General features: G+C 50.0%; 3 protein-coding genes and 1 long non-coding RNA gene across 7 annotated transcripts in view; 2 read left to right on the forward strand and 2 right to left on the reverse strand.

Moving 5' to 3' along the window:
- The window catches only part of CFAP107 (cilia and flagella associated protein 107), a 13997-nt gene extending 7286 nt beyond the window's left edge, over positions 1-6711 (forward strand). The window contains exons 2-5 of one of the 2 annotated variants that reach the window (XM_019836201.3): positions 444-557; positions 3858-4035; positions 5213-5415; positions 6460-6711. In XM_019836201.3, coding sequence (XP_019691760.2) covers positions 444-557; positions 3858-4035; positions 5213-5394 — 474 coding nt within the window. In that variant the 3' untranslated portion in view covers positions 5395-5415; positions 6460-6711. Of the gene's footprint in view, positions 1-443; positions 558-3857; positions 4036-5212; positions 5588-6459 lie in introns of those variants that run through there. The other variant, XM_003989586.5, reaches the window with a different exon arrangement.
- An 8848-nt stretch (positions 6712-15559) lies between these two features.
- On the forward strand, positions 15560-24428 carry LOC101081397 (PRAME family member 8-like). 3 transcript variants are annotated; one of them, XM_045035118.1, is made up of 4 exons: positions 15560-19574; positions 21018-21316; positions 21763-22323; positions 23525-24428. In XM_045035118.1, the coding sequence occupies exons 1-4, from the start codon at positions 19443-19445 to the stop codon at positions 24081-24083; spliced, it is 1551 nt and encodes a 516-aa protein (XP_044891053.1). In that variant the 5' UTR covers positions 15560-19442; the 3' UTR covers positions 24084-24428. The 3 variants fall into 3 exon arrangements, 2 of the variants coding, with proteins under 2 accessions (XP_044891053.1, XP_023113915.2); XM_023258147.2 differs by lacking the exon at positions 15560-19574 and having other exon boundaries at positions 20572-21316; XR_006583922.1 differs by lacking the exons at positions 15560-19574; positions 21018-21316; positions 21763-22323 and adding an exon at positions 22705-22840 and having other exon boundaries at positions 23525-23662.
- Positions 24429-68539: 44111 nt separating this feature from the next.
- On the reverse strand, positions 68540-103678 carry LRRC38 (leucine rich repeat containing 38). Its single transcript, XM_011284635.4, has 2 exons — positions 103000-103678; positions 68540-70049 (listed from the first exon to the last, which is right to left on the reverse strand). The coding sequence occupies exons 1-2, from the start codon at positions 103661-103663 to the stop codon at positions 69793-69795; spliced, it is 921 nt and encodes a 306-aa protein (XP_011282937.2). The 5' UTR covers positions 103664-103678; the 3' UTR covers positions 68540-69792.
- A 5114-nt stretch (positions 103679-108792) lies between these two features.
- On the reverse strand, positions 108793-117675 carry LOC123379474. The gene is made up of 4 exons (XR_006583923.1): positions 116562-117675; positions 116082-116227; positions 109977-110113; positions 108793-108963 (listed from the first exon to the last, which is right to left on the reverse strand). It is a non-coding gene; the product is annotated as an uncharacterized LOC123379474 (long non-coding RNA).
- Between the last annotated feature and the right edge of the window lie 21416 nt (positions 117676-139091).

Below are 139091 nucleotides of genomic sequence, written 5' to 3' on the forward strand. Positions count from 1 at the left end.
TTTTGTTACGTATATTTTACCACAATCAATGTTTAAGAACTGAACCAGGAGACATAAGATAATGGGGGGAAAAAGAGTGGAACTGGGAAGAGCGAGGAAAACAAAGAAGAAGAAAAGAAGGAGGCTAGCCGGAGTGGAGAGCAGGGAGAGAGAGGACAAAGGGAACAGATGCAGACCATGACAAGTGGTCGGGTGACCCAAGGAACAGCTTTCCTGAGGCGTGGGTCTGGGCAGTGGGGTGGGTGCCAATGGCCTGAGCATGTTCCTTTCCAAGTTCTGGGAGGGAGGGGGCAAAATGAAGCCCGGCTTGTGTAGGCTGTTGCCCTGGGGTCATGTCTATCCTTCCTCTGCCCAGCCTCCCATAGCCCAGGAGGGGAGGGGACACTACAGAAGCATGAGAAGGTGCATCACAGAAGTTATCCTGAGTATTTGGTCTTTTTCAGTTCACCAAAGCCATGGAGGAAACACCTCAGTCCATTTACAGAAAAGAGTATGTCCCCTTCCCGGGCCATAGACCCGACCAGATCTCCAGGTGGTATGGCAAGAGGAGAGTGGAGGTAAGTGGGGGAGGTGGGGGCCCCACACTCAGGCCTGGGATCCCCTCCAGAGCTCAGGAGACACCACCTCCTTCTAGGCTCGGTTCCCTCTGGGGACACAGAAGCAGTCTCGTGGGCATCCTCCCCCACCCGGGGGCCACTGATGGCATTCACCTTTATTTACAACCCACCAAATGTCAAGCCAGTAGCATTCCCTCTGCCCTGTACCCCAGCACTTTCTTGGATCATTTTCCCCGTTCCCCCACACTTTCCCAACAGGAGGTAGGCAAAGAGTAAATACTGAATTAGGTGAACATAGTGAGGAAATAGAGGAGGTCCTCCAAAAACAAGTAGCAGTGATGCTTGAACAGCAGTGTTTTGCATCATCTATGCCCCAACTTCCTGGTCTTTTGTATAAAATCAAGGGCCATTCTGTCCTCTCCCACTCATTGAGGGCCTATGTGCATCATTGTGTCACAGGCCTCCGGAGCAGGAAGCAGGGCACTGCATCCTCAGGACACGTCCCCCACCATGACCCAACTAACCCTTACCTGCCTAAACTCAGGGTGCGGGCCCAGAGTGAGGGGTGGACATTGTCAGATGGAAGCATTTTGGAGCTGGAAGGGATCTGAGAGATAGTTCAGCCCAGCACCCTCCTTTTCAGATAAAAAGGTGTCCCAGGTGTGGTCAATGGTTTGTCCAAAACCGTTTGGCTGGTTGGTAAGGGACAAAGCAGGTGGCTGGTCTGTAAATCAAGCAAGAAGTATCTTCATATTCCTTTACACTATCTGCTGGAGTTGACTCTGTCTTCTGCATTCTGGGGGTCTATCTTAGTATAAATAGCAGCAAATTTTCAGCTCTGTGCTGGCACCGCTGGGCTGTGTTGGCATCTCTGGACAATCCTGGCATCTTTGGATTGCACTGACTTTCCTGGAGCACGCTGGCATCCACAGACCCTGCTGATGGTCTGGAGCTACTAGCCTTTGCCACTAGCGTGCCAAATGCCTGTTAATGTAAGGAAGTCAAAATAAAAACTCATGATCTGGGGATCCTGGTCCCCAGTTATCAATACATAAGAAGTACTTAGGCTAGTTCTCGATACACATTAGGTGTCCTCTCTTTGGACTCATAACAAACCCTGATGAGATAAACACACACACACACACACACACACACACACACACACAGAGTCTGTTTAAAATTAAGAAGCCCCCTGCCAACAAATACACAAAATAGAACCAAGCAATCAGATATTCGCTTCTAAGGACTCTGTTCAAATATCTGTGTGCCAGGGACCCTGGACACAGCGTTGCTTCTGAACAGCCGTTTCAGTCTGTCAACTGTTCTGTGGATTTCATTCTGCGCCTCTCCCATCCCCCACCTCACACCTCCCCCTTCTTAGGCAAATGCTGATCTCCCTTCAAATTGACTTTGGATAGATGGGGTTAGCATTCCCCAGGGAAAACCCCCTTCCTGTGCTTTGGCCCTAGGCAGGTGTATTAACCAAATTTTCTATGTTCTGTATTTTATTTTATTTTATTAATTTCTTAAAGTTTATTTATTTATTTTTGAGAAAGAGAAAGAGAGAGTGAGTGGGGGAGGGGAAGAAAGAATCCCAAGCAGGCTGCCCACTGTCAGCGCAGAGCCCGATGCGGGACTTGAACTCATGAACCGTGAGATCATGACCTGAGCCAAAACCAAGAGTCAGACGCTTAGCCAACTGAGCCACCCAGGCGCCCCCTATGTTTTGTATTTTAGATGGCTTGACATCTTAGGGGCCTTGCTGATCCTGGAGAGACTGCCTTCCCAGGGCTTGCTAATTCCTAGAGATAGTACACAACTTGCCTGTAAACAAGCTTTTAGGATACAAAGCAACCAACCCAGAGCCCATATCCCAACCACCTCTTTTATCTAATGCTTCTATGCCAAGTCAATATCCTTTTGCCCCAAATCACTCCAGGGCCAGGCACCAACAAGAGTGGGCACCCCTATAGCCCAGAGCCTGCTGAAATCATTCAAACTCTGTAATCCTCCACTCAAACTTGACTATCCTGCCTCACCTGTTCCTTCCCTTGGAAACCACATGGACAACCTGGGTCATGCTCTCTCTCTTCCTCTCCTTCTGGGTGTTTCCCTAATGTGGCCCCATGTGGTGTGGCATGTCTTTCAAAACTGTTTCTTTCAAAGGCAGCTGTCTCCCTCTCTGCCACCTGACCATACCTGATCAAAACAAAAATCCTAGGTACATAATCCAGACAGCAGGGCCACACCCCAAACCAAGAGAAACTTGTAGCTGTTCTCCTTTCCCTGCCGTGATGCCTCCCCAGCACTTCCCTTGGTTCATGGGAAGCCCCCCGCCCTCCGCCAATGTGCCCTCCCTGGCGCTGGAAATGTACTCTGGGCACCCAGTGATACGGATCTTGGGAACCCCTGCTTAATGTCTGTGCCTCCCCCCTTGTCTCCCTGCGGCATTGTGATCTGACTTATTTATGGAACCACTACTTGAAATATTATGTGCAGTCAGCGTTTCCAGACCATAGCAGACACAGACCTCCCTGTTTGGTCCAGACAAGAGAACAGGCATGGAAATCCACGTTATCTTCCCCTGTAAATCAGCCCAGTCCTCCAAGATTCCCTTGCTGGGCCAAGAGGATTTTCTTAGGAAAAGCACTGATGCAGGCAAATGTCCCAGAATAAGGAGAACATGGCTTTCTTCTCCTTGTAAATAACCCCCACCAAAGAAATCGCTCCCCACGTTTCCAGCTGAGGGAGCCATAAATCCTTTGCAGGAGAAGGCAATTTATGGGGCATATCTGATTCTTCCCATAGTAACTGATTGAAATACAAGGTGCATATGTCAGGCTCGGTATTCAACGTCTTTCTCTCGCCATGGAAATAGGCACTTGGATGGATGAGACTCGAGACAAATCAGAGGGTATAATTTCAGATCACAGGGCAGCACTGAGATGGTTCTGACTCTTCCCATTCGGCTGGATGTCCTGACTTCCATTTTAATGTGTCCCCACTGCCCATTCTAGGGATGAATTGACTTGGCATGGGTTGGGGGCCCTCATACGGAGAACGGACCGCAGCCAAGATGGAATGTGTGTGTGAAGGTGAGCTGTGTCGGGTGGGCCAGACAACCGCGTCTCCCGTTTGGTGGCCCTGAGGGCCCAGGCGGCAGACCGTCGCCGCCGGCCCGTGGAAGCCTCCTCGCCATCAGCACCACGAGCCTCGGTGGCAACAGTTTCTGCCTCCGTCCACCGCCCCGTGGATGCCTTGCTCTGACCAGTAACACACCCGCTGTGTCTGTCCTTCCAGGGGCTCCCGTACAAACACCTGCTGACGCACCACCAGGAGCCCTCACACCGCCATCTGATTAGCACATATGACGACCATTACAACCGGCATAATTACAACCCCAGCCTGCCCCCGCGTCGCACCTGGAGTGGACACAAGTTGCTGTGGCTCCCGGAGAAAGCAGACTTCCCCCTTCTTGGTATTTGTATAATTCAGGATTTCCCCCCTGTAGTGGGCTGCGAGGGGTCCACAGCCGCGTAGGGCTGAGGTGTGCCGGGCACAGGCTGAAAGACGCGCAGCGAGGGCATCAGAATGACCCGAGAGCGGGAGAATCCCGTTTCCCCCCAGGGCTGCTGCCTGCTCCTGCCCCCTGACACAGAGGTGACGCTGGCCGTGCACTGGAGCCCTCACCTGCGTGCACCATGGAAACATGGTCACCTGAGCACAGGTGGCAGGAACAACACCGCTGCACATTCGGATCAGGCAGCTGTGCTAAATGGGGACTGTTACTTCCCAGGGGCCCTGCCCTGCGGGAGCACCTGAGGACACAGGAGTGACACACAGGGGAGAAATTCCTGCCCTTGGGGAGTTGTCATTCCAGTGGGTCTCAGATCAGACGCCATGCATGCATAAGATACCTTAAGATCTAGTAAATACGGTGATTTTGGACAGGGATGTGCGTCATGAAGAAAACTTACAGGTAAGCAACAGAAAATGAGGCGGATGTTTGTGAATTTCCTTCGGGTGGAATGATGCCGGATGGTCTTTCTGGGAGAGACAGCTGAGTCAAGAAGGAGGGAGCCATACAGGAGTGGGGGGGTGGGGGGAGAGCATTCCAGGCGAGGGAATGGCAAGTGAAAAGGCAGGAGTACGGGAAGACCACATCAGGGCTCGGAGGCCACAGTGAGGAGGGGGGCCGTGTCCTTCCAGCGGAACTAGGACTTTGGAGTGATTTTTGTAAGAGAGGGCCTTGATCTGATTTACATTTCAAGCTGCCCTCTTTCTCTGCACCCTATGTTTTGTACTCCCACCCTTCCACGCAAAGGAGCGAGGGTCCGATGGTGACCTGCGCGCCACGCCCCGTTACCCTGGGGTTTGTCCTCGACATCAGCCTTCACACACCTGCACTGCTCGCTTCGCCGCTGGGGCAGGACGCTCCCCTCCATCCTTAACCAGTCACGGCGCTGACTTCTCCGAGGCCCACAGACCGGCGCCTGGTCCCTCCTGAGGACACAGGGAGCCGGCCCCCTGCAAGCCCTTCTTCCCTCCGGAGCCCGGCCAGCCTCGCTCCGGGAAACCCCCAGGGCCCCCGCCGCGCTGTCCCCCGGCCAGTCTACGCCCGGTCCCGTTCACGCAGACCCCGGCTTCTCTTGCAGCTCCCCCTACCAACTATGGACTCTATGAGCAGCTGAAGCAGAGGTGGCTCACGCCCAGGGCTGCCCCGAGGGAGAGCATTTACACCTCGTCCTACCCGAGACCGCCGCTGTGTGCCATGTCCCGGCGGGAGCACGCCATCCCTGTCCCTCCCCCTCGCCTGCACCCTGTCCCGCACTTCTGAGAACGGCCACGGGCTGTGCAGGTGGGTCCGACCGGAGCCCCAGTGTGCTGTTGGACCCGCCAGGCCGCAGGTGGCTGCAGACACACCCAGAGTGCTAAATCCGCCCGGCTGAGGCCCCTAGTTCATGGTCTGTGTCCTCCAAACCCTCAGGCTCCTTTCTTTTCCATCCCATAATTAAAGCTCTTCCAGGCAATGGAGTGGCAGCTATATGCACAACCCTGCAGAATGTCAGGACTCTTAAGTTCCTCCCCCGGCCTTTCACGTGAGGGGGAACTGAGGCCCAGAGAGGTGACGTGATTCCTGCAGGTTCTCACCGCATAGACGCCCTCCAGGAGTGTCTGGTCCATGGAGAAGGGGGTCTGACCACGAGACCCGCTGCAGAACTCCGGGGAAGGGTCGAATGTGGTTATGGGGAGGGCAGGCACCCTGCAGGAGCTGGCCATCCGTGGTGGGGGGGAGGGGGGAGGGGGGTGCCCAGCACGTCGTTGTCTCCCCAGGGGCTCAGAAGAAGGGAGACACACAGCATCTCCCCTCCACCTCCGAGCTCTCAAATCTTTTCCAGAGTTGAGTTTGAGGATGGGGGATTTTTTATTTATTTATGTAAAGAATTTTTTTTAACATTTATTTATTTTTGAGAGACAGAGAGAGACAGAGCACAAGCAGGGGAGAGGCGGAGAGAGAGGTCAGCACAGAGCCCGATGCTGGGCTCAAACCCATGAACCGAGAGATCATGACCCGAGCTGAAGTCAGACGCTTAACTGGCTGAGCCACCCAGGTGCTCCAGGGAATGGGGGCTTTTTCAGTGAGTGTCTTGGAACAAGGATGGACCCCCTGACAGAAGGACAGGGCACTGTCCTGGCTCAGGCACTTGGTGCTGTCCTCGCCCAGGATGGAGTCCCTAGAGGCATGTTCTGCCACTTGGCGTGGAGTCCAGCCTCTGGTTGAGAGCGGCCGGCCTCCTCTGTCCTCTCTCACTGACACAGTTGGATGGTTATAGCCTGCTTTCTCTGTATGGCCTTCCCTGCCTGATGCCTCCACCCTGATGATCTGCATTCATTACTGTAGGTGCAGTGCTCCGTGGAGAGTTGGTGCTGAATAATCCTTGGCTGGATGGATGAATGGACTGTTGTCTCTTTGGGGGCTCCTCTCTGGACCCACGCTGTACCCCACTCACCATGACCCAGTCCAGTTCCACACTTTGAGCCTCCATATAGCTGCTCTCCCCAACCCCTGTCCCCAGGGTGGACCTCCATCCAGACCCCAACCCATCCTGATGTCCAAAGACCCCTTATTCTTCCAAGATCTTGGCTTCTCCCACCTCTTTTTTTAAAAGTTATTTGTTTATTTTTGAGAGCAAGAGAGGGAGGGGAGGAGGGGCAGAGAGAGAGGGAGAGAGAGAATCCCACGTTAGGAGCCTGACACGGGGCTCAAACCTGTGAAATTATGACCTGAGATGAAATCAAGAGTCAGGAGCTTAACTGACAGAGCCACCCAGGCCCTCTCACTTCTGACTCAGGGAAAAGCGAGCCCACCTGGAATCCTTCTGCCAGCATCAGAGAGGAAGTCACTTTTCTGCTCCTCCATACTTTAGAACCCGGCCATCTGTCCATGGTGATGCATCAATGCAGTTCTGAGTCTCTGCCAGCCCATCTCACATCTGCTACGACAAACAGTTGTTTTCTCTGCTTTGGAGAAAAAGGAATGCGTAGAAGTATTTTCCGTGATGCTTTTCCTTACATTTTTGGCACCTGCTACCACATTCTAGCAAATAATCAAGAAAAAAAAAAAAAAAGCTGGGACGGGGGGGGGGGTGGTGGGCGGGAAAAAACCCAAGTTAATATTTATTCTGGGTTGAAGGCCCGGGATCTGGGCCTAATTAGGTTATCTCATTGTCTTGTCACCACCACCATCTATAATACATGCCCCAATAGGGATTATAAATGTCATTTCTGTTTACAGATGAGGGAACAGACCATAGAGATTAACTGCCTGGTCTACAGTTGCACAGGGAATGAGTCCTAGGCAGGCTGGTCACAGAGCAAGCATGCTTAGGTCTGGTGCAAAACTGTCTTTTCAAAGAAATGCCAGCAGAAACCCTTGGGACCAGCTGGACACGTCGATCCGCCGTGCGTGTGGCTCAGGGGCACGTGTGTGTGGTTGACTTTAATTCTGTGCCACAGGTAATGTGACTCAAAGTGTCACATTTGACAGGAAGACTGGGTTCGGGCTATCCCTGCCAGGGACACCTGCTGGCTCCGGGCTTCTCTAGATTGACCTCAGCACACTTCAGAGCCATCACTCATTTCTCCAAGCGTCTGTTCAATGACCTTGTCTTCCCTACGAGACTCGAAGCTTCCTGAAGTCAGAGCCTGGCACTGCATGCGAGGTGCTGAGTCATGTTTGTTGAATGAGGGATGGACCAGAAGAGGAAGAGGAATAAAGGATGTTGTGCTAGGAGAAGAGCTTCCAAGTGACAGCTGTGGGCTGGCGCCCAGCTGGACTTCCTTACCCCTCCAGGAGCCACTCATTCATCCCGTAAACATCCTTTGAGATCTGGGGAGCTGGTGCCAACACAGAACCTTCCATCAGGCAGAGGAGAGGGCTCTTCAACCAATACAGGACAGGATAGAAGTTGGAGACAGGTGTATGGAACTCGGGACCTTGGGGACCAAGGGGTCATCAGGGAGATCGGTGGGGGCAGGGGTGCTGAAGTGAAGGGAAGCCCTAAGAGCAATAATGGGGGCATGGGGACAGGATATCAGGGAAGCCTACCCCGAAGAAGGGACATTTAGGCTGAGGCCGGGACATTGAGGGGACTGGCCTCGTGCAGGGGCAGGTGGGGAAGGGGGAGGGGCGGCTCAGGCTGCAGGAATAGCCTGTGTGTGTGGCTCCGTGTTGGGAAGGAGCTTGGCAGGTCTGTTAAGAGCCCAGAAAGCTCGTGTATGGGTTTCCTACCTGCTGCTGTAACAAACACCACAAACTTAGCGGCTTAAAGCTTATTCTCTTGCGGTTCCGGAGGTGAGAAGTCCACTATGAGTTGGTCTGGAAGCTCTAGGGGTGACTGGGTTCCTTGTCTTTTCCTGCTTCGAAGGGACACCTACACGCCTCGATGCATGGCCCTTCTCTCTGTTTCCAGAGCATCAATGAGACACCTGTCTCTGCCTCCCTCTCAGGAGGACCTTTGTCATTACATTGGGCCCTGGATAATCCAGGATAATCCCCCCCTCCTTCTCAAATCCTTAGCCACATCTGCAAAGTCCTTTTTGAATATAAACTAACCTATTTAGAGGTTCAGGGGGTGAAGGTGTGGACTGTGGTTGGGGGCTGGGTGTGCATTATTCACCTGGAGCCTGGATGCAAGGCAGGTGCCCTCTGCACCCCGTGTGTATTCCATCACTTAAGCCCCAAGACATATCTAGTCCTTTCCAGGCAATTGGGGAGGTGGAGGCTGGGACTGAACAGACCCAAGGCCTGTGGCTGCCCGTACCAGTCAGTGCTCCCTTGCCTTCCACACTCACAGATTAAAAAGTGGCTGTAAACACTAGTCACCGGAAGTACTAGAACCAGATTATGTGTTCAAAAACCAGACTACAGCATTTGTAACCAGATTAACAAATTGGGCTGCACAACCAGTAGCCGTGGCCCCCGTTAGACCAGGGTGGAGGAGGGCCCAATCTTTTCCAAAGGAGTGGAAAGGAGAGAGAAACTGAGGCAGGGAGGCTCTTTTTCCCACATCCCCGCCTCAGCTCGCTTCTCCAATTTAAGCAGCATCAGCATCGCTGGGCAGGGGTGGGGTTCTTGTCCTCTGAGTTTGTGGCTCAGTAGGTCTCGGGCGGGCTTGAGAAGTCCCATTTCTTTTTTTTTTTATTTTTTTAAAATTTTTTTTCAACGTTTATTTTTGGGACAGAGAGAGACAGAGCATGAACAGGGGAGGGGCAGAGCGAGAGGGAGACACAGAATCGGAAACAGGCTCCAGGCTCCGAGCCATCAGCCCAGAGCCTGACGCGGGGCTCGAACTCACGGACCGCGAGATCGTGACCTGGCTGAAGTCGGACGCTTAACCGACTGCGCCACCCAGGCGCCCCGAGAAGTCCCATTTCTAACAAGTTCTCGGGTGATGCGGATGCTGCTGGTCTGGGGAACACACTTTGGGGACCGCTCTAGCAGGCTGCCCTCTTGCTTCAGTTGCGGGATGTCTTTGGAATGACAGATTCTGCAGTGAAAACAGTGTAGCAAACACCTGGACCTGATTCTCTGTAAGGCTTCCTCCAGCTGCACTAGGAGGCCGGGTGTCCAGAATGTATTACAAAGTAGAAAATGAGCAGTGCATTCCTGGGTGCTGGGACAGCATGGTGGAAGGTTCAAGAGCACTGGCAGCCATGCCTTAGAATTCCAGTTTCACCAGGGATAGGCTGTGTGACCTTGAAGTAGTTACTGCCCCTCTCTGAATCTCTCTTCCTCCACCAATGGGTGCAAATAACTGTCTCTAATGCAGATAGAAATACTGAGGCCAGACCTTAGTACGTAATATATCCTCCATAAATGGTGGCAACTCTTGTTCAATAAAGACAACAGTCAAGAAAACAGCCAAGGCCACAGAGAACAAGTCTAGCCAGCCGTTCCCTCCATCAAGACGTGATGCTTTGATGTTTTTACTCTGCAACCTAGCACTTCAGGAGCAAAACCCAGGAGCCACCCCTGGTGCTGTCCCACTGGATGGGACCAGCCTGCCCCCTACTGGCCAATTTGACACCAGTTTACAGGTGGCTATGGTTCTGGGTTCAGGGTTTCTCTGGGATCGACACTAATTCTGCAGACGTGAACATAATTCAAAACCAGATTTTCTGTTTCTTCTTGGAAAACATCTAGCAGCTGGTGGTGAACCTGGGTGTACCGATGCTTAGAGAATTCAGTAATGATTTTTTTTAAAGTTTTTATTTTAAGTTTTTTTTTTTAATTTTTTAATTTTTTGAGCGACAGAGAGACAGAGCATGAGTGGGGAGGGGCAGAGAGACAGAGGGAGACACAGAATCCGAAGCAGGCTCCAGGCTCCGAGCCATCAGCACAGAGCCCGACGCGGGGCTCAAACTTGCAAACCGTGAGATCATGACCTGAACTCAAGTCAGATGCTTAACCGACTGAGCCGCCCAGGTGCCCCTAAGTTTTTATGTTCATCACCTGGGGCTCATCACAAGTGCTATTTCACCCATCCTCCTCCCACCTCCCTTTTGATAACCATCCAGTTTGTTCTCCATAGATACGAGTCTGTTTCTTGGCTTCTCTCTCTTTTTTCCCCTTCGCTCATTTGTTTTGTTTCTTAAATTCCACCTGTGAGTGAAATCATATGGTATTTGTCTTTCTCTGACTTATTTCACTTAGCATTATACCCTCTAGCTCCAACCATGTTGCGAATGGCAAGTTTTCATTCTTTTTAACAGCTGAATGATATTCCATTGCATATACACCACATCTCCTTTAACCATTCACCAGTCGATGGACACTTGGGCTGCTTCCATATCTTGGCTACAGTAAATAATGCTGCTGTAAACATAGGGGTTCGTGCACCCCTCTGAATTAGTGGTCTTGTATTCTTTGGGTAAATACCCAGCAGTACAGTTGCTGGGTTGTAGGGTAGTTCCATGTTTAACTTTTTGAGGAATCTCTATACTGTTTTCCAGAATGGCTATACCAGTTTGCGTTCCCATCAACAGTGCAAGAAGTTTCCTTTTTCTCCACATCCTCACCAGCACTAGTTTCTAGAGGTTTTTTTTTTTTTAACCATTTTCACACGTGTGAGGTGATATTTCATTATACTTTTGACTTGCACTTCCCTGACGATGAGTGATAATGAGGATATTTTTACGTGTCTGTTGGCTATCTGGATGTATTCTTTGGAGAAATGTCTGTTCGTGTCCTCTGCCCACTTTTTATTGGATTGTTTGTTTGTTTGTTTTGGTGTTGACTTGTATAAGTTCTTCATATAGTTTAGATTTAACCCTTTATCAGACATGTCATTTGAAAATATCTTCTCCCATTCAGTAGGTTGTCCTTTAGTTTTGTTGATTGTTTCCTTTGCTGTGCAGAAGCTTCTTACATTTTTTTTAAACTTTATTTATTTTTGGAGAGAGAGATACAGAGTGCGAGTGGGGGAGGAACAGAGAGAGAGGGAGACACAGGTTCTGAAGCAGGCTCCAGGCTCTGAGCTGTCAGCACAGAGCCTGATGTGGGGCTTGAACCCACAAACCATGAGATCATGACCTGAGCCAAAGTCGGACACTTACGAGAGAGAGAGAGAGAGAGAGAGACCAAGCACGAGCAGGGGAAGGGCAGAGAGAGAGAGGGGTCAGAAGATCCGAAGTGGGCTCTGAGCTGACAGCAGCAAGCCTAATGCAGGGCTTGAACCCACGAGCCGTGAGATCATGACCTGAGCCAACCAGGAGGCCCTCTTCATTGATTTGTTTCAGAGAACCAGTTCCTGGTTTCATCGATCTGCTCTATTGTTTTTTTAGTTCCTATATCGTTTACTTCTACTCTAATCTTTATTATTCCCTTTCTGGATCCAGGGTTATTATTCTGATCCAGGGTTCATTTGTTGTTCTTTTTTTAGCTCCTTTAGATGCAAGCTTAGGTTGTTTGAGATCTTTCTTGCTTCTTGAGCTAGGCCTGTATTGCTATAAACTTCCCTCTTAGAACTCCCTTCTGCCGCATCCCAAAGGTTTTGGGCTGCCGTGTTTTCATTTTCATTTGTTTCCATAGACTTTTAAGTTTCTTCTTTGATTCTCTGGCTGACCCATTCATTCTTTAGTAAGATGTTCTTTAACCTCCATGTATTTGTGCTGTTTCCAATTTTTTTCTTGTGCTCGTCTTCTTGTTTCATAGTGTTGTGGTTAGAAAAGATGCTTGGTATGACTTCGACCCTTTTAATTTGCTGAGGCCTGTTTTGTGGTCTAAGATGTGATCTGTTCTGGAGAATGTTCCATGTGCACTCAAGAAGAATGTGCATTCTGCTGTCTGAGGATGAAATTTTCTGAATGTATCTGTTACATCCATCTGGTCCTCTGTGGCATTCAAACCCATTGTTTCCTTGTTGGTTTTCTGCTTAGAAGCGTGTCCACAGATGTAAGAGGGGCATTAAAGTCCCCTACTATAGTTGTATTATTATTGATTAGGTTTTTTATGTTTGTTATTAACCGTCTTATGTATTTGGGTGCTCCCATGTTGGGTTCAGAGAATTCGGGCATGAATTTGAAGGCATACCCTTGTTGACTTGCAAGTTTATGTAGGGCTCACTTTGAGGCCCCAATTCCGGCCATCTGAGAAATGGGATGTCTCTGAGGTCTCTGGAGAGATGGCAGTGTAACTGTGGTTATAGTCACTCCTCCAGACCTGAAACTGACCTTGGCTGGGGCCTCGGCTTTGGATTGTGCTGGTGCCCCTCCAACCCTGCAGCATCAGGTAAAAAATACAAAATCAACCGGAGACATTTGCAAATAGCGATTGAATGAGTATATATATCATTTTATTTGAATAGAATTCTATTGCATTTGCTATTCTGTACTTAATTTTTTCACTCAGTGATAGAATTGTCTGCAATCTAATACAGTGCAGCCAACTTCTTAACTTCTTACCCCCTCCCCACCTTTTTTTTTTTTTTTTTTGATACACCTGCTCCCTTCCATTCCTCTTAATCTCAGAAAGTCAGGACCGAGCTTTAGAGGGTCTCTTGACCCCTCACACCTGCCATTTGCTCTAAGCAAGTCCCAGTGATTCCACCTCCAGGATGTCCACAAAGCTATCCCCAGGGCCACTCAAGGGCAAACCAGGATCCCCCATGGGGAGCAGCAGTCTCCTGGCTGGTGTTTCTGCTTCCCTGTTTAACTCCCCCGTAGGACATAATTCAGCCGTAGTGTGGGGAGGGGAGCGAGGAGGAATGGCAAACATTCATCACATCAGGTCACAGTCCTACTTACAAACTTCCAGTGAGACCCTAGCCGGCCTCTGCCCTCGTGGCTACCTTCTTCCTTCCTAGCTTCCTCTCCCTACGCTCCCCCCTAGTTGAAGCAGAAACCAGTGCTTTCCAGGGGACCCTCCACTGCCGCCAACTCCGGGCCCACAGTGCCCCCTGGTGGTCAGAGACACAAGATGGTCCAGACAGAGGTGCGGGACGAGGCAGATGAGGCGGGACAGGACCCTGTAGATTTGGAAAAGGCTTTGGAAGAGCAAAGGTTTAGAAGACCAAGAGCGTTAGTGGGAGAGAGGAAAGTCTAATAGTCCCCGCGGGTGTGGCGCCTGCTCGCTGGGAACTGGAGCTGGGGCTGGGACGGGAGAGCAGCGGACATCCGAATGGGCCTAAAGCTCGCCTTGGGAACCTCTAATCGGACCAGCGACTACGTCTGCGTGGGTGTGGCCACTGGGCTGTGTCTGAAGCAGCTATCAAGGAACCTACTGGGAACCTGGACTCTGAGTCACCGCCTACCCTGGGGAACGGCTCTGCCACTGACAGACACCCTGCAGAAGGACCACCCTGGAAAGAGATGTGGCCTCGTGGTAGCCCCAGGGGGCGCTCTGCAACTCCAGCACGAACCGGGAGAGGGCGTCCTGGGGCCTAGAAGGCCCTGAGGATAACCTTGCAGTCTCCCAGCCCGCCCACGTGTCCACTCTTCCAAGGTCTGAAGAACCATGTCCTGTGATCCAAGTCGGGGAAGGGTTCTGAAGTCAGGCCGGGAGTTGCACCCAGTGCAAACCAGGGGCGCTGGTGGGGGAAGCCCCAGTTATGCAGATGAACTTCACTTGGAAGTTCAGGGGACAGCTTGATATGACTCTAGCTGGCTTGATTCTTTGGTGTTGGCCCAGTGCATCTTCAAGCATAAACCATAATAAGGAAACCGCTGCACGAATGACCGGTCCAGGCACCGCCGGGCTGGTGGGTCCGGCTAGGAGCCAGGGCATGGAACCGAGCGCCTCGGGTCCCACCGCGGAGAGGTACCCCTGCACCCCAGACCTCACCCCACATTTCTCCACACTCCGTTGGTTTGTAGGGCACTGCGTGTTGCTGACTTCATGATTCATATTAAAATTATTCTGAGAAGTGATGCCAAAAACTGGACTGGAAAGAGAAATGAAAGCAACGGAAGAGACAAAAGAAATGTTTGCATTTAGGATTGACTTCTCTGTCTAAACTAACACAACCAAGTGAGGAGTTGCCGCTGGAGTGTGGTCTGTCCGGGGCGGGGGCGCTGACCCCTACCAGTCAGATCATGCCAGGTGTATGTGGGTGGCTCGCAGGGCATTAACTAACAATATAAGGAGAAAAGAACCATCATGCAAGTTCTCAACACTAGGGAGAAACCACTGCTTTCCTTTTTGGTCAACTTTCTTCCTAGATCAGCAGGTCTCAAAGTTTGGTCTCAAAGACTCCTTTTTATCCTTAAAATGTGTCAAAGAGGGGCGCCTGGGTGGCGCAGTTGGTTAAGCGTCCGACTTCAGCCAGGTCACGATCTCGCGGTCCGGGAGTTCGAGCCCCGCGTCGGGCTCTGGGCTGATGGCTCAGAGCCTGGAGCCTGTTTCCGATTCTGTGTCTCCCTCTCTCTCTGCCCCTCCCCCGTTCATGCTCCGTCTCTCTCTGTCCCAAAAATAAATAAACGTTGAAAAAAAAATTAAAAAAAAAAAAAAAACGTGTCAAAGATCCCCAAGAGCTTTTGTTCAGGTGGGTTATGTCTATTAATATTTTCTATATCAACTCAAATGGAAAAATGTTAAAAACATGTTTATTAATGAAATTATATATAACAGTTCCCAACCTATTGGCTACGAAATATAAACACCATCTTTTTTTTTTTTTAATCAAAAGCAGTTGTGTTTTCCAAAATTAAAAAAAAAAATGAGTGTGAAGTGTGACATTAAAAAAAATAACAGCTTTACTGGGGTATAATCTATATACCACACAATCCAGCTATGTGTAGGCTACAATTGTGTGATTTTAGTCTATTCATAGAGTTGTGTGTCCATCAGCACTATGAATTTTATTTTTTTAATTAAAAAAATTTTTTTATGTTTATTTATCTTTGAGATAGAGAGAGAGAGCACCAGTGGAGGAGGGGCAGAGAGAGGAGACACAGAATCCAAAGCAGGCTTCAGGCTCTGAGCTGTCAGCACAGAGCCTGATGTGGGGCTTGAACTAACGAACAGTAAGATCATGACCTGAGTCAAAGTCCGACGCTCACCCGACTGAGCCACCCGGGCTCCCCGAATAAGTAAACACTTTTAATGAATCAGGGAGAGTGGAGAGAGGGGGTGGCCTTGGGGTGTGTCCAGCGTGCCAAGACTTTGCAGTGAATGTGTCCACAGAGTCCTCCACCCATACGGGCTCCTGTCCTGAGGTTCCCTGTACTCCACCTTTGTTCTCTCTTCCTAGGCAGCCTGGGAGACCTTGGTTTTACTTGCATCTACCTTGACCTTCCAATGGCTTGCAGTAGGACATTTGAGTCCACTTGGTTGACACAGACATGGTGCCAGGCACCATTCTTTCTCCTTTTCTCCTGGAAAGCCAAAGTCTCTAAGTCCAAACAGACCATAAGGAGCGAGGAGACATGAACAGCAAATTTTCCAAAGAGTACCCTCTCTTGAGCCTGAAGTCCAGGCCAGGTCCCCTCACAACTGGCCCCTTAGCTTTGCACCCAGGATGGATGATCACCAGTCTCTCCCTCTGGACTCTCCACTGGCCTGATTCTGTGCCCTTGGAGTGGAGGCAGCCTCTGGAAACTCACTGTAGCTGGTGCAGACAAAGCCAAGGCTTCGGAAACTCTCAGCCCCCAAATCCAGGCTGAGACCCTGGTGGGCTCAGCCTTGAAAGAACACAGCTCTGCAAGAACCAGAGGACATATTCTCCTGCTCAGCTGGCCATACCCTGCTCTTTTTCCTCTTCCTTCCCTGGGTTCCTCTGGTGCCTCCCCCCCTTGAGGGAGCTAGCCGACACGCTTCCCACCCCATGCTTCTACAAGCTAGTCCCTTGGCCTTAATTGTCTGGACCCAGGGTGATTTGTCATGAAACCTTTATTGATGAGGAAGAAAGAAAACAGCCCCTTATTTAGGGCAAGATATTCATGGAACTGGAGGGGGGTAATTAGGGTCAAAAGAGACTTGGGCTTTTAAAAAGGCACAGAAGACAAGACACTTCAAGGTAAGAAGACATCTAACTTGGGAGAGAACAATTTCCTGGATCCCAGTAGGATTTTGCCAGCTCAAGGTCTGGGCCAAGAGAGACACAGAGGGAAGAGCCACTTCATAATGGTCCCCAAAGCCTTTCATCATCCTTGAACCTCTAGGAAGACCAGAAGAATCAGGGTCCTCCTCTGAAACCCCAAAGGGGTCACTTTCCAGCATTTCTGGGTGCCTCTTTGGATTCAGAAGAGCAGTTGGGGTACTCTGTGCCTTGTGGTTAGTCATATCCTTCAAAATAGCCTAGTAGAATGTGAGAAGAATTTCTTGATTTCTGCTGATACCATGGGAAAGGTCTCCATGCTCCACATTCTAGGAGAGGTGAGCTGGAGCTCCTGGAATGGAGGAAGAGAAGGCTGCCACGTCAGCTCAGGCTGGGAGACGGAACTAGAAGAAATATTCTAACCCCCTGAGCAAGGACCCAGGAGCAGATTTTTGGAATCTCAGTTGGGATTCTGTAACTGGAGAAAGGGGGTCAGGACATCACCCTGATGGGCTCAGAAGGCTGCTGTCACACGGGCAGTAAACTAGGGGTCATGAGGACAGGAGAGCAGGCAGGACACAATAAAATGTCCCACAAATCCAGTATTCTCACCAGACTCCAGGAGTCCTGCTGGACCCCTGAATTGGGCAGGGATGATGGCATCTCTGTGCAGATGGGCTCCCTCCTCTTCGGATGCCCCAGTGTGTCCCCTTAGCAAACAGGCCCTGTGTGGTGGTGGACAGAAAAGAGTGTCCTGTTGCCTGAGAAGAGTGTTGAACATTTATATTTTCGAGGACATTTGAAGACTTTGACCCCTCCTACCTCCTTGGGTCTCATAGAAGCTTGGATCCCGTAGAAATATCCCTCCCTTGGACTTCTACAATTTTCTCATTTTCACTGATACTCACAAGAAGTCTGTCAGCAAGTATTTTCTAACATTTAAGTTGTCTGACAACTAGGGAGGTTCTTCTGAGCCTCCAAGTCTTCATTGTGTCGAAGCTAGCAGGCTTAAAAATGGGGGAGCTAGCAGTGATCTTCAGATCCTCTGTGAAGGTTATTTGAGGCAGTGGAGGAAAAATGCTGGCACCATGGCTTGCCCAGTGTGTGTTCAATAACAGGCATTTATGATTATCCTTGTCACGAATCTCACCCTAATGCAGGTTATTAATAAAGGTGATTGCTAGGAGTTAAAATTTCTGTTGAGTACAATCCAACTAAACCCAATGTTATGCAAAGGCCATTTATACCGAGGGCAGATATGTGGCAAAAAGAATCTTCCAGAAAGATACCAAGATGGAGAATATCCTTCAAAGAATCTTAGCCCTGGCACCCAGTGGTAATAGAAGAATTGTTTGGACCTCACACTGAATGGAGGAGAGAAAGGCTTGGGGAATTATCTGGAAACAGAGGGATAGTCTCCCATTCTTCATATCCTGAGACTTCAAAAGAATCCACTTGTGATCCAGCCCGGGAGGGGATTCATCCCTACATTTGGCAGATCTGCAAACACTGAACATAGCTTCTGGATTTTGTGGGGGAAAGGGGGTGGTGTTCAGTGTACTGCACTTGTTACAAACAGAGAGTTTTATTTCTTTGCCTAATGTCATGTCCTTGGTCAGGCTCTCTGTGTCCAAGATATCTTAAGGGTAGAAAGGGGTCTTTGAAGCTACATTTGCCTCAATTGTTACCTAAATCGGAGGAAATGTTCATTGTCAAATTATGCTTTGAAAGGGGCCAGTGGGGTTGGAAAGGTTGGGTTCCCGAGGCCCCAGAAATGGCTGGGGCCAATTAACTGCTGTCTGGGAAGTGTCCTCTGTGGGAACAACTCTGAGGCTAAAAGAAAATGTCTCCTGGAAACAGCTGCCATGATGCTGACGAGGTCACATGTGTGATCAGCCCACGTTTATTTGTCTTCCTGGCTCCAAGATCCCGAAGGTCCATGGTGTCCACCCTTGCTGGAGCTTTCAGACTTGGAAGTGTCTGACTTGCTAGGGTTGCCTGCCTCTCCCTCAGCTGACATTTTTAGATTTAGTCTTTTTAGGTCAGGTCCCCAAGCTAATCCCATCTTTCTGGGAGAAACACCCTTTCCCTCCCTGGAGGGTCTGAAGACAGAGTCTCCCTCCCTGCCCTCAAGAATGGTGTTGTCTCTACCCCAGCCACTCCCTTGTTAATGTCTCTATTGAGAGAAAAGTCTTTCAATCTCCCTGCTCCCCAAGGAAAATAACCCGTATTTTACAGTCTTGGGTCATTCACAGGGTCCCATTAGAATCGCCCACCTCTGCCCTGCCCAGCCCCTAGCCCCACTTTCTCCTTATGACTTTGACCTGATCTCCTTCAGAGAAGTCTTACGGTCTGGAGAACCAACCGCAACCCAGCTGCCCCACCTTGCTCCCTGAATGGGCTTCTGATTTGCTATATTACTTGACGTAAAACCTAAGTGACAACTTGATTCAGAGACCCTTATTTTTGTTTTCTTTGGGGATGATACCACTGTCTGCATGAAGCTGTTTTAACTCTGGAACATCTTGATAATTTTGATGGGGGTCAAAGATCACCCAATAACTGATACTCTCTAATGTCAGGAATAGATTAAACTTCCTTGTCTCATACTCAGGGCTAGACCACACCCTATTAGTAAAACCCAATCCATTTTTGTGGAGTGAATCGATTAATGAGTTCTTGACTTTCCACCCCCCCCCCCAACTCTTTCCCCTTCCTGAATAGGCATATGATTCAATCAATCTAGAAAAAGGCAAAGACCCAATCAGGAATAGCCGGAAGGAGACTGAAGAATCTAATCAAGTGTTGTTCTCCAATTAGAAGTTAGTGGTTGAAAGGGGCGGGGGATATGGGATTAGAAAGGTATGTAAAAGCCTCAGGCACCAGAGAAGAAATACAGAGCCCTCCATCCTTGGAACCACAGACTTGGCTTCTCCACCAGGTCCGAGATCTGAGCACCTGGCCGACTGCCTCAGAGATGGTAAGTTGCTGTCCTGGTTAAGGACATTCCCATCCCATGCAGCTCAAGATGGCACACTTTTCCTTTTCCTTTCTTTTTGAGGTGAGCAGGTTTAAGGCTTTGGTTGTTTTTTTTTTTTTAATGTTTATTTATTTTGAGAGAGAGCAAGTGGGGGGAGGGCCCAGAGAGAGAGGGAGACACAGAATCTGAAGCAGGCTCCAGGCTCTGAGCTGTCAGCACAGAGCCCGATGTGGGGCTCGAACTCACGGACCGTGAGATCATGACCTGAGCCAAAGTCGGACGCTCAACCGACTGAGCTACACAGGTGACCCTAAGTACAGTTTTGCCTAAATCCCAAACATTTTGATTTTGAGCTTTGGTTCATGTCATTTTTAAATGTCTTGGCCAGGCAGATTTTTTAAATATATTTTTAAATTTTTATTTCGTGACATTTTATTATTTTTTTTTAAATTTTTTTTTCAACGTTTATTTATTTATTTGAGACAGAAAGACAGAGCATGAACGGGGGAGGGGCAGAGAGAGAGGGAGACACAGAATCGGAAACAGGCTCCAGGCTCTGAGCCATCAGCCCAGAGCCCGACGCGGGGCTCGAACTCACGGACTGCGAGATCGTGACCTGGCTGAAGTCAGACGCTTAACCGACTGCGCCACCCAGGCGCCCCATATTTCGTGACATTTTAAATATTTAGTTTGTGCTCTTCGATTATCGCTCCTATATTTTATGGCTTTGTGATTTTACTAGTTCTTTCTTTTTTAACTAAACGCTTAAAAACATCCCACGTGAGGTGCCTGGGTGGCTCAGTGAGTTGAGCTTCCGATTCCTGATTTGGGCTCAAGACATGATCTCACCATCGTGGGACTGAGCCCCCGAGTTGGGGCCCGAGCTGGGTGTGGATCCTGCTTGAGGTTTTCTCTGTCTGTCTCTCTCTCTCTCTCTCTGTCTCCCTCCCCCCCCCCCCACTTGTGCGTGCATGGAAATGTACCTCTCAGGGATTTTCTTGCTACTCCCAAATTCTGTATAACACTGTTACACGGCTTTTACAAGTTCTCATTTAAAACTTTTGGAGGTATCTCCTTCATCCTTCCCAGTCAGGGGGCACTGAGGATGAGTTAGGCCACATGACAGTCTCAGGCCCCTCACTACCACTTGCCAGTGGAACTGGAGTCAAGGGGAGCAGTGGGTGGAAATGTCTGGGCCAGTGGTTGCGTTTCCTTCCCCTTGGTACTTGTGAGACACTCGCCCCGGTGCTGGCAGGGGCAGAGCGATGGCTTTGTGGCCGGCCACCGAGCCCACAGTGGAACTGGGGTAAACTGAGGCCCTCCCACCATGGCCAGAACCGTGACTTTGGCCCTGAGTGGGTTCCTCCCGAGGGCGAGGAGCAGGTGGGCCTGGCCCGGGAAGGAGGACTTGTTCCCTTGACATTGCCAGAGGATTCCTTTCAGAGCAGATTCAGGATGGTCACCAGGACCCCGCCCAGACTCCTGGAACTGGCGGCCAAGAGCCTGCTGAAGGACGAGGACTTGGCGATCGCTGCTCTGGAGTATCTGCCCACGGAGCTCTTCCCGCTGCTGTTCATGGAGGCCCTCGATGGGAGGCGCGACAAGACCCTGAAGGCGATGGTGCGGGCCTGGCCCTTTGCCCGCCTCCCTCTGGGGGGCCTGACACAGATGCCTCACCAGAAGGCCTTACAAGCCGTGCTCGATGGGCTCGACTGCCTGCTTGCCCGGAAGGTTCGGCCCAGGTAAGGCTCATGCATGTAGCCTGGTAGGGTCCCGGGCATCCTGGAAGAGGCGGCTGGGGTCAGGGAGACTGGATGGCCAAAGGGTGGATTAGAGGCATCCGATGAGGCCAGTGAGGGAGTCCAGGACTTGGGGCCGCTGCTGAGCTCCCCGCGGGCAACGCCTTCTGGAGGCGAGGGCCGCTTGTCTCCGCCTCCTGCCAGTGATACTTAAAGGAACTAAGCAGACACCAGGGAGGATGGGAGGGGAAAAGGAGTTAGGGAAAAGTAAGGCAGGGAGGGAAAAGAGGGCGAGCGAGCAGCTGAGCGATGTCTGGGATGTGAAGTGAAGGCGCAGCAGGGCGCGGGGGGGGGGGGGGGGGCGTCCCACTGTTGCCCAAACTGAGACTCCTGGTCTCTTTCGGCACCGATCGCGAAGCATCTCGGCCAATCTCCCCTGTCGCCCACAGGAGGTGGAAACTGCGGGTGCTGGATTTACGGAATGCCAGTCGGAACTTCTGGAGCATGTGGTCTGGAGCCAGGGTCCATGAGTGCCCGCTGACGGGACCCGTGGCAGAGGACAGCTTAAGGATGAAGGGGCCCTCGGGTCCCTTGACAGTGTTCGTAGACCTCTGCCTCAGGGAAAGGACCCTGGATGAATGCCTGGCCAACCTCATTAGGTGGGCCAGACGGAGGAGATCGCTACACCTGTGCTGTAAGAAGGTGACGATTTTCGGGATGCCCATCCAAAATATTAAGGAGGTCCTGAATCTGGTGCAGCTGGGCTGTGTCCTGGAGGTGGAGGTGCATTTCACCTGGCAGCTGTCGACCCTGGGGAAGTTTGCTCCTTACCTGGGCCGGATGAGTAACGTGCGGAGACTCGTCCTCTCCCATATCCACAAGCCCTCCTCCTCCTCCGAGGAAAAGCACATTGGCCGATTCACCTCCCAGCTTCTCCGGCTGCGCCACCTGCGGAAGCTCCGTATGGAATCTCCCGCCTTCCTCGAGGGCTGCCTGGGCCAGATGCTCAGGTGAGGGCGGGGCCCCTCTGGGCTGGACGGTGAACGCGAGCCCCGCGGGTCAGGGGCGCCGTCTGGTTCGCGGCTCTGTCCCGAGCGTGGCGTCGCGCAACCACCCGAATAACGGTTGGAGGCTGTGGAAAGAGACGCCTTGCCACACGCTGTGGGGGGGTCAGACGGCGTGGGGGTGGGCTTGGGAATTCTTCCATTGGGAAGAGAGGTCTGAGTCAAGATGGCCAGGGGGACCGTGAAGGGAAGAGGGCCCCGAAGAGGGGGAAGCCACAGCAGACGTGAGCATTTCCGAAGGTAAGCGCGGCGGGGCTCCCCGGCCTCGCGCGCTTGCGCGAGCCCGTCTCAACTCCCCTCTGTGAAAGGTTTTGTGCTCCAGGTCAGGTCATCAATGAGGGAAATGCAGGCTTCTGGAGGTGAGGAAGGGGAACACGAGCAGAAAGAAGGATGAAGAGCGCTAGATGGTCTGCAGATGATGCAGCGATTGAGCCCCTGCAGACTGGCGCCCCCAGCCGACGGGGTGGGGTCTCGCCCCGGTTTCTTTATTCTTTTTTTTTTTTTTTAACCTTTATGTTTTAGAGACAGAGACAGCACGAGCAGGGGAGGGGCAGAGAGAGAGGGAGACACAGAATCCGAAGTAGGCTCAGGCTCTGAGCTGTCAGCACAGAGACCGATATGGGGCTGAAACCCACGCACCATGAGATCATGACCTGAGCCGAAGTCGGACGCTCAACCCACTGAGCACCCCCCGCCCGCCCCCCGGAAGCGCCCCTTGCCCTGGTTCGTTCTTTGTGTGTCTCCCTTAGCCTCACCTGGCCCAAAGATATGGGCACCTAAGGCCCAAGCAGCGGCCTGAAGGAAGCCTGAGTGGAGAGCATTTCTGGTCTTGCATGTACCACCATCAAAATTCACTGGTGCCCACGCTTCATTGAGCATATTCTAGCTCATTCCATTACCTTCATTTCCATAAGTAAGTGGAGTATGTTGTACTCTGCTTGACAGATGGGGAAAGGGAGCTTTAAAGATTTTGCGAACTTGACTCAGTCGCACAAGTGAAAGGGCTCAGCCTAAAATGAGACTGGGATCCTGGGACTGACCTTCATCAGATGGCCACGACGATGTTGGCCTTGGACAAGCCAGTTGTCTCCCCTTAAGGCTCCCTGCTCCCCCGATCGCCAGACCTAACTGCTTCGTTTCTCCCCAGGTGCCTGAAGAGCCCCTTGGAGGCCCTCTCCATAACCAACTGCCAGCTTACAGAATCCGACTTGGCATGCCTGTCCCAGTGCCCAAGCATCAGTCAGCTGAAGGAGCTGGATCTGAGTGGCCTCAGCCTGGCCTGTTTTAGTCCCAAGCCCCTCCAAGTTCTGCTCGAGAGAGTGGCAGCCACCATCCAGGACCTGGTACTAGAATATTGTGGACTCTCGGACACCCACCTGGAGGCCATCCTGCCGGCCCTCAGCCGCTGTCACCAGCTCCAGACTTTCAGTGTCCGCGGGAACCACCTCTCCATGGCCCTGATGGAGAGGTTGCTGCGTCACACCGCCGGGCTGAGCCGCCTGAGCCTCGAGCTGTATCCTGCCCCTCTGGAGAGTTACAGCAGTCAGGGGATCATCCACCCAGGGAGGTTTGCCCAGGCTCAGGCTGAGCTGCTGGGCATTCTGAAGGACTTAGGACTGCCCCGGACCATCTGGCTTAGAACTAACCCCTGTCCTCACTGTGGCAGCAAGATAGTCTATGATTCGGACCCCTTCGTGTCCTGCTAATTGCCTGACTAGTTGAGTGCATCCACCAGAAATTTCCTTCTGGGAACTTGGAGACGGAAATCTAGGCTATAGGTATATCATACATAAAGGGGGACACAGACCCACGATTTCAGACATCTGCTCGGTGTGAATGGGGAAAGGACAGGTGATCCAGGACTGCAGGGTGCTGGGCACAGGAAAAGTGACCTGGGGAGCTGCTGGGACCTCCAGGGACCTGTGTCCTATAGAGTCAGAAACGTGACTGTGTTTCTGGAGGGGGATTTGAGCCTGAGACCCGCACGTGGGTCTCATCCCTGGGTGGATGGTTGTAAAGAAAAGGTGGGAAATAAATAACCTTGGTGTGAACTCTCTGGTGCCTTCCGTGATGCCTTCACCAGTTGTCCCAGTTTACACTTCAGGAGTCTCCAGTTACTGAGGGGGAAAAAGCTGGTGCCAAGCTGTCTGCAGTCAGAAACTCTCACTGATGCCCTGGGGTTTGGCCCCAGGAGCTCACAGCATATTTATGATTTTCTCCAGTTCCTTATTCTCTCTGGGGCATCTCTTGCTTCTTTTGTTTCGGGGGCTATTCAGGGGGTTAATACACGCAACTGGGACATACTAAGTGGCCGATGAGCCACTGGTGCACACGGCTCTGGGGACCCTCGCTGCTGCCTCGGATGCCCTGACCTGGACACGAGCACTCACTACCGTTCTCCAGATGGTTCCAGAGACTTCAGTGCCTGGCCTTTGTGCAGAGAAAGGGCTTTGCTGCTCAAGGCAGGGCCCCGGTTCTGGAAGGGGTTGTTTACACTGCAGATTAGCTGGAGAACTCTGGGCCTCACCGTGCCTGCGGGTGGGTAGTAGTCCTTGAATTCAACTAGTGGCCAGGAAAGACATCCAGGTTCCTTTTATTTATTTTATTCTATTTTAATTTTTCATCCAAGTTCCTTTTAGCAAAAGCACTAAAATCATACAGACAGGCAAATTTTAATTTTTATGTTTATTGTTGAGAGAGAATGCACGAGCAGGGCTGGGGCAGAGATGGGAGAATTGGCTCATGTGGTTAGAGACCAAGAAGTCCCACCATCTGCAAACTGGAGAACTGCAAAGCCACTGGTGTAACTCAGTCCGAGACCGAATCCCTAAAAATCAGGGGAGCTGATGGTGTGAGGCCAGTGTGAGGCCAAAGGCCTGAGGAGGGAGGACCCCCGTGTGAGCCCCAGGGTCTGAAGGGTTCAGAGCAGACAGCTCCAGACGTTCAAGGGCAAGAAGAGAGAATTTGCCCTTCCTTCCCCTTTTGGTTCCATTCTGGTCCCCAGGGGATGAGAATCTCTAACCTCAGTCTAGTGATTCAAACACCAATCTCTTCCAGAAACACCCTTACGGACACACCCAGGATTAAAGTTTTACTGGCCATCTGGGCATCCCTTAGCCGTCCAGGCGACACACACAAAAAAAACTCATCACAGTTACTCTAAACAAGGGCACTCAAATGAAGGTTCTCTGCTAAGGATTCGGGGACTGGAGTTGCTGGTGGGACTTAGACAAGCACCTCAGTCTCCCCGTAAAATAATAACCCAGCTTATTGGATTTTTGTAGGATCCAATAAGATGATGCGCGTGGAGGGCTTGGCCTACAATAAGAGCTCAATAAATGGGTCTTTCTCTTGACTCCTCCATCTTCCCTTCTGTTCCTGAAAGTAGGGCACAGGGGATGCCATGGGACTCACCTTTTACATGTGGCCACCAATGGATCATGATTCATGCAGCCAGCTTCAACAGCTGGTGCAGGGAGAGGGGGCACATGTGAAAGACTGGATTTCTCTCTAGTGTGGCTCAAACACGTCCAAGCCTCGGGACTTGTATGCCACCTGCTGGTAGATCCGGATAACACAAGTTGGTGTTGCGCGCAGGGCTGTACTCGCTTTTTGTTTTTTTCAATCAGTATTTTTTAAAAATCTGTTAGGTAAATGCGATTTGAGTGTAAATATTTGTGTTGTGATACATATAAATATTAGAGATATATATCGCCTTTAAAGATTCTAAGAGAAAGTTTTTTTAGCAAGAAACTTTATTTATCTATTTATTTTTAATTTTTTTAACGTTTATTCATTTTTGAGAGACAGAGCACGAACAGGGGACGGGCAGAGAAAGAGAGGAAGACACAAAATCCAAAGTAGGCTCCAGGCTCTGAGCTGTCAGCACAGAGTCCGACATGGGGCTCGAACCCATGAACCACGAGATCGTGCCCTGAGCTGGAGTCAGATGCTAAACAGACTGAGCCACCCAGGCGCCCTTATTTATTTTTTTAAGTTTATTTTTGAGAGAGAGAGAAAGAGCGCAAGTGGAGGAGGGGCAGAAGAGAAAGGGAGTCACAAAATTGGAAGCAGGTTCCAGGCTCTGAGCTGTCAGCGCAGAGCCCGACGAAGGATTTGAACCTACAAACTGATATCATGACTTGAGCCTAAGTTAGACACAACTGACTGGGCCAACCAAGCGCCCCAGAAATTTAATGTTTTTTTTTTAATTTTTTTTAACGTTTATTTATTTTTGAGACAGAGAGAAACAGAGCATGAACGGGGGAGGGTGAGAGGGAGAGGGAGACACAGAATCTGAAACAGGCTCCAGGCTCTGAGCCGTCAGCACAGAGCCCGACGCGGGGCTTGAACTCACGGACTGCGAGATCATGATCTGAGCTGAAGTCGGATGCTCAACCGACTGAGCCACCCAGGCGCCCCTGAAATTTAATGTTTTTAAAGCACTCATGCAGATATTTTCAAAAATGTTTTACTTCGTTTGGTGCCTGTGAACAAGTGAGATTTTAAAACTGAGTTTAAAAAATCAAGGAACAAGAATTGTCTCCTGTGTAAAAAAAAAAAAAAAATTAGAATCAGAAAATTTTAGAGCTGGAAGGTTATAGTTCAATTTTTAAAGTAGACTTTATCTTTCAGAGCAATCTTAGGTTCACAGTAAAATTAACCAGAAAATAGTTTCCATTTAACTCGACCCTCCCCACCCCACACAACGCGCAGCACCCCCCCCCCCCACCGCCAGAGAGGTCCCCTTGTTACAACTGGCCGACCTACACTGATGTGTCATTATCATCCAAACTCTGTACTAATTTACATCGCGGTCCACATTGGGTGCTGCGCATCTTATGGGTCTGGGCAAATGCACAACGATGTACGTCCACCATTGCAATATCACACAGCGTAGTATTACTGTCCTAAAAAGCCTCTGCTCTCGGATCATCCCTCTCTCCCCCCAGTGTCTGAAACCACTGATCTCTGCTGTCGCCAGAGTTTGCCTCTTTCAAAATGTCTTATAGTTGCAATAATATAGTCAGTAGCCTGTTCGGATTGGCTTCTTTTGCTTTGTAATAGACATTTGGGTCCGTCCCTGGCTTTTCATGGCTTGATAATATTCCACTGTCTGATTACACCCTGGCTTATTCCTCCATTCTCTTACTGAAGGAGATCTCTGTTGCTCCCGGGTTTTGGCAATTATGGCTAAAGGTGCTCCAAGAATCTGAGTGCAGGTTCCGGTGTGGACATTAAGTTTTCACCTCATCTGGACAGATGGCAGGGGCCAAGACTGCCGGATCACCTGATTAGGATATGTATTACGATTATTTTTTTTCCCCTTGACAGTCTCACCTGTGAGACAGAGATGGGCCCATAACGGGACTGTGTCCCTGTCACCCTGTGGTCCCATAGCAGAGCACAGAGCCTGGTGGTAGCAAACGTTATAGCTGCATCGTTCATGGAAATGAACCATCAGTTTAGAGCTAAATGCAAATTTGGGGAAAGCCAACATTAGCAGGCTACCAATAATATAAATAAATTGGATATGGAAGGACGCGCCGGTGGGATTCTGTGGTCCCCACATTTGTACATGTGAACGGTACAGGAGGGCGAACTGCCTTTGTCTTCCATGCTTGGTTTTGGTTTTGTCCAAGTAATACAGACAACGTTCTCCATGTAAAACATTCCGTTAACGCAGACAGAACAGACATCTCCCTGAACTTTCTCTTCATCCCGGGCCCCTCTCCAGAGAGTTCAATTTCGTGTACCTTCTTCCAGAGTTTTCTCCGTCTTTCTATACATTTATATGTGCATATAGAAATGTCTGGTCTCGGGGCGCCTGGGTGGCTCAGTCGGTTGAGCATCTGACTTTGGCTCAGGTCAGGATCTCACAGTTTATGGATTCGAGCCCCACATCGGGCTCTGTGCTGACAGCTCAGAGCCTGGAGCCTGCTTTGGATTCTGTGTCTCTCTCTCTCTCTGCCTCTCCCCTGCTCACGCTCTGTCTCTCTCTCTCTCTCTCTCTCTCTCTCTCTCTCTCTCTCTTTATTCAAATAAGTAAACATTAAAAAAAATTCCAAATGCATGGAGAAGTATACTGAGTAATATACAAAACCCTTAGGTACCTGCACCCAGCTTCACGCTTTTAAAATATTCACATTTTGTCATATTTGCTTTAGATTTTTTAAGCCTATTACAACTTGATAGTCACATATGACTCTCCCTGGGGAGAGTCATCTCTAAACCTCATCATCCGTCAACTCCTATGGCTCCTTCCTTCTCAGAGCTAATCTCTACCTTAACTTTGTTATATATTATCACCGTGCATGTTTTAATAACACTTTTTTTTCAACGTTTATTTATTTTTGGGACAGAGAGAGACAGAGCATGAACGGGGGAGGGGCAGAGAGAGAGGGAGACACAGAATCAGAAACAGGCTCCAGGCTCTGAGCCATCAGCCCAGAGCCCGACGCGGGGCTCGAACCGTGTCACGGACCGCGAGATCGTGACCTGGCTGAAGTTGGACGCTTAACCGACTGCGCCACCCAGGCGCCCCTTAATAACATTTTTATACATATGCATCCGTGAATAACAAATTATTTCAGATGTTGGTAAAATTCACATCAAGGTCATACTTTATATATCCTCCTTCAGAGTGTTTTTTGGGGACCAAGATGTTGTTTTTGAGATTTATCAATGTGAATTCATGTAAATTTTAAAATCAATCGTATTGTGCTATGGTTTATTGACAGGAAAGTATACACAATTAGTCTACAGTTTGTTAAATTTTGACAAATATGTGCATCTGTGGAACCAGGACCACAATAGGACACAATATATTTCCCTTACCCTCCAAAGTTGCTACTGCCCTTGCCCGTCCTTTGCTGTCAGTCACCCCTGCCTGGCCCCCAGGGACAACTGATCTGTGAGATTTTTTCATGATGTTGTTGTGTTTTTTTGTTTTTGTTTTTGTCACTATAAGGATGCATTTCCCAGAATGTCCTATAAATTGAATCATAATTCTACCTTGTTTTCTGTGTCTGGCTTCTTTGAGCCTCATACTTTGAGGACCATTATACTACGTGTACAGGTGATTTCTTCCTTTTTAAAAAAATTTTTTTAATGCTTATTCCTTTTTTGAGAGAGAGAGAGAGAGAGACAGCACAAGGAGGGGCAGAGAGAGAGGGAGACAGAATCTGAAGCAGGCTCCAGGCTCTGAGCTGTCAGCACAGAGTCCGACGCGGGCCTCAAACCCACCAACGGTGAGATCATGACCTTGAGCTGAAGTTGGATACTTAACCGACTGAGCCACCCAGGTGCCCGATTTCTTCCTTTTTATTACTGTGTAGTGTCCATTGCATGGACTCACCACACATTGGTTATCTACTCACCTCTTGGTGGACATTTGTGCTGTTTCCAGTTTGTGGTTGGTATGGAAAAAGCTGCTGCATGAATTATGTACGATTCTTTGTGTGGACCTATTTCATTTCTTTTGGGCAAATACCTAGGAGAGGGATTGCAGGTTTGAACAACAGGCTTATGCTTATCTTTATAAGAAACTACATTTCCGTGGTAATCAATGATGCTGAGGACATTTTTGCGTGCTTATCTGGCTTTCACATCTTCTTCTGTGAAGTGTCTCTTCAAGCGTTTTGCCCATTTCTTTTGGTCTTTAAACTTTTTTTTATGTTTATTTATTTTTGAGAGAGAGAGAGAGAGAGAGAGCAAGAGCATGAGCAAGCACTGGAGGGGCAGAGAGACAGGGAGAGAGGGATTCCAAGCAGGCTCTGTGCTGTCAGTGCAGAGCCCGATATGGGGTTTGAACTCACAAACGGTGAGAGCATGACCTGAGCCAAAATTAAGAGTCAGACCCTTTTTTTTTTTAATTTTTTTTTAACGTTTTATTTATTTTTGAGATAGAGAGAGACAGAGCATGAACAGGGGAGGGTGAGAGGGAGAGGGAGACACAGAATCCGAAACAGGCTCCAGGCTCTGAGCTGTCAGCACAGAGCCCGACGTGGGGCTCGAACTCACGGACCGTGAGATCGTGACCTGAGCCGAAGTCGGACGCTTAACCGACTGAGCCACCCAGGCGCCCCAAGAGTCAGACCCTTAATCGACTGAGCCACCCAGGTGCCCCATAATCTTATTATTGAGTTGTAAGAAATTTTTAATATATTCCAGACACAAGTCCTTGCTAGATATATGTATTGTGAATATTTTCTTCTGGTCTGTGTCCTGTCTTTATTTTCTCAGTGGTACATTCAGAAGAACAAAAATTAAAAATTTTAATAAAGTCTAACAGAACTACAAATCAAAACTACAATGAGATACCACCTCACACCTGTCAGAATGGCTAAAATTAACAACACAGGAAACAATAGATGTTGGCAAGGATGTGGAGAAAGGGGAACCCTCTTACACTGTTGGTGGGAATGCAAACTGGGTGCAGCCACTCTGGAGAACAGAATGGAGATTCCTCAAAAAGTTAAAAATAGAACTACCTTATGACCCAGCAATTGCACTCCTAGGTATTTACCCAAAGGATACAAAAATACAGATTCAAAGAGGCACAGACACCATGCTGTGTATAGCGGCATTATCAACAATAGATAAACTGTGGAAAGAGCCCAAATGTCTATCTATTGATGAATGGATAAAGAAGATGTGGTGTATATATGTGTATATGTGTGTGTATACAGTGGAATATTAGTCATCAAAAAGAATGAAATTTTGGCATTTGCAATGATGCAGATGGAGTTGGAATGTATTACACTAAAGGAAATAAGTCAGAGAAAGACAAATACCATGTGATTTCACTCATATGTGGAACTGAAGAAACAAAACAGATGAACATACGGGAAGGAAAAAAAAGAGGAAAGCAAACCACAAGAGACTCTTAACGACAGAGAACAAACTGAGGATTGATGGAGGGAAGTGGGTGGGGGAGGGGCTAGATGGGTGATGGGCATTAAGAAGGACACCTGTTTGTAATGAGCAAATAAGAAAAAAGAAAATTTTAATAAAATCTAATGTATCAACTTTCTCTTTTATCATTTGTGCTTTTGTGTCCTATTCGAAAAGTCTTTGTTCACTCTAACGTTGCAAAGATTATATGCTAAGTTTTCTTCTAGAAGTCTTATAGTTTTAGCTCTTATGTGTAGATCTATGGTCCACTTCAAATTAATTTTTATGTATGGTGTGGGGTAGGCTTTGGTATTTGTTTTGTTCCCATGTGGTTATCCAATTGTTTCAGGACTACTTGTTGAAAATACTTTTCTCTCTCCATTTAGTCACCTTGGCACCTTATCAAACTGCATATGCATGGTCTACTTATGGATCCTCTGTTCTGTTTCATTAATCTGCATGCTATCTTGATTACGGTAGCTTTATATTAAATCTTGAAATCAAGTAGACCGAGTCTCCCAAAATGTTCTTTTATAAAATTGCTTTGGCTATACAAGGTTATTTGCATGTCTATATACATTTTGGAATAAGCCTATCAACTTCTACTGAAATACCTAATGAAATTTTGATTAGGATCCCATTGAATTTATAGATTTGGGGAGAATTGACATCTGAACAGTATGGAGTCTTTTTTATTTTTATTTTTTTAAAGTAGGCTTCATGCCCAGCACAGAGCCCAATGCAGGGCTTGAACTCATGACCCGAGATCAAGACCTGATCTGTAATCAAGAGTCAGATGCTTAACTGACTGAGCCACCAAGGCACCCAACAGTACTGAGTCTTTAATATGGTGTGTGTCTCCATTTATTTAGGTATTTTTAAGTTTCTTTAAGCCCTGTATTCTATTTGAGATGATAATATGGGTTTTTTTTGGTTTTATTCCATTGACATGTTTAATTATATTGAGTGATTTTCAAATATTAAACCAACCTTGCATTCCTGGGATACAACTCTCTTGGTCATTAAATCACTGGAAGAGATTTAGAGGGATGGAGTTGACAGAGGCAGAGAATGGGGACACACAGTGGCCCTAAGGTAAGTGGGCATGGGTCTCCACTTTACTATTATTTTTTTACAATTTTTGTTATTACTGTATATGTATTACATGTGTATGTAATATATATTACATATAGTCTTTTGTTTGTATGCATATTTCATCGTAAAAATGTATTATTTATTTTTTTTTTAATTTTTTTTTTCAACGTTTATTTATTTTTGGGACAGAGAGAGACAGAGCATGAATGGGGGAGGGGCAGAGAGAGAGGGAGACACAGAATCGGAAACAGGCTCCAGGCTCTGAGCCATCAGCCCAGAGCCCGACGCGGGGCTCGAACTCACGGACCGCGAGATCGTGACCTGGCTGAAGTCGGACGCTTAACCGACTGCGCCACCCAGGTGCCCCAAAAATGTATTATTTTTTAAAATTTTTTATGTTTATTTATTTTTGACAGAGAGGGAGAGAGAGAGAGAGAGAGAGAGAGAGAGAGAGAGAGAGAATGAGTGGGGGAGGGGCAGAAGGAGACAGAGAGACACAGAATATGAAACAGGTTCTGAGCTGTCAGCACAGAGCCTGACACGGGGCTCGAACTCACCGACTGCGAGATCATGACCTGAGCCCAAGTCGGGCGCTCAACCGACTGAGCCACCCAGGCGCCCCCATAAAAATGTATTATAATAAAAATACTAACAACCATATGCTAATACATTTGAAAACCAAAACCAAGGGGGTAAATTTCTGGGAAACAATGAAATGGCAAAAATTGGTGAACAAAGAAACAGAAACTAGAATAGACAAATCAAAGACACTAAAATGGTAATCAGACAGACCTCCTGCCCTCCCCCAGAGCTCTGGGCTCAGACACCTTCCATGTGATATTCCCCCACACTTCGGGGTAATTCCTGTCTTACACAAGAAGATCCAGAAAATAGACTAACAGAGAAAGCTGAGCAATTCATTGCATGAGGCTAGCTGTAACACATATTTCAAAACTGATAAGGACATCAGAAGGAAAGTAAATTGTAAGTCCATTTGGCAAAAATTCTTATTTCCACTAACTGAATCCAACAGAGTATTAAAAAGTAATACATCATGATCAAGGAAGGTTTACTCCAGGATGGTGAGACAGCCTCTGAAAAACCTACCAGTGTAATTCACCACACTGAGAGAGGAACAAAGGAAAAGTACAGTTCCCTCAAAGGTTCAGAAAGTAAAATTTTACAGAAATCAAATCTTATTCCAGGTTTTAAAATTCTGGGAAAAGAGGGGCACCTGGCTGGCTCAGTTGGCAGAGCATGTGACTCTTGATCTCGGGGTCATGAGTTCGAGCCCCAAGTTGGGGGTAGAGCTTACTTGAAAAGAAATAAGATAAACAATAAAATTCTTGGAAAATAAAATGGCATAAACTAAAAAGTCATATTAAACATTAGATGCCGTGGAGAGACTTTAGCTACTTTCCCACTGAGATACGAGATAAGATAGGACCCTCAAAACCTTTGAAAGGTAGCTGGTCTCACTACCATACCACCAAGGCCACTGAAAGCCCACAGAACCTTTGGATTCAGAAGCAGTTGTGGGTAGTAGCAGAGACTTCAGAGCCAGACTGCCCGATTCAGGTTCAAAACTGGCTCAGCCCTCACTGGCTGTGTGACCTGGTACAACTTGCTTAGTTTCTCTGTGCCTCAGTTCACTCACCACAAAATGGGAATAATAACAATATCCACCTTTCAGAGTTGCGAGTGTTTGCCATATAGCAAGTAATATTACTGCTGTTGTTGTTACTATAATTTACTGACATGTTACCAACTGAAAAAATTAAATAAGAGAACAAGGTCTGTAGTTAGGGTGATTGTAGGTTTAACAGGGTATCTCTGTTCTGGAAGTATTAATAACAGCACTTCCATTCACCCCTCCCCCTGAGTGTCTTGGACTGGGCACTTAATTAATTGGGCAATTAAGGATCTCTCCATAACACTGTGCCCTATTCCACATATGCGAGTTAAAATAAATACAAGCACAAAATGACATCACGTGTTTTATAAGGACACATGCAAATTCAAGGTTAGGTCAAATGGTAGAGCGCTCATCTATGGCGGGGAGGGGAGCAGAAGAGGGTATTAGGAATAAAAAGGAATAGATGCCGATGTATAATTACGTACCTTTGAGACAGGCGCCCTCTCATGGACCAGTTACAACAATGAGCTATGAACGGAGAATCTAGAACAGTTCAGTTCTGTTCTTGAGATGGGAAGAAAGATGGGAGGAGGGAAAACAGGACTAGGGAGAAGAAATAAAATAGAAGAGAGAGAAGAAAAGAAGTAAAGTACAAAGTTAGTGTCTCTATCCTGCCAACAGTAGAGAGACCTTTTTTAAATTTATTTTGAGAGAGAGAGAGAACATGCATGGGCTCATGAGTCGGGGAGGAGCAGAGAGAGAGGGAGAGAGAGAATCCTAAGCACTGTCAGCACAGAACCTGACGTGGGGCTTGATCTCACAAAATGTGAGATCATGACCTGAGCTGAAATCAAGAGTCAGATGGTTAACCAGCTAAGCCCCCTGGGTGCCCCCACAATAGAGAAAATTTAGTGCCAATTAATCCTCTCTCATTTCACATTATTCTATAGTTTTGATTTGAGTTTTAATTATCCTTTGTTTTTGCATCCCAAATTTGTATTACTTCTTTTCACACAGTTGAAGTTGGCCTAAGCTTGGGGCTTCACTTGGGGCTCGATCTCATGAACCATGAGATCAGGAGCTGAGCTAAAATCAAAGGTTGGCCGCTTAACTCACTGAGCCACACAGGTGCCCCAAATCTCAGGCCTTTTTTATAGAGGTGATTTACTTTTTCATTTAACAGAGCTGGGAAACTCTCTCAACCCCTACCTTATAAGGCTTTGTTCCACCTCCTTCTTAAAAAGTTGTCCTGAATTTAGAATTCTAAGATGACAATTATATTCTTAGTGATTTTAAGATCCTGTTCCTACGTGAAGGACTTTTAGCTTCCATTGGTGGGGTTGAGAAGCCAGCTATAAAGGCAATTGTCATTCTTTGTGTAGTTTCTTGTTTTTCTCTTGGGCACTCTTTTTTTTTTATGTTTATTTATTTTTGAGAGAGAGACAGAGAGAGAGAGAACAGAGGAGGGACAGATACAGAGAGAGACACAGAATCCAAAGCAGGCTCCAGGCTCCAAGCTGTCAGCACACAGCCTGATGCAGGGCTCAAACTCACGAACTGTGAGATCATGACCCAGGCTGAAGTCCGACACTTCACCCACTGAGCCACCCAAGCACCTCTCTCTTGGGCACTCCTGAGATATGTTTTTTGTCTTTGGTGTTCTGGATTTCATGTAGTTTATCTGGGTATGGATTTCTTTTCCTTTATTTTGCTTGGGATTTATTTGGCTTCCTGAGTCTGAGGATTAGTGTCTTTCACCAGTTCTGGGAAAATTGCAGTCTTCAGCTCTTGGATAAAAAATTTCAAAATGTTTTATTTGCTTTTATTTTTAAAAATTTGTCTCTCCCCCCCCCCCCCCAGTAGCCTTTCTTAACTTTTTGATTCCTTTATGTTTTTGTTCATTTCTAAAATCTTATTTGAGAGCCATTTTCAGACTGTTGTCTTACCTGGAGTTTCCAGGGTTCTAATCCTCCTGATTATTATGGTTTGTGGACCCTGAATCTCGTGGAATATTTTAGAACGAGTGTTATAATTTTGGTTTGTGGACTCATCTTCACCAGATCTTTATTTGTGGGAATGTCTTACAGCTTGCATTCCTGAATCATCCCCCAAGGTCAGCCTGCTGATTTGTCTTTCCCAAGTGTCCCAGGGATGTCAGCAGCCTGATACAAATTGTAATTTTGTAATTTCCCATCTTGGGAGTTTCCTAGACCACACAGTGAACATAAAATAGCCTGCCCAAGCATAAATAGCCTGCCCAAGCAACAGGCTAGCGGATTGAATGTATGAGGGGGTGGCAATTTTTTTTTCCTACCCAGAACCATCCTGGGCTGGCAGGTGGACTTCTAGAATCCATCCTGTCACTGAAGGTAAGCTCTTAAAGACCCTGCTTTATGTATATATGGTATTAATCCCAGTGCCCTGTCCCTTGCCAGCTAGTTTCCTACTCATCCCCCATGTGAATCTTGAAACCCAAGCTGCTAGGTTACAGGGATGGTAATGACCCCTGAACTACATCCTCCTTTGCTCTGGAAGCCATTATGTTAGTGCATTTTCTTACCACCCTGTCTCAAGTTCTGTTTTATTCCAGCATGTAAACACTTCCCTTTTCTCCCCCTCATGGGCTCAGCTATGCATACATATTATAGTTTTCCAACATTCCAAAATTTGTTGTTAGGTATTTGTACAAGAATCGGAATTTGGAGAGGTCACGATTTTTGTACCTTCCCATTTTGCTGAACTGGCATATTAGTTCAAATAAGTTTATTGGTGGATTCTCTTGCATTTTTTATGTAGACAATCATATCATCCACACTATTAATTTCAAATATTTATACCTATTATTCTTCTTCCTTTTTTTGCAAAATTGGATTAGTACCCTTAGTGCAACATTGAATAACAGCAAAGTTAACAGACATATTATAGCACACAGCCTATAGTGCTGGTGTTGATTCACTATTAATGATGATATTTGCTGTAGGTTTCTGGAGCATGCCCTTTATTAACAAAATTTCTCTGAACTTATGATATTTAACATTTATTAAATACCTCTAGTGATGTTAAATGATTTCTCTAATGCTATCGTAAACCAGAATTTTTATATTAAGTATAACATATGTAACATAGAAATGTAAGCAATGGTGGGGCACCTGGGTGGCTCAAGTCGGTTAAGCATCTGACTCCATCTCAGGTCATGATCTCATGGTTCTTGGGTTTGAGCCCTGCATCAGGCTCTATGCTGAGCGCTCAGAGCTTGGAACCTGCTTTGGATTCTGTGTCTCCCTCTCTCTCTCTGCCTGTCCCCTGATCATGCTGTCTCTCTCTCTCTCTCTCTCAAAAATAATTTACACTATGGGGCGCCTGGGTGGCTCAGTCGGTTAGGCGTCTGACTTCGACTCAGGTCATGATCTCATGGTTTGTGGGTTCAAGCCCCGCATCGGGCTCTGTGCTGACAGCTCGGAGCCTGGAGCCTGCTTAGATTCTGTGTCTCCCTCTCTCTCTGACCCTCCCCCCGTTCATGCTCTGTCTCTGTCTCAAAAGTAAATAAAAAAAATTATAAAAAAAAATAATTTACACTAAAAAAATTTTTTTAAAGAAACGTAAGCAATGACACTATGGAGTTTGCCACAGAGACATCAGGGGCTGGGTATATTCTGAGGGACTTAGACCACTCCTGAATCTAATTTCCCAAATGGTGTAAGAACTTTCAGGGCTTTTGGTTGCCCTTACCACTGTCCCCTGGGGATGTCCAATCCTGACCCACACAGTTTCATATTAAACATATGGCTACTGCTGGTAGAAAAGCTTACTTATGAGAAAGTTCATTTATTCCCCATGTGAGCAGTCCATGCAGCTCAGTCTTTGCAACCCTCCCACCCCATATGATGAGAAAATGCCCTAACTGCTCATTGTCAGGTCCTGTGCTCTCAAATGTAAAAGGATTTCTGCAAAGATAATGGAGATGAATTGTGTCTGTGTTGGTCAGTGTGACTGGTTCTTGGGCACCTGCATATCTGTAGGGGTTCAGAATAGATGTGCCACTTGGGCAAGAAGTTTATTTTGAGCTGAAATCAATCAGACTTCTAGGGAGGCTCCAAAGATTTAGGAAGAAATGTTGATCTTCCTTCTAACTGCCTAAAAGAATTTAGATAGAAAACCTGCTCCAGGAAGAGAGCTGTCATCATAGATAATGCAATGTAATATGAACTAAGGATAGTAAACAGGGAAGCATTTAGCAAAACCTGATGGTTAAAATTCCTCTCTGTGTCCCATTGTTTCTGTGCAAACATTTGTTTACCAAGCATTTACTCTTTTTCATCTTCCCCTGAATCATTCCCTTCCCTTTGAAGCACCAGACTCTTACTGCCTTCTCCTTAATTCAAGATGGTATATATACTTCATTTTACCTTTCTGCCTTTGAACGTCTTGTGCATGTGGGTTCTGTATATTCAAAATTATATTTTGTCATCTCCAGTTAACTGACCGCATGTCAATTTAATTCTCAGGTCAGCCAGAAGAATCTTGAAGGGTAGAGGAAAACTATTTCCACCCCAACGTATCCAGATGTTTTAGGTCGTGTTCTGTAGAGGTAGAGCCTGACACAGGGATGCAGGTGCCTGGGATTGACTGAGGGCAGGCTCTCAAGAGAAGAATGTGATGGACACAGGACAGGGCAGGAGAAGGAGCCAAGTAAGGACATGGTCCCAGCTGAAGCCGGGTTCTGCCTGACCACACTGGCAGGCTCTGGAATGTGAATGTGCCACAGCTGAATCCCACCTGGAGGCCAGGGGGCTGCCTTTTCTTTTCCTCTGTCAGTGAGTGATGATTGTGGGGTGCCTGGGGCAGGGCTGACAAGGGGGCTCCACTCCTGCTGGAGGTGATTCTCTGGAAGAAGCAGGAGCTGGGAGCCGTTAGCAGTCAACACACAGCAGTTGGGGATGGGTGTGCCCAAGTACAGAGGTCTGGATGGGACACTGACAGTTCACTACATCTGGTCAAATGTGGCTAAGGAGACAGTTGGGTGGGCACTGCTGAGTGACCAAAAGGTGGACACCAGGCTCTCAGGACAAAAGATGATGGCAGTGACGCTAACTCAGCCAATTGGAGAGAGCTGCATAGTACACAAGGGAGACAGGGTTTCGAGAAGACGCTTTAAGAAAAATGAGCAGTGTGCTGGAGTTAATCGCTTCTCACTCAAATTGCTCTTTAAACATATACATATTCATGAGCGGGCTTCGGGAGAGGTTGTCTGAAAGTTAACTTCCTGTCAAAATGTTGCATTTTTCTTCCACTTAACGCTGTGGCCTGCCTTCTCGACTCCGCGTCTCCACGCGATCCAGAGGCTCCTGGATGAGAAATATTCTATTAACTTTCCATCACGGGCTGGGCCTGGCGCCAGCCTCCTATTTGACAGTGAAATCTGTTAGAGCAGATCTGTGACCCACTTTGACGTGGTCACAGACGGAGGGGCTCAACCTCTTTGAAAATTCAAAGCCCTCTTTGGTCCCTGGAGGGAGCAAGTTACCACGGCGACTCCAGCCATATTTCTCGGAAAAGTCTTCGGCCTCATAGGACCCCTTATTCCTCAGGAAAAAGATGACAGCAAAAGATAGAATGTTTTGAAGAATTGCTACCTTTCTCCCTTTGTTCTTTCCTTAAGTGAGGCGGACGCGAATTAGCTTTAACTCTTTGGGTAGCACAGAGCGTAGCCTAAGTACTCACCTCGCCTGGTTTGAATCCTTGATTTGTCTATGTGTTTGTCTCTGTGCAGCCCAAAGAAGGAAGTCCAAGGTGCTGCATGGGACAAAGAAAAGAAGGAGAAGGTGTTAAGGGATTGTATTTGCCAGGTTTATCGTGCGGGGATACAAAAGAGTAAAATTTGCTTTGAGGAATCAAATGCCACTTCCAAGGTCAGACACAAAAATCAAAATTGTAGACGCTTTGGAATTTTAGTCTAATGCTCTTATAACCAGGCTCTTCTTTTTTTAAAATCTTTCTTTAGCTTAATTCAGATACCACAGAAGCTTCACGACTCTATTCTGGCATAATCAAGAAACGTACAGAAGAGTAGTTAATGGTGGTGGGTTTTTGTTCTGTTTTGTTTTTTTCCAGGTGAGCTCAAAATTGATTTTCCGCGTTGTTATTCACTGGGGCTGTCTTGAACGGGATCTGGTCAGTGTGATAAACAAGATAATTAAGCCAGCAGCTTGTCCCCTCCCCAACCCGCCCCCCCAAATCCTCTGTACGTGAATTTGGCCAAATCCTTCCCGTTTCTCCACAATTCTTTTTGCTATCAAATCATTTCTTCCTTGTCCAAAGCAGTTTCTGCTTCCTGAGTAAATATACGTTCAGGCTGCCTCGTCTGAACGCAGCTCAGGTCTATTTAGGTGCTGTTTAGTCACCGACGGGGAGGCATGTCCGTGAGAGATAAATCAAAGAGCTGTCACCTTTCGTAGCAGCACATTGCAGGGGATGTTAACTTGCCTCCAAAAAAGACAGAGGTGACCCTTCCCTCTCAGGGTAAACCTCCCACCGCGAGAGGCTGGGATGGGAGTTGGTACAGGGAGCTGTGACTGGCTGCATGATCTTGGCTCTGGGGGGGTGGAAGGACACAGGCAGGGGGGTCTCTCCTCTCCGTCAGGACCCCTCTCCTACCCCACCCCCACCCCCTTTGCTAGAACAGCTCCTTCACGTCCTCCAGGTCTCGGTTGCCCTGCCACCTCCTCAGAGAAGCCCTCCCTGATCACCTCCGCTCGTCTCCATCCCTCTTGAGGCTGGTTTTGTCCACAGAAGAAGCATAGCACGATTTGTAACGACGTTCTGCATTCTTGTTCCTTCCAGATGACCAGCTCCAGGAGGGCATGAGACCTCACTGCAGCGACCCCATGGCTAGTCCCTGTAGGTGCTCGATACATATTGTTGATACTGTTGCTGAGTCTTGAGGGGCGACAGCTGGTCATCTTTCCCCGGCCTCCACGTCCACACCCAAGTGAGAAGATGCGGGAGGTAGGCGTGTGCGGGTCCTAACGTCGGCGTGGTGCCAGTGACTCGAGGACCGGAGACTGGCACAGTCTCGGTGCCTGGTCCCACTTGAGCTGGCCACCGGGCTGGGCTGCAGGCTTTGAGGATGGGGTGGGGGTGAAGGAGAAGGAAGGCAAGGAAACAAGAAGGGGTGGGGGGGGGTGAGAGAGGGGGGAGAGCCAACATCCTGCAGGATATCTGCAGAGTAGGGAGAAGGTGACCCCACCGCCCACCCCGGGCTCTCCTCCCCACCCTGAACAAGTGGCCAGACCCACAAGCCTCATGGACTCTCCGGTGCACCTCCCTGGGGACGGGAGTCTGGTGGGCCTTATTCTGTCACGCCGTGGTTTTCAGGAGTGGCCTAGGCTGATCACATCATTCATTCATTCATTCATTCATTCCTCCCCTCATTTCCCCCTGGTTTCACTGGGTGGAGGCAGTAAGTCTTCCAGTTTTCAGCTCCCTCGCCTGGCCCCTACTGGAGAGGGTGAGGTGCCCTCTCAGGTTACCCTCAGGGGCGGGAAGATGAAGCCCGTCTTGAACTCCCCCCGACCCCCACCAGCTCCCACTGTAGGGACACACATGGGATCTACACAGGGCATCAATCACCAAGTTTTCTCCAGCAAATACTTGCTGACAGACGGGTCCCCCGCTAAGTGCCGTGGGATTTCGGAGAGGCATTAGGCTAAGCCAGACCTTAGGAGCGTCATTCATTCATTCACTCATTCCACAAGCTTAAGCGTCTACCATTTGCCCAGCACTCTGTTGGAACCAGGGCTACAAGGTGGTCAAGACCAAGGTGTCTGCACCCACAGACCTTATAGTTTAACGATGGAGACAGCCTGATAAGCAGGTAAAATTCGAAGCAGTTCAAGCCACGAGAAAGAGTTCAGGGGAGGGAAGGCGGGGAACAAAGACAGAGGACACGCGGGGCGGGGTGAGGAGGGTGGGGGCTACTTGGGATCCAGAGGCCAGGGAAGATCTCTCTGAGGAGGTGGGGTTCATGCTGGTTGATGGGAAGCCAGCTCTGTCAACACGCGAGGAAGAGCATTCAAGGCTGGGGAAGATCACGTACAGATCACGTTCCTGGGGCAGGAAAGGCCTGGCACATCCCAGGGCCTGACAGAGGGTGGCAGGAGCAGTTCCTGGCATGTGGGAGGTAAGTCACAGAGGCAGCTGAGCCATCAGCCCGTGGGAAAGGGGTCAGGTTTATTCTAAGAGCCCATGGTCTCTTCCTGGCCGTCTCTCCATGTGACCTGTCACCAAATCAGGACCATCCCCCCCGTGGCTGAACTTCCCACAGCACGGTAGTCTCAGGGGAGTTGAACTTCCTATCAGGGCTGACTCAGGGACCCCCAAACTCACCCTCACCACGGACCCCACCTCTTGACGGGGATACGGCAAAGTCACATTGCTGAAGCCAACACGGGGTGGGAGACATCACTGTAGCCATTTTGAGAAACTCCCATCTGCCACATAGAAAATGGAGAAGAGAGGGGTGCCCGGGGGGCTCAGTCAGTCAAGCGTCCGACTTCGGCTCAGGTCACGATCTCACGGTTTGTGGGTTCCAGCCTTGCGTCGGGCTCTGTGCTGACAGCTCGGAGCCTGGAGCCTGCTTCGGATTCTGTGTGTGTGTGTGTGTCTCTCTCTCTGCCCCTCCCCGACTTGTGCGTGCGCTCTCTCTCCGTCTCTCTCTCTCTCAAAAGTAAATAAACATTAAAAACTAAAAAAAAAAAAAAGAAAAGAAAATAGAGAAGAGAGAAGTGGACAAGGACAAGGTACTTTTTTTCTTTTTCTTTTAGGAGATAGATTCAATAAGACAGTAGTTCAACAAAACAGAAAAGAGTTAGAGATTTGAACGTGCCATGGGTGGAAAACTGAACCTAGGTAGTAATCACGCTTCCTAAAATAATTTTTTTCTTCTAGTTCAGAGGAGGGAGAGATCACTTGTATCCAGAGGCAGGCAGGTTACCCTGTCTGGTTGTACAGGTTGTGCACTGCATGACTCTGGGGGAGCGACTTTCACAAACTGTATGCAACATGCCCTGTGGAGGAGAATCCAGAAAGCTCCGTGGACAAAGTGGCATTTGAGATGCAGGATCTCAACAGGCGGAAGAGGTGGGTAGACAGCCTTCCAGGTGGAAGGAACAGGGTAAGGGGGCCAACCAGGGGGGGTGGGAACAGGGTAAGGGGGCCAACCAGGGTTATGGCTGTGGGAGGGCTCCGATCTGGCAGGAGTGGAGTAAGGGGAGTGGCAATAATACAGGATACGGCTCACAAAAGGGCCTGTGGGAAGATCACAGGAGGCCTTGAATGCCAGGCTGCGACTTTATTCTTTAAGCCGGGGGCCAGATCTAGTTGGTGTCCTGTCTGGATGTGGACTAAGGGTGGTTTTTTCCATTTCTAAAGAGTTGTAAGAACAAACAAAAAAGAAATGATACAACAGAGGCAATAAATGGCCTGCAAAGCCTAAACTATTAACTTGTCTGATCCTTTACAGAAAGACAATCTTGGGAAGTTCCCGGGTGCCCTGCTGCGCTTAACCAAGAGTGAGCTGGGACAGGCGGTGGTGGTTTGGATGCGGGAGGAGCGAGAGGCCGGGGGGGGTGGTGGTCAGCCAGGTGCCCAGAAAGGACAGCTCGTGCAGGGGGGATGGATGAGCCCTACCAGCGCCCGGGGGTGTCACTTCATCCACGGCTGATGCTTTTGACTTCTTCGATATCAGGGGTTGAAGAAGGGCACACCTTGCCCGGAGCTGGGGGACGTGCCAGGTGGCCGATCGCAGGAGGCGTCCCATGCCATCGGGTTCTCCATGCCTCTCACCAGCGTCAAGACTTTTGCATTAGGTTCTAACTGGAGATTCTTTTTAATGATTAAAAAAAAATTTTTTTAATGCTTATCTATTCTTGAGAGAGAGCATGAGTGAGGGAGGGGCAGAGAGAGAGGGGGAGGACCATTATACTATGTGTACAGGTGATTTATTCCTTTTAAAAAAAATTGTTTTAACGCTTATTCATTTTTTTGAGAGAGAGAGAAGGGGGGGGTACAAGGAGGGGCAGAGAGAGAGAGGGAGACACAGAATCCGAAGCAGGCTCCAGGCTCTGAGTTGTCATCCTGGAGCTCGACGCGGGGCTCGAACTCACGAACCGTGAGATCATGACGTGAGCCAAAGTCGGATGCTTAACCTACTGCGCCACCCAGGCGTCCACCCCACCCCCCCTCCTTTTTTTTGCCTAAAAATACAGTTAGAAATCATTAGTAGAGAAGGTATGGTCTCCTTTTCATCCCAGGAAGCCCAAGGAACTGTTTCTAACAAAGAACTCGTTGTTATGGAGGAATTATGTCTTCCTGCCCATCTCCTCCAGAGCTATTAGCTTCTGGATGGTTCTGGGTGTTGATGGTGGGGGGGCGTGGTGTAACGGGAGAGATACGGCCACTGGCTGGCGTGTCTCACCGGGCACGTGGCTTCCCAGTCAATGTCTCCAAGGGAAAAACAGGGATCATGTGGCCTGCTGGCGTGGAGGTTGGGAAAATTGGGAAAATGGGGACCCGAAGGTACCTGGCATGCGGTATGAGCTCGAAAGCTAATTGTTTTTCATCCTCGCCATCTCCCCCCGGGACATACCTTTGTAGGCATTTTCTCAAAGAATCTCAAAGTCGGAAGGGAGCTGAGCCACGGGAATTCCTGGTCTGTGACCCCCACCCCCCGCCCCCCGCCCCTGGCCATAGTGACTTCTAACGATGAGAACGGGGCACGAATGGGGGTCGCCCTGCAAAACGTTGCCCCTGGTGCTCCAGCGGGGACCCCACCGACCGCATTGCCGGTCTCCCATGGCCAAGCCCCGCGGGAGACCCAATGGGCAAGGCAGCCCCGTTCCACGCGGGGGGCAAATTTCCAGGGATTAGAGACCCTTAGAACCATTTAGGGACACCGTCTGCTCCTGGCTGGCTCTGAGCCTCGCACAGCCCTCTTCATTTCGCTTCTGTTTTTCACTGTTTCCTCCGACTCTTCTTTCCCACACGAAACAACACACACTCCTTCTGCATCTGCCGTCTGCTGTGTTTCCAACGGCAAATGTCTTTTTGTTCTTTCTTGCCGCTGGGGCCTGCTTGGAAGGGACCCGCAGGCCGCTTCCCGGGCAGGGGGCGGAGAGGCACCAGCTGCCTGCTTTGTGCACAGATGAAGGGTCGCGTCGGGGCAGACGGAGAGAGGGCGGACGGCAGCAATCAATCCTCGGTTACACAGAGCTGTCCACCTGCCGAGGAGCCCCCCGCCCCCACCCCGACTGTCCACTCTGCAGCTCACAGCTGGGGACCCAGGCCGCCTCCTACACTTTCCGCGAGGCCCCGCCGCCGGGGGTGCGCCCAGAGAGGGTGGGAGAGGGAGCTCTGAGCTTGCCCTCTCTGAGCACAACTATCTTGTGCTGGTTTTCGAATTTTCTCTGCCTCTCTCCGTTCAGCCTGACGGGAGCAACGAGGCAGAATTCAGGCTGGACAGAAGTGAGTTCAAGTCCACTTTCTGGCTGTGCCACTTTGGGGAAGTCCCTTAACCTCTCTGAAGCAGTTTTTCCCCATCTTTCCAATGAGCTTGAAGGTCCCTGAGGATTCAGTGAGAGTGTGTGTGGTCAATTTTTATTATTTCTGGCAGCTATGTTCCATAAAGTCCACAAAATGTTGAACCGGTAAATACTGAATCATTGCCCCGAGGGGAAATACAGGGTTAGGTTCCTTGAGACTTCTGGCCACAACTTTTTCGCCAACTTCTCAGTACAAAGCCTTGTTTTGCATCTGTCGCTTTCCAAAGACATCTTAGTTGATAGATATTGTAGATCCGTGACATTGACCTCATGGCCTACCCAGGCCAGAACGAAGCGTATGCAACATACATATTTTCTTGTGAGGTTCATCCCAAACCCTTGCATTTAGGAACCCCGGATGGCACTTCAACATACACTTGAGAGCCATTTAAACTGCAAAATCACCGGGGCGCCTGGGTGGCGCAGTCGGTTCAGCGTCCGACTTCAGCCAGGTCACGATCTTGCGGTCCGGGAGTTCGAGCACTGCGTCGGGCTCTGGGCTGATGGCTTAGAGCCTGGAGCCTGTTTCCGATTCTGTGTCTCCCTCTCTCTCTGCCCCTCCCCCATTCATGCTCTGTCTCTCTCTGTCCCAAAAATAAATAAACGCTGAAAAAAAAAAATTAAACTGCAAAATCACCAACAAAATGTGCAAAAATGCAAAAAATGTGGCAGTCAGTAGACCATGCAAAGGTTGAGGTGTGAGAGCTTGAAGCGAGAGGGTAGAGCGTCCCCCCATCCGACGTCGGCTGGGAACCCGCGCGTCGGGTGACTCAAACTGTTGGCCACTCTGGGCACAGGCAGGTCTGTGAATGACTACAAAAGTGCTGTAAGCCCTGATTTGGGGGTTTCAAATAAATGTTAGCAAGCGGAAAACTTGGAAATATAGATCAACTGAACCTGCACATTCCCTGCTTAGAACTGCGGTCCCAGGTGACACCTGAGGCAGAAGTTGGTGGGGGGTGGGGGCAGGGAGGCAACTGGAAAGTTGCCTCCGATACCTATTCTCCCTTTCTTCCCTGGGGAATAAGACAACATTTTAGCTGGTCACGTGACACTCCCCCCACCCCACCCCCCACCTCTCATTTCCCAGCCTCCCTTAAAATCGTTATGGCCTGGTGACCAGGTTCAAACCAGTAAGAAATAAGCAGAAGTGTGTGGAACTTCTGGCAAGTCCCCTTAGGAGGCAGTGTTCCCTCCTGTTCCTCCTTCTTGTTGGCTAGGATGCTCAAGTGATGGCTGGAGCTCAAGCAGCCATCTTGGACCATGAGGTGGAAGTCAGGTGCCGCGGCTGGCCGGGAAGGAGCTGGGATCCCTGGGATTGTGGAATGGCCAGACGATGCTCAACTGACCGGCCACCTGATCCGACACAGAAATAAGCCACTCTCTTGTTCAAGCTCCTGTTTCCTGTTTGTTGTGGCTGTTTGCCTATTTGTTGTCATATACAGCCCAGCCCAGTCCCGAACCTCATCCTAAGTGACACAGGAAAGTTGTCATCCGGCCTCACCATTGGCCAGCTCTGTAACTTTACCGTGGTCCCTTCTCCTCTTTGTGCCTCCGTACGTCCGCAAAATGGCAGGGGAAGAAATTGGTAGAAATGAAGCAAATTTCTCATTTTAAAACTCTCCAATTCTAATCAGTCTGAAATATATGCACGCACGGGGTCATTTTCCTAAGGTAGGTAGACGTGGAGACGGGGTTCTCATGGAGACGCCCCAGCAATGCTGCCCAGTGCCAGTCAGCAATGGAGCAGATGCTTAGTGAGCGTTTGATGAACAAATGACCAGACCCTGTTCCGGGAGGGAGTGCCAGCTTGTGGTTGCAAAGTCCCTAATAGGCTTTCCAATCAGTCAGAAGAGTATTGCTCATTTTTTTTAATGTTTTTTTTTTTTTTTGAGAGAGAGAAAGAGAGAGAGACAGACAGTGTTCTTTCAAGACTTGGTGCACACGTTTTGGAGAGGTAAGCTGGCTGCTATTTCTGCGGAGGACCGTGGGACCATCAGGAACAGGGTTTGAGGGTCACTCTGCCTAGGAGATACAAAAGCGCTTCTTGTTTTTGTTTGTTTCTGTCTTTTTCTTTCTTTCTTCTTTTTCCAGACATATTTTGTTTCTTTTCTAGGACAGGGGCTGTACCCTGCTGTCTCTCTGATTACCCACTGTACTATTTATACTCCTCACCCAGAATCCTAGCAGAAAGGAGGGCAGCCTGACAACAGATCGACCCTGAGATTTCGATTGATTCTTTCTGAGTTTGCAACACTGAGGTGGGATCCTGTTTTCAGAGCCCTCGGGTGCTCAGGGCGATGGGCATGCTGGCCGCTCCCTGAGCAGGGTCTGCTGTTGGGGAGGTCACTCAGCTTCGTGGAGGGTCCCTGGAATACTGGAGTCTCAAATTTCTCTCTCTTCTTCTTTTTTTGTTTATAGCTTATTTATTTATTTATTTATTTTTTTCAACGTTTATTTATTTTTTGGGACAGAGAGAGACAGAGCATGAATGGGGGAGGGGCAGAGAGAGAGGGAGACACAGAATCGGAAACAGGCTCCAGGCTCTGAGCCATCAGCCCAGAGCCCGATGCGGGGCTCAAACTCACGGACCGCAAGATCGTGACCTGGCTGAAGCCGGACGCTTAACCGACTGCGCCACCCAGGCGCCCCGCTTATTTATTTATTTTTAAGGGAGAGAGAGTGCACACAAGAGGGGAAGGGCAGAGAGAGGGGGGACAGAGGATCCAAAGCGGGCTGTGTGCTGTTAGCACAGAGCCCGATGTGGGGCTCAAACTCACGAACAGTGAGGTCATGACCTGAGCCGAAAGCAGACGCTCAACCGACTGAGCCACCCAGGCGCCCCAAAAGTTCTCTCTTTCTATAAATTAAAAACTAAGACAGATTTTTCAGACTTAGAGGCAGTTACCACCCATGGAAAAAAACCCAGGCATCTAGTACACAGGCAAGAAAGTACTAGAAGAGTGTGCTGGGTCCCAAAGCCCAGGAGAGAAGACGTGGAAGTTAGCCAGGTAATAGCTCCCAAGGGATCTGGTGTCTGTTTTTTTTTTTTTTTAATGTTTATTTTTTGAGAGAGAGAGACAGAGCATGAGTGGGGGAGAGACAGAGAGAGGAGTCACGGAATCCGAAGCAGGCTCCAGGGTCTGAGCTGTCAGCACAGAGCCTGACGCGGGGCTTGAACCCACGAACCGCAGGATTATGACCTGAGCCGAAGTAGGATGCTTAACCGACTGAGCCACCCAGGCGCCCCTGGTGTCTGTTCACCCACTAAAGAAACTGAGGCCAGAGACACTGAGTGTCCTGCTTAAGATTAAAGGGTGTTTAGGACAACTCATCAACCAAAGGCATGACCTCTGGTACATGCAACAACACGAATCAGTCTCCAAATGGACATGCTGGGTGAAGGGGAAACCCAACCAAAAAGAATTCCTAGGCTCTGGGTCTGTCATCAGAGAGCCGTCTTGCTCAACCATAGACCCCAATACTTAAAACCAGAAATAGCTGAGATCGCTTTACTCACGCTCTAACTAAAGTCCGTTGTTCTTATCTCTTATCACACTTTCTTAAGGCGTTGATGTGTTTTGCATCGACGGGAATATTCTAGTCCAGATGCCAGAAAAGCCCTGATAGCAACAGAATGCCTGGAAGATCACACCCCACACACACCCTTCCCTGCCCACCATCCGGTGCCCCCGCCTGTGATCACCCCCTCTCTTCCTCCTCTCTCGCATGTACCCCCCTGAACCTCTGCCTAGAAAATGCTAAATGTCCCTCTTGCAGGCAGAGAGGTTGCTTGTTAAGGCTCGAGCCTGCCACCACCCCCAGCTGCCTGCACCTGAAGTAAATGTCTCCCTTTCTCGTCTCTTGAGTTACTGGCTTCTTTTGTGATGTCTTTCCAGCACTAGTGTTGGCAAAGCCAGCCAGGAGCTGTGCCCTTGATTCGTCCAGCCCCTTCGGGATGGCCGCGGCAGTGCCCCAGGACTTACCTGCCCATTTCCTGAGTTAGAGGCTGTGATCGATGGATTGGTAACGGTTCTATTTATTACAACTTTAGAAAATGCAAATTAGTCTCTGGGGACAAAGCAGATCACGGTTGTCTGGGCATGGGGAGGGGCGGTGAGAGGGAGGAAGGCCACGTTCACGATCTTGATCATGGTGATGCTTTCATGGGGATGGATAAGAACTTTTCAAATTATATTCTTTTTTAATTAAAAAAATTAAATAATGTTTAATGTTTAGTGTTTTTATTTTATATTTGGGAGAGAGAGAGACAGAGCATGAGCGGGGAAGGGGCAGAGAGAGGGAGACACAGAATCTGAAACAGGCTCCAGGTTCTGAGCTGTCAGCCCAGAGCCTGACGCGGGGCTCGAACTCACGAGGCATGAGATCATGACCTGAGCCGAAGTCAGACACTCAACCGACTGAGCCACCCAGGCACTCCTCAAATTATATTCTTAAGTTTGTTTCATGTTTATTTATTCATTAGAGAGAGAAAGAACGTGCATGTGTGCCCACAAGCAGGGGAAGGCCAGAGAGAGAGAGAGAGAGAGAGGGAAAGAGAATCCCAAGCAGGCTCTGCATTGTCAGCACAGAGCCTGATGTGGGGCTTGAACTCAAGAACCACGAGATCATGACCTGAGCCGAAATCAAGAGTTGGACACTCAACCGACTGAGCCACTCAGGCGCCCGTCTAATTATATTCTTTAAATGTGCAGTTTTTTACATGTCAATCATACTTGAATAAAGCTGCTTACAAAAAACTCTGCCCCCATCCCCCCAAAATCACATTCGGATGGCAGATCTAAAATTTGATTTATCCAATCTCTTGACACTTAGGGCTTTCTGGCCAGGATGTCTTTCTCTTCTTAAGTCACTGTATATTCATGTGCCACAAAAAATGGCAATTACCACAAAATTTAATGGCTTAAAACAGCATAAAATACCCATTTATCATCTCTGGGTTTCTAGGAGTCCGCGCATGGTTCAGCCGGGTCCTCTGCTCAGGGGTCTCTCGAGGTTGCAGTCGAGGGGCGTCCAAGGCTGGGGTCTCAGGTGAGGCTCGGGGTCCTAATCCAAGCTCGTGTGGCAGAATTCATTCCCATGCTTCCTCCAGGCCAGCGGGAGAGTCTCTCTCTTCAAGATGCTCATTTAAAGGCACGCCCGGGGCACTCTCCCGTGTGATCAACCCAAAGTCAACATCTGCAAAGTCCCATCACCTTTAGATGCCACCAAATGGCAGGACTGAAATCCCATCATTTTTTCGGTTCCACCCACACTCAAAGGGAGGGGATGGACAAGGGTCTGCACACGAGGGGGTAGGAATCTTGGGGGCCATCTGAGAGCCCTGCCTCCCTGTAGTATCTCTGTCCAGCAATGCGCAAGAAAACCAGTAAATAAGATGTACAGACAGGCTTCGGAGGGAAGGGCAGAGCAGCTTGGAGTCGTGATCTAGTGGCCCCCTCAACCCCCTGCTTGTTTCCTACTTCCTTCTTGGTTCAGTGTTTTCATGAGCTATCGTATTAAAGAACACCCCCATCATTTGGGGGCCCCACTGCGCACAGCTGGCTTGGAGTAGCCCTTGGAACTCCCATTTAGACAGGAGATAAGAAGCCTGGGTGAGCAGGTCAGAGCTGGAACAGCACTGGAGATCATAATTCTGGGAACAACGGATATAAATGTCAAATTTTGAGGAAACCAGGGATGTGGCTGGGGCTTTATTTTTTTTTTTAGTTTTTTTTTTCCAACGTTTATTTATTTTTGGGACAGAGAGAGACAGAGCATGAACGGGGGAGGGGCAGAGAGAGAGGGAGACACAGAATCGGAAACAGGCTCCAGGCTCTGAGCCATCAGCCCAGAGCCCGACGCGGGGCTCGAACTCCCGGACCGTGAGATCGTGACCTGGCTGAAGTCGGACGCTTAACCGACTGCGCCACCCAGGCACCCCTAATGTGGCTGGGGCTTTAAAATAAGGAGACTTTTGGGGCGCCTGGGTGGCGCAGTCGGTTAAGCGGCCGACTTCGGCTCAGGTCATGATCTCGCGGTTCGTGAGTTCGAGCCCCGCGTCGGGCTCTGTGCCGGCTCTGTGCTGGCAGCTCGGAGCCTGGAGCCTGTTTCGGGTTCTGTGTCTCCCTCCCTCTGACTCTCCCCCGCTCATGCTCTGTTTCTCTCTGTCTCAAAAATAAATAAATGTTAAAAAAAATTTTTTTTAAATAATAAAATAAATAAATAAATAAATAAAATAAAATAAGGAGACTTTTTAGCCACTCTGACTGGTGTGAGTTGGTATCTGAGTGTGGTTTTGATTCGTATTTCCCTGATGAGGAGTGACGTTGAGCATCTTTTCATGTGCCTGTTGGCCATCTGGATGTCTTCTTTAGAGAAGTGTCTAGTCGTGTTTTCTGCCCATTTCTTCACTGGATTATTTGTTTCTCAGTGTGGAGTTTGGTGAGTTCTTTATAGATTTTGGATACTAGTCCTTTGTCTGATATCAGGAGACTATAGATGCTGCAGAGGATGTGGAGAAACAGGAACCCTCTTGCACTGTTGCTGGGAATGCAAACTGGTGCAGCTGCTCTGGAAAACAGTGTGGAGGTTCCTCAAAAAATTAAAAATACATCTACCCTGTGACCCAGCAATAGCACTGCTAGGAATTTACCCAAGGGATTCAGGAGTGCTGATGCATAGGGGCACTTGTACCCCAATGTTTATAGCAACACTTTCAACAATAGCCAAATTATGGAAAGAGCATAAATGTCCATCGACTGATGAATGGATAAAGAAATTGTGGTTTATATACACAATGGAATACTACTTGGCAATGAGAAAGAATGAAATACGGCCTTTTGTAGCAACATGGATGGAACTGGAGGGTATTATGCTAAGTGAAATAAGTCAGGCAGAGAAAGACAGATACCATATGTTTTCACTCTTATGTGGATCCTGAGAAACTTAACAGAAGACTATGGGGGAGGGGAAGGGGGAAAAAAAAGTTAGAAAAGGAGAGATCCAAACCGTAAGAGGCTCTTAAAAACTGAGAATAAACTGAGGGTTGATGGGGAGTGGGAGGGAGGGGAGGGTGGGTGATGGGCATTGAGGAGGGCACCTGCTGGGATGAGCACTGGGTGTTGTATGCAAACCAATTTGACAATAAATTTCATTAAAAAATAAAATAAAATAAAATAAAATAAAATAAAATAAAATAAGGAGCCTTGTGTTTGGAACCAGAAGGATATAAGAACAAGGAGCTCTGTTTGGGGTCAAACAGGTGGAGAGTAGGAGTGGGCAGGGGCTACATGCTGACCTCAATAAAATATATTTTACCCTGCCCTGGTTTCAATGTCGTTGAAATCCACGTAACATAAAACTAACCTTTTAAAGTGTATAATCCAGGGGCGCCTGGGTGGCTCAGTTGGTTAAGCGTCCAACTTCAACTCAGGTCATGATCTCACGGTTCATGAGTTCGAGCCCCGCGTCGGGCTCTGTGCTAACAGCTCAGAGCCTGAAGCCTGCTTAGGATTCTGTGTCTCCTTCTCTCTCTGCCCCTGCCCTGCTCACACTCTGTCTCTGTCTCCATCTCTCAAAAAGTGAATAAACATTAAAAAAAAAAGTACATAATCCAGTGGCATTCAGTACATTCACAGTCTGCACGACCATCACTTCTTTCGAGTCCCCAAACATTTTCATCACCCCCGTATGCATTCTTGGGCTGCTGTGTCATGCTGGGACAGGGTGGGAATCCGCCCAAACTAAGGGATGTGGGCCCACCCCCCAGCGATGGGGAAGGCGCAGTCCGCATAACACTTTCGAATTGGATGCCACCTCAGGGTTTGAAAATGACAGTTTCAACTACCTTTTTGAGTAACTGATTTTAAAAAAGCAATCTGCCAGCCAAAGGCCTGTGGACTTGTGTAAACCCCTCCTGGGAGGACCATATTTACTTGGATTTAGAGACTCAGGTTATGAGAAAAGAAAAGAGAGAGCAACGGGAAGGACTTATGATCATATTCTTTGTTCCGTCTTTCATCCCAAGATGGTTTGAAGAAGCATCGCCGTCACTCACGAGGATTCAGTAAAATTAAGAATATGCCTAGAGAAAGGCTGAGATTTCCTTCCCAAAGCCTCATCCAGAGCCTTATGGATGCCTGTCTCCTTTTGGTTAATCTGAGAAAATCCTCCTCTTACACAAGAGAAAATCCCTGGGCCCCATATATCAGAGCGCTTGGAAGCTGAAGTTCAATGTCGGAGCCTGGCTTACAAAGCTGGTGCGGCTTACAGCGATGGCCGGCCAGCCCGCCATAGTCCAGACAGGCCCTGACCATGAAGGCCCATCAGTGCTAGTAGTACCCGTCTGCTAGACGAGCCGCCTGCTCCCTCAGCACCCCCATTGCCAAGAGCATCCCCCCACCTGCCCCATTATTGTCGGATGGCTTGCTGTAAGCTGGAGAGACATCAGAAAGCCTGGAGGTTTAGCAATTGTCAGGATCTTTCCTGTGTTGTGGAATATTACCGGTGCCACCACGCCCTTGCTCAAGAACTTTCAGTGGCTCCCTAGGTCACAACATGGTGGGCCCAAACTACTCTGTCTGGCTGTCAAGGGCTCTATTGGGATGTAAAGTGACTGCTTACAAAGGACCATCTTTTGAGGGCTGCTGAATATTCCTATCTCTGGGGTTTCACCCGCTCTGCTCCCCTTTAGAAGGACCCTCTGGACCCCACCACTCAGCTGGGAGCTAAGGAAAATGCTGTGCCCCTGACGTGGTTTGGTTATGAACCCCTCTCCCAGGGGCAGTGGCTTGCCTCCCCATCCCCGCCCCCGGCCAACATTCCTACTTTCTGCTGGTTTCCCAAGCCCTTCAGTCCCTCCTGGGTCTCAGAATCTCCCTAGATCTTCCAGGAGCTTCTGTTGACAGCAGCAGTGACAGAGGGACTCAGAAGGGACTGCCTCTATTTAAAGATAGTTGGGGGGGGGGGTTGCTGCCTGGGTGGCTTAGTGAGTTTAGCATCCGAGTCTTGGTTTCTGCTCAGGTCAAGATCTTGCAATGTGTGGGTTCGAGCCCCATGTCAGGGTCTGCACTGACAGCACGGACCCTGTTTGGGATTCTCTCTCCCTTTCTCTATGTGCCCCCCTCCCTCAAAATAAATAAATAAACTAAAAAAAAAAAGATAGTGGTGGAGAGGGGACACGGTTACGAAGGGGGGTGGGGCAAAGCAAAATGAATGTGTCCGCAGAGATAGAATTAGAATTGGGAGTAGTTTTCCTTCCCCTCACTTAAAATCAGAATAATGGTAATAATAACAATAAAGTTTAAAAAAAGAGGAAGTATATTTAGACACTGTATGCAAATATAACTGGAAAATATCATGCAAAAGGCTTTTTTAAAGTATAAAAGGGTTTGTGTGGAGTCCAATCCATGGTTTGATGGATGGCCGTGACATTTCAAGGTTCATGGGCATAGATCTTGAACCAGGGAGCGGGGAGGGGGTGATGTTGCCTACCAGGAGACATTTGGCAGAGTCTGGAGATATTTCTGATTGTTCCAACTGAGGAAGGGTTTACGGGCATCTGGGGGTGGAGACCAGGGCTGTCACTCAGCGGCCTAATGCATAGGACGGCCCCCTTGACAGACAATGATTGGGTCCAAATGTCAATAGTGCAGAGGCTGAGAAATTTGCCCTCGAACCATGATTTCCGTGCTCACCTGGTCAACAGATGTCCCTGAGGCATTTTTAAATAAGAAGCATCCCAACCTGGACACAATGAACTAGAGATTCCAGGAATGGGGCCTGACCAAAGTTTCCAAATCTTCCAGAGGTGATGGGGTCCACACCCATGCTTCTCCTTGTCCGACGTGGGGGTAGACCAAGCAGAAGGGCCTTGGCCCCGATGGGTGGCGGAGTCGGGGGCCAATTTCCTGCTTCCTGGTGCAGGCTATTCTGACTACCTGCGAAAGTCAGGGGGATGGTCACACCCTCCGTCCCGCCACTGTCAGAAAACCCATGTGCACCATTTGGCAGAGAGGCCTGTCCTGGGTCGTGTCTGTTGGAAACCGAGGCCAAGACCAAGGATCTGCGGCACATGTGATTGAGTGAGTGAGAGTCCTCGGAAGACACCACTAAGGAGTGAAGGAAACAGAAGAAACCAGGGGAAGAAACGGTATGAGGCTGGTTTCAGAAGGCTGGCTTTGGCTGGTCCTGCAGGGACCCCCAGAGCATGACTGGTCTCCCAGGGCCTGTCCCACCTTGGGACAAAGGAGAGCGGTTTGGAATCCCTGATACCTCCCCCATCAGTCACTGGGGGAATGGGGGACTCTGGGCAGGGCCAGTGGTGTGTTGTTGCCTGCTCCCATCAGTGGTTGAGACCAACTCTATGCATCTCTTCCCAGCTCCGAGTTCAGTGACATCACCTTGGTGGCTTGAAATCCACCCGGGGGGGGGGGGGGCGGTTATATTTACACCCCAGGAATCGGCCAATGCTCCACTCAGGAACGTTTTTCTGTGAGCCGTTGTCCCAGCACATCACTTCGGGAAGGGCGGGGCAACTCCCGGGTGGTGGCTTCAACCACCCAAGGCCAAATGCCAGAGAAGGTTCCAGAAGGTTCCAGAAGGAACAGAAGGTTCCTAACCTTCTGTCAGGCGCAGTCCCTGCGGGAGTGCCAGGAGGGGCAAAACCTAACCGGAAACTGCATCCCAGCTGCTTGGGCTTCCAGAGACACGCATGCACGCCCCACACCCCTGCCCCAGACGTTTCAGTGAAGGCCAATCTGCCTTTATCAAGTGACTCAGCTGCCCTGTTGGGAGGCAAATGTACATCTTTCTAAGTCAGGGATTGTGATTTTGAGCGAACATTGGCTCCCGCTCCCAAAGTGGAGCTGCATCCCAGCAAAAGGTGATGCCATCTGCTGAGAGCAGAGAGCCGCAGGGAAGGAAGAGCCCTTCAGAGTCTGGACAGCCTCCCTTTCACAGGACCCTTGGCCGCACCAGCCTGCTCCTTGCCCCCAGCCCTGCCCTGCTAGACACAGTCCACCTGCACCCGGCTTGGGTCAGAGCAAGTGTTCTGAGAGCGTTTCTTCCTCTCCCCAGGGCGCTGACCTCCCTTTCAGAGTGTGGTTCAGTTCAGAGCACGGTTTAGGACCACGCTCTGCACCCAAAGATGGGCTGTGATGATGAGGACAGAAAATGCTGTGGCTGGAAGGTTCTCCAGCTCAGCCTTTTTGAGCACTTTTTATGGGGAGGAACCTGGGACATGAGCCGCCGTCAGCTACCTGCCCTGGTGAAGGGGTTTCTCCCCGGCAATGCAGAAAAGAGCAGGGTGAAGGGTAGAAACGTCAGAGCCCCTGGGTTTGCCGTGTTCTCACCGACTCGTGAGGGTCTCTCAGCAGCACACAGTGCCGCTCTGCATGCAAAGCCAGATGTAGACAGCGGGGACCGGAGGGAAGGGAAGAAAAGCTGTGTGCCACTTCATGCCCATGGGGATGGCTATACGCAGAAAGACGGGCAATAACAAGTGTCGTCAAGGATGTGGAGAAATTGGAACCCTGGTACGTCGCTGGGGGGATGGAAAGTGGTGCAGTCACTTCGGAGAACAGGCCGCTCCTCAAAAAGTTAAAGAGTTACCATGTGACCCGCCATTGCACCCCCATGTGTACACCCCAAAGAATCGAAAACATTTGTTCACTAAAAAACCCCTAAACCCCACCTGTGCACATGAGTGTTCACAGCAGCATTGTCCACGGTACCCAAAGAGGGAAGCAATCCCAACGTCTGTCCCCCGATGAATGGATGAGCCAAGGGCCAAGTAGCCCCCCCGGTGGAATATTATCCAGCCACGAAAAGGGAGCACCCAGGGGCGCTTGCGTGGCTCAGTCGGTCAAGTGTCTGACTTCAGCTCAGGTCATGATCTCATGGCTCATGAGTTCAAGCCCCGCATCGGGCTCTGTGCTGACAGCTCGGAGCCTGGAGCCTGCTTCGGATTCTGTGTCTCCCTCTCTCTGTCTCTGCCCCTCCCCACTCACACTCTGTCTCTCTCTCCTTCAAAATAAATAAACATTAAAAAATTAAAAAAAAAAAGAAAGAAAAGGGAGCACTGATACGAACCCATGCCACAACAGGGGTGACCCTCAAAAACAGGATGCTGAGCGACAGAAGCCAGATACCAGAGGCCACATTTGCGTGATTCCATTACATGAAATGTCCAGAATGGGCTAATCCACAGACATGGGAAGTAGATGAGTGGTTCCAGGGGTGAGGGAGGGCGAGTGGGAGTGGCTTCTCATAGGTATGGGGCTTCTTTCTGTGTGATGGAATGTTCCAGAATTAGAGAGTAGTAACCCCTGTACCACATTGCAAGTGCACTCAAACCACTGACTGTCCACTTCAAAGGGGGACTGGATGGTATGTCCTATCTCGATTTTTGTGTTTTTTTTAATGTATTTATTTAGTTAGTTAATGTTTGTTTATTTTTGAGAGAGAGCGAAAGACGTACGCCAACGGGAGACGGGCAGAAAGAGAGGAAGACACAGAATCCTCAGGCTCTGAGCTGTCAGCACAGAGCTCGACACAAGGCTTGAACTCACCAACTATGAGATCAGGACCCAAGCTGAAGTCAGACACTTAACCCACTGAGCCACCCAGGTGCCTCGGGTTTTTAAATATTTTTAAAATTTATTTTATTTTATTTACTTTAGTTTTTACAAGTTTATTTATTTTGAAATACAGAGATAGAACATGCATGAGCAGAGAAGAAGCAGAGAGAGAGAGACAGAGAGAGAGAGAGGGAGAGAATCCCAAGTAGGGTCTATACTGTCAGCTCAGAGCCCAACTCAGGGCTCCATCCCACGACCCTGTGATCGCAACTTGAGCTGATATCAAGAGCCGGAGGTTTAACGGACTGAGCCACCCAGGCACCCCTCAGGTTTTGTTTTTAATAAGAAGGAAGCCATTGGGGCTGCAGCAGGGAGGGCTGGGCAGGGCGGGCTGGGCGAAGCTCACTGGGAGAGAGGGAAGGAGGTGGGGTGTGTGCAGCCTCAGGCAGTGCCCCCAGGCTCTCCCAGGGCCAGGCCAGGCACCAAAGCCCTCACCCCTCCCATCTCCAGCCCCCTAAGCCTCTTCTGATTTCTCCCTTTTTCTCTGCCTAGAAAACTCTCCCCCACCTCCTTGCCCTAGACCCACCCCCTCAGCTTGGCTAACTACTGCTCAGCTTTCTAGTTTCAGATTAAACCTCCCCTCCACGGTGTCAAAGATAAATACAGCGGGACCCTAGTTAAAGGGGTGAAACGGTAGGGGAGGGTGGAGTTTTCTTCTGACCTGCCAGAGTTGACTGTGCATTTTAAAGGGACAGTGAGGAAGGAGGTGAGCGGGATGGGGGGCTGCTCAGAAAAACTACAAAGGGTGGTCAGTGCACCTGAGATGAGGCCAGCTGCGTTTGCCAGCTTGGCAGTTACAGAAGTGAGGATCCTGTGCTCCCCGCACAGGGACTGGGAGCCGGGGGCCCTCCCTTCCTAATGGTTACATTTCAAAGGAATGGCTCCCAGGCCCCAGAGAAAAACTCCTGAGTTATAGGACAGATGCATAATCTCAAAGGGACAGAGGAAGCACCCTTAACTGAAAGCCCTTTTGAGTAAATGCTCTAAGAGAGGGAAGTTGGGCGCATTGTCCTGTGTTGGCTAGCACAGTGAATTCTAATAAGCTTCCTCAGGTAGGCACTTGATAGGGGGACTCCTAGGGACACAGCCATACGCTGTTAGAAGGCCTGCTGGAAGTCGCTCATGTCCTAGAGCAGGAGTTTGGGCATAGTCCTTAGCTCTAGCCGCGGACCCTTCTCCTGGTCCCTCACCCTGGGCTGGCCCCTGCCCTGGGCTCTTCGGGTACCTGCACTTCCTGGCAGGGTAACGCGTTACCTCTATCGTGATCATTGCTTTACTTGTTTTCTCTGCTACGACAGTGCTTGAAGTCAGAGACCGTGTTTGTTCTGTTTGCTGATAGAGGACGGTGCCTGGATCCACGTCAACACTCAGATACTGAGTGAATGCATGAATGAGTGAATGAGCCAGTCCCAAGTGAGAAGCATCTAGGACGAGGAGGATTGATGCAGGGTGGGGGAGAATCAGGAGGAAGTGTGGACCCACACAACCTCCCTGAACCGGTTTGAGGGGCATCTACACCTTGCTTGGGCTTCTGTGCTGTGTGGGCTGGGGGGCTCCGGGCGAGGGAGTCAGAGTGGGGACCAGAAATCATCCCGGCACTTAATCCCACGCTGAAGAGAGCCCTCCCCCCACCTCTCTCTTGCCCTTACACTTATTTCTCCCAGCAAGCAATCAGGCACTTTAGAAGATTCAGGATTAGCAAGAGAATAAGCTTTTAGAGGGAGCGCATTAAAGGGACAGACTGACCTCCACTGTGAGCAAATGGTTGGAAAAATCGAATAACCTGACTGGTGCAAAGTCTCCTCCCTCTAGAGGCAGGTGGTGGACAAGGACAGGTGAAGAACATCCCCCTCTCGCCATCGCTGGGTTTTAAGCCTTTCTTGCAGGGAAAGCCTGTCCAAGTAATTAACGGGAGTAATTAGGGGTCAGATGGTCACGGATGGAGATCACTCAGTACCCCGCCGCTGATGCCAAGGCTGGCAGGGCCAAGGAGAGGAGAGTAAGGGGGAGGAGGGCTCAGGGAGGAGAGGAGGGGGGAGGAGGTGGCCCCACAGCCTAACAGGACTCGGCAATCTGACAGTCTGACCAGGGCTTGTTTTCCTGGGGCTCAGACGAAAGGCGAGGTGCAAAGTCTGGGGGTTGTATCCGTAATCAGCAGCCCGCACTGGGGCAGAGGGGAAGGCTCCTGAGCTACAGCAAAGGTGGGCAACTGCTAAGGAGGGAAACACAACAAGTGGTCCCCGATGTGGTTATAGCCCTGGGCTCGGAACTCTGCCCCCCTCAAGGTGAAGAGGCATTCTCCTTTAACACACTCAATATGTCTTGTCAATCCTTTCTTGGTTGTATTCCTAGCACATTATGTGTGGCTTTCAAGTCCTTGGAAAGGGTAGAAACTTTTCTATCCACCGATCCATTCATCTACATGCCCAACCATCCATCTACCCATTTATCCATCCATCCATCCCTCCATCCATCCATCCATCCATCCATCCATCCAGGTATCCATCCACCCATCTATCCATCCATCCATCCATCCATCCATCCACCTGCCTACCCGTCCATCCACCAATTCATCCATCTATCCGTCCATCTATCTACCCATCCACCCACCCATCCAACCACTTCACAAATAGTTACCACTGAGGCTCTGTGGAGCCCATGACAGATCCGGGCTCTGGTCCTACAGGATAAACAAGACAAGGATGGACCTTGCTCTTGCAGTTTACCATCAAGAGAGGAGGAGACAGAGCAAACAAACAAGGAAACAAAACCCAAGACGCCCACACAGCGATGAGCGCTCTGGAGAGAAGGAAACAGAGTGAGGTGCATTAGAGGTGGGCAGGGGACGGTTCTTTAGCTGAGATGGACGGGGAAGGCCTCACTGAGAAGGTGATCTTTGGGCTGTGACCAGAAGGAAGGAGCAAAGATGTGGAGGAAGAGCATCCCAAGTGGAGGGGACAGCCAGTTGCAAGGGCTCTCAGGCTGGAGCAAGCAAGGCTTGCATGCCCTAGGGCTGCAGGCTTGAGCACTGGGGACAGGAGCAGGCTGGCAAAGGCTGGGACCACTCACAGCAGTGTCACACAGACCAAGGGTCAGCTGCACGAACAGAGGCCCAGCTCAGTCACCCTGCAAAGAGTCAGGTGGAATGTGAGTACAATTCACATACCAGAATATTTTATTACTCTTTTTCAATGCTCCAGTATTACCACTCCCAAATACTCTGTTGGAACCATCTTGGTGGCTGTGGGTCAAGTGTAATAGGCTGCGTTGGACTCCAACCTGGACTCTGCTCTGCCTCCTTATCCCTTGTACTTCCTTAAGGGAAGCCCCTAGTGTGGCTTCTTCAGATGGAGAAGAGTGTGTGTTCCTCATTCATGTGACAGTGGCGGGCTCCTTTCTGCCAGGCCTGCTCAAGGTGTTTAGTGATGGGGACCTGTTGTGTCTGACCTCATGGAGTTTACACTACCACGGGCATCTTTGGGGGCAGAGGGCTCCATGGGGCTGGGGGAGACGTCCATGGTGCCAGCTTGGAGCCCTGTGGTGGGAACATCTTGCCCTGCATTTCTTGTGTTCCCAGGCAGCTTTGCAAGGGTGTGGAGAGCCCATGGCTTTCCCCATCTCAGCAGATCCCTGCAACCTCCCCTACCAATCAGGAAGGAATGGAGGTGCTGAATGCCACCAATGTTCATATCCCTTCCTGTCCCACCTGAGCCTCATCTGGCTTGTTGCCACCAAAGCTGGCTTGTTGCCATGGCTATGGATGGTAGTGTCCCTGCCTGGGAAATCTATTTGTTCGTGTCGATAAACCTGAGTGGAGGAGGGCCTGATGAGAGGGAGGTTTTGGTGTTCAGGGAGGAAACCCAAGAAATGGAGAAATTAGAAGGATCTTAGAAGGTCTGCTTCTAAGCCTAGCCTAGAGACTAGTCTGACCCCAAAGAGGGGGCATTGTCCCCATTTCCATGAGAAACACACTGAGGCTCTGTGGGGTGAGTGAGGGTTGAAAGGAAGGTGGCCCGTGACAACACCTCCAGGGATGGTGGTGTGGGACTAAACACGTGGGCAGGGCACCAATCATGGGGTAAGGGTCCCCCAAGGAGCCCCAGCAGGGCTCATGGAGGCCACACTGTCCAGGACAAAGGTAAACCTTCAGCAGACACGATAGATGCTTGGTGGACACCAGTTCAGGGTGCGTTTTAAGCCTGAGAGAGACTCTCCATCCCCGGAAATACTTAGAGTCTGTGGGGTGGGGAGTGGGCAGGGCAATACTTTCATGGACTTGCAGTCAGGCAGGGATCCAGCACGACAACACCATTTGAACGAATCTTCACGTGGCGCCATTTGTATTCTGGCGAGTGGACCCCCGGGGATGCTCAGGTTTCGCACGTAAGAGCCGCCTCTGACATTTATGCAGACTCTGTGAGCACCAAAACGCATCGAGGACAGCCAGGCCACTAGCAGTGGGGCTGGGGACTGATTATAAAATGGTGACAAGGACAACTGAGCTCCTTCATTATGTGTCAGAGGTCTTCAGATTGCTCGCCTTTGGCTCCTGTTATCTGATGCTGGGATCCTGGCTATGATTCTCTGGTTCTCTTGAGACGGTCCCCTCTACTATGCACCTGTGAGCGCTCAAGGAGACACCACTGGGATTCTGAAGAAATGGGGGCGGACCTGTGTGCCAGGTGCTGGGTGGGACGTCCCTCCCATTGTTTCATTGTTGTGGCTCAAGAGGGTCCATGGCATGGCCAAGGGCACTTGGCTACAAGGACGGAGCAGAGAGGCACTCCATTGGAGAGCTAACCTTCCACGCCCAAGGGCTCTTTTGGAGACTGGTAGACCTATGGCTACTTCACTCTGATTATTCAGTTAGAGGCTTGGATGGTGGTATTATACTGAGTAGCACACCCTAAAAGAATGATTCTTAGGGGCGCCTGGGTGGCGCAGTCGGTTAAGCGTCCGACTTCAGCCAGGTCGCGATCTCGCGGTCCGTGAGTTCGAGCCCCGCGTCGGGCTCTGGGCTGATGGCTCAGAGCCTGGAGCCTGTTTCCAATTCTGTGTCTTCCTCTCTCTCTGCCCCTCCCCCATTCATGCTCTGTCTCTCTCTGTCCCAAAAATAAATAAACGTTGAAAAAAAAATTAAAAAAAAAAAAAAAGAATGATTCTTGGAAAACCAATTCTGAGCTTAGATACCAGCAAAACTCCAGACAGCAAATGAGTTCTTAATGAATGGTCCCAAACACAGGTATGAGGTTTTACCAAAAAGCACGTCGTATTTTTTGCCAAGGCCAAAATATAACAACTCGCACCCTGGAAAGGTGTGTTTTCAAAAAATGGATCACATTTGCAAATAGCAGAAAAGTGTTCTTTTTCATTTTTAAAAAGTCTTTTCCGTGGAAAAACAATTTCAAGTTTGGATGTGTGTTCATTAGCCTGGAGTCTTAAAGAACAAAGCTACCTTGTTGACTGCAGGCACATGAAACCCACAGGGGTCTGCTTTGGGGTGGCTTTACCATACAGGGTTCAATACACCATTTTTGCAAATAATAAATTACTTAACCCTCAAGGCTACTGGGAGCCACTAAAAAGGAGTTTATGGCCAAGGCCCAGGGCTGGTGGCTGGCTCAGCTGGTGGTGGCGGGATGTTAAGGAGACTTAGAGACTTGATATGCTCCAGGGTCCAGTTAAATTTAATAGCGTTAGAAAAAAACACCCACCCCCAGCCGCTGTTGGAACCTAGAATTCGTGTCTGTAACTTTGGTCATCTGAGCCTATAGGGACATGGCAGGGAGTGGGGGGAAGGAAGAGGAGGAGGGGGAGAAGGGGGTGGCTGAAGCATGGACGTTCAATGCAAACCTTCTCTGTGGGTGGTGAACGCAACTGGTGTGCGTGCATTTTTCATGCTTTCTGTACAAAGGCTGGTGTGGGTCAGCTCTGCAGAGCAGAAGCAGTGTTGGCCCCTAGGGCCACAACCGGGGCTTGTGGCTGCCCTTTGGTTGCTGCTGTGGTACCCAGGCCCCCCTGTCAGAATCCATGAAGCCAGGACAAGAGTAAAAATACCCTTCACATACCCACATCGGAACCGTTGTACGTCATAAATGAAGATGAACTGATAAGAAGTGTTCCACCCAGCTACCTTGGCAGAATTACCTTCTTAATGCTTGGAAAACCGGCTTCAAATGATTCTTGCATTCCTAGAAATCTGCACCAGAATGTGGCATGTGGGGAGAGCTGAGCTATCTAAGACCTCCCCCGTTCTCTTCTATCCTGTGCCTCCGGGGGTCTTGTGCACACTTACATGGATACTCCAGCTTGCACAGCCAACCTCTGTTCACACACCCTGCCAACCTCTACTGCCTGGCCACTCGGTCCATCCTGGCAGAGGGATGGTGGGTGCAGATCATTTGACATCGTTTGTGCGGGGAATTCTGGGGTCCTGTGTTTCCAGAGAATGTTCTAGAAGAGGGCATTGGTTTTGAGTGAGTATGTACCCTGTCCCCTACAGATCCTTCACTCCAGGGGGAAGAGCTCAGAGTAAGGCGGAGATAGGACCCTCTAAAGCGCTGGGGCCCCAGGCCTGGGGTCAAGCGCTGTACTGGGGGTACCCGCTGTCATCATCATAAGGTGAATTCATCTGTGATGCCTGCCAGAATCCTGGTCATCAGACATCAAGGAGAGCAAGACAATGAGACAAGATGTCTTGGTGGTTTTGACTCTCCGGAAGGGGTCTAAGACATTAGATTCGAGACTCCAAATGAATTCATCCTGGCTGCACCCAGCAAGGGCAGCTATTCTTCCTGGAGCCCAGCACACCACTCCGAGAAGAGCGCCACCCCGGGCTGTCCCCGTCAAGCCCGCTCCCGCTGGCCTGAGAAGGGCATGCAGTTGGGTGGAGAGAGAGTGAGCGGTGGTGGGTGCCCCGTGGCCAAACTCCACTCCCTCACGGGCTGTGTCCTGCCAGGCCGGTTACTCCCAGGCCCAAACCAGTTCTCTCAACGGCCACGCAGAGGCGATGGGTCTGTAAAAGGGGAAGTGATAATGGTACCTGTGTGTGATGGTTTGCTTCCTGGGTCAAGGTGGCTGGTGCTCAGATGTGCGGTCAAGCCTTACGCTGGATGTTTCTACAAGGGTGTTTTTAGCTGAGATTATTTAAACCGGTAGACTCTGGGGAAAGCAAATCGCCCAGTCATGATGTGGCCTCGTGGACTCAGTTCCATTAAGTGGAACTAAAAGGGGATTATACAGGGGACGGTGTCCAAACTTGAACTGCAAGACTGGCTCTTCCCTGGGTCTCCAGCCTGCCAGCCTGCTCCATAGATTTTGCACTTGTGAGCCTCCACCATCACACGGACCAATTCCTTAGAATAAATCTCTTTCTCTGTCTATATGCATCCTATTGGTTCTATTTCTTGGGGAAACCCGGATGAATACACTGCCTTACAGGGGTTGTGAGTCGCCTAATGGGTCTCGTCCAGCATCTAGCATAGAGTGTCCTCGATGCACACGAACTATGATCGTAACCAGGAGCACAGGCCTCCAAGCCCAAATGTGAATCTGGTCTAGCTCTGCCAGGTCCTGTCACCTACCCACCTTCTCTGAGCCTCAGTTTCCCTCATCTATAAATTTGGGATAGTAGCAGCTCTCCCCCGGAGTTATAAAGAGGTTTGAAAAGAGCTTATGTTTGTGGTGTTCCTGGTATGGTGCATGGAATTCTTTTGTTTGGTCTTTTAATCAACATGCGTATTGGTTGTGCCACCGCTGTGTGCCAGGCACGGTTCTGGGGACACGGACAGCCCGAATCCCGGCTCTTGGGGAGTTCCTGTTCCAGTCCAGAGAGGTAGACTATAACCACGTAAACAGGTGGAACAATGTCACATCATGGGTACGTGCTGTGCAGAAAGTAGCACGAGGTACTGTGCTACTCTGAGGAGGTGACATCTGAGACACGATGACACTGGTGGTGATCTGACAGGGGGTATTTCTGGTGCAGGAGGCCCTCAGTCAGTATGTAGCATTGTCTTGTTGCTGTTAGTTATAACCTGAGACCCCACAGCCAGCCAGAGATCACTGAGTCACTGCCTCTTGCTTGTGCCACTGTCACTTCTTGAAAGGCATTTTCCCAGTGGAGCCGGGGCTCCCGGTCAGTATATATTTTCTTGGGCTTGGATGTCCCTCCCGTCCCCAACGTCCTGAGCGTTTCACAGGCTTTATGTCCAGGCAGTGATGGTTTCAGCTGGTAATATTTTAAAGCCCTTCTTCCCCAGAGTCATGTTCCTTCCAAAACTCTGGGGTGCAGCCAGCAGAAGTGGGGGTTGATCTGTGCCCAACTGTCCCTGGCTGTCCCTCCCCCACTCACTCGTTCATTCAAGAAATAACCACGGGCCCCTGTGCCATGCAGGGCTTGTGCCTTCTAAGGAAACAGCTGACTCTGTTGGCCATGAGGGGTGAAATAGACTCATTAAGTCTCATTAAGACTCATTAAGTCCCACTGGAACCCATCAGACCAAGGCCGTGGTACTAATTTCACAGCCCGGGGCACCAATTCCCCAGGATTCTGGGAGAAACAAGTTGTAACTTTGGCAGGGGCCCAGTTGGATCCAGGGCCTTTAGTGGTGTCCCTGGTAGGGTGCTCCCGGGGGTGGGGACTGGACCCTGTGACAACAGACAGCAATTCTGACCCCACACAAATCTCAGTGAGTCCGCGGCCAGGCTGGGGAGGTGCTGACGTTAGACTGTTTTGTGCCTCACACTCTCAGCCTCCGAGCCTGTGACACACACCTCTGCCATGGTCTTTTCCCTGTTCTCAGGTAGCCCGGTGTCAGTAGAGTCCCCTCCCCTGACTGAGCACCTTCTCCGTGAGCCTTCATTCACAGGAAGGTGCACATGATGGCTGGAACCTGGAATTCACGCAGCACCTAACATTCATGACGACCGCCTTCAGGCTGCTCACACAGTTTTCTCCAGGGAAGTGGTACCTGAGCTGAGGGGGAGCCCACAGAGGTGGCTCCTTCTGGCGCTGGGGTGTAACGGAGCGTGTGAAAGATGCTGCCCACCTGCCCAGTGACTCTGTGACAAGACAGCTCCTGAGCTAGTGGTCTCCCCTGGGGCCAACAATGCTGGGGGCCAGACAGGGGCCCGAGTCTCCTCCAGGGGGAAGGGGGAAGAGGAGTAGAGAGAGTAGAAGAAGAGGAGAGAGGGAGGGAAGGAGGCAGGATTCAGCTTGAAGCTACCCAATGAGACCTTCCCTGATGTGAGGGTTAGTTTCATGCATCAACTTGCCTGGGTCCGGGGTGCCTGGACATGTGGTGAAACATTATTAAGGGTATGACCTTAAGGATGTCTCTGGATGAGAATAGCATTGTATCTGTAGACACCGTAAAGCACAATGTCATCCCCAGTGTGGGCGGGCAGCATCAAAATCCATTGGGGGTCTGAATAGAACAAAAAGGTGAAGGAAGGGAGAATTATCCCCCCACCCCCACCCCACCCCACCCCGCCCCAAGCCCCAGCTTTCTCTGTCTGCCTGACTGCTTGAGCTGAGTCCTCTCCTGCCCTTGGACTAGAACAGAGACCAGTGGCTCTGTCAGTCTCAGGCCTTTGGACTCAGACTGGAACTACACCACTGTTTTCCCTTGGGTCTCCAGCTGGCCAGGAGTAGATACTGGGACTTTGCAACTTCCATATAATGTGAGTCAATTCCTTATAATCTAGATGGATGGATGGATGGATGGATGGTTGGATGGATGAGTGGATGGACAAACAGTAATAGATATAATAGAATACATATCCCCTGTGGGTTCTGTTTCTCTGGAGAGCCCTGGCTAATATACCCATTTACCCATTCTTGTATAGCTTCTACCATTACTCTGTTGCAGGACCTCATTTCTTTCTTTCACGGTGCCTATCACCACCTTAATTACAGTTCTGTCTACCTGTTCGTTTTATGGTTCCCCCGCAAGAACAGAGGCCAGGAGAGGGGCGCCTGGGTGGCTCAGTCAGTTGAGCATCCAACTCTCGGTTTTGGCTCAGGTCGTGATCTGGCAGTTTGCAGGATCGAGCCCTGAATCGGGCTCTGCCCTGAGAGCACGGAGCCTACTTGGGATTCTCTCTCTCCCTCTCTCTCTGCCCCTCTTCATCTCTCTCTCTCAAAATAAATAAATAAACTTAAAAACAAAGAGGCCAAGCGAGCAGGGGCCCTGTCTTCTTATTCAGCACACACCCACGCTGCCCAGACCAGTGCCTGGCCCTTAGCCAGCGACGGTGGGTCTTTGTAGAGGCAGAGATGGGAGGGAGCAATGGAGGAAGAGCACATAAGGAATATATTAGGAGAAACAGTGGAGAGGTGGTTCCCAGAAACACCCAGGGCTTCTCTCAGGCTCCCTCAAAGTCTCAGTCCCCAGCAGAGTCCAATGCTGCTGACACCATCGCCCTACATTAACCCGCCAGGCACATGACGTGGCTTCATATTATCTCTGAACCCAGCACCGTCTTCCACATCCAGGAAAACACGGCCTGTCACAAACTATGCTCCAAGGAAATGTAACACACACCCTAAGGCCACCGATGGAGGTTTCTCAGAGGCCAAATCTCTGGGGTTTTTTTTGTTTGTTTGTTTGTTTGTTTTGTTTTTTTAGCATTTTCTTGGTCCAGCACAACCTGCTTTTTGGAATCCTGGCCTCGGGGGAAAGTTTACCACAAGTTCTGGAGGTGACAAGTCTGGACCCGTGCCAGAACAGAGACCAGCCAGGCATTAGCTGGCTGAGGAGGGATTCCAGTGGTGGGGGGGCTGGGGAAGGGGCCAGGGAAGGGAGACAAGTGGCTGTGTTTCAGGGGAAGGAGTGATGGGGCACAGAGGCCATGGAGACTGTATACAAGACGGACCCTCCTTCCTCTACAGGTTGCTTCCTCTCGGGCTGAGGACAGGGTGTGAGCTCTGTCAGGAAAAGTCTTCCTCACCTGCTCACCAAATTACAGCGACAAACGCCCTTTGGCCAGATCTTAGCTTTCCCCTCAGCGCCAGTTCAGCCAAATGGGGGTCTGTCTTGTGGACCTCCAGAGGCTGCCGAAGCCCGGTACGGCAGAAGTCCACTCCAGGGACAGGGTCCTGGACGTGAGTCCCTGTCTGAGCGGCTGCATCCCGGGATGAAGAGGCTGCTGCTCAGTGTCCCAAGCCAGGCCAGAGAACAGATGCACAAGCCAGCTCGGTGGTCAGAGCTGCAAGCGTCTGCTCCCCCCCACTTGGGGTTCAGGGTCAGCGGGGAAGCCTCTCTCTACCCCATTCTCGAACCTCAAGCCAAGAGGCAGGTCCCTCCAGAATCCTTCCTGGGCTCGTCCACCCCTAAGGTCTTAAACTCTGAGATGGGAGGTCCCAGCGGGCATCCGGGGTGTGTGGCCAGGTGCGCGGCCAGGTGCACGGCCAGGTGCACGGCCGGGGGCAGGTGCTGCTCTGGGCACCGCGGGTCGACTGCTTCCCACTTCCAGCTTCCCCTCTTCCCGCTAGGCTCGGAGGGGAGCCCCGCCTGGGCTCTGGCAATCCAGGAAGGGAGGGGGCGGCTCAGTCGTCCTCATCCTCGTCCTCCTCGTCTTCAGTGTCCTTGTTGGGGGCACATCTCTGGAAGCACTGCACCACGGTGGCCAGGAAGAAGCTGGAGATGATGGCAGCGATGGACACCGCCACGCCCGAGAAGATGATGATGAACAGGTCCGTGAGCGACAGGCTGAACCTACACTCGCTGAAGCTGGCCTCGGACAGCTCGTGCAGGAATATCCTCCTGTTCCCCAGGGGCAGAGAGCACTGGATTTCCTCACGGCCTGTGAAAGAGGCAGGGGGAGGGGTGAGAGAGAGGTCTGCAGGGTTGCCTAGAAGTTGGCAAGGCGAGTGCTTACCGAGTGCAGAGCAGGAGTGTTCCCCCAGAACGGAAGAGGGGAGGGGATTGATTGTATAAGCTTTTTTGTTTGTTTGTTTTTTAAAGTCCCAGAGTAACCACCATGAGAAAATCCGAACGCCTTGGTCTCCCCTGCTCTGCTCTTAAGGTGTGGAACTCTAGGTTTTGAACCACTCAGATGGTGATAGAAGGGGAGATTCAAGGTCAGGGCCTCTGTAGACCTTCATCCAGACCTGGGTACTATGTGGCCTTGGGGGTGGCGGGTGGAGGAGGGGCCAGTGCAGGGGGAGGGGAAGGGGGGTGACAGTGCCCATCCATACAATACGCTCCAGTGGGCAACGTCACTGCCCCAATCTTCTCCGTCATTGTCCCCAGGGCACAAACAGGGTTAGCACAGAACTACCCTAGAAGGGGTTTCCTGCGACAGGAGTGGGGAAAATAGGCTATATGTGAAGGAGGCCTTCAAACAGCAGGTACTGAAGCTTCTGCGAGGCCTCCGTGTTTTTCACAACCACCTGAAGAGTGCTTTAAGATGTGAGTTCCCCCGGGGAGTTTGAGAGCTTCCGAGACATCCACTCCAGCTGTGCCCAGAGGAGCCCTTGTTAACCTCTGTGTTATATATTGAGGGTCCCCTTAAGATTTCACTGGAAGAGTGTTTGGCTCATTTAAAAAGGAGTTTCATACCCTCCAGTCCAGAAAAACAAGGCATCTGAGTACGTGTGAGAAAGTGCTTTAAAACAATAACCATGAATGGGGCGCCTGGGTGGCTCAGTCGGTTAAGCGTCCGACTTTGGATTTCAGCTTAGGTCATGATCCCAGGGATCAAGCCCCACGTCAGGCTCTATGCTGAGCATGGAGCCTGCTTAAGATTCTCTCTCTCTCCCTCTGCCCATCTCCCTCACTCGCATGCCTTCTCTCTCTCTCTCAAATAAATTAATTAAAAAAACACAATAACCATAAATGCTAACTAGAACTTACCATGGGCCAGATGCTGTCCTAAGCTCTTCACATACAATAAGAATCCTCATCATGCCATCAGGGGAAGAGGGAGAGACAGCTATGGGTGAATTCTACACCCTCTGTTGACTCAGTAAGCCCAAAGGAAAACTTGCCCAAGGCATGATAATCTGAGCCCCATAAGGATGGGTCTCCAGATACTCGTTTATTCATTCAACCCACATTTATTGAGCGCTTTATCCTGTGCCAAGGGATTGGTGATAAACAAGGCCAAAAAAAAAAAAAAAGGCCCCTACACTCAGAGAGTATCAATTCTAGAAGACAGATACTCATTCATGCATTCAACAAACGTTTATTGAGTATCTACTATATACTTGGCCCTGGGGATACAGCAGTGAACAAAACCTAATGCAGCTTAGGTTTAGACAGTTAGTGAGTAGATCAAGAAACACATAAATGTTAAGATGACACACTAGCATGAAAGGATGAGTGTCTGGGACAGAGGACCGTCTTTAGATGGGTGTTCACGGGGTACTATTTTAGTGAAGATCTAAAGAATGAGATGGAACCAGTCATAAAAGACCAGTCTAGGCAGAGGAGACAGGAAGTTGGCAAAGAGTTTGGTGTTTGGGGAACACCACGTAGCCAGGGGCAGAAGAGTGAGCAAAGGGGCATTTAGTATGAGCTGAGGTGGGAGAGGTGAGCACAGCTGAAGATGAAGCCCCCAGCTCACCAGGGTCTCCAAATGAGTATCATGAACAGAGGCCCCACCTGTACCACCAACCTGGACCGAATTGTATCCCCCTGAAATTTATATGTTGAAGACCTAACCCTCAATGTGTCTGTAATTAGAGATAATAATGAGAGATAATTCAGGTTAAATGAGATCAGAAGGGCGTGGCCCTAATCTCATAGGACTGGTGTCCTCATAAGAAGAGGAAGAGACAGGGGGCACGTGGGTGGCTCAGTCAGTTAAGTGTCCGACTTCAGCTCAGTTCATGATCTCACAGTACATGAGTTCAAGCTCCACATTGGTCTCTGTGCTTCAGATTCTGTGTCTCCCTCTCTCTCTGCCCCTCCATTGCTTGTGCTCTGTTTCTCTCTCTCAAAAATAAACATTAAAATTAAAAAAAAAAAAAAAGAGAAGAGGAAGAGACATGGGTCACCTGGGTGGCTCAGTCAGTTGAATGTTCAACTCTTGATTTTGGCTCAGGTCATGATCTCAAGGTTGTGGAATCAAGCCCCACATCAGGCTCTGCACTGAGTGTGGAGCCTGCTTAAGATTCTCTCTTTCTCCCTCTGCCCCCACTCCCATGCTTGTGCATGTGTGCTCTCTCTCTAAAATAAATAATTTTTACAAATTAAAAAAAAAGTAGAGGAAGAGATCTCGTTCTCTCACAGATCTCACTCACTCTCTCTCTCTGCATGTGCACGGAGGTAAGGCCATGTGAGAACTCTGCAAAAAGGTGGCCATCTACATGTCAGGAAGAGAGGCTTCACCAGAAACTGACCATGCCAGCACCTTGATCTGGGACTTCCAGACTCCAGAACTGTGAGAAAATACATTTCTGTTATTTAAGTCACCCAGTTTGGGGTATTCTCTTGTGGCACCCTAGAAAAGTACTACAAACTCTCACTGGGCATGAACAAAAGATAAAGACTCGGGTGAGTAGTCAGCCAGCAAAGACTGTTTGTTACCAAGGGTAATCTACACATCCTGACTGATACACAATATGAACTATATACAAAGTCGAGTTACTACCATGATTTCACAAACTTCAGGTACAAGAAAGTGCTTAATATTAAAATCCATAAAGAGATCAGATCATCTGTTTCTGATCTGGAAGAGGGGAGAAAAATAAAGCAGTAGAAACTAGGACTCATACTGCACTTACTATGTGCAAACACTCTTCTAACTGCTACGTACATACTGACTTTTAATTCTTGCAACAAGTTCATGAGGTAGGTGGTACCATTATGCTTGTTCTATGGATGAAAAAAACTGAAGCATCAAGAGTTTTCACAGCTTGCTTTTAGCAACACACCTTCCCGGAAATGTGAGGACACCATTGCGGTGAGGACACTGCAGGACACTTACCTTTGGCTTCCTTTCAACTTTCAGGAAAACCTTCAACTCCTCTCTTTTTCAGTGCCTCCAGGTTTCAGAAAGCTGGCCCTCAACCCATCTCCCGAATTATCTGAAAGTCAGAATGATCTCTTCACATCTCACTAATTAACTGGCTTCTGTACTGCAAAGAGCAGCTTGCTAATTGCACGGCAACCCAGTGACCACCCTTTGGGTCTTTATTTGCATATCTTTCCTTCCCCAGCTCAAAAACAGAGGCTTCCTCCCTCCTTGGGTCTTGGCTCACCTTTTCTGTAATGTACAGCCAACCCACTGGGGCTGATGCTCTCCTCCCCATGGGAGCCGTTGCCTGGCAACCAGCCTTACAGCACCTCCTCTCCCTGATTCAATGCCGACCTTATATCCCCAAGGGATTAGCTGGACAAAACTCTGTGTCTTTCTCCAGGTATGCTTGACTAGTTTTTGACTTTCTTTTTCTGAAAGAAGCCAAAGTGGTTTTTTTTTCAACATATGAAATTTATTGTCAAATTGGTTTCCATACAACACCCAGTGCTCATCCCAAAAGGTGCCCTCCTCAATACCCATCACCCACCCTCCCCTCCCTCCCACCCCCCATCAACCCTCAGTTTGTTCTCAGTTTTTAAGAGTCTCTTATGCTTTGGCAGAAGCCAAAGTTTTGTTTACTTCTTATGAGCATTTTAAATGCATTTGAACAGAATAGGAGAACTTGAAGACAGAGTTATATTGGGGTTCCCTTGTAGACAGTTTTCTTCAATGGAAAAGTGGGAAAAATCCACTGACCTGCCTCTTCTAAACACCCCTTCCCCTGAGCCAAAGATGTTATGAACATAAACAAGGTAGACGCGAATGGACTCCATGAAACACAGACAGTTTCTAACTCTAAGATAATACAGTAAAACCCTGGATTGCGAGTAACTTGTTCGAGTGTTCCGCAAGACGAGCAAACATTTCTAGTAAATTTTAACCTCATAAACGAGCGATGTCTTGCAATACAAGTCGTATGGCACATGATCATCATGTCACATGATCACAACTGAACCAATGGTTCTTGAAATTCGTTTTGATATACAAGTGCTTTGGATTACAAGCGTATTTCCAGAACGAATTCTGCTCGCAAATCGAGGTTTTACCGTATTTGTAATCTTCAAACCCGCAACAGGTCACTGTTATCTAGAGAAACTTTCCAGCAGTCCCTGTCCTCAATAAGCCGTATTCACTGGAAAACAACCACAACAGAACAACACCAGCCCACAGCACCTGCTGTTTAAACCCAACCTTGGCCTGCCAAGACTCCTTGAGTCAATTCTGATTTCTACGATGTTTTTTGTGCCTTGAGATTAAGCTTGGCATTTTTACAAAGTGACCCTTTTAGAAAATGTCATCTCACATTTCTCTGCGGCTGGAAGAAACAGGCTTGTTTGCCAAACGTCACATGCAAACCCACCAGGGGTGAGGGACTCTGGAACCACAATTGATGGAGCTAGCACGATAAGATACAGTGTCTTCATGGGTTTTTGTAGCTCAGGAAAGGCAGAGGAATAAAAAAAGTCAGACAAAGAGCGTTAGCTGGGCAGACAAGGCCCAGGAGAGGGGGCAGGGCATTGCTGCCAGAGAGAGCGTTCCGGAGACACGTTCTAGGCAGGCTGCAAACTCAGGAGTCAAGGTAATCTGATTTTGGGGGTCCCGTCCCCTCTTCTCCCCTGCAGGATCTTACTCTAGACCAGAGCTTCTCACCCTTGACACTATTGATATGTTGCATCAGATCATTGTTGTTGGGGGGCACCTGGGTGGCTCCGTCGGTTAAGCGTCGGACTTCGGCCTAGGTCACGATCTTGTGGTTTGTGAGTTCGAGCCCCGCAATGGGCTCCATGCTGACAGCTCAGAGCCTGGAGCCCTGTTTCAGATTCTGTGTCTCCCTCTCTCTCTGCCCCTCCCCTGCTCACGCTCTGTCTCTGTCTCTGTCTCTTTCTCTCAAAAATAAACATTAAAAAATTAAAAAAAAAAATATATATATATATATATACACTTGTTGTAGGAGAGCTATCCCACAAGGTACAGGACGTTTATGAGCATTCCTGCCCTCTACCCACTAGATGCTGGTAGCACCCCACCCAGTGTGACAATCACAAATGTCTGCCAACAGTGCCACATGTCCCCTGGGTGGGGGGACTAAAGTCCCTCTGGTTGAGAACTTCAGGTGGAAGTGCCTGGAAAAGTAAGTTACCTTCTAAGGCAGGGCTGTTATCCATTGCTGAGCTTAGTTATTAAATGGCTTTCTTTGATTCGGGCATGAAACAAAACAAGCGAAGCTTTATGCTAGAGGCTGTGAAGCACACACCAAAAAAGCGGAAGAAGAAGAAGAAGAAGAAGAAGAAGAAGAAGAAGAAAGAAAGAAAGGAAAAGAGGAAGGAAGGAAAGGAGAGAAGGTGGGAGGGAAAGAAGGAAGAAGAGAAAGACACAGTTCAGGCCTCAAGGACTTTAGGTCTAACAGGAGGGTCACCAGGACAGGGTGAGTGGAAAGGCGGGTGGGCATGGGCACGTGAGGGAAGGGAAGGAGTCGCTGGGATGTCCCTACTTGATTTGGAACGTTCTCCCTCCTTTCCTGACCCGTCTCTCTTCAGCTGTCCGAGTTAAGAAGAGCAGATAAAAGCCAGCACAGATACAGCACTGTGTGTGTGCTAGGTGATGCAACTGGGGTTTTACACCTGTCAGCTTAGTTAATCCTCATGCCAACCCAATGAGCGACCTACTGTAATTATCCTCATTTTACAGATGATGAAACTGAGGCACAGAGACATCAAGTGACTTGCCCAAGACCACACAGCCAGGGAAGGACAGAGCTGAGAGGGACCCCAGCCAGTCTGGCTCAAGTCCACGCTCTGACCACTGCCCTGCCACACCCACTCTCCCGGGGCTGCACAGCCCCACCCAGCAACTCAGAACAAGTTCCCTTTGGGCAGGTTGTCTCTTAAAGAGACTCTCTAGAACTCTCCAGCAACCCTCCTGTTCCCACGCCCTGACCTAGACCGACTGGAGAAGTCTCCCTCGTCAGGAGATGGGTTCTGAAATGCAGACGTGGAGGGACAGCCTCTAGTGAGTCTCAGAACAGACCTCCGGCTCATGGTCATGAGCATGAAATAAAGGGATATCTGAAAAGCTCTTAACGTGGCGCCTGGCCACCATTTGTGCTTGAAAAAAAGTGTTAGTTTTGTTCAGATTTGCAAGGTTTCAAATTGTGCCCACACCTGACTCCAGATATCTGAGGAGGGTGCTTGCATTAGTCAGGGTTCTCCAGAGACAGTTAATAGGGTGTGTGTGTGTGTGTGTGTGTGTGTGTGTGTGTGTAAAGGGATTTACTATAAGGAACTGGCCCCCATGATTACGGAAGGTGACAAATTCCCAAATCCACAGCCAGGAAGCTGGAGACCCAGGAGAACCGAGGGTGCACTTCTAGTCTGAATACTGGCTCAACATTCAGGAAGAGACGATGTTTCAATTCAAGTCAGAAGGCAAGAAAGAAAGAACTGATGCCCCAGCTTGAGGCCATCAGGCAGGAGGAGCTCCCCCTTATTCACAGGAGGGGAGGGCCAGTGGTTTTGTTCTAATCAACTGATTAGATGAGGCCCACCCACCTTGGGGAGGACCCTCTGCTGTACCCACTTTCCTGGTCCAAATGTTCATTTCATCCAAAAACGCGCTCCTGGGCACACCTAGTAATGTCTGCCCAAATATCTGGGCCCATCACAGTGCTCTCTGTGCTGTTCCTCAGCAACAAGAGAGAAGACATTTTTCTCATCATATTAGTCTGAGGTGGAAATTGAAACGAAATTGTCTTCTGTCCTCTACTTGCTTGGAATAGCTGCCAAGAGGCAGAAATGGCTCGGGGTTTAGCAGTGAGGAGAACGGACGATCTGCACGCCCAGAATCATTCTCCGTCTACAGAGGGGGTGGCGGCTTCTCCTCCTTCATCTTCGCTCCAACCTTCTCCTCCTCCTCCTCCTCCTCCCTCTCTCCTCCTCCTTCCTCTTTGTACTTTTCATTGTGGCCAACTCGACATGACACAAAGCTTACCGTTTTGTTTATAAGTACACAATTCAGTGCCATTACGTATACCCACAATGTTGTACAATCATCACTACTCTCTGTTTCCAGAACTTTCTCATCACCCAAACTCCGTGTCCAAGAAACAATAACTCTCCCCTTCCCCCTCTCTGTCTCCCTCATCCTACTGTCTCTATGAACTCGCCTACTCATATATGTGAAATCATATGATATTTGTCCTTGTGTGACTGGCTTCTTTCACCAAACATAAGGTTTTTAAGGTCCTTCCATGTGGTAGCACGTATCAGAATTTCCTTATTTTTTAAGCGGAATGGTCTTCCATTGCAAGGATACACCACATTTGTTTGTCCATCCATCTGTTGATGGACACGGGGTTGTTTCCACCTGTGGCTACTGTAAATACTTCTGCTGTGAACATCGGCATATAAAAAGCTGTTGGGAGTCTCTGCTCTGTTCCTTGGGATATATACTCAGAAGTAGAATGGCTCGATCATATGGTGATTCTACGTTTAACTCTTCGGGGAACCGCCATGCTGCATTCCACAATGGTGGCACTATGTTACATTCCCACCAGCGGTGCACAAAGGTTCCCATTTCTCCACATCCTTGCCCACGCTTGTTATGTGACATTAAAATAATAATAATGGCCATCCTAGTGGGTGTAAAGTCTTATCTCATTTTTTGTGGGTGTGATTTTGTTCTGCATTCCTCTAACGACTAGTGACATTGAGCATCCTTTCAGGTACTTATTGGGTTGCTCCTTCTTTTTAAATGAAGGCCATGGTCTCCTAAAGAGACTCTATGTGATATCTCATCAGGGATTAGCAGCCATAGCACAAAGGGCTAGTCCCAAGGGAGTCAACACTGGAGGGTAGGGCTGCGAGAGCCCAGGGGAGACCCCCTGGGCCGATTTCTGAAAAGAGAAAATATGCATAACCTCCCATTCAGTATAATTCACCTACACCTTCCTGAGCTCTCACCCATGCCCTCAGTCGGAAGGACATGTGTGCCCGTGTGGGGGTATCATGTGTTGGGCACCTACTGTGTTAAGAGCATACCCCTTAACACACGTCATTCATCGCTGACTTCCCTCTGGGAGGTGAGCGGGAATATGCCCAGGGCATAGCCGAGGAAACGGGGCTCAGAAATCGTTGGCAATCCTCCTATTAAGTGATGGAGCCAGAATTCGAGCTACACTCGGTTTTATTCCGAAGCCCGTGTTTTTTTCCGTCTGCCTCCGTTGTCTGTAGTCCTGAAGAAAGTGAGTTCCCGGGCCCCAGGACATTAATAATCCAACCAAGGAACCAGAACTAAAAAACACGAAGCCACCGGAAAGGAAGATAACATACAGTTGGAGAATCTGCAGGGCTTCACAAATTGAAGAATGAAGAGACAGGGTGTCTGGAAGGTCTCGTGTGTTCTCATCAATATTTACGGAACGAGCGAATACCTTTGAGTTTGAGGGATTATTAGAGCGGAATGCGAAAGGCCTTGCACACAAGAGGCGCGGTAGAATCCGAAAGTGTGGTTGCACCTTAGGACTAGGATGGAGCCCCCTAGATATGGTATCTTCCCAAAGGACTGTCTCTTGGCGGATGTCGGGCTGTGTGTGCAGTCACCGCAGACTCATTGCCAGGAATTGAGAATTTGGATTAAGAGATTAAAAATGGCAGCCTATGAAGGGCGCCTGGGTGGCTCAGTCAGGTAACCGTCTGACTGACGGTTCAGGTTATGATCTTGTGGTTCGTGAGTTCGAGCCCCACATCGGGCTCCGTGCTGACAGCCAGAGTCTGGAACCTGCTTCGGCTTCTGTGTCTCCCTCTCTCTCTGCCCCTCTCCTGCTCATGCTCTGTCTCTCTCTCAAAAAATAAATAAACATTATAAAAAAAATTTTTTTTAATGGCAACCATGAGCCCCACTCAGGCTGCATTTTTTTTTCTTGTCAATGCGATGGTGGTGGTCTTTTAAGAATCTAAAAAAAAGGGGCACCTGGGTGGCTCAGTCGGTTAAGCGTCTGACTTTAGCTCAGGTCACGATCTCGCGGTCCGTGAGTTCGAGCCCCACGTCGGGCTCTGGGCTGATGGCTCAGAGCCTGGAGCCTGCTTCCAATTCTGTGTCTCCCTCTCTCTCTGCCCCTCCCCCGTTCATGCTCTGTCTCTCTCTGTCTCAAAAATAAATAAACGTTAAAAAAAAATGTTAAAAAAAAACCAATCTAAAAAAACCAAAACACCACAATTTAAATCAGGAGACCAAGCGGCATAGTCATATGGACACAACTGTCAGGCTGCCATAATGAGACAGGACACATGCCATGAGCCTCTTCACTCATTCGTGTCACCGGGCTGGTCCCCGTGCAAGCATCTGAGTGCCCCCGGGGTAGTGGGCTTCTGTCCCATGTCCCATGTCCCAGAGGCGGCCCTGAAGTGAAAGGCATGACCAGAGGTTGAGGCAAAGACCGTGTGCCCGTGATAAAGATCTCTCGAGAGCCTATGGTCTAGAGCTGTGGTCCTCAGGCTTTTGGATCTTATATGCTGGTAAAAAAAAAAAAAAAAAAAAAAAATTAAGAAACGGAGAGACTGACATAGGACAGCAGCTTATAATTCTGCCCTGTGAGGACATGAAAAACACACTATCGTCATCAACAACATCGTTGTTGTCATATCTTTTATTTTTTACATTTATTTATTTTTGACAGAGAGAGAGAGTACGAGCAGGGGAGGGGCAGAGAGAGGAAGACACAGAATCCGAAGCAGGCTCCAGGCTCCGAGCTGTCAGCGCAGAGCCCGATGCAGGGCTCGAACTCATGGACCGCGAGATCATGACCCGAGCTGAAGTCGGACGCTTAACTGACCGAGCCACCCAGGCGCCCCGACATCATCATTTTATAAGAGAAACCTTTGTACGCCATTGAAGTTAGGAAGGGTGGGATAAAAGAGAAGAGCAGTAAATACGTTGAGCCTTAAGAACAACTCACCGCAACGCCCTCATTGTTCTCATTTTGCGAAGGGTCTGTGCGTGCCTGGACATGTGACCACGGTTCCAGGGCCGCCTTTGGGAAGCACCATCTACCACGCTCCAGGGCCATATTCCATACGCTCCATTTCTCCTGGACAAGTGCTGGGCGATCGCTTCCTTATTCTTCGAGAGCAGAGGTCCGCAAACCACAGCCCAGGGCCACACCCCCCTTCTTCCACCCCTCCCATATGTGTTTGTGAGTAAAGTCGTATTGGAGCACAGCCAGGCCCACAGGTTTACACATCATCCAGGGCGGCTTTGCACTACAATGGCAAATCTGAGGACTTACAAGAGACTGTATGTCTCGCGAGGCCTAAAATATTTACCATCTGGCCCTTTCAGAGGAGGTTTGCCAGTTCCTGTTCAAAACTCAGTGCAGGAAACGCCTCCTGTGGGAAGCCTGCCATGAATGCTACCTGTGTTCCCCCTTCCCCTCTCCTCCCTGCCCGCCCCCATGTCTCCTCCACGGGGTAGGGGGGCTGTGCTTACCATGTCTGCACCCACAGCTCCCAGCTTCGAGCCGGCACACAATATACGAATGTCACAAAAACCAAGAAAATCCAGAACAGGTCAGAAATGTCTAGGTGGGAAGGATCCTAGCGTGTGATGCCTGGCCAGGGTCCCGAAAGGTGGGCTGCGGGTCGGTAAGGGAGGACCGGTCTCTCAAGAAAGCCAATCAGGAGCCACTCACTTGGTAGTGACAAGCCCACAGAGCTATCCGTCAAACATGGGGTTTGTTTGGTGGACAAAATCTCTCAAAGCTGGGCTCTGGAAACAGTAACCCATCAGGTTCTTAGCGGCAAAACTGTTGGGAGCTACCAATTTTTATGACTCCTCCACCTTCTTCAATGACATGCATCCCAGATGTGAACTCTTTCTACTCATTACAGGTAGTTAGCCGTGTAACAGACACTACCTCTGCAAGAACACCCGTGACAGCGGATGGGCTCAGCGGATAACACCCTTCCCGCCCTGAGTCTAGAACTGTGTGGATGACGTGGGATCCCGAGGAAGGAGACTAGACAATCGGTCTCGTTACTGCGGGGGCCTCGGAGCTGCCCTGATGTTTTTGCTCTACAGACTGCCCCAATCCTCCCTTCAGCAGCCCCGAAGTGTCTTTTGCAGAAAAGCGCTCATCCCATCACTCTTCTGCTCGACACATTGCCCTCCCAAGCCTCTTCATCTGTCTCAAAGTGAAAGCCAAGATCCTTACTGCCACGCCCCCAAACTTGTCACTGCACCTTGCCTGCCATCCCTCAAACACCCCAAGCACAGGTGACCTCAGGGCCTTTGCACCTGCTCCCTGCATCTGGCCCACTCCTTCACTTTCTTTGGGCCTCTGCTCAGATGGCGCTTTATCAGGGACGCTCCCCCTACTCCACCCCCGTCATGATCATTCTCCAGCCGCCCCCCAACGTGGCTTTAGTTTTCTCTATAGCACTCAGCACCACGTGACCTATGACGTACGTATATACTTGTTTATTTTCTGCTTCCCTGCCCCTCCCCTCTCCAATGTCATCTCTGTGAGGTCAGGCTTTTGGTTTTGTTCCCTCCTGGATTCCCAGTAACTAGAACTCTCAAAACATATTTTTGAATGAATATATGAATAGAGACAGGATTGGAGAATGTGGCTTAGCTGTACAGCCGCGAAGAGTTTCCTAAACCATCTCCTGTGACAGACAGACCGTCCCACCTGATGTCCGATCGTGCTGGACAGGCACAGACCCTTCCCCTGCAGGACAAAAGTCCTTCTCCCCAAATTCAGCAGCAGATAATTCTCCGTTCCCTACGATGAAAGAGAAGCTGTGTTTCTCCCACGCTTCTCCCTCTCGAAGGCTGGAAATTCTCAGCACTCTCTGGGCACGGATGGCGTGGGAACAAAGAGCCCCCACAAATAGTGGGGGCAGATCAGCTAACCCCCTGGAGGAACCCCAATGCCTGGTGCTCTTCTAAGCACTCTGCACTGTCTACGCTGCTTTAATCCACAAAACAAACTCTGGGGCAGCACTGTGACGACTGGTTCGCAGGTAAGGAGACAGAACAGTTGTGTTACCTGCTTAAGGTCATGCAGCTAAGAAACAGTACAGCCAGGATTTGGCATCAGGCAGTCTGACTCCAGGGTCTGTGCGGTCAGCTGTGACCCTCTCCCCGTTGCCTTCAAAATGCTCCCACAAAGTTCTTGCAGGGGTTACTAAGCCCCAGTGGGTCATATAATTACGCCAAGGCTGCTCGGTAAAAGTGCAAACCCAATTTGGAATCCATGCCACCTCCAGAGGCGACCCCAGCCCAGGGTTCTCAGTGGAAAGAACATACAAGGTCATGCTCAAGGATCTGGGTGCTGTATTTGTCTCCTAAGGCTGCCCTGACGACTTACCACAAACTGGGTGGCTTGTTTTTTTTTTTTTTAAGTTTATCCATTCATTCTGAGAAAGAAAGCATGGAGAGGAGGGGCAGAGAGACAGAATCCCAAGCAGGCTCTGAGCCGTCAGCACAGAGCCCACTGTGGGGCTTGAACTCATGAACCGGGAGATCATGACCTGAGCTGAAACCAAGAGTTGGACACTTAACCAACTGAGCCGTGCAGGTGCCCCCAGACTGGGTGTCTTCAAACAAGTTTACTCCCTCACAGCTCTGGAGGCCAGAGTCTGTAAATGAAGCCACAAGGCCAGGCTCCCTCTGAAGGCACAAGGGGAGAAGAGGTCCTGGCCTTCTCTGGTTCTGCTGGCTCCAGAACTTCCCTGCTTTATGATGGCATCGCTCCACCTTCTGCCTCTGTCTGTCAAACCTCCCTCTCATAAAAACACACCTGGCGGGGGGTGCCTGGCTCAGTCGGTTAAGCATCTGACTTCGGCTCAGGTCACAATCATAGTTCATGAGTTTCGAGCCCCGCGTCGGGCTCTGTGCTGACGGCTCGGAGCCTGGACCCTGCTTCGGATTCTGTGTCTCCCTCTCTCTCTGCCCCTCCCCTGCTCCCGCACACATGTTCTCTCTCGCTCGCTCGCTCGCTCTCAAAAAAAATGAATAAACCTTAAAAAAATAAAAAAAGAAACACCTGTCATTGGATTTTAGGGCCCATCCTAAATCCAGGATGATCTCGTCTTGAGATCCTTAACTACATTGGCCAAGACTCTTTCATCAAATAAGGTCCCATTCACGGGTTCCAGGCTTTAGGACTCAGACATATCTTTGGGGGGACACAATGCAACACACTCCAGGTGTCTTATATGGGGGACAGTCCTCTCCTGCCCTTTGGCTTCTCCTCCTCCGAGTCCCCTTATTTGGAGGCTGCTCCCAGGTTTCATTCTGGGCAATCACCTCTCACCCCCCTGGGGGCTTCTTAACATGCACTCTTTTCTGAGCTTGCTTCCCGGGCTTCCCTTCCATTGTGTGAAATCCCCGACCTCCCTGCAGTGAGTCCCTTCCTCGCTTACGTCAGCCAGAGGTTGGCTTCTGCTGCTTACAGTCAAGAGGCCCCACAAGTGGACTGCACGAAAACGGAGTTCAAGGGTGAGCTAAACGCCCATGCTGTCAGCCTCTGTTTCCCCGACTGTAAATCAGCTGGCTCTCCGGAGCTGTCCTGCAAAAGCATGTGCTCCGTGGCCGCCGGGTCCTGAGGGGGTGGAGATGTTTCGGTGCAGCTCCCACCCCCTCCTGGGGAGACGACACAGCGGAAGGGCCCCGCTGATGGGAGGTTGAGCTCCTACCTCTGCCTTGCTAGGGGGTTCCCTCCCATCCACATCCACCGTCCGCCGAAACAAACTGGGGTCCAGCTCATTCCGGCCGAGGCCAGAAGGACCCCACCACTCCTTCCCTTTAAAAACATTTCTTCCTTCTCCACGGGGCGCACTCCAAAGGGACATGCCTCCTTCCTCGTGCAGGGTGGCCAGCGCCCCGCCCGCTGCCGCTCTGTCCCCTTGACTGATGACTTCTCCCAGCAGCTGACACCGGAGCTGGAGAGGGTGAAGAGCTGCCACTCTCCCAAAATAGACGGTGACACAGCGGATGACAGATTGAGATTAATCTCTTGCCCCTTGCCAACAAACAGGCCTGCGGCCAGAGGATCTCTTGGGGCCCTTCCCCTGATCCGGCCTCCCAGGCACTGCCTAATCCAGATCAGCGATAGGCTGTCCGAAGCACTTTTTGTCATCAAAAATATTTTTTTGTTTTCCCAACTCCACTTACGCAAAGCCCGTGTATACACTGAGAGAAGAGAAATAAACAAAAAGAAGCAAGATAAAAAGACCCATAAATACATGTTTAACACACTGGCTTATACCTTTCTAGATTTTTTCTGTGTGTATGTGTACATAAATCGTCCAAGTAGGAATCTACTCAGCCACTCTGTTGGATAACCATACTGGGAACCTCTTTCCATTCGACCAGTATAATCACCAAACATCATAAGTAACGGTTGCGGGCACTGTATTATGTAGACGAGTCATAATTCACTTACACAATCCTAGAACACTCTTCCAGAGTGACTTCTTCCTAGAAGCAATCTGCTATGGGCATCGATGTACACATTCTTAATTATCTCCCCGCGATAACATTCCCACAGGTTGAAGACTGTCCGCTGAACTTGTGCCAGTGATGGGATTTTGTCACTTTTTCGTCTTGGCCAATCTCATAAGCCATAACAGAGCACAATTATGGATTTAATTTACATTCCTCTGATTACTAGAAGAGCTAAATGTTGTATCATGTGCTCACTGACCATTTGGAGCGGCTCTTTTGTGAACTGCCTGCCCAGGTCCTGTACTACAAACTTCACGAGTCTTATCAAGGGGTGAGAAGGCCCTGGGGCCAAGGAGGGTTGGGGAGAGAGCCAGCTGATTGTCTCCACCCAGCCCGCTGCCAGAGCTCCAACTCCCAGGGAAGGGGCCTCCACTCCCACCCTCCGGGAGGAAGGACCAACCCCTGGGCATCCGTCCCACTGCGCTTGGCCAGCGCTCACCCTCCTATCACTTTTCTCTCCTGCTCTCCGGAGTAAGAGGGCTCAGTTTGGGCTGGTGAAATCCTGCCAGGCCCTGCCTGCCAGCCTCCCGGAACTCCAAACCCAAAGGATCAGGAGACAGAATCACCCTTGTGTTCTTTCACACGCTCAGCCAGACTTCCAGCCAGGGCTTCCTGATTTCACAGCAGCATAGAAGGTTAGATCCAAACGCATCTGTGAGTCTACCCCCACCCCACGTCTCCCCTTTATTTTACAGACGAGAGGTCCGATGAAGTCAGACACCCTGTCTAAGGTCACATGGAGGCTGGATGGAGCCCAGGTTCCCTAACTCCTAGTTTTGTGCTCTTTCCAAGCACCCAGCTCTTACTTTACTACGAGCACCCGAAGTTGTGGGTACCGTGGCCCTTGCTGTAGGCTCTTGGTGTCGCAGAGGAAGACTTCTCAGCGAGGCCTCCCTGCATGGACTGCAAGGGAGTGGGGCGCTGGGAACGGCAGCTCTAATTTCCCGTAGTGCTGACCTTTGTTCCCCACCGTAACTTTCATTAAATATGGGCTGCTGCATCAGGGGAAATTCCCAACTGTCCTCCCTGTCTCGGCCGCAGACACTCTGTCTGATTAAGCAATCAGCTCATTTCTACCAAGGGAAGATGCACCGGCAGCGTGGGGTCAAGGGCTCCTGCTCGGTCCTGGCCCCACGGAGCATGTCCCGTAGAATGGGCAGCAGAGTGCAGTCGGTCCTGTGCCAGGGTTGTGACTCCAGCCTGACTGGCAGCCCTGGACCTCAGGACACCCACATCGGTCACTGCACATGCACAGAGGATCGACAGACGCACAGTGCAGTTTTCCCAGCCTGTCCTCCTCCTGGTAAGAAAGGAGCAGAGATGGTCACCGAGGGCTGAGAATCTTATTCTCTGGGGAGGCAGGCGCTCACTTCCACTGCCACCACCCGCACCACCATCACTGCCATCGTCTCGACTATCACCATTACTACTTCTCCCACCCATCCCGTGTCTACCATCCCACCATGATGTCTCCCACCCGTCCCATGGCCACCATGATGATGTCACCGCCCGTCCCGTGGCCACCATCTCCACCATGAAACCACCTCCGCCATTTCTATCACTCTCATCACTGCCACCTCAGTAGCAAACACTATTTGCTAGTGCTAGGGATGCTCACCTGTGTCTAGTTATTATCGATGATCTAGTTAAAGAGAACATTCTGGCAGGTTCCTCTGTGTGGGGAAGTCTAAGACTAGCCCCCTGAGGCTGGTACCTCCCATACTTATAATGACCAATGTTCCACGTTGCCATGGAGTACTCAGGGACACCCACTGTGGCTCCCTCCCTGGACCTGTCCTTTGGAGTTCTCATTGCCCCAAGGAAATCTCTAACAGTGGGCCCACTGGCCAGGTGGGTACAGTGATGTGTTGAGTGTGTTGGGGGTAAATGGGGGGCATGCATGGGAAGTGGGCCCCTTCCAATTACACTGTTGAGATGACATTCGATAGGGAAGTCATATTTATTGCAACTCCTACTGTTTACCAGGAACTATGATGGGTTCACCATTATCAACTCACTTAATTCTCTTCCTCAACAGCCCTTTGGACCAGTGCTTCTCACAACGGCGGGTGATTTTGCCCCTCAGCAGGCATTTGGTGATATCTGGAGGTATCACAACCTTCTATCACCAGAACTCATGTCAGCCTGCAAAACTGAAACCTTGTCCCCATTAAACACTAATTCCCCATTCCCCTGACCCTAGTCCCTAGCACCCTCCATTCAGTTTCTGTCTCTATGAATTTAATTCCTGTACGGTGCCTCACATAAGTGGAAGTTAGAGTGATCTTGTCCTTTTGTGACTGGCTTGTTTCACTTGGTGTAGTGTCCCCAGGGTTCATCCCTGTCACAACAGGTGCCAGAATGTACTTCTTTTAAGGCTGATTGATATCCCATTGTAAGGACAAACCACATTTTGCTTGTCTATTCATCTATCGATGGACACTTGGGTTGCTTCTACCTTTTGGCTGTTGTGAATAATACCGCCACGGACTTGAATGCACAAATGTGAGGTATGTTTTAGATGCAGAGACCAGGGCTCAGAGAAGCTGTGTGGCTTTCCCAAAGTCACACAACTTGTCTGTGAGGGCCTGGACTTAAAGGCAGGCCTGGCCGTCACCAAAGCCCGTTCTCTCTCCGTCACACCATAGTGTCCTCAGGACCGTGTGGGCTCACGCACACAGTGGTCATTTCTGGAACTTCCCTGGGCCGCTATCGGGCGGACAATTTCATCCCAGTTGCGAAACTCGCCTTCATGTCTCCCCATCTCCGCTCATCGGTGCCACCTTCCCTCTCTGTCTAGGCCCCAACCATCCTTCGCTCTCAGCATGCGAGACCTGCCTCTCTCCGGAGCTCCCCAGTGGCTGCTTACGACGGTCACCCCAGGACAGCTGCCCGCGACCTGCTGGCGTTGACGCCTCAACCGTCTGTGAAACCAACACAGCAATTCTAGTTTTCTTGGGAAGTCAGGAATCAGATTGGATTTTTTTGTTATATTTATGAATCTGCCAGCAGCTAGGTGGCCAAGGGTAGACCTGGGGTCCCCGAAACAGACACCTCCCCTTGCAGTTTTCAGTAGATCCCAGCACTGTGACAACTGGTGTCACTGGGGCCAGAGTTGTGCCGTGTTTGGAAGTGACTGCGGGGTCAGGGGTCGGCAGGGGCTGGGGTTGGGGGGGGTGTCATTAGAAACAACCTGTGTAGGGGCGCCTGGGTGGCGCAGTCGGTTAAGCGTCCGACTTCAGCCAGGTCACGATCTCGCGGTCCGTGAGTTCGAGCCCCACGTCAGGCTCTGGGCTGATGGCTCGGAGCCTGGAGCCTGTTTCCGATTCTGTGTCTCCTTCTCTCTCTGCCCCTCCCCCGTTCATGCTCTGTCTCTCTCTGTCCCAAAAATAAATAGACGTTGAAAAAAAAATTTTTTTTAAAAAGAAACAACCTGTGCAGGCAGAGAGGCCCTCACCTTTACTGAGCCTCTGCTCTCACAGGTGGGGAAGACCCACAGCGGCACAGTTAAGTCCCCGCGGTAGACAGAAGAATGGCCCCAAAATGCCCATGCCCTAATCCCCGGAGTCTGTGACTATGTTACCTCATACGCAAAAGGGACTTTCAAGATGTGTGATTAAGGTCTTGAGATGGGGAGAAAATCCTGATTATCCAGGCGGGCCCAGTGTCGTCACCAGATTCCTTGTAAGATGGAGGCGGAAGGGCCGACCTCAGGGAGGAGATGTGACAGAGGTCACAGTGATGCGGCCCACGAGCCAAGAGTGTGGGGCAGCCTGTTAAAGCTGGGAAAGGCCAAAGAAGCACAGCCATCTCAGGCTGTAAGACCTGATATGTTTTTTTTAATGTTTATTTACTGATTTTGAGAGGGATAGACAGAGGGAGGGAGAGAGGAAGCTGGAGAAGAGAGAGAGGGAGACAGAGAGCAGAGAGAGAGGGAGACAGAGAATCCCAAGCAGGCTCCACACTGTCAGCACAGAGCCCAACATGGGGCTTGAGCTCCCAAACCGTGGGATCATGACTTGAGCCAAAACCAAGAGCCCGACACTTAACCGACAGAGCCCCTCAGGTGCCCCCATGAGACCTGTTTTGGACTTTAGACCTACAGAACTGTAAGATTATAGATCTGTGGTATCCTAAGACACTGATTTTGTGGTAGTCTGTTACAGGAAACGAACACAAAACCAACACAGCCCCCAAGATCATACAGTGAGTCAGTGGCAGAGCCCTGCCTGGGAGCCGACTCTGAGTCCTGAGCACCTGCAGCGACACCGCGTATTGGTGGTTCGGCGTGAGCCTCCGGAACTGGGTCCCTGGGGAGGCGACACAGGTGTTGATTTACAGCTGATAGTGAAAACAGCTGGTGTTTATAATGGGCTTTCAGTGTATCAGGCACTGTGCTAAGCCCATTACAAGGGTTCTCTCTTTGACCCTCATGAGAGAGTCATGAATATTATTATTGTCCATATTTTATACATGAGAAAACAGAAGCCGAGAGAGGTGAAGTGATCTGCCCAGGCTCACCCAGCTAGTAAATACAGGAGCGGGGTTCAAATGGTGGGGGCTCTCGATGCAAAGCCTGAGTTCTCAGTCATGGTGCCACATCCCCAGCTGGTGAGTGATGAGCGACATGAGACAACAGCACCAGCCCGGAACTGGGGGGCCTTGACCTTTGTCTGCTATTCACTAGTTTGCTGTGTGGCTTTGGGCACATCACTTGTTCTCTCTGAGCCATGTTTTCCTAACTGAAAATGAAGAAAGATACACCAGAAAACTCTATAATCTAAGCTTGTTGAGTTTTCTAGAATGTTCCCTCCAAGAGAGCAAAGTCACTGCCATGTCCTTCACTTGGCGCTGAATTTGTTTTCACAGATGTTTGGTCTGCTCTGGTTTCGGCTAAGACATTCAGGTCCTCTTTGGATTCAGGCCAGGTTCTGAATCTGGAAAGCTCACTAAGTGGGGTTCTGAGCTCAAAACAGAGGCTCTGGACCCGAGAGGATGGGCTCGTAGAGAAGGTACCCTGGTTTCTGACATGAGATTTGAGAAGCTGTACAGTGACCGCTGACAAGGACCCTGGAGCCATACCTCCACTCTGGCTGGTGTCCTGGGCCAAGTTACACTAACCTGCCTGTGCCTTGGCTTTCTCATCTGTAAAAGGGGGTGATGCCAGCTGGAAACATTCTCCCTGGAAGACACTAACAGACTCGGAGCTATGCCACCCACTGCAGTAGCCACTGGCCACACGTCGAGAAGTTGATACACGGCCAGTCTGCAGGAGATGTGCTGTAGGTGTGAAATACACCCCAGATTTTGAAGCCTTAGTGTGAAAAAAGCAACGAGAAAATATCTCATGAATGACTTTTCTACTGATTCCAGGTTGAAAAAAAATAACATTCCGGATATGCTGGATTAAATAAAATATTAAAATTAACTTCACCTCCTCATTTGTGGCTCACTTTGTCTTTTCACTGGGTGGAGCTACCATAGGGTGCTTAGCTCAGTGCCGGGGACACAGTAAGACCCAAAATAAGCCACGGGGGGCAGCCTGCTCAAGGCAGGAGGCAGGGACAACCCCCAGAGAAATAAACAAGAGGCCGATTTGCACCTTGAGGGCTTATGTCCCCAACATGCAAACAGAGTGAAGCAATTTGCTTCGACGTCACAAAATCGTCCTAAAATCTGATGGCTGGACACCATTTTGGAGGCTATTCAACCCCAGCTCCTGGGGGTTTGCTGGTAATCCTTGGCGATCCTTGGCCTGTGGACCTTGACCTCTGCCTTCATCATTACATGCCTTCTCCCTTCCAGCCTGTGTCCAAATTTCCCCTCTTCATGAGGGCATCATTCGTGTTCATCCTTTAGGGCCCACCCTACTGATCTTACCCTGACTAGATACATCTTCAATGACCCTTGTATTAATCACGTTTCTGACATCTTAGGGCCTTGCTGCCTGGGGAGCGACAGCCCCTCCCAGGGTTAGCCAATTCCTAGAGACAGAAAGTCAACAACCAGCTCAACAGCACACCTTTGATATGCAAACTGACTGGTCCACAGCCCCACCCACCTTTTCCTGTCAGACTCTTGTGGTCTGGAACACCGTCCGGGGCCCTGGATGATGCCAGGGCCAGGGACCTGATGACTGGGGACCACCCCTAAAGCGCCCAGCCTGCCCCAATTCTTCAAACAAGCCAACCCCAAACCTGCCAGCCCGTCTACCCTGCCCCTTCCTCCTGCAAAAAACACACTAAAGATTCTTGCCTGCACCTTCCCGATACCCTTTCTGCCCCTTGACCATCCCTGGTGCCTCCCAGGGCAGTCCTGCATGGCATCCACACTTCCTCTTTGTACAGATCTGTGAGTGCTAAGTGTCCTCCTTCGTGGCGGTCATTTCTGTGTCTGCAGGTCTTACCGGGCCTGATTAAAACAAATCCCAGCGACATTTAAAACAACACTATCTCGGGGCACCTGGGTGGCTCCGTGGGTTAAGCGTCCGACTTCGGCTCAGGTCATGATCTCATGGTGTGTGAGTTCGAGCCCCACATCAGACTCTGAGCCGACAGCTTGGAGCCTGCTTCCGACTCTATCTCCAAATAAAGTCATAGTCTCAGTTACTGAGGGTCAGGACTTGCACACCTGATTTTGGGGAAACATAATTTAGCCCATAGCATTCTCTTTCTCTTTCCATTCCTTGCCGAAGAATCTGCAAGAGCTCCTCAAGTCAGGGTCCCAGCAGGCGAGTATGGCCCACCCACATGGGTTATTGGACGGGAATCTAACCGAGGGGCTGTTTACAAAGGTGTGGACTGGCCTCCGGAAGTCAGCAAGGGGCAGTGAGGTAGCCAGGGCTCTGCTAGGGGGACGGGGTGGCCTTACCTAACAGGATAAAGAGATAACCTGGCGAGGCAGGAGAGCTGCGGCTAACGCAGATGTGTGCACCTGTCACGTGCTGTATTAAAAATAAAGGTAAGGTGGGGGAGGGGGAACATAATACTTCCCCACTGCACCAACATGGAAAAGCACACAGAGGAAGAGGAATAAATTAAAAACTCTATGACATTCTGGAAAAGGCCAGATGATAGAGACAGTAAAAAAAAAAAAAAAAAGTGTTTCCCAGACAGGGGTTCCGGAGGGAGGGGAGAGGAATAGATCCAGGCAGCACAGGACGTTTTTAGGACAGTGAAATTCCCCGTGTGATACCACGATGGTGGGTACGTGACATTATCCATTTGTCCAAACCCATAGGATGTACGTCACAAAGAGTGAGCCTGGTGTAAGCTGCGGACTTTAGTTAATAATAATGTAACAGTATCATCAGTTCCTCTATTGTGACAAATGGGCCAGACTAATGCAAGGTGTCAGTAATAGGGAACTGAGCCGGAGGGGGTTTATGGGAACTCTCTGTATCATCTGCCTTATTTTCCGTAAACCTGCAACTACTCTAAAAAAGTCTATTAATTATTTCTGAAAATAAAACAAAACAACTTTTTCACCCAGAGAAAAATCACCAGTGGCACTTGGCTGCCTCCCTTTTCCACTCATTTTCCCGTGGGACCTGGTTCTTTCTCCCGGCCTCCCCGGGGGCTCCCCACAAGCTTCCCCAGCCTCCCCATTCCTGCACTGGCTGGGCAATCTTTTCTCTCCGCACCACCCCCTCCCTCTGCTCCTGTCCCCACCAACGAACACTAGAGCTTTTCCATCATCCAGCAGTTTCTGTGACCTGGAACGTCCGCCCTCTCTCCTGTGTCCCATCAAGGGGGTACAGAGCGTTGGCTGCTGGTCACTGTTCTGTGGTTCTGTCTAGGGGGCTGAAGACCTAGAAACCATTGTCTTGTCATTTTACTGGGTTGACAATGGCCCTTCTCTTTCGCAAATGCTCCCCAATTTTCTTCTAAAGCTTTTTCATGTCAGTATTTCCCTGATGACCCGGGGGAGGGTGGGAGGACAGACGAAGAAACCAAAGCCCAGAAGAGTTAGCGACCTGCCCAAGTCAAGGGGGTGGCAGTGGGGGCAGGATGTTCTGACCTCAGCTCTAAGCTCCCAGCCCCTCAGCGTGACCGTGGGCAACTTTCATTTCTGATGCAGACAATCATTTGTGGTGGTTGTGTTTAAAAACAGATATTGTCTCGTTGGCATCTTGTGAAAAAGCAAGGCTATCCTGGTAACTTTGGGGGGGGGTCTTTTTTTAAATTTTTGTTTATTTTTGGGAAAGAGAGCACAAGTTGGGGGGGAGCAGAGAGAGAGAGAGAGATAGAGAGACAGAGACAGAGAATCCCAAGCACGCTTTGCACTGTCAGTGCAGAGCCCGACACGGGGCTCGAACTCATAAACCGTGAGATCATGACCTGAGCCGAAATCAAGAGTCAGACACTTAACCGACCGCAGCACCCAAGCGCCCCTAGCTTTGGGGGGTCTTTTCTTGATATCGAGGGGAGAAGAGGGGAAAATAGTCTTGTACCTCCTTATTTAAAAGACGGCTGCTGGCAGGTAGGACCTGTGGCAAGGGAACCCACCCCAGAGATTCTTGCTAGGAGCTGGGGTCTCTTTGGACCCCTCACCCTGTGACCTGGAGGAGGCTGACTCAGGAGGGAACAGAATCAGCCAGAATCAGAGCAAGAAGGAGTCCTCACTGCCATCTAGCCCGGGGGCCAAAGACTGGAAGTCAGTCGGAGGAACGCAGCCGCCAGCTTGTTTGGGGAGTTCCAGTGGGTGCTCTAAATTATCTTTCATGCACGTGTTCTCTGGTTCTGCTCCCACCCCACCTTCTCCAGTGACTCCCACCTGCTACCCCGAGGGGCCTCTGAGGCGATCTAGGGTCCCACTGACAGCTACAGATGCAGCCAGGACCGGGACCCTAATTCCCGCCTCTTTGGTTTGGGTTCACCTCTAAGGATCTTCCCTTTAATCCCGAGGGGTCTGATGCTCCCTCAAGGTCCTGACCCTTGCCCTTGGCATTTATGCCACGACCGGCCCAGAGGATGGGGGTCATGGGGCACCAGGGGCTCTTTGATCATCAGCCTCTGAAGCGGACAGGCCAGGCTGAGAGCCACCGGGAGGATGCCCACCTGCGTGGGTCACCAGACATTTGGGATTTGACCAGCCATGCCGAAACCCAGTGGGATTTGTAAGGCTGTGTGCATATCTGGTCTGTGCATCAGCGTTTCTATGATCTGCGTAAAGAGAAAAAAAAATAGCTCCTATGTGTGGTGGTGAAGGAAATTGCACTTTGAGCTTCTTCATATGATGTCACTCGAGGTCAAAGGGCAGATGCCATCACCTGTATTTGACCGAGGGGACACTGGGACCCAGAGCATCAGGGGATTTATCTGCCATCAGACAGTTAAGTGGAAGCACGGCCACGGTCACAGATGCCTCACGGTGGCTGCCCAGCCCCCCACGCCCTGGCAGCCCCTGGGTACAATGTCACCGCGGCTGTACCCCCAGCCGACTGGACTGAGAGGGACAGCTCCCAAACGGAGCCAGACACAGCCTCCTACGGGGACCTGGAAATGGGGACCAACAGAGCACAGTCTCTCCCGCCCCCCGCTGGCCTCTTGGATGGAGCGGTCTGCTTTTGCCACGTGGATGAGGAAGTAGAGAGAGCCTGTCAGCACGTGGAGGGGAGAATAAGGAAGTGTGGGAGGCAGAGATGAGCGGGACAGAGGCCCTGTGCTCCCTGTGGCCTCCCAGGTCTCAGCCACAGCACTTCCTGGGGCCCGACGGCCTGGGACCCAGGCTTGCCGGTGACACCCCACATCCTCACCAGAACCCCTTCTGTTTGCTCCAGATGGAATCGGCTTCCGGTTCAGCTGAGACCAATGGCCTTGGTGACACAAACTCTGTCCACCGGCCGCTCACCTGCACCTTGCACAGCAGAGAATACCAGGGCACTAGTCGCCCCAGGACCCCCAGATGGCCGCCCCTTCGTCCTGCCAGCGGTGCCCTAGCAGAGAGGCGGGCACAGCTGCACCCCCCTCCTCCTTCACAGTGGAGAGCCCGAAGCTCAGGGGCCGATGGGGTCTGACCGGGATCATACAGATCTGGTACAGGAACCCGCAGAACCTCCCTTCCAGGCCTCTGCCTTTGCTGAAAGATGCTCTGGATAGCCTTTGCTGACCACAGTCGGAGAGGGCTATGTGCTGAGGACAGAAGCCAAGGCCAGTGATCTCTGTGACAGAGGCCTTGGGCACATCTGCTCGCATATGCCCACGGCCCCACCGAGCCCCTTCTATACGCTGGGCGTGGCCCCAGGTGCTGGGGACACAGCAGCGAGCATGCTGTTCTCTGGGAGCTTGTGTGTCTACAGGGACACGAGATATCTCGTGGGCAAGGTAGCGTGGACCTCGTGGGTGCTCTGACATAAACGCAACAGAGCTGGGCTGGGGTGGTGCGGGACTACCTAGGCAGGGGGGACAGGGGAGGTCTCGGAGGCGGGGGCGTCCGCCTGGGGACCTGAAGGTGAGGGAGATACAGCCATCTGAGGAGGAAATGTCCTAGCAGGAGACACAGCAGTAAGTTCAGGGTCCCGGTTGGACAGTGACACTTGGCGTGTTCCAGGGACAGCTGGGGGTCGGTGTGGCTGGGGTGGGGTGGGCAGGGACGGGGGAGCGGGTGGGGGTGGGTCTTCTGGGGCATGGGAGGGAGCTGGCTTGTTCTAAGCGCAGGGGAAGCCATCGTCCAAACATGCCACATCCTGTACCAGCCTCTGGGGGTTCAAGGAGGAAAAAGACATATCTCGTGTCCTCCGAACAGGCCACTCCTGTGACCTGGCAGTCTTAAGCAGTGGTCACAGAGACAGTACAGGATCCAATGAGGTCACACAGGAAAGGCTCCCAACCCAGCCTCGGGGGCCAGAGAGCTGAAGGCTGCGAGGCTAAGTAGCAACCAGAGACATAAAGAAGTAAAGGTGGGGGTGGGGAGGGAGGGCGGGAGGGTAGGATCGGGGACCTGTGACGGCTGCGGCAGAGCCCTGAGGGCAGGAGCCCAGGAGAGCTCCCCAGGACCTGGGTCATGCACCCTGCGGTGGGCCTGTAACGCCCACGTTCAGGACAAACGTGTTATTCTGCAAATTGCGTCCCTTCCGGGTCCTCACGACAACTCACCTAGGTCCGTGGAGGTCCTGCTGTGCTATCACTGACACAGCCAGCCGGAAGGTGACGAGGCCTGCCAAGCCCTCCCTTCCACACCACATCCAACACCACGAGATTCTGGGATAGCGGAAACTGGACGGGCCACTGGCTGGAAGGCTCACTCTTTGGGTATGTGAGTCAGCTGGCAGCCAGCTAACGACAATCGGGGCCTCTCCGAAAAAAATCCCCAACTGTGTCCCCCAGGGCTGCCCTAGTTGGACAGGAAGGTAGGTCCGCCGTCCTACGTTGCCCAGCGATGAGGCTGCCCTTTGAGTTAACTGACAGAACGGCACAACCAATGTGACATTTCCAGAGAGATCCCGTGTTTGGGACGAAGCGGCAGGCCTCGGCCGGGCTCTCCTGGGAGCCAACAAGACAGGGCGAGGTGGCCTTGTGTCACGTTTTCGGCTCACTCTCCACAGGGACTGCAGACCCCGGTGCCCGTGAAAGCTGACGCTCGGCCCTGGATGCCGGTGGTGGCGGGAGAGGTGTCACCCCGTGACTCTACTCTAAATAAGAGATGAGTTAAGAATACACCCGCTGGTCACAGGATGTGCACAGACCCGTCAAAGGCACGAGGGAGACCACCTGCCTAAAGGGAAGAAGATCTCAGTCAACCTCCGCCAGGAACGTGGTTCTCAGGTGTATAAACATACCCAAAACATCCGCTCGAATGGTCAGATTAAAGAAAGAAGATGTCCCTGTTTTGTCTGCTGGCAAACAGGTTTAAAAATAATAACACATCACGCTGGGAAAGACGTGGCAAGACAGGTCTTCCCTGCCTGCCAATGGTGCCACCTCCCTAGGGTGTCATTAGGCAAAAAAAGTATCCAGACCAAAAACGTATGGTTTAACCAAAACACGTATGGTTAAAACAACCACAGATTTTCACCCTGCATTTCCGCTTCAAAGAATTTGCACCAAAGAAATGAAATACCAAGAAGCATCCACAAGCTTTACGTGTGTGGGATGTTTAGATCAGCACTGTTTATATACCAAAAAAAAAAAAAAAAAAGATAAAAAGAAATAAATCACATTTCTAACAACAGGAGACAGGTTCAACGAATAGATCCATAAAATGACGTATTCCGTGGCCATTAAAGGTTACATTTTTGGGGCACCTGGGTGGTTCAGTCAGTTAAACATCCGACTCTTGGTTTTGGCTCAGGTCATGATCTCATGGTTTGTGAGTTCAAGCCCCGCATCGGGCTCTGTGCTGACAGGGCAGGGCCTGCTTGGGATCCTTTCTCTCTGCCCCTCCCCAGCTTGTGTGCGCTCTCTCTCTCTCTCTGTCTCTTTCTCTCTCAAAATAAATAAACTTAAAAAAAAAGTTACATCTTCTAAATCTTTTTTTTTTTTTTCACGTTTATTTAGTTTTGAGAGGCAGAACGTGAGCAGGGGAGGGGCAGAGAGAGAGGATCTGAACTGGGTAGGCTCTGAGTTGTCAGCACAGAGCCGGATGCAGGGCTTGAACTCACAAACCGTGAGATCATGACCTGAGCTGAATTCAGACGCTTAACCGAGCCACCCACGTGCCCCAGGTCACATTGTCAAAGTACTGTAATGACAGGAAACTCTCACAACCCAATAAGAGAAAAAAAACATCAGTAATAAGATCTATAATACCACAGCAATTAGTTTAAAACTATGTATGTGCATAAGAATACGACCGGAATAAAATACAGCAAAACTTTAGTAGTGGTGGGATTTCGGGTGGTTTCTATTTCCTTCACGATACTCATCTATATTCCCCACGTATACAAGGAGGCTGTTATATTATAATTGGGAAAATAAAACTGCTTTTATTTCTAAAGAAAAAGAAATAGAGTCACCTTGGAGTCACCTGCAGCCCCGAATTACCTCCAGCAAAGCGTCAGTTTTCGTCTCTTTCGCTGAAACACTGTTTACTTCGTCAGTATGACAAGACGTCCCCACTCGTCTGACCAAGCCAGGCCCCCATTATGTCTGACATGAGAAAAGGAAGTAGGTTACCGGCAAGTGGGGGCAGCTCCCCCAGCGAGCAGTGAGTCGGGGCTGGAAGGAGGGGTTAGTCATGTCACTCGTCCAGGACCTTGCCTGTCACAACACCCCTTCCTAGAGAGGGCTCGGGGACCCCCAGGAGCTGAGCCCCCCAAACGCTTGGATACTCCAGGCACTATAGTGGACCTTCTCTAGGAGGCTGCCCACGCAGGGGACCAGGGTTACAGACCCAAAGCATGACCTGTGGCCCCCCTGTCCCCCTTCCCACCCCCAGCCCTTCCTTCCCTCCCTATAGCTGCCTGTGTCAAGGCCTTGGGGTACAAGATAAGCTCAGATCTCTTCGCTGGGACCGGGGGCTGTGACCTGCCGGCCACGTGCACCGTGGTTAGAGACGGTGAAAGAAGGTGTCTAGGCAATTTGGCCTCCACCTGGGACCCGCATGTGCCTTTGACGCACTCTGGGGCGTGGTGAGGGTCGTGGACAGTCCGCGGGCTCCATGCACCTCCGAAGTGGAGCATAGACACAGCCCCTTGCCTGTCCCTAGGGTTTCTCAAACCCAGCAGCCTTTCTTCCCTGTGGCTCCCAGAGCTAGGCTGGGGACAGGTGAGGCGTCCTGGGAGCCCCGAGTCCTGAGTGCTCTGCCCCCACCCTACTACAGAGAGACCACAGCCCCCTAGATTCCAGCAGAGGACTCTCTAGAGGGACCTGGCCTCCCCTCACCTCAACTTCCTGATCCTTAATGAGGACAAGATTCCCCTTCCTTGAAACCATCGAATTTTAGAGTTGGAAGGAGCCTTAAAGTCCTCCTACCCACTCCTTTGTTCACAAAAGAAAAATCTGAGATACTGGCACATAGCGAATGAGCTGCTTACGGACCCAAGACAAGACCTTGGGTTTCTAGAGATGTGGAGGCCCTCCAGGGCCCCTCCTACCTGCAGGGGCCTCCGTGTATACTGAAAGCCCCAGGGCAGGGGGTTAAAAATGCAGACCTTGGGCCCCTACCTGCAGCGGCTTACTCAGTAGGCCTGGGGGCCCAAGAATCTCCTTTTCCACCAAGCTCCCTTGTGTCTTCATTCCCAATCCATCTCACTGGGCTGCTAAAGAGACCAGGTGCTGGGCCAGCACGAAGCTTTAAAGCTCAAGGGTGTTACCTTGCTGCTCCCCTCTTTCCAGACCCTCCCACCCTCTCCCTCTCTACTCCGCGGCTCGCCTGAGTGGTTGCCGAGGACTCTTGCTTCCAGGTCTGGAGTCCTTTCTACCTAAAGAGGGATGGTCACTGTCCCCTTGGCAACACACTGTCCCAACCTGCCTGGAACCCACTGTCTCACCAGACCAGGTGCGGGATCTGGGACTGGAAGGTCCGCCAGCTGTCACCCAGGGCAATCAGAGACTGGGGTGGGGGGGGGGGGTTGGGGATATTCTCGCCCTCCTCCCTGATCTCTGCCCACCAGAAAGAATGAGGTGTAGGGTCAGGCACTCCTGAGTACAAACTCATCTCAGCCACTAACCACATGACCACAAACCGCCTCTTTGCATCTTGTTGGGTAAACTGTGGGCAAAGGCACCTGCCGGGCCCAGTTGTATTAAAGGGGGTGGCACTCGTAAACTACAAAGTGACGCACACCGCAAGGTCAGGCCAGTTATGTCGAGCCAGGGTGGCTCAGTTATGCTGAATTTCAGAAAACAACAAATAACTTTGTGGGTAAGTATATCCCAGAGGCTGCGTGAGGCATACTTATACTAAAATATTATGCATTATTTATCTGAAGTTCAGAGTTAATTAGGCATCCTGGGGGAGGTGTCCCTTGGTTGTTTGTTTAGGTTTGTCAGCTTTGTTTGTTTTGTTGCTAAGTTGGCCGATGGGCATTCCAGCAGGCATTCGGTCTCCTCTTCCTTCAGACCCAGCCCCAGCCCGGCAGTCCCTCCTAAGGTCCCAGCCCCAGCCCTGACTAAGCCCCAAAGGAGCCTGGATGGAGGGGACCCGTCATCCCCAACACGTCCCTTCCTCCCGGCTGTGGTGTGGTCTGTGAGGGGAGCTCTCCCATCAGCACAGCGGCCGCACGAGAGGTTCGCCTGGCGGATGAGTGTATTTTTGTAAATGTCTGAGCCTGTCAAGGTCACTTGCTCTGCTTTCTGCTTCTCTGGGGGAGGGGACAGGGAGGCGAGGACAGGATCCCTTTGCTCCTGCCTTTGAACCCCCTCCCCCCGGGGGAGGCAGGGCACTTGTCTAGAAAACCCTGCAGCTTGGACTGACTCCACGAAGCCCGATTTTCCTCGGCAGGAAGTGGGTGGCCACATCGTGGCAGGGGGCTGGAAGCCTTGAGGTCCCCGTGTGCCCCCCAGCTGTTGTTAATTCTCTGTGCCCTCACCTCTCCGGGCCTTCCTGTTAAAACAGGATAATAACAACAGCACTAACACTTCCACAGGATTGCTGGGTGCCAGGCACTGTTGTTAGTGTTTCATAAACCAAACCTCTTTAATCCTCCCAATAACCCCAGGAGGTGGGTGCTAGGCATCGTGTCCATTTCACAGAGGAGGAAACCAAGGTCACCCAACTAGCAAGAAGTCCAGGCAGGATTTGGGCCCAGTCTGGTTTCTCAGCCACGCTGCCCTGAGCCTCTGCGAAGACGCGAGGCGGGAGGAGGAGGGACGGGGCGGCTGGCTTCCAGACAGCACCCTTGCTGTGCTAAGCACCGCTGCGCCCTCGCCAGAACCGACCTTCTTCAAACCTCACCGCAAACGACGCGGGGGACACTCTTACTGCATTCTGAAGGCAGAGGCAAGGGAAACTGAGGCTCAGAGAGAAACGCGAGTCAAAATCGGAACTCAGCTCTCTTGCGTCGAGGCCCCGGGCTAGTTCCCTCGCCACGCACCCCGCTGTGGTTCGCGGTTCTCGGGACGCCGCTCTGGCCACGCTCACGGCAGCCCCCGTGGAGACCACGCGCTCCCTCCTCGCTGCCTCTGTCCTCTCCCCGCTGAACCAGACCGACCGTCAACCAGGGCCCGGACTCTGCTCCTTGATCTGAACCTGTCCATCCTTTCCCCCGGCCACACATCCCCATCTGGTGTCCCTTTCCTTCCCTCTATCACAGACCCTGGGAGGAATAGCACCTTGCAGTCTCACTGCTCTCTACTTTCGCCCACATTATCCGGTTTTGATCCGGACGACCACGCGGTCAGATGGGCCACCCTGCATTATCCATGTCCCAATTTCACATGGGAGGAAGACAGGGCTCAAAAAAGTTAAGGGACCTGGCCAGACTCACCCGGTTTTTTACACCGGGACTCAAACCTGTGTCTTCTGACTCTACATCCAGGGTTCTGTAGACACCTCAGGGGTCAATCAAAGCCCTTTCTTTCTTTCTTTCTTTCTTTCTTTCTTTCTTTCTATGTTTACTTATTTTTTGAGAGACACAGAGAATGAGAGCATGAGCAGGGAAAGGGAGGAGAGAGAGAGGGAGACACAGAATCTGAAGCAGGCTCCAGGCTCCGAGCTGTCAGCACAGGGCCCGACGCGGGGCTCAAACCCACGAACTGCGAGATCATGACCTGAGCCGAAGTCGAACACTCAACCGACCGAGCCACCCAGGTGGCCCTCAAGCAAAGCCCTTTAGAGATGAGGAGTCTGAAACCCAGACAGGGTACGTGCCCTGTGCGAGGTCACAGCCATCCGTGGCAGAAGTGAGACTGAAATCTAGAGCCTCCAACTCTATAACACCTTGCCCTCATGCAAGTGGAACCAATTATGCCAACTCAACTACTAACAGGGCTTAGGGGGGCCAACGCCACCCAAAAGCAAAGGCAGGAGCGGTGAGAACCAGGGCGTACCGCCATCCCACAATGATGTTTTTATCTGGACATTCCTGTCTCCCGGAGGTGGGGAGGTGGGGAGAACCAGGCAGCTGAGTGAAGGCAGGTCAGATCTGCTTAGGACTTGCTCACGTGGCAGAGCCGGCCTGGGCTGAAAACGCCAGCTCAGGGGCCTGCGTCTGCAGGGGAGTGATTGCCCCCGACGCCTGGGGGCCGTGCTTAGGAAAGTCTGGAGTGAATAAGGGATCACAGGAATTCAGGGCATAGACGAGCAACGACCTTGAAATCGCAAGAAATGGAAAAAAGATACACCAAAGCAAAACCCGCATCTATGTCACCTATTCTAACGTGTGACTTACAGCTCTGGGTCCCACTGTGCCAAAGCCTTGGGGGCAAGGTGGGAGGCTTCACAAGGTCACTGCTAGGACTGATGCTTACAGGCTCGCCAGTGGAACACTGGAATCCACTGAGGGTAGGGACATTCTGCCTGCTCCCCATCCTGGGGCTCATCTCTGTGGATGCCGGGGTCCCCTCTTCTCAGCTCTGGCTCGCTTCTTTCCGCTGGCCTTAGCAGGGCCCCTTAACTTCTGTGCCCGCTGTGTCCCCATCTGCCAGAGGGGTCCGCATGTCCATGTCACCACTGGAAAAGCACGCCAGGAAAGGAAAGGGGGCACCGGCCTGCAAGGTTTTTGTTCCGCTATTTCACATCTGGGCTGCAAAGCCCCAGAACTGCAAATCTTTACTGCATCACTGGCTGTTAGCAGGCTGCCATCACTCCTCACCAGAAAGACCTCTCATCCCTCTCAGACACCAGAGCTGAGAAACAGACCTGCTCAGGCTCTGGAGGCTGCCGGAGAGCCCCCAGAATTGGCTGGATCCTTCCACGTTCAGCGTGGCGAGGACGGCACTCAGCTCTTTCCCACACGGGAGGGCGTCTTGCCCTTAGGAGGGGCCCCTAAATAATCTGTACCCACCAGGACTAGGACCCAAAGCCCGATGAGTCCATCTCGGACGTGGGCAACAGAGGGATGGTAGGTCCCTAACTTTGGAAAGTGAGTTGTTGGAGAAACAGGTGTAGAAGCATGGCATCCGGGCCCAGAAACCCCAGAGAGTCCAGATGCGAGCCGGCCCACCCGCTGTCCCCGGCAGACCTCCGGGCAACGTTCAGGCTGGGAACCTGCCTGCGACACTCCTGGGGCAGTTGCTCTGAGGCACCCAGTCCCCCCCTCGTCCGGGCCGGACCCGAGGCCGCCTGCTCCCTCCCGGTCACCCCCAGCCCAGGGTACGGGTCCCGCCTGCAGGCTCACCTTTGGGCAGCTTGGACGCGTTCTCCTGGATCCAGGAGAAGAGGTGGGCGAAGTCGCAGTCGCAGAGCCAGGGGTTGCCGTCCAGACGCAGGGTGCGCAGCGCGGGCAGCGCGGCCAGGGTGGCCACGTTGAGGCTGCGCAGGTTGTTGTCGTTGAGCTCCAGCACCTGCAGCGACTCCAGCGTCTCGAAGGCGGCCTCGTGCACGCCCGTCAGGTTGTTGTTGGCCAGGCTCAGCTTGACCAGCCTCCCGGCCGAGCGGAAGGCGCCGGCGCCCAGCTGGGTCAGGTTGTTGTAGCTGAGGTCGAGGAAGGCCAGCTTGGCCGAGCCGCTGAACGTGCCCTCCTCCAGCGAGCGCAGCGAGTTGTTCCTGAAGTCCAGGTAGACCAGGTCGCCGTAGAAAATGAAGAAGTCCTCGGGGATGTGCTGGATGCGGTTGCCGGCCACCAGCAGCTTGCGCACGTCCAGGGGGAAAGGGTCGGGCACGCTGGGCAGCCCGCGGTCGCGGCAGTCCACGGTGTGCGGGTCGGTGCAGGCGCAGCCCGCGGGGCACGCGTGCCCAGGCCGGAGCAGTAGCAGCAGGAGGAGGCTGCGGACGCCGAGCGCGGCGGCGGCGGCGGCGGCGGGGGCGCCGGAGGGGGCGCGGGGGACGGCGCGGGGGCGCATGGCCGGGGGGGACCCGCGCGAGCCGCGGCTACGCGGACGTGGCTCTCGGGGCGAGCCCTCCCGGCGCGGGGCGGTGCGCGGGGCCCCGGGCGGCCGGGCGCTGGGAGCTGGAGGGCGGCCGGGGCGGGGAGGGCGTGCGCCCGGGCGCGCGGGGGCGACCGAGCGCGACGCGGACGGACTGGGGGAGTCCGGGGCGGCGGGGACGCACAGGGGAGAGTCGGGGAGGGAGGGGCGAGGACTCGCGAAGGACTTACCCGGACAGGAAATTAACCCGCTGGAAAATCCCAGGGAGAGGCGGGAGGGATAGAGGTTGCCGAGGGGACTTCGCCGAAGCGGCCCCACCCGGGGCCGCTTGTTTTCTGAGACCTGGCAATAAGACCTGTCGCTGGGACTTGCCAGGAGCGCGCTCGACGACTAAGTTCGGTTACGGAGCGCCCCCCACCCCGGCGATTTCCAGAGGGCGTGTGGGGGGCGTGCGCCTGCCTGGTGCCTAAGCGCGCTCCCCGGGCGCCAGGCCGGTTGCCAAAGGGAACGCGGCCTGGGTCCCTCTGGCTCTGCGCCCCGGGGGCAGTCCCCGCGGGCTCTGGGGGGCCAAGCCAGGAGCTGCTGACCTAGGGTTGGGCGGGGCTCCAGAGTGGCTCGTTTTCCTGCCTCACTCCGCCCACCCGCACTCGACCCGTCTCAGGGAGGCACTCGGGGTCAGTGAGGCGGGCAGCTGCCTGCCCCACCCCCCTCGCTGTAGCCCAAAAGGAAGCCAGGGCCAGTCAGCGCTTTCCATGCTGGCCGGAGCTTGTCGGGAACCGGAATCCCCCTTGGCACGATCCGACCTGGCTGCTGGTCTGCCCGAGGCCCAGCGGAGAGGCACTGTGGCCTGGGGTCAGAGACCTGGCTCCCCAGGGGTGTGGCCTCAGTTCCAGTGCCTCCGCCTCTCTGGACCCCGGCGTAAAATTGGAGAAGGTGATAGGTATGATACCGGCAGGAGATTTCCCTCCTGGGGAAACTACTCCCCAAGCAAACTCTTTTCCCCACCCCTGCTCATTTCAGAAATGTTGGAGACGTCCCCAGAGAACCACCCGGAGATTGTCTTGCAGTTGGCTCTCTTGATCCAAATACGCTGGAATTGATAAGCTCCCACTGAACCAAAATAACCCAGGGAACAGCTGTTGGGCAACAGGCCCCCGGAGACCCTGCCCTGGTCCCTGGCCCAACGCAGACTGGTGGAGGCTCAGATTCTAAAACCGTAAGAGCTAAGCCTCAGCCTTTTTCCAAAGGTACATGCAGTCTTGATGCCTTCCGATGGATCAAAAACCTGAGCCTCTGGGGCTGAGCCACCAGCTCAACAGAGGACAAGTGTTTGCAGAAGACCAGGGCGTGGTGGCGGGTGGGGGTGGGGGGTGGGGGGTGGGGAGCGGTCATGGATAAGAGTTCCAGGGAACAGCTCTTGGGGCCCTGCAGCTCTTTTCTCTGCTCGTACTCCAGGCCACCATTCCAGACCTCCCGAATCCTCTGTGCCCCTGCTTTCCCAGGGTCCCCCGCTTGCCTTTATCATCCCCAGGTGCAGGGGTTCAGCCCCCGCTCTGGCATCATCCCCTTGAAGAGGCAGGTGCAGGGAGAAATGATCCGAATCCTCCTAGAGTGGGTGAGAGTACCCCAGGCTGCATAAATGAGGTAGTATTTTAATGTCAGACAAAGCACAGGCACGTGGCAGAAGACACAGGTCCCCCTGTTGCAACTCTCCGGGAACACCCTGCGCCGATCTGTTACCTCCTCCCCCTTTCCAGTCTCAGGCTTGGTTCCGGCTGCTCACTGCAGTCCCCAGGAGAACCCGTTTGTCACCGGGCTGAGCCCTCAGCGTCCTTGCTTTGGGACACCTGCATTTGGTGGCGGCCACCTTGCGAGTGTGTCTCAGTGTGTGCCAGCCATTCCTACCGAAGTAGTGTGGTTGCTGGAAGCCTGGCCTGGGAGTCAGGCTCCTGGCCCCGGTCCTGGCCCCACCACGAGCCACAGAAACTTTCACGGGCCCCTTGATGTCTCTGGGGAAGTACTTCTTCGCCTGGGGTCCTTGGGCCCCTTGATGGTGAACTCTTTTCAGAGTTTTGTAAAACTCTGGTGAGAACTGGACCTTTACCTGTGAAGAGGTCACCCGGAGCCAATGCTGGAATTCTTGGTGATGAACTTGACGGTAGCCCTAGTTCTTTTGTGCAGAGCAGAAACTGGCACTCATGGATGACTTTGATGAATGAAAACAGAGATGCATTCCTACTTAATAAATGCAGAGTAATTACTTAGCAAGGGCTTGCAAAACGGAGATGCAGGATGGTAACGTAACAAAAGGGGCTCCCGGTAATGAAAAGTGTTGAGAAATACCCCCTCCTGGCCTGGATTTCCTCATCGTGAAACCAGGGAGAAAATAATTTCCCTCTCCTCTTCCATAGACTATGTAAGGCCCACGTGGGGAAATACCGGGAGGGGACGTGATCTGAAGCGTATTTAGAGGAACGCTACATTAAAAAGTGGCCGTAAGTCTCGCTATGGCAGGAACTCTTTGCTTCTTGCTTTGAGTGTTCCCCCAAAGTCCCTCGAATCTAAATCTAAGCCTTTTTCATTAATGTCAGTGGGAGAAGACTCTGTTGGGGTTTGTGGGGGGCAGGGAGGGGCCCCTAATGTCCCAGGACTCCTATGCCTTGGGGAAATGCAAACTTTGCCACCTCTGATTTTCCCCAGGCAAAGAAAACATTGCTGTGACCTCAGCAAGGTCACACGGTGAGTCAGTGATAGCTGCTGGAAATAGAACACAGGCATCCAGACTCCCCAGCTGCTCTGCTCACCCGGCTCCTGCCCCAGGAAGGGGGCCTCTTGCAACCTGAGGGAAAATGTTGCAGGTGACAGGGACAGACCTTCAGAGACTGTCAGCCAGCTCCTTCTTTGTGATTCCTATTCAAGAGGTGGCAAATACCCAAGGTATTCTGATGTGTTCAAAACCTGATGTCATGCCTTCCCCAACTAGCCAAGCAGAGCTCCCCACTCCTCCTGTGCTCCCGGAGCCCTCCCCGCCTTGTTTTAGAAGTGCCCCATATCTGTCTCCCCGTGAGGTTGGGTCTTGGGAAGCTATGTGCACAATGCCCCCCCCCAGGAAATTTCCTATGTGGGGGCCTGCTCCCCGTAAACAGAAACAATCCGGTCATGAGGTTTTCTCCCTTTGGTTGGCAGACAGACCTCTAAATGAGCCAAAATCCCAGGCCCTAAATTGTAAGCAAGATGATGCCAGTATGGTATGTGCAGGAGTCTGAGTTTAGGAGCGGATGCTAGGTTTGAATGATGAGTGTGGCTGGTGTTTGGTGATGTCATTTGGGTTACTGGTGGGTGTTGCCTCTGATGAGCGCCTGGCTGACCTGGGAAGGAGGCGTGAGGACACCCCAAGGGCCCCAGGAAAGGAGGCTGTGCCTGGGACAGCCTGGGACAGCCTGACTCCATGGAGCCGGCTCCCTGCTCCATGGACACTGCTGTGACTCTGTCCCCCCCAACTAACTGGCCAACCCCAAGCTCTTCCATATCCCCCCCACCACCACCCTTTCTCACGCTATCCGCTGCCTGCGCTGGTAAGGGCCGGACCCTTTCTTGGGGTGACTGTTCCGTCTCCTAACCACTAGGTCAGGGCTGACGAGAGCTCTGATGAGCCTGGACCCGCTTAGAAGAAGATCTCCTGCCCCTAGTTTCATCCCTGGAGCCAGGAAACGAATCTTCAATCGGCCTAAATGAGAGGCAGTAAGGTGGTAGTGGTTTCAAACGCGGGTTTGGAGTCGGACAGACCTGGATCAAATCCTGGCTCTCCCACTCATTGGCTCTGTCACCTTGGGCAAGTTGTTTAACTTCCCGAAGCCTCGGGTTTCCCATCTGTGAAATGGGGTAATCCTGGTGCCTGCTTCACTGGGTTGTTATGGGGATGAAGTGAGGTATCTGTCAAGTGCTTAGCCACGGGGCTGTCACAACAAATGGCAGCCACATAATCATCTCTCATTTCACCCACAGAGGTGGTGTTCTTCAGGTGAAGAATGTGTTTGTCTCTCTGGAACGTATTTGTTTGGGATGCCCTAAAACTTGACGGTGGGTTTTTAGAACTCTCCCTTGCCTCTACCGTATTCCCCACTCCAACCGTGGACCGTCTGAGACCTACACGCACGCACACACATGCACGCGCACGCACACGCACGCACGCACCAGGGGGCGCTGAATGACTTTGCCAGCGCTGTTCCAGGTGAGCGGTTCTCCAACCACCACCACCCCCCCCCCCACCCCCCCGCTTCGCTGGCTTGGTTGGTCTGAGCGTGGGCGGACTAATCAGACCGAGGACATGGGGGTCAGTCCCTCAGCCCGGCACAAGGAGACATCTGTGCTGTGCTCCTGGCCGGTGCTCCTGATGCTGGCTAGCCGTCCAGCGAACGTGTGACCTTGGGGAGGACCAGAGGAGGATGAGGATTCTCTTTCCCAGGGGGAGAAGAAACGCAGAGTGTGCGTCCCAGGAGTCAAAGGCACCCTCATGCTGCCATGTGACTGCAAGCTCAGGGGTCATGCTCAGTTCCTCTGTGCTTGTCCCCACCCCTCCTATCCATTGGTGAGGCATCGTTGGCTGTCCTTCTCTGCCTCTCCACTGTTACCTCCTTAGTCCAAACCAGCATCATCTCACACAGAAGCCCCCACTGGCCTCCCTGCTTCCATTCTTGCCCAACCCCTGCCCACACTGCACGTACTCAAGAAAGTCAACGTGATCCTTTGAAAATATACATCAGATCACGTCATCTCCCTGCTTAGACACCTCCAGTGGCCTTCTGTGTGTGGCCAACACTTTTTTTTTTTAACGTTTATTTATTTTTGAGACAGAGAGAGACAGAGCATGAATGGGGGAGGGTCAGAGAGAGGGAGACACAGAATCTGAAACAGGCTCCAGGCTCTGAGCTGTCAGCTCGGAGCCCGACGCGGGGCTCGAGCTCACGGACCGCGAGATCATGACCTGAGCCGAAGTTGGCTGCTCAACCGACTGAGCCACCCAGGCGCCCCGAGGCCAACAGACTTCTAACACGACCCCCCCCCCCGCCCCGGTGATGCCCCCTGCTGATATTCTTTGACTGGGGGCAAGGCCCATGACTTACTTCTAATGAGTAGGATATGGCCGAGGTGACAGATGCCGTTTCTAAGATTAGGTTACAAGAGATGGTCACTTCCGTCTTGGTGTCAGACTCTCTCTCTCTGCTGCCTCTTTGGCTTGTGCGCTTTGATGAAGCAAGCTGCTACATTGGAGTGGCCTGCATAGTAAGGAAGTGAGGATGGTTCCAGACCAGCAGCCTGTGACGAACTGAATCTTACCAACAACCACATGGGCAGCAAGCCACCACACGAGCCCAGCCAACAGTTTGATGGCTGCCTGTAAGAGACCCTGAAGTAGAGGGCACGGTGAGGGCATCCCAGATTCCTGACCCACAGGCACTGGGAGGTAAAAATAAAGCGTGTTTTGTTTTAAAGTGCCACTTCTTGGGGTAACTTGTTACACAGCAATAGCTAGCTAATACACTGTGGCACTTGGCATAAAATCCTACCAGACCCTGTGCAGTCTGGCCCCACACACCTCTCCCACGCCATTTGGGGACCACTCCCCCTCTGGCTCCCCACCCTCTAGCCACTCTGATCCTTTGTGCTTCTAATTCATCTGTACACCCCAGCTTTTTAGCATGGCTGGTGCCATTTGGTCATCAGGCTTTCTCAGCTCAATGGTCACCTCCTTGGACTGGCTTTCACTGGCCTCACTCTCTCCCCAGTTACTCTCCATGCTACCATCTTGTTTTACCTACTTCCAAGCTTTTATTACCACCTGACATTACCTAGCTTGCTTGTTACTTTACTTACCTTCTGCCACTAAATGGAATACCTGGTCATTATGTAGACCCAGTTCCTAGACTCAGCCCCAGAGCATAATAGGCCCGGAAGAAATGTTTAATCAAGTTCATTGCTACCTGCAGGTGATGCTTCTCAACTGGCCTACCAGTTTATCAATAGCTTCCAGTGGTGTCTCACCTGAAGATGTCCATCCACCTCTTCCGGGGAGCAAGGACTGCCATCCCTCCAAAATTGGCCTCAGCTCTGGTCTCATGGAGGGAAAGGCAACTGTGTGTGTAGCACATAGTGCTCCAGTGACACCCCTAAAGTAGTCTGGGATTTGGGGGCTCCTCCAAATACATTTCTAGTTCCTCTCCACTCCATCAAAAGCATGCAGCACCCGCAAATGGCTTTATCACACCCACCTTCAAGCCTTCGCACACACCTTCTTTCTGTCTTGCCTCTCACCAGCTTCCCAGTTTGGCTCAAAGAAACTTGGCCTCTTCCAGGGAGTCCTTCCAGAATTGCCCCAGACAATTCCCTGGTCCCCTTATTCTCCATCCTGGGAGAATAGGTGCCATGCTAGTTGTGGGGATACAAAGACAGAACAGGCACATGCTTTAGGAGCCATGGCTTAGGAAGCAGCCATGAGAAGAAATAACCACAATTTGGTTAGAGCTTAGGACTTACATGCCCGTCTGTAAAACTCCAATTCATACTGTTTTATTAAGTGCACTGAACAAGGGCAGTAAAGTTGGGTAGAGTCAGAGCTAAAAGCATCGGTCCTTGGGCCAGTCACCCAGTATTCAAATCCTAGTTCACCAGGGTGAAGCCGTATCTCATCTGCAAGTAATCTCGCGAAGCCTCAGTTGCTACATCTGTAAAATGGGGACTCGTAGTAGCCACTTCGTAGGGTTATTGGGAGGATTAAATGAGATAATGTACAAGTCAGCATGTGGCACAACATCTCAAAAGTAGCAATGTCCCGACACTGTCGTCCGTTTGGACACTTCCCGCAACAAATGTCTGTTGCCTGCCTAATAGTCACAAGAAAGGCACTGACCTGGGTCCTAGAGGGACAGAGATGGAGTAGACAACCTCTATTCTCAGATGACTCACAGTCCCCTTGAGGAGACGGGACACGCGGGAGCAGCAGGCAGCAAGCCATTCAAGGACTCGCTGTATAATATAACCACCACACAAATCTCATGGGTAAGTGTCACAGGCATTTGGAGGTGTCAGGGATGCCCGGGCTGGCGTGAGTGGAGAAAGGCACATGTTGACACTGTTGGCCATATTTCCCAAATCAGATCTTGGAGCACATGGCCATGTAGCTTCATGCTTCTGTACCCTGGCGCACAGCATTCCCTCTGCCGGCCCACCTGGCAGACTCCTGCTCACCCTGGAAGACACCATGCATTTTTCCAGGTGGCCTTGACCTTCCCAGGTGCGGCCAAATCTTTATTTTCCACCTCTTGCTCTCCAGGCTTCTATTATTGTTTCTTGCATGCGGCATGGCAGTTATTGATGACGTACTTGTCTCCCCTGCTGGATGGTTAGTGAGCTCTGGTGTGAGAAGAAAGAGGTCCTTGGGAGCAAGGACACAGCAGAGAAACGTCCTTGTGAGCAAAGATCGTGTCTTTGCCATCTTTGAATCTTGGAACCCAGCATAGGGCCCTGCCTGGGGCAGGTGCCCAATGTCTTTGCTGAATGAATCAATGAGTGCACTCCAAAGCTTTGAAGCAAAGCTTGAGCGGTTCGTGAGTTCGAGCCCCGCGTCGGGCTCTGCGCTGACCGCTCGGAGTCTGGAGCCTGCTTCGGATTCTGTGTCTCCCTCTCTTTTTGCCCCTACCCAGCTCACACTCTGTCTCTGTCTGTCTGTCTCTCTCAAAAATAAATAAGCATAAAAAAAGATCTATATAAAACAAAGCAAAGTTCAAGAGGTATGGGTCTCTGTAATGATGCCACAGAACTATTTGCTCAACTCCACAAGGCCTGCAGACTGCTCCGTGGCCCTGTGGCTTCTGCCCCTTGCCTACATCTTCCTTCACAGTAATAAGCACGGTGGTCCCAAGCACTCTCATGAACCACTTGTCAGACTGCAAAGCCCCTTCCACCCATAATCGCAGATAGTCCTTAAAGCACTTGGGTGACCAGGCCAGGGGTCATTGTGTCCGTTTAACAGAAACCAAGACTCGGAGGGCTCAGCTTTGCACAGCTGGCGAGCTCTTTCAAACCAGGAACGAGGTTCCTGTGCTCCATTTGTGGCTCCCGTGTCCTCAAGCGGGGTCTATAGTAACGAGCGCGGGGCTGCAGAGTGGAGGCACTGATTGGAGGCAGGCCCTCGGAGCCTGGCATTTTAAAGTTTATTTTGGACGAGCCACACATCTCTGATTGCACAGCAGTATTTAAGCTGTCCTCGCTAGCCTCTCCTGCCCTCCCCCCACCTTACCGCACACAGCCCTGCGCGTGCCCCACGTGCACACCTCCACGTGCGTGCACGCACCTCTCTCCTTCCAGGTGTGTCGGAATTTCTGAGAGGGCAGATGGGAACAAATAGTGTAGAGCCACCAGGCTTCTTTCTAGTAAATGCGGGGGCACACCGGAGGCTATTTTTATGGGAATTTGTATGTGATTTGCATAAACCTGCATGTATTTTCCAAAGCCATCACTCCCCAAGTTCAGGAAGCAAGCCATTAATGGGTGAATACACTTCATTGGTGCCAGCCACTGGCAAAAGTAGACACATCTGCTCTCCTAGCTGCTTTGGCTCATTTTTTCCCTGAGATTTCTTCTCATTTGACATGAAATCATTTTCAATATTACTGAAGACCTCAAAAGGTGCCGGGAACATGACATCTTTACAATAATAATTAATAATAACGGTATCTAACATGGAGGGCTTGCTATATGTTAAGCACTGCTCTGTGGGCTGTAACTGTATTATCTTAATCTTGCTGATAATCCGAATGTTGGGTCCCATAACTATCCCTACTTTACAGGTGAGAAAACTGAGGTCCACAGGGTTAGGGTAACATGGCTTGTCCCTGGTTCAAACTTGGACATCTGGCTTCATTTATTTATACAGCAAATTTGAGCTCGAACATCTACTATGGCCCAGGCAGTGGAAACACTGCAGTGAACAACAAAAAAAGACAAAGTCCCAGCTATCCCAGAGCATCAGCGTGCATTAGTTAGGAGAAGGCTGGGTTGCTGTAACAAAGAGACCTGGAGATGTATTAAATCAAGGAACAAAGAAGTAGATTCCTCTCTCAAGTAGTAATTCAAGGCGTGTTTCCCAGATTGGGGGGGGGGGGGAGGGGCAGCCCTGCCCCTCATGGTCACTGGAGACAACCCAGGTTCCTTTCAAGCCATTGCTCTGCTCAGCACCTGGGACACTGTCTTCACCTGGTTGGAGGGAGCTTGGCTGCTACCATGTCTGTGTAGTGGGCAGGAATGTGGAAGGGAGCACCGAGGGACTACCACCAGCGCGCTAAAGCCTAGGCCTGGGGGTAGAGGCAACTGTCATTTTTGTTTTCTTTTCTGTGAACGAAACTTTGTCCCGTGGCCACATTCAACTTCAAGAGGGGCTGGGGAGCGGGATCTGGCCAGAGACCAAAGAGGATGGGCCAGAGGATCTGGGTGGGCAAACAGCCGCTGTTGCCACAGCATAACATTCATCAAGCAAATCACTAAATTGGATGATGTCCCAGAGTGATAAGGACAAGGAAGAAAAACAAGACAGGGGAAGGGGCTGGAGGGTGATGAGGACAGATTTTTAGACAGTCATGAGCTCTTAATCACAGTTCTGAACTGACCCCCCAACCACACCCATGGTCACAGTGATGGCCCTGAAGGCTTAGGAGAGCCCCAGGCACTTCCTGAGCCAAGTGAGGCCAACTTGTGTCCAGCTGAGTAACCAGAGGCTCTGGCCAAGCAGCATCTATTGGACTCGGCCTTCATGGAGCCTCTCATGCGCGTTTTCAAGGGATTTTTATTTATTGGTCCTTTTACTCTCATTTGAAAAATGCCTTCAGGCGACGAGGGCAAATGTTGTCATTCCCCTTTGACAACGGGGGAAGGAGAAGCTTGAGAGTGTTCAGTTCAGTTAAAGAATAAACCGCGTTGAGCTCCTGTGTGCCAAGACCCTGGGATAAAGAGGCAAATGGGCGGTGGTTCCCCCAGATCCCGTGACACGGAGCTTAGTGTCGTATACAGGCCGCCTGCAAGCAAATAATTTGTAAACCAGGCCATGATCTTGGTGCCCGGGTGGCTCAGTCGGTTAAGTGTCTGACTTCAGCTCAGGTCATGATCTCACAGTTCATGAGTTTGAGCCCCGCGTTGGGCTCGGTGCTGACAGTTTGCAGCCTGGAGCCTGCTTCAGATGCTGTGTCTCCTTCTCTCTGTCCCTCCCCCATTCTCTCTCTCTCTCTCTCTCTCTCTCTCAAAAATAAATAAACATTAAAAAAATTTTAAACATGTCCGGATCAAAATGCATACAAAATGCAGCGCACAGAGGAGGAAGGGAATGATAATTCTCCCTGGGTGGGAGGGAACAGGCAAGGTATCAACAGAAGAGGTGATGGCAGATCATGTTTTTGAAAGATGAATAGGAGTTCTTCAAGCAGATGAGGAATCTGCTCCACGTAAGAAAAATACGTTTCTGGGAGAACTGTATATAAAGGCAAAGAGATCTTACAGCATCCTTCCGAATTTGGCCATGAATGTTTGAGAAAGGCTCTTTAAACTTCTAAAATCAATGCTGGAAAGCAACCCAGGCCTCCTGAGTCCTAGTCCATGCTTTTATCTGACCCTCTTTAGCAGCTGTCCCAGGGTCTGGTGGCCCAATACCTGGGTGTTGTATCAGTATTTGAAAAGCTCTGGTCACACAGCTACTAGCTCCATGGATTCATCCAACAATACTGACTGGGTGCCTTCTAAGTGGGCTTGAATATTGTGGATACAACGACATCCCCGGGATGGCGTGAGCCCCACTGTGAGAGGGCTACTCGAGAGGGGGCAGTGGGGTGGCACCAGGGAGAACGCTGTATATATATTTCAGGGTCAGGACTCTGGACCTTGTTCTGAGCTCTTGCAAGGCTTTATGCTGAGAAAAGACATAACTGAGTGTGCCTTTCAGAGAGATGGTTATGAGGACAACGTTGGGCTTGGATTGGAGAGAGGTGAGACTGGAGTCAGGAGAGACAGTTCTAGAAGACTTCCACAGCAATTTAAGGGGGAGATGATGTCACCAGCACTCTTAGCAATCTACCCAAAAGAAAGGACAATCTAAGTGCACCCCAAACCATCTAGGCTACTGCTCCCAGCAGCATTATTCATAAGTGCCCCAAACTGAAAATAACCCAAATGTCCACCAACAGGAGACTGATAAAGTTTGCACATCCACACAGTGGAATACTATTTAACAATAAAAAAGAAGGAACTAGTGATCCGTGGCACATCATGAGTGAGAGACTAGAAATCTAGAGAGACTGAAAACACATCTGCCCACGGAAAACAGTGGCAGTGGGGTCTAACACACAAGCAGGGGGAAACTTTTCATGATGGAAATGTTCTAAAGCTGGACCGTGGTGATGGTTGTACAACTCTATACGTTTATTAGAAATCATTGAATTGTACACTTACAATGAGTGTAAGTTGGCAGTGTGTAAGTTATATTTTAATAACGTTATTTAAAACAAGGGTGACGATGGGGCTCTGACCTGTAGTCTGGGTAGTGGGAGATAAGAGACTGGAAATCTCTTAAGGGGCAGATGGGAGGGACAGGAGTGGAGTGGGGGGTGTGCCCACCACAGGTCCCACTGACCTGCCTTTGGAGCCCCCAAAGCCCGCTACCCTGCCTTTTCTTATCCTCACTGCTCAATACCTCATTTTCAAATGGAAGACTTGGGTGAAATGGGCAGGAGCTAGTGCTGGGGGACACAATTCAGCCAAGACAACTGTGGGGAGAGGGGGGCATAGTTCTAGGGGACTTGGCCTTAACTTCAAATGGACTTCGGGCTGGTGTGCAGCTCCAGGCTGAGACCAGAGATGCCGAGACCCTGTCATGTGAATGGTCCACTATCCTTGCCTCTTCCCAGGAGGACACAGGGCGCTGGAGCTGGAGAGAGGTGAGTTTGTACCCTGGTGCCATTTACTAGCTGTGGACTAGCTGAGACGGTGAGCCTCAATCTTCTCATCCGTGAAATGGACCAACATCCTTCCTTCATATGACTGTTGTTGAGGATTAAGGAGAGGCCCGGCACATGGAAGTCCTCAGTGGGTGCCAGACTTTGACTTCCAATTTTTCGCCTACTCTTAGCAACAGCCACCACCCCCTGCAGCTGTTTTCCTAGGTCTGCTGGCAGCCATGACTCTCGGAGAGTGCCGGACATCCCTTCCGTAGTCCATTCCTGCCATCCTCCAACTTCCCCTCCACTACCACCCTCCGTTCCAACCGATTGAATATACCAGCACCTGCTTTTATGGAGGATCCACTCATTTTTGAATCTTACTCCTGGATAAAGTTGGATTAATAAGCTTCACTCACCAGCAAATGCCTTTGCATCAAATAAGGTCCTTTTGGAGGCGCTGACCAAACGGAGTCTCCCAGGACCGACCAGCACCTTGTAGAACTGACCTCCCGCGGATCTGCAGGACTTCTGCATTTAATGGCTGGGCATTTCACAGCTCTTCCTGCTTAGCACAAAGCAGAAGTCAGTAAGTGACTTTAAAAGTGTATGGTTATGTAAAGAAAATGGTCGAGTGCATCAGAGGGGACGGCCAATACTGACAGTGGTGAGGGATGGCATGAGGTTGGGAAGCAGCAGCCAGTGCAGGGGCGGGGGGGGGGACAGGTAACAATGAGGGGGGCAGGGCAGATTTGGGACTGGGGGGCTTCTGGCTGTCCCTCGTGGTCACTACACTTCTGATCACTGCCTACTGCACCTCTATATAAGGCTGACCCTCTCCCTGGAAGGGAGCAGGGATGAGAAAAGAAGGCAAGCATACAAGGAGACACTGAAGTTACCTGTCAATAGCCAGTTGGTAGCATTTTCTCTCTGTGGTATCTCCTCCAGGCTGCCGTCAAGGTGAGAGCCATGGCCCTGGGTCAGCCAGGCAGGTGGCTGCCGGTCCAGGGGCACTCAGTGGCTGGGGCTCTGCAGATGCACCGAGACCCCACAAACCAAGCAGGCAGCCTAGCCGGTCCCAGTCACCAGTGTGTTCCTCCAACCACACCCAGCTTCTAAGGCAGAGCCTCTAATTGGTCACGTGGCCATGTATTCGATGGACAAATCTTTACTTCAGACCTGTTGTGCAAACATCCAGGCGCAAAGCACTGGCCTGGGAACGCAGACAGGCATCCCACGGGGTCATTTGGGGCCTCAGGGACTTTGCGCTCCATTCAGAGATAAAATGCTCGTGCTCTGTCCAATGCCTCCCCTCCCGTGTTAGAAGGGCCACCAGCCACCATGCTGTGGTCCAGGCTGCGAGGACAGGAGGGCAGTGCGAGCACCCAGCTAAGCTTGCAGACGGTGCGGAAAACTCTGCCAGCATTTGAGTCCCAGCTCTGCCATTTGCTAGTTACATGAGGTTAGCTCAAGTTATTTAAACGGTCTGTGTTTTATTCTCCTCCTCCGTAAAATGGGAATCATAGGACCCCTGTCCAAGGGTTGCGTGAGGATGAAAAGAATAATACAAGCTTAGAATAGCCCTTGATAAGTATGAGTTCTAATGCTCTAATTGTCTTCACCATTATCACTATTATGTCCCCAGATGCTGCTGTTTCTCCCACATCCACTGACAGCAAGTCCTGGACATCTCCCTTCGTCTATTTCTTGTGTCCTTATCCCCTTCCCCAGCTGAGCACAGTTGTGGTCCAGGAGAGTGAGCCTCATCGTCCTGATGGTTATGAGACATTTCTCCTAGCTGGTTTCCTGTCTCCAGTCTCTGCCACCACCTGAATCTCGCTCAGCATTCCTACCCCTGTGGTCTTCCAAAGAGAGATCTGATCTTTGCCTAGAGCCTTCTGATGACCAGAGATGTGCACAAAGATGTTCATCACATTGTTTATAACGGTGAAAGAAAGAAAGAAAGAAAGAAAGAAAGAAAGAAAGAAAGAAAGAAAGAAAGAAAGAAAGAAGAAAGAAAGAAAGAAAGAAAGAAAGAAAGAAAGAAAGAAAGAAAGAAAGAAAGAAAGAAGAAAGAAAGAAAGAAAGAGGGAGGAAAGAGAAAGAAAGAAGGAAAGCAAGAAAGGGAAAGAAACAACTGGAAATATTGTCTTCATCCACTCAAATTGCTAGAACAAAAGGCTTATGTCTTACAGACAACAGCAATCAGTTCATGTCTGGTGAGGGCCTACTCCTGGTTCATAAATGGCCATCCTCTCGCTCTGTCCTCCCATGGCGGAAGGGTCTAGGGAGCTCTGTGGGGTGTCTTTTACAAGGGCACTGACCACACTCCTGAGGGCTCCACTTTAATGACTGAATCCCTTCCCAAAGGCCCCACCTCCTAACACCACTGCCTTGGGGGTTAGGATTCCAATATGTGAATCTGTTGGACGGGGGAGACACAAAACACTCAGGCCATAGCAAATACCCAGCAACACAAGACCGGTTACATAAATTGTGCAATGTCCACGTAATGAAATGCCGTGCCGCACTTAGAGACCTTGTTCTAGAAGACCATTCGGTGATGAGGAAAATATTAGGTGAAAATGGGTTGTTCACAAAACTGTGCGTGCAGTGTGGTTCCAATTAGTTTTACAGATGGGCACACAGAGAAAAAGAATGAAAGATTAACAAAGCTTCTAAGTGGAATTTTATAATCAGAAAAAGATATTGAAATCCAAACAGAAACTCCCGATGGCCTAAGTGATGGGTTAAACACAGATTCAACACTGGTTGAGGAAGGGTCTGGGTACCACGCAGAGCGGCTAAGGCCAAGGCTGGCCACAGCGCTCAAAGGGCTCCCGGGGGTAACGTTTCCTGCTACGTAGAGGGAGCTGTCTCGGCCTCCTCATCAGGGAAAAAGGGCAGCTGGAAGAAAAATGAGTGTGCCTAACACAGCCCTTCTCTCTTCTTGGGGAGCTGTGCTCCTCAGAACTGGGGATTTGCAGGAGCAGCTCTGCCTTGCAGGGGGAGGCCCGTGCTGGCACAGCTCTCCCCGCGCCTGGGCACACCTGCCATTTTCCATCCATCATAGGGTGTCTACATGCGCTCGAATTTAAGCCAGCTTCTCCTAAGTCAGCTTTCTTAGTAGTAAAGAGAATGTCCCAGCCTCTTATTCTCAATTTATTCAGAACCCAGGTCGGAGTGAGGGAAGGTATTTTTCCAGTCTCCGTGAACCCTGCCACCTGCCCGCGCCTATGTCTCCCTCCTTGTGTGTCTGTTACCGGCAAGCTGGATCGGCACACGCTCTATTTTCTTACTTTCTTCTCTAAGCTGTTCAGTTCTGAGCATCCCATCGCTCGCCAAAGCAACCCTCTTCCTCTCAGGGATAGTTAGGAAATCCCTGGTGCTACTTCCCGCCTGCTTTTGTCAGTTGGCTCTTGCTTGTTTTCCGGCTGAGTTCAAATCTGACTTTTCCTGAAATCCTATGAGGCTAGCCAGTTGGTGTCTCCCGCGGAGCCCCAGCTCGCTCCCCTCAAGCACAGCATTTCAGTAAGTGTTTCAAGTTTGCTGCGTGGATTGGATGGGATGATATCTATGAAGCTCCTGGTAAGTTCTGCAACACTTTGCAAACGTGAGGTCCTCCTTCTCCCACGCCTCTGAAGCCCAGGACATACCCATCCTTCACTCGAGTATGAAAGAGCAGAAAAGGTAGACGCACCTGTTTTCCACTGAGAATGTTCCCTTTCTCAGATGTCATAGAGCAGATGAGTTCCAAGTTCTTTGGGAGATAGGGAGAGTGCACTTCATACCGATGCTTTTGTGGAAATCCTACCAGATTAATTACCCGGAAGATTATGTGTATTTCTTGGCAAGCATACGAGAAGCTCATGGGTTATTCGTGTGCCGAGAGGTTTTGTTCTGAATTTTCTGCAGTGTCCTCTAAACAAGTGTCATTTTGTTTATCCATTCAAACATCAGACAACTTGGTTCCCCGACTGGACTCTAGGGGACAAGAAGATTTGAAGTCTATACTGCAGACTGGTCTCTGAATAGGGGAAATGAATTCATTTCAATGGATAGATGGAAATAAATTGCACCAATTCTGAGCAAGCAGTCTCTTGCTCATTTATCCTACCTTTTCCATGAAGTGTCAGTCCTCCTTACCTTCAATGCTGCCAAAACTATGTCTCTGGGTCTTGATGATAATTTATGGCAGTTCCAGTGGGATGGTCACATTTGGGGGAATTCTTTGAAGCAATGTACCCGTTTAAGTTGGGCTCTATCACGCTAGAAATGTATAGCAACCAGTGACATGCTGGTAAATGTTAATCATTGGCTCTACAGAAAAATAAGAACAAAAACCAAACTAATATTTAAGTACATAAATCAGTAAAAATTGGGGGCGCCTGGGTGACTCAGTAGGTGAAGCCTCCAACTTCAGCCCAGGTCATGATCTCGTGGTTTGTGAGTTCAAGCCACGAGTCGGACTCTGTGCGGAGCGCTCAGGGCCTGGAGACTGCTTGGGATTCTGTGTCTCCCTCTCTCGGCCCCTCCCCCACTTGCGCTCTGTCTCTTTCTTGAAAATAAACTTAAAAAAAAAAACTGCCCTGCAATAAGTAAAAATTTTGCCAACAAAAATGATGTATAGCACATAATTTACAAATAATGTCACACAATACTTGTATTATAAGTTCCATACAGCCAAATGATTCTTGCAAAACAGTTTCACTGATTTCTTTTTTTTTTTTAATTTTTTTAATGTTTGTTTATTTTTGAGAGAAAGAGACAGAGCGTGAGTGGGAGAGGGGCAGAGAGAGAGGGAGACACAGAATTGGAAGCAGGCTCCAGGCTCTGAGCTGTCAGCACAGAGCCCGATGCAGGGCTTGAACTCACGGATCATGAGATCATGACCTGAGCATAAGTCGGTCACTTAACCAACTGAGCCACCCAGGAACCCCTCACTGATTTCTGTAGAACTCTTGATCTGTAGCAATCCAAGGGGTGTAATTCAACCATGTTGGCAAAATGACTGTTTGATCCGACTCCACAAAGAAACTGCTTGCATCTTTGACGATCACCTGTAGTTCCGATGTGAATATTGACTGATCTCTTGATTTGCACTGGTGAGTAAAAGAAAAGTAAAATGATGTCTACGTGTTGAAACTTCATTTAATGAGATGAGCAACTTCTTCCATGCTGAGTGTGGAGCCTGCTTGAGATTCTCTTTCTCTCTCTCTCTCTCTCTCTCTCTCTCTCTGCCCTTCTCTCCCCACCCCCCCAACCTCCGTTCACACTCCCTCTCTCTTTAAAATAAATAAATAGAAGTTAAAAAATTTTAAAAATAAGGTATGACACACGCACAGTGGGATATTAATGGGGAAAAAAAGAATGAAATCTTGCCATTTGCAACAACATGGATGGACCTAGAGGGAAGTACACTACGTGAAATAAGTCAGATTAAGACGGATACTATGTGATTTCGCTTCTATGTGGAAATATAGAAAAACAAAACAAAACAAAACAAATCAGCAAATGAAACGAACCGAAAGAGACTCATAGATACAGAGAACAAGCCGAGGGTTGCCAGAGGGGAGGACTGTGGGGAGATGCGAAATAGGTGAAAAGGACGAAAAGGTGCAACCTTCTGGTTATAAAATAAATAAGATACAGGCATATAACGTACAGCACAAGGAATAGAGTCAATAATATTGTGACAACTTTGGTGACAGATGATAACTAGACTTATCAGTGGTGACCATATAATAATGTATATGAATATCAATCACTGTGCTGCACACCTGAAACTAACATATTATATGTGAATTATTCTTCAGTAAAAATAAAGGGGCACCCGGGTGGCTCAATGGTTAAGCGTGCAACACTGGATCTCGGCTCAGGTCTTGATCACAGGGTCAATTGTGACTTCAAGCCCCGTGTTGGGCTCCATGCTGGGCTCGAAGCCTACTGTAAAAAAATCGAAAATAAGAAAGAAAGAAAACACGTAGGTCAGTAAGCATTTATTGAGCACCTCTTACGTGCACACAGAGCCCTGCACCAGTCCTGGACCAGGTCCTTGGGAGGAGAGGAAAGCAATGGAAGTTCTGGGCCACAGACGTGAGTCCTTGGTTCTCAGCAGCCATTAAACTCTAATCTCCCCATGGCTAAACTCATCATGGAAATGTTCTTAATCATCACTGGCTTTAAGGGAGAAGCACTTAGGCAGGGCCGCTCAAATCAGATCGGAGATGCTGAATTTGGAAACTTTCCAGTGTCTATTAGGAGGCCAGCCGTCTGATTCCTCAGGGAGCAAATGACCTCAGCAGACGGTACATTTCATCACCCGAAAGGATGGGAAGAGGTGAGAGGGGATGCCTCAGAGGAAGTGACACCTAACTACTAATTTCCCCATCCCGTTTCCAGGCCCGCCAGGCAAAGTCCCTGTGGACATCTGGTCTACCCTTCACCAGCAAATGCAAGGCACAAGCACGAACACGCACAGAGGGTGAATCAAGGCCTTTTTCTCAGCTTCACCACAAGCCCTGTAAGAGTCGAAAATGAGTTCTGCATTGTGATTCTCCGTCTCCCACCCCTGATTACTTATTCGGGAGCTGTCGATGGGTGACACTTGCCTTGGGGTTGTGGCGACTTTCAATATCCCCGAGTGCGAAACGTAGAGACAGAGCCCTCTGCGCAGAATGACAATGCATATTGAAAAAGGAAAATAGCACGGTTCCTGCCTTGAAAATAAAAATGTATCTTTGATGAGAAAGCACTTTGCAGATGAGACTCTCAGGAAAAGAAGTCTCGAAGTGATTATTTCTGAGAAATTGCGCCTGTAGACAGGCAGCTATTTCTCCAGAAGACACTCATTGTCTGATTATGAAGGAAGGAATGAACAGAAAAGAGACAAGGGGACTTCTGATCTCATCTGGATGCACATGCCCCTCGCTTTAGGGAAGGGATGTGTTCCTGAAAAGTTAACCGCAAATTGGAATTTTTATAGCCGAAATCATTTTTTTCCCATGACTCTCCTTGCAAAATGGGCCCTCAGAATATTCTTAGGCTCTAGGATATAATAAAACCACAGCTAAGACCGCAGCAACCCTTTTAACGTGATCACTTTTATACTTGGAAGTGACCATTTTCTTATATTAAAAAAAAAAATACATTCCAAAAAAGCTGAAGAACAGGAAATAAAATGCTAGGGTTATTTCTCCATATGGTACAATAATTTCAGTGTCAACCACCATTTCCTGGGTAGTTTCTAAGTTTGGGGCACCAGACGAGACATTTTTACATTGTATCTAAATTAATTCCCATAACAACCTCTGAACTAGGTATTATTTTCTTCTTTTGCTAATGCAATAATAAAGTTCAGGCAGCTTAAGTCACTCACCCACGTTCACGCCTGAAAGTGGCAGAGCCGAATTCAAACCAGGTCTGGTGATCTGGGTTTGGAGTATTTTCCCCTCCACCAGAGATATCTGGTTTAAAGGTCTAAAGTAAAACACTAAACAATGACCCCAACAACAACTTTAGCTGCTAAATGAAACAGGTCTCGAGCCCAGATTCTAATGGGTTTGGTTTCTTTTTTCTTTCTTTCTTTCTTTTTTCCTTTCTTTCTTCCTTTCTTTCCTTTCTTTCTTTTCTTTCTCTTTACTTCTTTCTTTCTTTCATGTTTATTTATTTTTGAGAGAGAGAAAGAGCATGAGCAGGGGAAGGGGAGAGAGAGGGAGACACAGAATCTGAAGCAGGCTCTAGGCTCCAAGCACAGAGCCTGATGCAGGGCTTGGACTCACCATCCACTGTATCATGACCGGAGTCGAAGTTGGACACCCAACCGACTGAGCCACCCAGGCACACTCTAACAGGTTTCTTTCTTAAGAGTCTTTCAGAAGGGTAAGAAAGCAGCCCCACCTTTTGCTGTCTAGATCTTGAGTGCAAACCTTGTATGAAATCTGTTGGCTTTCCTGACAGCTTGGGCAACACTGACTGGGCAATACGACAGAGACCTCACCATCAAAGCTCAACTGGGAAAGAACAGGAAGGGGGGGCACATCTGCAGAGCACATATCAGGAGTGAAAGTCTCCATGGCTGAAACCCCCAAGGCCTACAAAGTCTGGGGACCCCTAGCTGGTGGATCTAGGCACTGGCTCCGAAATGTGACTTTCTAAGGACGCCAGTGTTCCTGTTTTGCAGTCTCATGGCAGTGGGGCTCCAAGATGGCCCCCAGTGTCCCCCCGACCATCCTGGGATGCACACCCTTGCCTAGTCCCCTCCCACATCATACTGCAACCAGTAACTTATGGCAATTCAGTTCTGATACTAGGTTAAGAAAAGACTGTAATTTCTGTCTCAGGCACTCTTCTCTTGCTCTCTCTCTCAAATCATTTTCTCTGGGGAAGCCAGCTGCCACCGAGGACACTAAGTCAAAGAGAAGCCCACGTGGCCAAGAGCTGAGGTCTCCCACCAACAGTCCGTGAGAACGCGAAGCCTCCTGCCAACAACCACGTAAGTGAGCTTGGACACCCTGGCCCCAGGTGAGGACAGCCCTGTGTGACATCCTGACTGTAACCTCCAGAGAGGTCTTAGGCCATTACCATCCAGCTAAGCCTCTCCTGGATTCCTGACCCACAGGACTTGTGAGATAATAAGCGTTTGTTGTTTGAAGCTGCTAGGTTTGGGGATGATTTGTTTTGCATCAATAGAAAACGGACACGGGTTGTCTTCTTTCCAGAGCTTGGCCATTGCAGACTTTCAGGGACAGCTGTCTGTGTGAATGGCACCCCCTGGAGGTGGGGTATAAAATGCACACAGCTCTAGCTGTGCCAATTCCCAATGGAACTTTCTGCTGGGTGGAGCAAATGGGGCAATATCTCCAAAGATGACAAACAAGAGAGGTGGTGGTAAGGCAACTGGTTTTCACTGGGGCTGGTGGGCCCATCTTTAGGTGGCAGACAGAGCCCCAGGGTTTAGGTCATTATCTCTCTTCCTGGCTCAGGAAAGCACCTGCCGGGCATGACGGGATGGTGGTCACGAGCTTGGGCACTGGAGTGGCACAGACGGGTCTGGTCCATGTTATTAGTTGAGCCACTAGGTAGGCGGCCTCACCTCCCTCTGGGACTCAGATTCCTCAGCCATCAAGTGGGATTAATAGTAGGACCCCTATGGGGTGACTGCAGCTTCCAGTGCGTTCACACACGTACTGTCCCTGGTTCAGTCTCTGACACCCAGGTGAGCCCCACCCCCTGCTTGTTACATAGCAGGGGTTCAGTAAGGATTTCTTGAATGCATAGAATGAAAGGCTCCATTTCTCCAAGAGGGAGACAGCCTTGCCCTCGTGTTCTGGGTAAATCAACAAACAATAGTAATAGTAATCATGGTAATGAAGTCTCACTTTTCTTTTAATTTTGTTTTAATTTTTACTTATTTTTGAGAGACAGACAGACAGAACATGAATGGGGGAAGCGCAGAGAGAGAGAGAGAGAGAGAGAGAGAGACAGAATCTGAAGCAGGCTCCAGGCTCTGAGCTGTCAGCACAGAGCCCGACCCGGGGCTCAAACATGGAACGGCGAGATCATGACCTGAGCTGAAGTCAGATGCTTTACTGACTGAACCACCCGGGTGCCTCTGAAGTCACACTTTTAACTGAAAAAGAAAATGCATACAGTCCAAATGAAACCCTTTGTCCCCCAGGTCACAGCCTTAATTCAGACATTTTTCCCCCCCACACTGGAGACATTTCAGAAGAAAACTCCTGACCCGATCCATCGACAAATTACAGACTCAGAGGAAGCACTGGTGCCCTTGGAAGGTTCTGGATCATTCTACCCTGGGGAAGCACACGCAAACATTTAGTCCATAACTTAAGCCTGACTTCACTTGGATGAAGCTGCTGAGTGCCCAGCAGCTATGAGCAGGGCTGTCTGGATGGTAGGCCATCCCTCTGTCTCGGGGATCACCTCCGAGAGGCTCCAAGTGGGAGAGAAAATGCCACACATTCCTTCTCTTCTTTGGCTTCAGGACACAGGTCAGATCCATCTCCGACTTCAGAGGCGAGTTCACTCCCCCTGTTCTGGTCTAGAATTTCACACTGGCTACGGCTGGAAGAAGTGAGCACCATCATGGACACACAGAGCAGCGCCGGCAGGGTAGAGAGGGTGCTTGGCTGGTCTGCACGCCAGTGTTCAGGGGAGATTTACAAAGAAAAGAGAGGGGCGCCTGGGTGGCTCGGTCAGTTAAGCGTCTGACTCTGGATTTCAGCTCAGGTTCGTGAGTTCGAATCCCGAGTCCGGCTGACTCTGACAATGCAGAGCCTGCTTGGGATTCTCTCTCTCCCTCTCTGTCTGCCTCTCCCCTGCAAACTCTCTCTCTCTCTCTCTCTCTCTCTCTCTCTCTCTCTCTCAAAATAAATAAGCCTTAAAGAGAGAGAGAGAGAGAGAGAGAGAGAGAACTACCTGCCTCTTCACACGGCGTGGCCCAGTTCCCTCCTGCTCTGCCCCACTGTCTCGCACCCACCCAACTCCTCTACTAACACTCACAGGCACCGGTGCCCACAGAGCCAGCTCTGTGCTCTGAGCGGGGACACAGCTGTGGGCAGATGGCGTGAGCAAGACGAGACAGACCACAAACACGGAAAGAAAGAAACGATAAGGTCATTTCAGACACAGATGGTGTTGTAAGAGAAATAAAACGGTTCCAGGACCAAGAAAGACCCGCTGAGTCTTCTTGGACAGGTGGCCAGGGAGGGACTCCCTGAGGAAGTGACCCTCAAGCCAAGAAGGCTCCGGTAACTAAAGGAGACAGACATACCAAGGCCAGAGTGTTCTAGGTAGAGGTAGCACCTGCCAGACGATGCTTGCGGTCCTGGGCAAAATGAAAACATGGGGCCTGGTTCCAAACTCATGAAGAATTTCAAGATGGTGTGAGCAGAGCGTTGAAGGAAGCGTGGGGCCCCTCTAGGCTCGGGCTCCGTGTCAGTGCAAGCTCATTTGCTCAAGAAGTGGGCCCTGAGAAGAAGAATAGCAGTCTGAGAGCCCTTGGAAAATTCCAGAATTAGTAAGAAGGCCCATGATCCAGAGGGCAGAGGGCAGAGGGCAGAGGAGGAGGTCAGAAAGGTGATCAGGCAGACTTCGGTAGCCCGTGGGAAGGTGTGATGGGGCTGTGCGCCTGGGAGAGACTCCACTTGATTCATATTTTTAAAGATCCGCTTGGCCACCGGATGGGACTGGTTGCAGTGGGGTCCAAGGGGGAGTAAGTAGGGAGCCAGCTGAGAAGGCAGAGGTGGTGGGGGCGACGGACAGGCCAAAGTGCCTGCAGCGGCTCACAGTCACGCCTTGGATTTTCGCTCATCCCCTGCCCTCACCTGGCTTCCGTGTGTCTGGTAACTTTGCCTTGCACACTCACACTCAGCCCTCAGCAGCGCCTCAAAAGCCACCCGCTAGAGGCACCTGCGTGGCTCAGTCAGTTAAGCGTTGGACTCCTGGTCTCAGCCCAGCTCATGATCTCACAGGTCGTGAGTTCGAGCCCCGTATAGGGCTCTGCACTGATGGTGCGGAGCCTGCTTGGGATTCTCTCTCTCTCCCTCTCCCTCTGCCCCTTCCCCGCGCATGTTCTCTCCCCCCGCTCCCCGACCCCACCCCGTAACAGCACCTGCTCCTGGAGGGCACTTTCCTCCCCAGCTGCACCAGGGCATATTGTTGTGTTCCCAGTGTCCTGCAGAGTGCCCAGAGTGCCCCACACATGGTGGTTTGATAACTAGTTGTCGATTGTGTGAATGAGTTTATTAATTCATGTTAGAAGGAACAGGGCCCTCCTCCAACTCAGCAAATCTGAGCCCAGGCCTTGACCTGAAATAGAGGTTCTATTTCCAAACTCAGCACGCTTCCCTCTCATTAGACGTCTTAAAAAAAAAAAAAGTCAAAAAAAGAAGGAGAAGAGGCTGGCATCGGAGGCTGTCGCACCCAAATTGCAGCCTCTGACTATTGTTTACGCTATATTTGTCCTGTCTCCTGGTGTCATCCTGGGAGAGGAAGGAAGGAGGCAAACCTGTCCTCCAGGCTTGTTGCCTTGCGGCGCCCTCTCGTGGTCAGGATGGACACTGCGTATGCCCAGAAGTGATTTTTCCAGACTGAGGGAGAAACGGGATGATTTCGATGGTGAAGGACTTAGCCAGGAGGACTGGTGAGCTGCCAGAGAGGCTCCGGGGAGCTGAGGGCTTCTTGGGCTGGTGGCCTCCATTAACCTGGGCTGTTATTTATCCTGGATCATCCCAAGTCACAGGCCTACCAAACAGCACAAGGACAACTTTCCTGGACAGGCAACTTGCAGCCCTTGCCAGGAGAGGACAGAAACACTGGGCCTTTACAGGGCTTTTTACGGTCCCTTCACAAGGTTGTTTTATTTACCTGCTGCGTGGATGAAGCCTAAGAAAAACCCAGATCCACCATATAATTTAGAGCTAAGTACATGATGGATGCCCAGAGCTTTAAAATTAGCCAAGTCAACTTAATACGGGGCATTATGCTTGCTTTCAAGCGCCTGCATGTCTGTTAGGGAGGCATCACTTGAGAAGGACTCTTGATAAAATAATCAGACTCTATTCCACCCTGGAAATCAAAAAGAAAGAAAGAAAGAAAGAAAGAAAGAAAGAAAGAAAGAAAGAAAGAAAGAAAGAAAGAAAGAAAGAAAGAAAGAAAGAAAAGAAAAGAAAAAGAGAGAAGAAAAGAAAAGAAAAGAAAAGAAAAGAAAAGAAAAGAAAAGAAAAGAAAAGAAAAGAAAAAGGACCCTCTCTGAAGGGGACCAGTTATCCCAAATTTCCTCTAACCGAATCTGTGAGTAGAACTGGTTGTCCATGTGTATACATGTCACATGTGTGGGACTATTTTGTGGTGGCACCAACTCAAGTGAAGTGTGGGGTGACTTCCGAAAGGCAAATAAGTATTGGCTATCCTATAAACACATCCCACTTAGCTTTCAAAACCGAGATCCTCCCCCTCCCCCACTGGGTCGCAGGTGAATGGCAGATGGGGGGTGGGCAGTGAAGAGGCTTGTCCCCCGGGGAACCTCTCACAAGTTCGTGGTAAGAAAAGAGGTGGCTTTATTATTCACATTAATAGCCAGCACATGAGGGGACTCTTATCCTTATGCTCCTTACGTGCATTATTTCATTTAATTCTCGACAATTTTACAAGGTAGCTATTACCTCCATTTACAAAATTGAAAAGGCTGAGGCTTAGCATGGTTAAAGTGAGTGGCCCATGATCATGTAGGAGGAAGTAATTGCAGGAACCAGGATTCAGACTCAGGTGTGTGCTCAAGCCCTGTTTCCTCCCAAAGCAGACCAGAGTCTACTGGGCACCGTCTGTTGGAATGGTAGGGGGCCGATCAATAACACCTTTTACTCCCCTTCGGAGTGTACCAACAATTGAGAAACAGACGATGTTAACTGTCTGTTTCTGCGTGACAAACTTTCCCCAAATTTGGCAGCTTCGGACCATGAGAAACGTGCATTGTCTCACCGCTTCTGAGGGTCAGGAATCTTGGGAGCAGGTCAGCGGGGTGATTATGAGACAGGGTCTCTTAAGAGATTTTGGTCAAGAGGTCAGCCAGGGCTGTGGTCACCTCAGAGCTCAGTGGGGGCTGGAGGAGTTGCTTTCGAAGCTCCCTCACTTGGTGTTGGCATTCCTTGCCACGCAGGCTTCTCCCTAAGGGTGCCCAGGATGTTGAGGCTGGCTTCCCCCAAAGCAACTGATGAGAGAGGGGAAAAGAGAGAGGGAGTGGCCAGCCACCATTTGCCACATGCCAAAGGTCAGATAGACCGCCCCTGATGCAACACGGCACCCCAAGAGAGCACAAATACCAGCATCTAGGAATTCCCAGGAGCCATCTTGGAGGCTCCCTACCGGTAGACAGGAAAGATGGAGAACAAAATGATGGCTTTAAAATGAAAAAAAGCTGCCTCAGAGGATGTGGCAGAAGATGTATGACCACAAAGGACTTTGTAATCCCTCTTCCCTGAAGTAGACACACTTAGCCACCTGGTCACAGCTGGGGCTCCCCCTGCAGGAGCCCAGCACAGTCAGGTAGGCTCGATATTCAGAGAAGCCGAGAATGCACCTTCAGACAAGACATCCTGCAGAGAGAATGGGCAGTGCAGCAGCTTCTCCGAGCTGCCCAACCCGGGTCATTTCTCCTCTCCTACGAGTCTGAGAGTGCTTCTCCAGCAGACCTGACCTCACGTGAACATACAGCCAAGGAATGGATTTCTCACTAACACCATCCTTGTTCCGGTGAATTCCCTGTTCCGCCACCGCCTGCTACATCTGATGGATGTTTTGTGAACCCCTGTGGGCAAGGGATTTTCTCACTGATGCTGATGTCCCCAGAGCCCAGCGTGGTATATGACATGTGCCCCCATCATCACCACCACCAACATATACCATTAAGTGCCAAGCAGTATGCGGATTCCTTCACAGGAATGATCCCATTCCATCACCATAACCCTCTGCAGCAGGTACTATTACGATCCCCGTTTAGTAGAGAGTTGGCCTCAGAGAAGTTTCTACGTCTGTGGTCACCCAGTTAGCAGGGGGCAGGGGCGGGGATTGAAACCAGGCGTTCTGACTCCACAGCCTTGCTCTTAAACTCCAAGCCAGAGAGGCTGTCAGTAAATATTTGTTGCAATACACGAATTAAAAAACAGCTGTGACTTGAAGAAAGGAAAGAAAGGAGTCTAAATAAGTACAGTTATCAGACCGTAGCAAGTCCTAGAGAAAACCTCATTGTACTTTTTTTTTCCAGGTCCTAGGAATAAACTTTGAGTGGAAAAAGGAACAACATCTTACAAAACAAATTATTGGTTCCCCAAAGGCAGATGCGTGGGCCAGGAGTTGTCTTCCTTTTCCACTCGGAGCTCCCTCTCACCCCCATTTACCTCTGTAGCGTTGCCCCTGTGGTTGAAGCAAGCCTGTCATGAGACCTTAGCAAAGCGGGAGTAGGTAAGAATTTTGCTCTCCTAAGTGCCCACTGGAGGCCAGCACCGTGGTCAGCACAGATGGCTCATTGGCCACGAGCGCCAGGGAACGGGAAGGGGTTTATACTGACTTCCCAAGAAACAAGCCCTGAGTTTGTTTGTTTATGAGACAAACAAATGAAAAGCCAGGAGACAAGCTGCTTAGTGCCTTCGCTCCAGTTGTTGGCCGGTCTGGGAGCAACAGCCCATTTGCTGTCACCACCGGAGACTGGTTTGCCTCTTATGACCCCGCCCCCAGCTGGGTCCTTCTGGTTACATCAACTCGTTTTCACGTCCAAACAAAACCAGAGTGTACCGAGTGCCACAAGAATACGTGTAAGACACATGGCAAGGATCCTGGGGAGACGTGGGGAGATGAAGACTCATGGGGAGACAAAGAGGTGCAAGGAGACAATCTGTGGGGAGTCAGGTTTGGGGTTTTTTATTTGACTGTCCTCAAAGAGCTCACTTGAGTTTCGGGGTGAGCTAGGGGGCATGACACAGAGAGTGGGTGTGATTAGCAGGGGAGAGGCTGAGAAGCTCTGTGCTTTAGTCATTCAGAGGAGGGAGGAAGCACTCGGGGCGGGGCTGAGAAGGCAAACTTTTAGGGGGTCATGGGATCTGAGGAGTCAGGAAGACACATTCTGGTGGTGTTTCCCAACCCTCATTCTCATATGATTTTCGCAACATTTGGCTGCAGTCTGTTCTATTGTTTATTGAGCATTTTCTTTTAATCAAATCTTTTTTTTTTTGTATACAAATTAACTCTTCTTTAAAGGAAACTTCATATCACAATAGCAAATGGAAACCCAGGGTCACTTTCCATAATAGAATGTGACCATGAGGTAAAGGTAATGATAACAAAACTATGGTACTAAATTCCAGCTGGATACTTTGGATGGTGAAGTCTCTGACCCTTAGCAGGTCTTCAGGAGGTGTTAAAGACACAAGGACAATTCCTTCAGACTTTCTCCTTGATATAATCCAAAGGTGAAAAATGAACTGATCTTCTCACGCAGGGACTATGGCAAATCATTTCTTCCAAGGGCCCCTCCTACTATAATATAACTAGATCCTAGGAAAATTACAATAAACATACCTCAATGATTGCTAGTCTTGTATGAAAATAAGAACAACTTCCAAGGTTGGTAGGGTCATGGGGGAGAATAATACAATGACAGCAGAGTGGGAATAGTCAGGACCTGTAATGACGGCAGGAAATGGTGTGAGTACCAGCCCTGGGATTGGGATGCTAAGCCCTGAGCTCCCTGTGGATGGGAGCATGTACCCTTAGACCTCCCTCCATAAGCCGTGATTCTTCAAATGAGTTCGAGTGTGCCCAGCATGGTAACAAGCCTCTGGCCCTTAAGAAGAGCAAACATAAATCCTCCCTGGAAGAAAGCATTACCAGTTTAGATTCTCAGTATCCCTACAGCAGATATTCAACCAAACGTAAGCTCACAGTAAAAACAAACAAACAAACAAAAAACAAACAAAAAAAACCCAAATACTCAAGGCAATAAGTTTCACTGAGTGAGATCAGCAGAATCAACAAGATACTGATTTAGAATCATATGAATTTCTGACGTTGCAATTGTAAGACATTAAAAAAAGAAGTATGAAATGTGTGTAGAAAAAATGTGTCATTAAAAATGAACAAAGAATGAGAGACCACAAAAATTGACCAGGCGGACTGGAAAAAGAACGTAGTAGAACTTCTGGAAATGAAAAATATATTCACTGAAATTCAATGGATGTGGTAGGCAGCAGATTAGCAAAAGCATGAGTAAATTAAGAGATACATCGTAGGGGCTCCTGGGTGCCTCAGTCAGTTAAGCACCTGGCTTCAGCTCAGGTCATGATCTCGCGGTTCATGGGTTTGAGCCCCAAGTCACGCTCTGTGCTGACAGCTCAGAACCTGGAGCCTCATTCAGATTCTGTGTCTCCCTCTGTCTCTCCTCCCCATCATGATCTGTCTCTCTCTCAAAAAATAAACATTAAAATTTTTTTTTAAAAGAGAGAGATACATCTGAAAATAGTATCTGGGATGCCAAACACAGAAAAGGAGATGGAAAATATGAATGATAAAGAAGATGGAATGAGAAAGTATGATATACACCCAATTAAATTAGTTAATACAGAAAAATAATTTAGAATAGTGCCTGGTACTTAGTATCTACAAAGCCAAAGTTTGGTTCTTTGAAAAGACTGATAAAAAATAAATTGTAAAACCTCTAGCAAGATGAATCAAGGAAAAAAGAGACTTTCCCAAATAAACAAGATCTGACATAGGAAAAGAAACTGCAGAGGTAGCTGAGATTAAGAAGATAATTAGAGTATATAATAAATGTTATGCCAATTGGAAAATGTAGATGGAAAAGACGAGTTAATAGAAAACGTAGCTTATTAAACTGACTAAAGGAGAAGTAGAAAATTTAAACAGTCATATAATTATTGAGGATGTAGAAGTTTGAATTAATAGTTAAAAATTGACCCAAAGATAATACACCAGTACTAGAGACGTTTGTAGGTAAAGCCTACCAAACTTTCATTTTTTTAAAGTAAGCTCTACACCCAACGTGGGGATTCAACTCAAGGACCCTGAGATCAAGAGTCGTATGCTCTACCGACTGAGCCAGCCAGGTGCCCGCATTCCCGTTTCTGTTTAATATTGTGCTGGGGGTACTAGTTGGAACAATAAGGCAAGAAGAGGAAACAGTGCTTGAGGGTTAGAAAGCAGAAGTATCAGAATTCCTAGATAACATGATTATCTGCAAAGAGATAGCCCCCAAGATTCTCAGACCTGATTGTTAGAATTAATAAAAGGGTTTAGCAAAATGGCTGCAAATGAGATCAACGTACAAGATTCAATTGTATCTTTATACATAAGCAACAAATAAAAACATAATTTTTAAAAAATGTGATTTAGGGGCGCCTAGGTGGCTCAGTCAGTTAAGCATCCAACTTCACAGTTTGTGGGTTCGAGCCCTGCATCAGGCTCTATGCTGACAGTTCAGAGCCTGGAGCCTGCTTTGGATCCTGTGTCTCCCTCTCTCTCTGCCCCTACCCTGCTTGTGCTCTGTCTCTGTCTCTGTCTCTCTGTCTCTCTCTCTCAAAAATAAATAAAACATTTAAAAACAACCCTAAAATACAAATCAAAACCACAATGAGATACACCACCTTACACCTGTCAGAATGGCTAACATTAACAACTCAGGCAACAACAGATGTTGGTGAGGATGCAGAGAAAGAGGATCTCTTTCGCCTTGTTGGTGGGAATGCAAACTGGTGCAGCCACTCTGGAAAACAGTATAGAAGTTCCTCAAAAAATTAAAAATAGAACTACCCTATGACCCAGCAATTGCAATACTAGGCATTTATCCATGGGATACAGGTGTGCTGTTTCAAAGGGACACATGCACCCCCATGTTTATAGCAGCACTATCAACAATAGCCAAAGTATGGAAAGAGATCAAATGTCCATCGACGGATGAATGGATAAGGAAGATGGGGTATAGATACACAATGGAGTATTACTTGGCAAGTGAAAAGAATGAAATCTTGCCATTTGCAACTACGTGAATGGAACTAGAGGGTATTATGCTAAGTAAAATTAGTCAGAGAAAGACAAACATCATATGACTTCATTCATTTGAGGACTTTAAGACACAACAGATGAACATAAGGGAAGGGGAGCAAAAATAATATAAAAACAGGGAAGGGGACAAAACATAAGAGACTCTTAAATATGGAGAACAAACAGAGGGTTACTGGAGGGGGTGTGGGAGGGGGATGGGCTAAATGGGTAAGGGGCATTAAGGAATCTACTCCTGAAATCATTGTTGCACTATATACTAACTAATTTGGATGTAAATTAAAAAAATAAATTAAAAGAAAAAAACCTAAATACTGTACTTGGCTAGAAATATACAACACAAAGATATCAGTTGTCTCCAAATTGATCTGTAGAGTCAATGTGATTTCAATCATAATCCCAACAGTTTTGTTGGTTGGTGTTTGTTTGTTTGTTTTTGTTTGTTGAGAAATTTGAGAAGTTGATTCCAAAATGTATATAGAAAGAAGAGCAATGGGCTGAAAATAATCTGGAGCCTTTCTCAACTAAGTTACTCCTCTGAACACAGAAAATGATTCTAGTAATTATTTTCTCAATCCTCCTAAGGGTAGGAGCAAGCATCCTAGATGCCTAGGGAAAATGTCATGGTTTACATACAATGACTGTTTTAAGGCATTTGGGTGAAGAAAGGCTGGCCGAAAGGTGAGGGAGGAGGAATTTGCCCAACCCCATAACAAGATTTATTATGAAGTTATAGTAATTCAGATAGTATGATATTTATGCCATTACAGACATAACAATCAATGAAACAGAATAGATTTAATTATTTGCAAACCTGATACATAAAGAGGAGACATCGCAGTTCTGTGAGTCAAGGATGGATTAGGCAATAAATCCTGAGATAACTGATTATCCATCTGGGGTGGGGGTGGGGGAACCCTTACCTCACACCACCTACAAAATCAGTTCCATGTGAATCGACAACATGAATGTGAAAGGCAAAAATCTGAAACTTCAGAAGGACATATCAGAGAATATTTTTATGACCTTGGAATAAGGAAAGGTTTTTTTTTTTTTTTTTTCCCATAAGACTTAAAAGAAAAACTTGACACAGTGAGCTACATTAAAATTAATCCATTCCAGGGGCGCCTGGGTGGCGCAGTCGGTTAAGCGTCCGACTTCAGCCAGGTCACGATCTCGCGGTCCGTGAGTTGGAGCCCCGCGTCAGGCTCCGGGCTGATGGCTCAGAGCCTGGAGCCTGTTTCCGATTCTGTGTCCCCCTCTCTCTCTGCCCCTCCCCCGTTCATGCTCTGTCTCTCTCTGTCCCAAAAATAAATAAACGTTGAAAAAAAATTTTTTTAAATTAATCCATTCTGTTCACCACAAGACACCATAAAGAAAAAGTGAGCTATGAATTGGGGGATATATTTGCACACTTATAAGCACAAAGGATTGGTAGCATGGATACAATATATACATATGTCAAATTCCCATATATCAATAAGAGAAACGTGAACAACCTAATAATAAAATGCAAAAGATACAAGCAGGACTTTCACAGAAGAGAAAATGTATATGGTGGATAAACCTATGGAACAATAATCAGCCTCATTAGTAATCAGGTACTAATTTGCATACAGAACCCCAGTGAACTGTGCTATTTTACACCTTCTAGATCTGCATTGTGCTGGAGGTAAGACCACAGACTCTAAAGCCAGACTAGGTCCTAGGATGGCTCCTCCAAGCCTTGAGAAAGCAACAGCCTCTCCACGCCTCAGTTTCCTCTATGTAAAATGGAATATTCGCCCAGTAAAACCTTATTGGAAATTGGCTCCCATCATCCACCCAGCCCTTGTTTTCATTTCACCAACCCCACAATAACGCCACCTAATATCTTAAACAATTGTGTTTTCTGGACCTCATTTGTAGGATTATGGCAGACTTTTACTGTAGTACCCGACTCACGAGGTCATGAAGAGTCCATGAAAATTAGTCTACATAAAATACAGAATAGTGCCTAACACACGGTATTGTGTAAGAATTCGCTGTAGTATTAAAACGTCTGACATTAACGAGTGTTGGCAGAATGTGCCCTAATAGAAACTGGCACAGCTTCCAGAAGGTAGGGGGTATGGTGTCATTTAAAACAAGGAATTACTCTGGAAAACAATGTAGCATTGTCTTGCAAAGTTAGTGTCAGTCCTTTCTGGATGCTATAACAAAATAGCACACAGTAGGTGGCTTATAAAAAATGGAAGTTTCGGGGCGCCTGGGTGGCTCAGTCAGTTGAGCGTCCAACTTCAGCTTAGGTCATGATCTCTCAGTTTGTGAGTTCGAGCCCTGCGTCGGTCTCTGGGCTGACAGCTCAGAGCCTGGAGCCAGCTTGAGATTCTGTGTCTCCCTCTCTCTGCCCCTTCCCTGCTCATGCTCTGTCTCTCTCTGTCTCTCAAAAATGAATAAACATTAAAAAAATAATAAACAAAAAATGGAAGTTTATTTCTTGCAGTTCTGGAGGCTAGGAAGTCCAAGGTCAAGCACAGGCAGGTTTAGTGTCTGATGAGAGAGATTCTGCTTCCTGGTTTATACATGGCTCTCTTCACTGTGTCCTCACATGGCAGAAGGATCTCTTTTGTAAGGGTGTTAATCCTATTCATGACCTAATCACCTCCCAAAGTCCCCACCTATAAACACTGTCACATTGGGGGAATAGGTTTCAACATATGCATTTGGGGGACACAGAAACATTAAATCTATGACAGTTAGACATCCACATGCATATGCACATTTTGGGCTTGACCTCCATCCTTGCTGAATTGGCTGGTGAGGTCACTGGTCCTGTCTGTTCTTAATCCGTGAGCTGGCATCTGCTATTACTGATTCTCGACTCTGCTATTTGCTCTGGGCTAAGGTCATTGCTCTCTGAGATCTCCCTGTCCTGACCCAGGCTTGTGTCAGGACCTCTGGTCCTCTTGGCCTCTCTCTTTCCTCTGAGGGGGACATAAGGGACTTCCCCCCATGAGGGGCCAGCTGTGCCAGTTTAGGGTCATGTCTCTGGAACCTGTCTGGACACCTCCCTCCACAGTGCCACACTTCTTCATCCTTGCCATGTTGGATGGTTCTGGAAGCGGAACGTTGGCCCATGTGTTGACTGAGGTTTCCATCTTCTTGCCATCACCCTGACCTTGGACAGAGCCCCAAAGGACCCAGGGAGCATCTTTCCCCCTTTGTCCTCCTTCTGAGCATCTTGACTCTTCCTTCTCACGTCAGAAACATCCATCATGTCCCCCTAGCCTTCACTGTTTCTTTTTGTCCTTTCTCTGCATTGGTCTCCCAGAGCTCTCCCTCAGAGCCACACATCTGGGTCAAGAGCCAGGATATGGAAGAGGCCAGGTCATAAAATCAAATTGTCATCACTGTTGATATCTGAATTCAGAATGACCCAACTTGGGTCCGAAAACCCCCATCTTTTTTTAATGTTTATTTATTTTTGAGAGAGAGAGAGAGAGACAGAGAGACAGAGTGTGAACAGGCGAGGGTCAGAGAGAGAAGGAGACACTGAATCTGAAGCAGGCTCCAGGCTCTGAGCTGTCAGCACAGAGCTCGACGTGGGGCTCGAACTCACAAACTCGCGAGATCATGACCTGAGCCAAAGTTGGACGCTTAACCGACTGAGCCACCCAGGCGCCCCAAAACCCCAATTCTAAAACTAGATTTCACATTCCATGGAAATATCCATATGACAAAAAAGACATAAAGCTCTCCTATAGGCTTATGGTACTTTGCTTAAAGAAGACCATGCATCTGTCATCGTTTTGAATTGTCACATTTTCACCCTTACAGGGGTTTTACATCCTATAGGCCATGCATCATTGTGCGATTAAGGGTGATTAACAGATTTGTCTTTCTACAGCAAAGTGGAAGAAAAACGTGTTAGAGCCATGTAGGCAAAGAGAACACAAGTTAGCTGAGAATTTGAAAATTGATGTTTGGGGCGTTTGGGTGGCTCGGTCGGTTGAACGTCCAACTCTTGGCTTTGGCTCAGGTCATGGTCTCACAGTTGGTGAGTTCAAGCCCCACGTCGGGCTCTGTACTGACAGTTCAGAGCCTGGAGCCTGCTTCAGATTTTGTGTCTCCCTTTCTCTCTGACCCTTCCCACTTGTGCTCTCTCTCTCTGTCTCAAAACTAAAGAAAATAAGCGTTAAAAAAAGAAAAAGAAAAAGAAAAAGAAAATTGATGTCCTTTAAACTTTCCTGTCAGCGTGTGTCACCTCGGAAAGTCAGCACTGCCTTTGGTGGTTTCCAACCCCACTTGCGAGATTGCTTCTTTGCTTCTCTGAGGTTTGTTTGTTTTTTTTTTTTTTACTGTTTTTATAACAGTCTCCACCACCCCTACCTACCGGATTTACTTGTGGACCTATCATCTGTCTCCCCCCACAGAATGTAAAGGGCTCAGAAACAGCCACCTGGATGCCTTGTCCCTGCCATGTCCCTGGAGCTCAGGACACCGCCTGGCACCCTGCCGGATGATCCGTAGGTAGTTGTTAAATGAAAGAATAAATCATCTGTATTGTAGCTGCCTGCTGTTGGTGCCAGTAATAAAAAGGTGACCAGGTTCCCCGGCTCTGCTAAGGAAAACAGTTAAATCCCTCTAATAACATCTCCCAGAAACTGTTCTGTGCCTCTCACCCATCTCGGGATGCCTGGCTCTATCCAAAGGCAGTTGAGGACAGGAGGGGGGGCAGGGGCTCTGGATATTGGACTGCTGACATTAAAGTTGTTTTTTCTTCCAGCTTTATTAAGTTTTAAGCCTTTTCCTGTTTTCCTGTCATGGCCAAACCCACCTCTTGGCAGGCACTGACG

This window comes from Felis catus, chromosome C1, assembly GCF_018350175.1.
Source record: "Felis catus isolate Fca126 chromosome C1, F.catus_Fca126_mat1.0, whole genome shotgun sequence".
Classification (NCBI taxonomy): Eukaryota; Metazoa; Chordata; class Mammalia; order Carnivora; family Felidae; genus Felis; species Felis catus.

Coding starts and splice junctions, on each gene's coding strand:
- LOC101081397 (XM_023258147.2), top strand. CDS start 20,694: ATGACAGTCTCAGGCCCCTCACTACCACTTGCCAGTGGAACTGGAGTC. Junction 21,317..21,762: donor GCCCGGAAGGTTCGGCCCAG/GTAAGGCTCATG, acceptor TGTCGCCCACAG/GAGGTGGAAACTGCGGGTGC. Junction 22,324..23,524: donor TGCCTGGGCCAGATGCTCAG/GTGAGGGCGGGG, acceptor GTTTCTCCCCAG/GTGCCTGAAGAGCCCCTTGG.
- LRRC38 (XM_011284635.4), bottom strand. CDS start 103,663: ATGCGCCCCCGCGCCGTCCCCCGCGCCCCCTCCGGCGCCCCCGCCGCC. Junction 70,050..102,999: donor CGCGTCCAAGCTGCCCAAAG/GTGAGCCTGCAG, acceptor CCTCTTTCACAG/GCCGTGAGGAAATCCAGTGC.